Source organism: Camelus dromedarius, chromosome 13, assembly GCF_036321535.1.
Source record: "Camelus dromedarius isolate mCamDro1 chromosome 13, mCamDro1.pat, whole genome shotgun sequence".
In the NCBI taxonomy this organism is placed as follows: Eukaryota; Metazoa; Chordata; class Mammalia; order Artiodactyla; family Camelidae; genus Camelus; species Camelus dromedarius.
This window is the reverse complement of record NC_087448.1, coordinates 49,998,453-50,142,631: the sequence shown is the minus strand read 5'-3', so window position 1 is coordinate 50,142,631 and position 144,179 is coordinate 49,998,453. Positions and strand designations below refer to the sequence as shown.

General features: G+C 38.0%; 4 protein-coding genes and 1 pseudogene across 14 annotated transcripts in view; 3 read left to right on the top strand and 2 right to left on the bottom strand.

Moving 5' to 3' along the window:
• RGCC (regulator of cell cycle) overlaps positions 1 to 5,231 on the bottom strand; it is an 11,818-nt gene extending 6,587 nt beyond the window's left edge. Inside the window, exons 1-2 of the mRNA XM_031466069.2 lie at positions 4,979 to 5,231; positions 4,241 to 4,426 (exon numbers count right to left, since the gene is read on the bottom strand). Coding sequence (XP_031321929.1) covers positions 4,241 to 4,426; positions 4,979 to 5,027 — 235 coding nt within the window. The 5' untranslated portion in view covers positions 5,028 to 5,231. The remainder of the gene's footprint in view (positions 1 to 4,240; positions 4,427 to 4,978) is intronic.
• Positions 5,232 to 30,919: 25,688 nt separating this feature from the next.
• On the bottom strand, positions 30,920 to 88,586 carry NAA16 (N-alpha-acetyltransferase 16, NatA auxiliary subunit). Of its 7 annotated transcripts, XM_064493116.1 has the most exons (21): positions 88,272 to 88,586; positions 84,423 to 84,507; positions 82,742 to 82,846; positions 81,150 to 81,307; positions 79,209 to 79,343; positions 77,380 to 77,533; positions 71,662 to 71,781; positions 70,635 to 70,661; positions 69,204 to 69,299; positions 63,648 to 63,754; positions 53,080 to 53,152; positions 50,759 to 50,928; positions 50,264 to 50,416; positions 47,392 to 47,520; positions 41,516 to 41,729; positions 40,496 to 40,689; positions 36,435 to 36,543; positions 35,911 to 36,009; positions 35,142 to 35,285; positions 33,265 to 33,362; positions 30,920 to 32,525 (listed from the first exon to the last, which is right to left on the bottom strand). In XM_064493116.1, the coding sequence occupies exons 1-21, from the start codon at positions 88,323 to 88,325 to the stop codon at positions 32,328 to 32,330; spliced, it is 2,622 nt and encodes an 873-aa protein (XP_064349186.1). In that variant the 5' UTR covers positions 88,326 to 88,586; the 3' UTR covers positions 30,920 to 32,327. The 7 variants fall into 7 exon arrangements, with proteins under 7 accessions (XP_064349186.1, XP_010989488.2, XP_064349187.1 ...); XM_010991186.3 differs by lacking the exon at positions 70,635 to 70,661; XM_064493117.1 differs by lacking the exons at positions 84,423 to 84,507; positions 88,272 to 88,586 and adding an exon at positions 81,882 to 81,911 and having other exon boundaries at positions 81,150 to 81,281; positions 82,707 to 82,842.
• Positions 88,587 to 101,003: 12,417 nt separating this feature from the next.
• Positions 101,004 to 129,600, top strand: MTRF1 (mitochondrial translation release factor 1). 5 transcript variants are annotated; one of them, XM_064493114.1, is made up of 12 exons: positions 101,008 to 101,024; positions 101,102 to 101,240; positions 101,366 to 101,552; positions 103,148 to 103,573; positions 107,508 to 107,599; positions 109,158 to 109,239; positions 109,436 to 109,543; positions 112,955 to 113,127; positions 117,665 to 117,782; positions 119,319 to 119,455; positions 122,774 to 122,872; positions 129,469 to 129,600. In XM_064493114.1, exons 4-12 carry the CDS (start codon positions 103,156 to 103,158, stop codon positions 129,580 to 129,582), a joined length of 1,341 nt encoding a protein of 446 aa, XP_064349184.1. In that variant the 5' UTR covers positions 101,008 to 101,024; positions 101,102 to 101,240; positions 101,366 to 101,552; positions 103,148 to 103,155; the 3' UTR covers positions 129,583 to 129,600. The 5 variants fall into 5 exon arrangements, with proteins under 5 accessions (XP_031321939.1, XP_064349184.1, XP_010989487.1 ...); XM_031466077.2 differs by having other exon boundaries at positions 101,010 to 101,240; XM_064493115.1 differs by having other exon boundaries at positions 101,010 to 101,240; positions 101,348 to 101,552.
• Positions 129,601 to 133,079: 3,479 nt separating this feature from the next.
• On the top strand, positions 133,080 to 134,702 carry LOC116157281 (mortality factor 4-like protein 1; annotated as a pseudogene).
• A 3,243-nt stretch (positions 134,703 to 137,945) lies between these two features.
• Positions 137,946 to 143,942, top strand: KBTBD7 (kelch repeat and BTB domain containing 7). The gene has a single exon (XM_010991183.3). The coding sequence runs from the start codon at positions 138,256 to 138,258 to the stop codon at positions 140,296 to 140,298; it is 2,043 nt and encodes a 680-aa protein (XP_010989485.2). The 5' UTR covers positions 137,946 to 138,255; the 3' UTR covers positions 140,299 to 143,942.
• Positions 143,943 to 144,179: the final 237 nt, after the last annotated feature.

The following is a 144,179-nucleotide window of genomic DNA, read 5'->3' as shown; positions in this document are numbered from 1 at the left end:
AGGGCCTTACAACGGCTACTCCTACCCGCTCTAAAGCCCCATTAGAAAGAAACATCATTGGTAAGTCAGCTGAGTGCACTGAAGCCAGGAACCTCAAATTCAGGGACCAAGTTTTCTAAAACACCGTCAAAGAACCATAGGCCTATTAAATATGCAAACATCTAACTGTAGAAGCACCCACAGAGCTTGGGAAACTCAGCTGCAAAAAGACAGAGGCTTGTTTAAAAGGTAGACATGCTTTTTTCGTTTGGGGGCGGGGAGAAAGGTAATTTGGGGTCAGCACCAGCACGTGCTACTCCAGAGGGAAGTAAAACCACAGACAGTAACCCTTGGCCAGGGCTCCTGTAAATATAGAACAATCCCACACGTTTCGGGCCAGCAAACCATAGTAATTAACTAAGAAGCAGCCTTGGACCTGTTTCTCTTTTGCCACAGGGAATGGTACAGGGACGGGGTCAGGGTAAGGGCTGAATCTTCTCAAATAAGCAATAAGCAAACGTTTCTCAGTTTTACAACTATTGCCCCGCATTCCCTTCTGGGATTGCTCAGGGCCTCTAGATACCACTCCAGGTGTTCACCAGTGACACCCGTCACCTGCCTGGAATTCCTAACACCATCCCAGGACAACCTGAGAGCTCCTGACTCCTCCTGCTCTCATAGCTTGAACAAGCTCAGGTTCTGGTCTCAGTGGCTTCTGCTAGAACAGCCAACATGCTACCTGTCATGCTTGCCCCCCCAGGATCTGTAAGGTCCCCTCTCCCAGGGCCAAGCTAGAATAGTCAAGACAAAGATATACACATGTTCTAGGTCCTCCAACTTTTTTTTAATGGAGATACTGGGGATTGAACCCAGGACCTCATGCATGCTAAGCATGTGCTCTGCCACTGAGCTATATTCTCCCCCTAGACCTTCTAGGTCTTGCACACACTCAAGAAGCCAAGTCCTCATTCCCAGCAATGGCCCTACAATATCGTAATAGCCCCAGCAAACAGATCAGACATCAGACCTTTTCTGTAAAGTAGCAAAACACTTCCCCCTTCAAAGGAAAAAGGAATGTGAGGCTCCAATCCATCAAAGATAGAAGCTCACATCACCTTTTAAAGTTCCAGTTAATACCAAAAACTTGTTATAAATTCAAGCAGTGGAAAGATAAATTAACACACTGGTTAAAATTTAGTATATGATAAAATTTAGTTTTAGATAAAACAACATGTTTTTCAAAATCAGTTCAATCCAAAGAGGTTCACAATTCCTGAAGGAGCTCCAAGGAGGGACCCTCAGTGGCCCAGCTCCTAACTACACTGCCCTTTTACTGCTGAAGTTGAAACTGCTCTCACTAAAGTGCCTGGTGTTACCTGTTGGAACTCAAGAGTAGAGAAAGGAACAAAAGGAACTATTTTCATCATAACGTGAAGTTATCTTGCCACTGTTACTTTGGTTCTTTTCATGTCTCAGGAAGACTCTCTTCAAGTGGGAACAAGAAGGAGTATTTCCTTATTAAATATCTGTCCTTCTGTCCTAAGTAACTTCCTGCTCTGGGGGAAGAAGGAATGCCTATTTTACCAAGGTACCAAAGGTTTAGAGCTCCATACATAACATCTTCATGCAAGACACGGACTCAAATGCGTCCGATCTGTGTGACATAGCATCGTATGTGCATTTTATTGTTTTCTTACAAGCATCAAACAGCAAATATTTTCTTCCTCATCATGAGCTTACGGATGTTTCAGACAGCATCACGAAATAGCATCCTTTTGATGTTACAGCTACAGAAACTGAAGCCCACTCCTCATGCAGGGCCCTGACAGAGCTCAACCTGGGCGCCACTGACCCAGCCACGTGACCACTGCCTTGATGAGACACTTTCAAACACAACCAGCAGGGATAAAGAGCCACGTGATCCCAGTCCACTGGGGCTTCAGGTCTGTCCTAGAGGACCTGGTTCTCTTACCAGCCAACCATCCACAGTGACAGAGCAAGGCCTTGGAGAGAGAGAGCCCAAGTGGTTCCACCACTTCATCAGAAAAATGTAGACAGTGGTGCCCACCTTACTGGAATGCAATGGAGATCATCTGAGGTAACACATTTAACGCACAGCAAAGAAATCACTAAGAGTAAAAGTGAATATATACTAAGAGTAACCACAGTGGGGACTTGGCAACAGAGGGCTTCTCTTGACATCATCATCCTGCTGCGTCTCCCTCTCACTGGGCTGAATTTCAGGAGGGTCTACCTCTCTCAAATGTTTCTCTTCCAGAAGAGCATTAAACAGACAAATGAGTATAACAAATGTCTGCGATCCGTTCTTGGCAGCAATTAAGATACACATATTATGCGTCCTTAAGAAATTACTGTTTAGACGCACACTGCTTCTGCCAAGATTATTTCTAGCCAGTCTGATGGGGGACAAACTACACATTTATAGCCAAGTCTAATGTCATCTGAGTCTTCTTTATACCCTCCCGATTACTCCTCTAAACCACCAAACTAAGGGGTAGTTTAACAGTTAACAACCAAAGCAGAAAGCAAAGTCCACCCACATACCTGAAGAAAAACTACAGACTGTTCCAAATATCTCCCCCGCAAAACTGTTTAAAATGTGTTTCGAGTGCCTTCTCTTTGAGGCCTCTGAAAACAGATCCCAGAGCTGAAATCCTATCCAGAGGGAGTTGCAATCACCCATGAATGGGCGAGCTCAGCCCGTAGTCCAGCCAAATGCAGCTGTGGTTTAGAAAGGAGCTGTTCTTTGCAAGAGAGCCATGCTGGACAGTCCGTGCCAGCCTTCTTTCCCACGGGGGAGAGAATTTGTGCTTGATGAATAGCTTGCCTCACGCCCAAGTAGAAGGAGACATATTTAAGTTTGGCAACAGAAAGGGAGACAAATTTCAAAATTTTTAGACTTCTCTTTGAAATTGGAAATGAGCAGTCTGGTCATTAGCAACAAAGTCCAAAACTACAAAACAGAAAATTAACAGGCTACAATCCCATTCCCTTTCACCTCAAAAGCTGCAATTAGGTCTAACCCTTGGGCAGGGCTGCCACGAAAAGTCAAGCTGAAACCCAAGTTTCCAACTCAAACCCTGAACTGGGTGGTAAGTGACCTTTAAATCCTTTTCAGGAGGACAGCTCATGTGTAAGTCTAGGGCTGTATCTTTGCCCTGTAACAAGAAGGAGCTTCAGATTTCAAAAGAAGAGAATCAAAAGGAAAGGTCATTGCTTTCACTCCCCAGAGTCAAGGCAGCAAAAGAGAGTGACATTCATGCTTGTAACTCATTTAGGGAGTGAAGTATCAAAGAACAATCCAGAAGGGTTTAAAATTCACTTTGAAAAAAAAATAAATAATCTAGGTTTAGAAAACCAGCTGTCACATAACATTGAAAAGTCACCGCATTTGCTGTTTGTCACCTAAACAGGTATCCATAATCCTTACAGGACATTTGAGCTCCTGGAAAATGTGTTCTCTATTCTTAATGAGGTTATTTAGGACAGAGAGACCCTGGCGGAGTTTCCTCTAGGAGAAGTCACCAAGACGCAGCTCTGGGCCCATCTGCACTCTGGCCCAGCCGCCATGGTCCAGCAGTCCACATGATGGACCCGCCTGAAGGATGAGGGACACTTCCTAAATACTTGAACTCAGCAGTGCCAGAGATTCTTTCAAAACTGCAGGCAGTGCAGCAACAAGTTTGGGAGCACAGCGCCGTTAAGAAGGTGCAAGAAGTCGTTTCAAAAATCCCCAAAACGGCAGCTTGTGAAAGCTTTCCTGGTTTCACAAATATTTCTATCTTGTGCCTTCCCATGTCTCCCCTGACCCCATTCCTGGGGCGATTGCTCCACCTCCTCTGAAGTTACAGCTGAGAGGGGCAAGAAGGGGAAAGGGGAGGAGGAGGAGAGGATGCCCTGGGAAGGCCTGGCTGGGGTCCCAGGGGTCCTGCGTGGCTCAGTTCGGCAAGTTTCTTAGACCCTCCTGCCTCCTGACACCTGCAGGCGGCAGGTAGATCGGCCGGCCTTCCAAGAGCCTTCCTGTGACCACCCTCAGGGGTCTCGTCCCCGCGGGGCCTGCAGCCCTGGATACTGCTCTCCGGGGTCCTAGAGAGGTGCTGCGCTTTAGAGCTAACTCGGCCGGGCCCGAGCCCTCGGTTTCCAGCAAGCAAACTGAGCCCCGAGCCCAGGGTGCTCCACGGTGGGCCGGGTACGGGGATCCCCATGGCTTCCGCACCTTCCCCCGCGGGGCCCCACTTACTCTCGGAGTCGCTGAAGCCGCTGCTGTCGCTAACGCTGGCGCTGCTGCGCCGCTTCATGCGCTCCAGATGCTCCTCGTAGTGGAAGTGGCGCTCGTGGAAGGGCGACGCGAAGTCGGCCAGCACCGCATCAAACTCGCACAGCGCGTCGGTCAGGTCCCCGGCGGCCGCCGAATCCAAGGCTGGGGCTAGGGGCAGGGGACGGCGGGCCGGGTGAGGGCGGGGCGGGGAGGCAGTCCCATCCCCCGCCCTTCAGGGGCGGCCGCCGTTCCCGACGGGCGCTAATTAACATTCACTGCACGCTTGCCCAGGGACAGCCACGCCGACACTCCCCTTGCTGTCATCTCTTAATACTTTCCACCACCCCCTGAAGTGCGCTCTACTATCGAGCCCATTTTAGAGACGAAGAAACTGAGCCTCAGCCGGGGGAAGTTGCAGCCCAAAGATCACGCAGCTAATAGATACAACAGAACTCTCCCACGCGCGGTCGGGGACCTGTCCCAGCGCTCGCTCCCCTGGGGGCGCGTGTGAACCCGGTGGCGGTGGGATCACTGAGTCAGGATGCGCCCGTGACGTGTCGGACTCGGATCCCCAGCCCCGCATGGGGAGGGAGGCTGGACCCGCCCCAGGGCCAGAGTCCCGCCGGTGAGGTTGGGGGAGGGGTGTAAAGGAACGACGCGAGGTCCTCGTCTTCCGCCCCCCACCTGCAAAGCCCGAGCTTTAAGGGGACCCCCACTCACCTGCGGCCGCGGCAGCCGCGGGGCTGCCCTGCGTGGCGGGCGGCTTCATGGGCGAGCTCTGCCCGGCGCGCGTTGAGGGCTCCTGCTAAGTCTGGGCGCAGGGACCGTGCAGATGCTCGCGCTGAGGCCGCCTTTCCAATCTTCCGGCGGAGCTATGGCTCTGCCTGTCCCCTTGCCGGGCCGCGCTCTCTGCCTGTACGGTCCGCACGCCCGCTCTTTCCCCGGCGGCCGCCACCCGCCCGCCCGAGGTCTTATAGCCGCGGGCGGGGGCGGAGCGGGGCGGGGCCGCGGGAGCCGGGCTGGCAGGTCAGTCCCCGCCGCCGCGCCGGGACGCCCCGGTCCCCCAGGCACCTCCCTCGCCACGCGCCCGCCGCGGAACCGCAGTGACGCGGAGTCGCCGGAGTCTGGGTTACAGCCCCAAATATTTACCCTCCGCTTTCCCCGCGCGCCCTGACAACGCGCCCCACGAAAGTGACTTCGGCGTCACCAGAGCCCCAAAGAGTTTATGGCTGATGCTCGGCTGCTTCCCGCGCTATGGCCTTACACTCCTGGAGCCTCAGTTCACTCCTCTGTGAAATGGAAATGCTGAGCCTTTCGGGCTTGTTGCGAAGAAAAAAGTAGCCGAGAGCCGTGGCAGACCTAGACCGATGTGGGAGACGCAGAGGGGTCTCCTGTGCATCGCCTCCCCACTGCCCCAAGGGACTTGAGGATGGTGCGCGGATGGAGTAGAGAGGGTAGGGAGCCAGAGGGACAGAAGTCAGTGGAGTCCACGCGTTTACTAACTTGAATTGCTCCCATCCTGGAGCCCGTGGCCTGACTACAGCCCTGGGAATTCACACCAGCCCTGGTGAATTGCTCGGGAGGAGTTTGTTAGGGAAGAAATTACTGTGTAGACGCAGCGCGAACCGGGCGCCTCTCAGTGTCCACACTGAGCCACCCCGCCCAGCCGCCTGGCGGGGGACCAGTCGTGGCCAGGAATAACTCCAGTCTCTGCGAAGGCCCTACACGTTGCGCTGCTGAATGCGGTAGTCACTTGCCACAGGTGGCTTCTTAAATATAAAGCAATGGAAATCGAGTAAAATGAAAAATTCAGTCCCTCAGTTGCACTAGTCGCGTATCAAGTTCTCAACAGCCATCATCGCTGAAAATCCTTTTGGACAGCGCTGCCCTGGTCTCTGAGCAACAAACTGGCCGGAGAGGGAAGCGAGGCGTCTAACCCCGGTTATCAAGGACCTCCTCCCTCAAGTCTCGGCATGCACCATTTCCAGGCCCAAAGCAACCCTGAGAGGTAGAATTCCTGCTTCTGTTTTACAGGTAAGGAAACTGAGGCACAGAGTGGTTAAGCAGCAGTCTGGTCACCTAATAATGGAAAGGCAGGTCTGTCTGGCTTGGAGCCACTTTGGGCTTCACCACAGACTCCCTTTCTCCAGCTTAAGGCGGAGAAAGAGCCTCCAGATAAAGGAGCAGATAACCCAGGTCCTTAAAGGCATGTGCGTCTTTCATTTCACCTCTTTTTTTTTTTCCCCTACCTCCCTTATTAAATTTCCTTTTCTCTCTTTCCCTCCCTCACATTCTTTGACTTGCTGTTGCACCCACTGAGGATGCCCTGGGCTAACGGAGCAGCAACCTATCTGGGAGCTGAGGCCAGGGAGCTGCCTTTCAAATGCAGCTCTCCCTCCTTAGCTAGGTTGGGGTGCAAGGTAGTGGACACCGCAGCCCAGCTCTTGCATGGTGGCTCTAGGTCCCTCTCAGCTAAAGAATCAGTCAAGCTGATCTTCAAAAGAGTCTCCAGAACAGCCCCACTTTTTACGAGTCATGCCAGTTTACTGAGAGAGTAACAATGCAGATCACCCTACCTCCACCGGGAGCGGCTGGTTGGTTGGTGTCATCTGCATTCCATTGTGAGGGAACTCCTTCACCCAAGCACTGGGGAGTCCTATGGGCAGGGACCTCAACTCAAAATGTCACCTCTTCTAGAATGGGTGTCACTTCAGTCATGGAGAATTACTTCTCCCTCTCTTTCCTAAAATTATAATACAATTTTAATGTACAGAAAAATACAGAGAAGTCAGTAATAGCACTCTGAGTACCTATCACTGAGAATTAACAGATGTTAACATTTTGTCATTTTTGCTTAGGATATTTTTGAGATATAACTTATATACAATAAAGTACACAAATCTTGAGTGCACAGTTTGGTAAATTTCTGCATATATACACCTGTGTAATTACCAACCAGCTCAAGATGTAGTATTTTGTTATCACTCCCAAAAGGATCTCTATGCCACTTTCCAGTAAGTAACTGCACTCCAGAAATAATCCCTATGGTAACTCCTATTCTGAATACTGTCACCAGGGATTACTTTTGCCAACTCCTTAAAATCATGCTGTGTATATTCTTTTATATCTGGCTACTTTTGTTTAACATAATGTCCATGATAATTATTCATCCACGTTGCTGCGGTGTGAATCCATCCTCCCGCTGGTGGCTATTTGAGCTGTTACGTTGTTTTTGTCATTGTTGCTACTGTAATGCAGTGGCCCCTTCCTCCATCTTTGAAGCCAACCACGTTGCATCTCTGACCATTCTTCCGTAGTCACCTCTCCCTCTGACTACAGCCAGGAAAGTTCTCTGCTTTTAAGGACTCATGTGAGTAGTCTTGCATCTGTCATCCCGTATACCAGAGTGAGAGTCTCAGGAGGGAGGGTATAGCTCAGTGGGAGAGTATGGGCTTAGCAGGCACGAAGTCCTGAGTTCAATCCCCAGTACCTCCCTTAAAATAAGTAAATAAATAAATAAACCTAATTACCCCCTCCAAAAAAAAAAAAAGTAAGAGTTTCTAGGATATGTATATATTTGGAAGTGGGATAACCAAATTGGTTTGAGTATCCTGGAATACCAACACCTACATGAGAAAAAAAGAAAAGACAATACTCACCTTGAGTGAGCCAGTGTTGTGGGGATTTCTGACCTTTACAATTGAACCGCATCTTCACACCTAATATTTCACATAAATTTCATCAGGAACCCCCTCAACTCAGATGTGTCAGTTTAAGAAACAGTCATTTCCTTATTGCTTAAGCAAGTTTGAGTTGTTTCATTAACTGTATTAGCTTTCCAGGGCTGCCGTAACAAAGTACCACAAGCTGAGTGGTTAAAACAAAAAAAATGTGTGGTCTCGGAGTTCTAGAGGCTGGAAGTCCAAAGTCAAGGTGTGGACAGGGTTGCTTCTTTCTAACACTGTGAGGGAGAATCTGTTCCAGGCCTCTCTCCTCGCTTCTGGTGGCTTGCTGGCAATAGCTGGCCTTCTTTGTCTTGGAGATGCTTCACCCTGATCTGTTCCTCCATCTTCACATGACCTTTCCCCTGTGTGTCTTTGTGTCTCTTCTCATCTTCTTATAAGGGCACCAGTCATATTAGATTAGAGTCCACCCTGATTCTGTATGACCTCATCTTAACTTGGTTACAGATGCAAACAATCTATTTCCAAATATGGCCACATTCACAGGTACCATATCTCTTTTTGGGGGAGAGGAGGGTCGCAGTTCAATCCACAACAGTGATGTAAGCCAAAAAATGACCCATAGTAGCCAAAATCATATTGAAGAGAATTAAGTTACACTATCTGATTTCAAGATTTCCTATAAAGTTAAATTATTAAAACTGATATTGGCCAAGGATTGGCAAACAGACCAATGGAACAGAATCAAGTTCAGAAATAAGTATGTATTTGGTTAATTGATTTATGAGAAAGATATGAATGCAGTTCAGTGAGGAAATATAAGTCTTTTCAAAACATGGTGCTGGAATAACTAGATATCTGTACAGAAAAAAATTTTACTGTAACACCTACTACACGCCACATATCAAAATTAACTTGAGATGGATCATAGACCTAAATATAAGAGCTAAAACTACAAAGTTTCCAGAAGAAAACATTGGAGAATATCCTCAAGACTCAGATGCAGGGAAAGCTTTTTTTTAGACAGTATATAAAAGGCACTAATTACTTTTTTTAAATTGAGAAATCAGATTTCATCACAATTTAAAACTTTCATTCATCAAAGATACCATTACAAAAAGGAAAAGGCAAGCCACAGACAGAAAGAAAATATTGAAATCCATTTATCTGACCCAGGATTTTCAGAACATAGAAAGATCATCTACAAACAAATAATAAAAAGACAAACAACCTAGGAAAAACAAAACATGGGCAAAACACTTGGAAACACACCTCACCTCACAAAAGAAGATATGGGAATGACCAAGAAACACATGAAAAGTCAAACATGCAATTACCCTGTGATCTAGCAATTCTCCTACGGTTTTACCCAAATGAAATAAAAAACGATGTAAGAATAAAATTTATTCATAACACCCAAACACTGGTAACAACCCAAATGCATCAATGGAAGAACAGACACACAACTATGATACAGTCATACACCAGAATACGGCTCGGCAAAGAAACAACAAACTTAGTGACATACACAACAACATGGATGAATCTTAGGAATATGACACTTGCCCAAAGATGCTGCAGTCTGTGGAATAACAGCCCCTCAAAGATGTCCAGCTCTAATCCCCACGGCAACCTGGCAGAAGGGACGTCGTGAAGCTTAAGGACCTTGAGAGAGGGGATCATTCAGGATTACCCAGGCAGGTGGGCCCAGTCTAATCACACGAGTCCTTAAAATCAGAGAACTTTCCTGGCTGTAGTCAGAGGGAGAGGTGATTACGGAAGAATGGTCAGAGATGCAACGTGGTTGGCTTCAAAGATGGAGGAAGGGGCCACGAGCTAAGGAATATGAGTGGTCTTTAAAAGCTGAAAAATGCAAGGAAACAGATTCTCCCTAGAGACTCCAGAAAACAACCCAGCTCTGCCAACACCTTGACTTTGTCCACTGAGACCCCTTTTGGGGCTTCTAATTAAGTCAGATCGATAGCTGCCTCTGGGGAGGGACCCACCCTAGTGAAAAGGGTCACAGATGAATTTTCAGGATATGTTCAGGACATGGGTGATGGTTACATGTGTGTATACTTTTGTCAAAATTCATAGAACTATACACTTTGATTCACTTTCTACAAAATGTACCTCAAGGTGGGGGGGGGGATATAAAGTGGGATCAGGTATGCATTTTGCCTTCCCTGATTATCAAGTGCTCTTATTCATTAGCTCTATTCTATTTCTCTTTTCAAGACCAAGCACACACCCTTCGTCACTTCCAGACCTACAAAATCACCATCTTCAAGCCCAGATGCCACTGGGCTTTTGGCTTTAATCATCCTGAAAAGCCAAGAAAACGTAAAGTTTCTCTGGCAAACAGATCTCCCTGCGACAGTCCGTGGGAGGGAAGGGAAGCAAGTCCAGCATGTGACATGTGTCAGCCCCTTTACCTTCCTATCATTCTGTCCTCTTGACAAACTCATGGGGCCGGTATTGGGATCTCATTTTACAAAAGAGGAAACTGAAATTCAAAAAGCAAAGAATCTGCCGGATGTGACCCAGCTAATGGGAGACTCCACGTCTGTCTGACATCCCCACTTGACCCCCTTTGCATGACCCCAAGTTACTTCCCTTCCACTCTCCCTCCATAGCCCCTGGCACTGCACCTGCTTCCTGGCAGGAATCATTAGTGATTTATAGTAAATGAGGCAATGAATGTAAACAGAATATTCCACAGTTAAGGGCCTACCTTGAAGAAGACCTAGCTGAGACTCTTTTTAAAAAAGCAACTTTTTTTCATAATTGCCAAAACCTGGAAGCAACCAAGATGTCCTTCAGTAGGTAAGTGGAAAAGTAAACTGTGGTCCATTCAGACGATGGAATACTACTCAGCACCAAAAAAGGAATGATCTCTCAAGCCATGAAAAGATCTGGAGGAACATTAAATACATATTACTAAGTAGGGGGTGGATATAGCTCAGTGGTAGAGCACATGTTTAGCATGCACAAGGTCCTGGATTCAATCCCCAGTACCTCCATTAAAAAATAATTTAAAATAAAACAAATTTAAAAAATATATATATTACTAAGTGAAAGAAGCCAATCTGAGAAAGCTACGTACTGCATGATTCCAACTATACCACATTCTAGAAAAAGCCCAGCTATGCAGACTGTAGAAATGTCAGTGGCTGCCGGGGGTTAGGAGTAGAGAGAGATGAGTAGGCAGATCACAGAGGACTTTAAGGGCAGCGAAACTCGTCTGTTTGATTCTATAATGGTGGATACCTATCATTATTTATTTGTCCAAACCCATAGAACATACAACACCAAGAGTGAACTCTAATGTCAACTGTGGACTTTGGGTAATATTGATGTGTCTGTACAGATTCATCAATTGTAACAAATGGACCATTCTGGTAGGGAATGTTGATAATGGGGGAGGCTATGCTTGTGTGGGGGCAGGAGGTAGATGGAAAGTCTCTGTACTTTCCACACAATTTTGCTGTGAATCTAAAACTGCTCTAAAAAATTGTCTATTAAAAAAAAAAAAACAGTAAATGAAGTCAAGACAGAGAAAACAAGGGAAATTTCAGAGAAAGAAAAATACCAAATACCTCCATGGATTTTTTTTTTTACAGGTTTATCTCAATATAATCAACACACAATAAACTGCACAAATTTTGAGCATACAATTTGGTAAATTTTGACATTTGTTCGCAAGATAGTGAACATAGCCATCACCCCCAAAGGTTTCCTCTTGCCCCCTTGTAATCTCACCCAGCCCCATTCCCAGGCAACCACTAATCTGCTTTTTGTCACTATAGGTTAGTTTGCATTTTCTAGAATTTTAAATAAATATAATCATACAGCATGTACACTCCTTCTTTAATTATTTTAAGATGTAACCATGTTGTTGTGTTTACAACAACTCACTCATTTTTATTGCTAAACAATATTCCATTGTATGGATATACCACAGTCTCTCTCTTCACCTGTTGACGGACATTTGGGTTGTTTCCAGTTTTGACTATTACAAATAAGGCTGGTATACAAGTATGAGCAGATGGTTTTGTTTCTCTCTGGATAAATACCTAAGAGTAAAAAGACTAGATTATATGGTAGGTGTGCGTTTAACTTTTAACTCCTAAAGAAAGAAAAGCACTTTTGTGTGATGTCAAACCAAAACAACCCACAGCAAGCCTCAGGCCATCTCAAAACAAGTTCCCCTAGTGCCTGGATCTATGACTTTCTGCTGCCACCATATGGGAGCAAAAAGAGGAGAGCGCTGTCCTCAGAAGTCCCCTCCCAGGACCAGGATCTGTCCTGCTTTCCCCGCTCTCTGCAGTGTTGCCCCTACGCCTCCACACCCACAGCCTACGGCCCATTTATAAGCCATAGGCCTAACTTGACTACAGGTGAGGAATTCAAGTGGGTCAAGCTACAAACATAACTCAGTGGAAAGGAAGAAGACCATGGGCTTAAACTTACTTTCCAGTCTTTTGTAACATCTAAATGTCATAGAGGAAAAAAGAAGTTCAATGGCTAGAAATGAGCTAGCACCTTTTTTTGCAACCCAAACCAGCTTGGCAAATCGTGAAATACAGCAGAGGTGTTTTTTCCTCTTCGTGCTGGCACATGGTATGCATTTATTGTGTATTTGAATGAATGAATGAATAAATACTGCACACAGTCCTCTAATTAGCCACACAAAGTACAGTTGGTTAAGGGCAAGAGCATTTAGTGAAGTAGGGCTCAGAAGATCTGGACTCTGGTGCTTGTCTTGCTGTTAAACCTGTGTGTCACGGGGAGGACATTCAGAGCCTCAATTTCCTTAAATATAAGACATGAAAACAACTTGACTTCTTTAGCTTTGGGGGCATTTAAATAAGATGACACACAAAAAAATCCTTTATAAAATGTCTGCATTTACAAATTTATTTACAAATGTATTAGCAAATAAAAACAATTATCCAATAGGACTTTTTTTTTTAACATCGTCTTCCAAAAACTCACATCTGTCTCATACATTTAGCTCTACATTGTTAGTGAGTTAAGGAAAAACAAATTTTTGCCAAGCCTAGGAAACCAAGCAACTGAGCCACAGTTTAGTTGACTTTCCAAAGATTACACGGGGAGTCATTTTTGGGCAGACTCGGAACTGGCACTCCTTTCTGAGGACAAATTCATTTCCTCTCTCTCTCTGTGTTTCCATCAGTGTTTCTCTGTGTTGCTGTAAGTCTCTGGCACTCCTCATGATGGAGTTCGGCTCAATCAGTCTACCTGAAAGCAAATGCCAATTTCTCTCTTGTACCATACAGAATAATTAACCTGGTTATTTTCTAAGTGGTGTTAATCTTCTCAGATAAATACCACCTACTTCAAACATGTAGTCCAATTTGGGGGGGGGGGGTTAATTAGGCTTTATTATTTATTTATTTATTTAATGGAGGTACTGGGGATTGAACCTGGGACCATGTGCGTGCTAAGCAGGCACTCTACCATTGAGCTATACCCTCGCCCACCGTAGTCCAATATTTTTAAAATACAATAAAACTAACAGTCTACTAATGCAAGAGACTATTTCCACCATTGTTAAGGGGGGAAAAAAGGATACATTGGGAGTTTGAAATTTGCACCTCTTGAGGAGTGATGGAAATGTTAGCTATCTTGATTGTGGTGGTGGTTTCGTAGTGTATATACATCTATCAAAATTCATCCAGTTGTACATCTGAAATATGTGGTTTACTGTAAAGAAATTATACCATAATAAAGTTGTTTTTTTTTTTTAAAGACATACAGAGATCTAAAATTCTTCAGAATGGACCAAATCTTCATTTGACCTTTATTCACCCTCCTCTGCCTCCACTGGCACATTGCCCGTTTCCCCTACTACCCAGAGTTTACTGTGGATGAGTATCTGACTTGGGCTGAAGTCAGGGGATATGACTGATGATGCGAGGTGGTAAATCATAACCTTCTGAGGGCTACACAGAAGATTCTCCATCTTCAACATTCCATGACACTGTCTTGTGCGTTCCAGTGGGATCACTTCACTCTTTTTTGTGTCCTAACACAGATACATGAGTAGAAATGAATAAATGAAGAAACACTCAAACCTAGATGACATACCACCAGCATCATATATGTGGAGAGAAGCAGAGAGAAGAATGCAAAATTCCCTTCTGAAGAACATCAGAAACTCTTGGTAGAAAAAACTTCAAGATGACCACACTAATTGCAATGAAATACAAATAAGGCAATGATACATTTTTAATAATAATAATAATAATTAATAACAAAACAGACCAGCTATAGGGTTTCCCAGGACTATGAAAACATTTTTTGCGACCCCGCCCTATGGAAAGGAACTTGCTAGAAATCTATCCTCCTCTCTCCCTGGATGATACTTTCATCCTCTTGAAATACTCTTCAAAAGGATGACCCTTTGAGAAGGAAGTGTAGTTTAATTTAATAACTTTTTTAAAATTAAGAGTTGGGTAACTTTGCATGGAAAAAAAACGATGAAAGTCAGCTTATGTTGTCAACATAGTAGAAAATTTTACTGTTCAATAAAACCTCATACAATAGACAGAATCCAGTAACTTTATATGTTCAATGGGGAAAAAAAGATCAGTGTGAGTACAGAACCTTTAAGCTCTCTCATTGAATGTGTCCCAGTGTCAGCGGCTGTTCTTTGGATCACCCACAACACATGTGAGCATCACTAACACCAGGATTTTGTTCTCTAATTTCACTAAGTGGAAAAAGAACTCCTTGGAGAGAAGCTTATTGAATATCTTAGGAAAGGGAAAAAAATCACTTTGAATCTGGAATATCTTGGTGTTTCTAGACAGCAAGATGTTTTTTTAAAACATCAGCAGTCAGATAACTCAGAGTGAGCTCCCCATGGCCATGTAATAATTTAAGTATCACCATCTTCATGTACAGTGTAAATCAGTGGTTCTCAAAGCTGAGAGCATATCAGAACCACATGGAGATGTGAAAACCCACATTGCTGGGCCCACCCCCCAGCAGATCTGGAACAGGTCTGGAACAGGGCATTTTTAATGCGTTTCCAGGTGAAGCTGCTACCGGTCTAGAGACCACATTTTGAGAACCATTGATATACATGATCTTAGTTGAACTGGGCAGTTCTGTGAGCATTTATGAGTGCATTATGACAAAAGAAAAAAAATCAATACGAAATGTATGGAAGGGGAGCTGTAAAAAAAAACTACATTTATTAATAGACGTGGATGTTTGTCTCTTCCTTTTAAGAACACGTTGGTTTATAAGGCATAGTTCCTTTAAAATCTGTGTAAGCAATGAGTTGAAAAGCACAAGTTAATGAAACAACTCCAGGAAAAGTAGGAACTGTACCAAAAGCAGGAAAAACTTAATAACATGATAAAAAAGGGTCCAGTCCTTAATCAGCACCAGTACAGCACAAGAACTAATAAAAATCCTTGTGTTAAAGGTGATAAACTAGTCAAATGGTCCAAAGAAGAGAATTAACTTGGTCCCTCATCTCCTAGAAAAGAAAATCTCTAACAGGCAGGAAGGGTGTAGCTCAGTGGTAGAGCACATGCTTAGCATGTACAAGGTCCTGGGTTCAAGCCCCAGTACCTCTGTTAAGAAAAAAAAAATACTAAATGAATAAATATACCTAATTACCCTCCCCTTCAAAAAAAAAAAAAAAACCCAAGAAAGAAATAGCTCACAATGTTGTTGCTTTTGAGATCCTGATAAGGCACCTATAATATTCCATAGTTTGCCAGCCTTTTTCCTCCATTGTTGGAGCTTAAGTTGAAAATCATTAAAAATCATTGTTACCAATCATTCCTTTCTCGCCATGGTGCACTAGCAGTACCCAGCCCCGGCTCAGAATCCCTGCTCCACCTTGTCGTAGCCGTGCAACCTCAAGCAGACCACCTCATCTTCCTGATTGTTACTTATCCTGAGTCTCTGGAAAGGATTAAAACAGGTACGTCTATCGCTCCTGGCACATTGTAGGCGCTCAGAAATGTTGAGCCCTAGATCTAACACATATTTTTCTGATGTTGTTTACTCTCACTGCACATACGCTTCAGAGCATCCAAGCCTTTCAATTTTAGTGTAACAGTTTTACCACTTTGGCCTGATATTTTTTCATACTCTAGACATAATCATCACTACTTTTCTTTTTTGAGAGTTGATTCAAGCTTCCATTTTTCATTCCTTCAATCCATTATTCCCCTAGGGTTGTTGTGTGTGTGTGTGTGTGTGTGTTTGTGTGTGTTTTTAAATAAGATCATACCTTATATTCTGTTTGTAACCTTTAACCATATGATCAATTTCCATGTCTTCAAATATGCTTTGGCATTATTTTAATAGATGTGCTGGTAAATTGCAATTTGATCAATTCCTAATTTTTAACATTTAGATTGTTTTCACTTTTTCACTTTTACGGACAGTACTTTGATGAATATTCTAGTAGCTGTATCTTTAGGCTCATCCATGATTTCTTCCTCAGAATAAATTCATAGATGTTAAATTGTTGGGTCAAAGAAAATATAAAATTCTAGGCCTTTTAGTATGTATTTTCACATTATCCAGATAAAGATTATACCCATAAGGTTATATCTTTCTGCAGAAAACCCAAAGCAGTACCATCACATCAATCAATTTTCTCCAGATAATCTCCTACAGACCAACCTCAGAAGGTTAATATTTTGAGTAGTTTTCATGAATAAAAATTATAAATAAAATACTATGAGCTCACAATTTAACAATCTGATACAAAAGAAGTAACTACTCTCCGGAATGTCATCGTTATGAAACCAGTGCTCTCTGAGGGCACCTTACAATTTAGTGCCTGTGTTATAAAAGCACATTTGTTTGATTTCAGGATCAGTAAGTGAGGGGCCTGGGGGCATTCCCATCTCTTTTGTGCTCTGATTCCCCCTAGAAATGCCGACTAAGCACTTTGTTTTCAACCACAGGGTCTGGGCGCTGCATAGCTATACCATGCCTTTTAGATTAAATCTGATTTCTTCCTTCAAGTGGGTGCTTTATTCTCATAGCCAACAGGGCGCGGGGTTCAGAGAAAGAAGATCATGTTCTATAATGTTTATTAATGTCTTAAAACTATGTGCCCATCTGTTCCGAGTCTGAAAGAAATCAAAGTTAGGCTTGCAGAAAATCAGGCACAGGGAATCGATCAATTAACCATTCTTGAGTGCCAACAATGTGTAAAGCGGCAGAAACGATCAAAATTGGAAAATAAGCTTAAAATATGTTAGTAAATATCCTTTAATTTTAGTTGCTTTTCCTGAAATATTGGATGAAGCTTCAGTGCTTCAGTTTGCTTTTGTTTTTCTAGGTGTTTATTTTTTCTTAGCCTAGAAGAAGACCAGAGTAGCTATGTTTTTAAAGTATCCTGTTTTTCCTCAAAAGATGTTTTCTAAATTGAGGAGATAGCGTGTCTTGCCATATGAGTATTGGCTTTATGTGTTTCCTCTTCTGTGAAATATCCATTTATGTCTTTTGCCTATTTTTCTATTAGGTTATTCTCCTTTCCTTATTGATTTGTAGTTCTTAAAATATTCTTTTTTGTTTTGTTTTGGGGGGAGGTAATTAAGTTTGTTAGTTAATTAATTAATTTTATTTTTTGATGGAGGTACTGGGGATTGTACCCAGGACCTTGTGCATGCTAGGTTGTTCTTAAAATAGTCTTGATCCAGATCTTTTGTCTGTTATATATGATACGGCTTCTTTATTTGTAGTTTGTCTTTTCACCTTCAACATGTCTCTTGATTAATGCAAGTTTTTAATTTCAATATAGTCAAACTCATCACACTTTTACTTTATAGTGGGCTTTTATATGTCCATTGTTTATGAAATCCTTCCCTATCCTTCAGATCTAAAGATAGTCACTCATATTTTTTCTAAAAGTTTTAAAGTTTTGCTTTTGATATTTGAATCCTTAATCCATCTGGAGTTGATTTGCATGTCTGATGTGAGATAGGAATCTGATTTATTTTTCATATGGATAATCATTTTTTTCCTGTTCCATTTATTGAATTCCTCATAAATAATCCAAGAAAGGCAAATCAAGACCATAAAGAGACTCTAATTTACATCCATTTAATTGGCAAAAATTGAGGTCTGATACAGATGGCCAACAGGCACATGAAAAGATGTTCAACATCACTAATTATTCAAGAAATGCAAATCAAAACTACAATGAGGTATCACCTCACACCAGTCAGAATGGCCATCATCAGAAAGTCTAGAAATAGTAAATTCTGGAGAGGGTGTGGAGAAAAAGGAACCCTCCTACACTGTTGATGGGAATGCAAATTAGTGCAGCCACTATGGAAAACAGTATGGGGGTTCCTTAAAAAACTAAAAATACTGTATGATCCAGCAATCCTACTATTGGTCAAACTAATTTGAAAAGATACATGCACCCCAATGTTCATAGCAGCACTTTTTACAATAGCCGAGACATGGAAGCAACCTAAATTTCTATTAACAGATGAATGGATAAAGAAAATGGAATACTACTCAGCCATAAAAAGGAATGAAATAATGTCATTGGCAACAGCATGGATGGACCTAGAGATGATCATACTAAGTGAAGTAAGTCAATCAGAGAAAGACAAATATCTATGATATCACTTATATGTGGACTCTTAAAAATAATGACAAAAACAAAACAGAAATAGACTCAGACATTGAAAACAAACTGATGGTTGCCAGGGAGGGAAGTGGGGCAGGAGGAATAAATTGGGAGTTTGGGATTTGCAGATACTAACTACTGTATACAGAATAGATAAACAGGTCCTACTGTGTAGCACAGGGAACTATATTCAGTGGCTTATAGTAGCTTGTAATGAAAAAGAATATATATATATATATATATATATATGTGTGTGTGTGTGTGTGTGTGTGTGTGTGTGTGCATGTATAACTGAATCACTGTATTGTACACCAGAAACTAATACAACATTGTAAATCAACTATACTTCATTTTTTTTTAATGGGGAAAAAATTGTGAAGTCTGGCAATACCAAGTGCTGAAGAGGATAGATCAATAGGATGGTGAGAAATAATTGAGAATAAATTGTTACACTTGCTTTGGAAAAACAGTCTGGCTTTATACTGCAGAGCTGAACATTCACACATGCTACAACTGACTCACAGTATATTGCTACGTATAAACTGAGGGCAACTCCAGCAGGTGTGCGCTGGGAGAGAAAACCACATACGAGAATGTCCATTACAGCAAGAAATTTGAGAGCCTAAATTCAGTGTCCAAGAGGCCAGATACATAAATGTGGGCATATTCACACAATGAAATACGATACAGCAATGGAGATGAATGAATTACAGCAGCTAGAAACTAAATGGGAAAAAAATCCCTGAAGACTATATACAGCATAATATCCTTTTTATAAAAGTCAAAAACACTTGAAATTAATCATTATTTTGTTGCATGTATAGATGTGTGACAAAAAAATTTTATTGAAGTATAGTTGATGTACAATAGTATACATTACAGGTATACAGTATAGCGATCCACAATTTTTAAAGGCTATACTCCCTTTATAGTTATTATAAAATATTAGCTGTATTCCCTGTGTTGTACAGTATATTCTTATAGCTTATTTTATAGTTTTTTTTTTTGGTGGGGGGAGGTAATTAGGTTTATTTATTTATTCTTAGAGGAGGTACTGGGGATTGAACCCAGGACCTCATGCATGCTAAGTATTGCTCTACCACTTGAGTTACACCCTCCCCCTTCTTGTAGCTTATTTTATACCCAATAGTTTGTGCCTCTTAGTCCCCTTCCCCTATATTGCCCCTCCCTCCTTCCCTCTCCCACTGGTAACCACTAATTTGTTCTCTGTATCTGTGAGTCTGTTTCTTTTTTGTTATATTCTCTAGTTTGTTGTGTTTTTTAAGGCTCTACATACAAGTGATATTGTACAGCATTAGTCTTTCTCTATCTGACTTAATTCACTTAGCATAATGCCCTCCAAGTCCATTCATGTTGTTGCAAATGGCAAAATGTCATTCTTCTTTATGGCTGAGTAGTATTCCATTGCATATGTATATAAACCACATCTACATCCTTTCATCTGTTGATGGACTTAAGTTGCTTCCATCTCTTGGCAATTGTAACTAATGCTGCTGTGAACATAGGGGCGCATATATTAAGAATGAATAAAAATACAGGATTCAGAATTGTGGCTACAAAAGTGAGAGGAGGCAGAGGGAAATGGGCTAGGGTGGGAACACACAGAAGGTAGAAGTTATTGTCAATGTGTTAGTTCTCTAATTGGATAGTGGGTTCATGGGTGTTCGTTATCTTATTAACAAATAAACACACAAGTAGCTAAAGTAAAAGGCGGCCAAGAATGGACCAATGATGAGAGTGGGAGGTGAACCAAATATGATGAATACACCAGAGGTCCACTGAAAATAAAACTGGGGGAGACAGACAGCACAGACTCTTTGAGAAATGAGCTGGCTTAAGGCATAAAGTGATGATACTTAAAATCAAAGATCAAAAATCTATTTGGTACAAGTAATGGTTAGGTATTAATAAATCAAAACTCATCTTAGTCATTTCTTTTAGTAGATCTGGATCAGGTGTTAGTTAATAAATATGCAGCCTGCCTAAATTCCATGTCCTTTCAAGTCTGTGAAAAAGAAGTAAATAAATTCTCTAGGAAGGAGCTGGATTGAAAGAGAAGCAACTTAAGAACACCTCTGGACTTTTCAAAGACTCCCATTATGTCACAAGAATGAGTTAAAGACTAGGACATTTCCAAACATCTAGTAATAAAAACAGCTTACATTTTTTTAGAATTTTTTTTCTAATGGAAGTACTAGGGATTGAACCCAGGACCTTGTGCATGCTAAGCATGTGCTCTACCACTGAGCTATATCTCCCCTTTTAAATAGAATTTTATATTTGCTTAGTGTTCCCATATACGCGCTTCATTTGATAATGAGACAAAGAGCCTGAGGACTTAACAAAATCAAGGCTATCAGATGTCAATGACAAGAAATAATAACAATAATACAAATGAAACTGAGTGCTGGTGTTATTTCAAAGCTGAGTCTCTGTAGATAAGTGCTAACCAAAAACCACCCCCAAAATGGGATGTAAATTTATCAGCATGATCTTTTTGTGCTTCAACTCCTTTAACTCTTAGTTTAAAAGGAGGTTATCCTACTGTTGTCCTAAGACCTCAATTCAACAAATATTTGCTGAGTTCCTAAAATATGTGGGTACTATGCTTGGATCTAGGGGAAAAAATGAACAAGAAAGACAAGAGCCATGGAGCTATTGATAAACAATGTTTAGTAAAATAAAATATTTTTATTTACAACTGTATCATGCATGATATGTTTTATGAAGCTTTACTTGTCTTTACCTGAAACACACCTAGTGGAATTGGTAGCCCCCTATCTGACCCCGCTGGACCTTGATGTGCTTTATAGTTACGTCATCTGACTTGCAATCATTGGTATACACGTCTGCAGCAGATGACTGTTACTTTTGTTCTGTCCAGGATATTTTCTTCTCAGGAACTCCTTTCTCCATCTTCTAAGGCTGTCAATTACATGGCCCCGCCTTCCCTACCCACAAGGAGGCACAACCTGTGACCCAAGTAGGGCCTTTTTTGGAGGCTTGATCTGGACCAGCTCCCTCCTAAGGCTCTAGGAAAGAAATCTTTCCTTGCCTCTTCCAGCTTTTGGTGGCTCCACGCGTTCCTTGGTTTGTGGCTGCATCTCTCTGTCTCTGCCTCCATCTTCACGTGTTCCTTGTGTTTCCTCTTCTTTCTCCTACAGGGCCCCTCCTCTGCAGTAATCCGGCATGATCTCATCTTGAGACTCTTAATTACACCTGCAAACTCTTTTTCCAAATGAGACCACATTCACAGGTTACAGGAGTTAGGACTTGGATATATCTTTTCGGGGTAGTGTGGGGGCACAGTTCAACCCACTGCAGCTGGGTTACCCTAGAAGCGTTGCCAAGATCAAGACTTGAGTGCAAATGTTATATTAGAGCTGTGACCCCAGGAAGCATCAGCAGGAGAGTGGAAAATGACTGACAGGGAAGAGAAGGAAGCCAATATAGAGTGCCTTGATGAGTTACCCCTGTGAGAAACTGGGGTTCACTTTCTAGAGAACCCTGGGGAGATGGCATAGAACATACTTCAGAATTCTGAGGCAAGGAAGCTGGAACATTTATGCTCAGAATCTCATTTGTCATTGACTGAAGTCTGCTCGCAGGGGTATTAACTCCCTGACACTTGTCTCCCTGACATTCAAGCAAAGTGAAAGCTTTTGAGGGATCAGCTCAAAATATACGTATCGGAAGCAAGATACCATCTGCACACACTGAAATGCTTACAGCCTCAGGGATGCGTGTGAGGCACTGAGAGCATCTGCTACTAGGCAAGGCAGGTAGTTTTTATGTCCTTGCTTATATCAAAACCAAAGAAGGAGCTACTAGAGTTGTCAGTTAAATAAAATTTGATGGAAGATCACTAAGTGATTTTTTTTTGGCCTAAAACTGAGAACTTCAAACCATTGAGTGACTTTAGTACACAAATTACTTCCAGACTCCTCTGTACTTTTATTTAAACAAAGTTAATCACCATATATATTGATTACAGATAGCATATATATGATAAAAAATGGGGATAAGTAGGAATATGTGATATTCATCAATATATAATATTTATCACTGGACACATGAATTAAGAGTTTTAAGGGCCAATAAAATTTTACTGTATGTTGCATACTTATGAAAATATATAGCATCTTTAATTTGTTTTTAACACACTTAATAAAACCTTATGGTCACTGCAGATTTTAATGTTTCTAATTTCAATTTACATAGGTATTTTTGTTCTGGAGAATTAGGATGCTGTGATCAATTGAAAAAAAATAAAAGAATTTGGAATGGAAACGTAGGTTTAAAGAGAAAAAGAATGATGTAAAATGTCCTGCTGGTAATATAGTGCTTGTTCTTTTTTATTTTTAATGGATGAATTTAGATTCCACTGGATATAGGTAAAGGAGTGACATAATTCTTTTATTTTAAAATGTAAGTATTTATGGAACCCAGGAAATAACATCCTTTGCAATTCCATATGCTTGATTTTCCATGTGAAAAATTTTAGAAGTCACTCGAAACTTCTTTTAGGAAGCATATTAACTAATTTTTAAATCTGAGTCGCACATTCCCAGAAAAGAGGACCTGATTGGCCCAGTGTGGGTCAGATCACTACCCCTGGTGGAATCGGTTGTGGCCAATGAGGTGCGGTCACAAGACTTGCGGTCCACTCAGTAGGGGCCGTGAGGGGTTGGGGAGCACGTGCTTAATGGTTCTCAGAGAATATGGTGGCACCCAGAAAAACCTGACTACTTAATACAGGTTTTTATTTAATAGGCGAGTGAACTGCAGAAACTGATTTTTATGAAGAATCCATTTTTTAAAAATATGTATGTTTTGAGGGAATAGACTCTGGCCAGAAATATATTGGCATCAAGTCTCCAAAAAATCCCTGAGGCACACTGATTTTCAGAGAAAACTGAGGACGCAGGAGAAGCAGGCGGGCCCTCCAGCTCTGCCTGTCTCCTTGTAGGATGAGAAGCAGATCAGGCTCTTTGTTCATGGATGGAAACACTCAGAACATGAAATATCACATACACCTCCCTCATGACATAAATTTCATTCCTCCTTCCAGGCAAGGGTCCAATGTGTATTTTAGATTCCTTCTTTAGCATCCATCAGCCAACTTCTTATTTCGTAAGCCAACCCATATTTTGCTCTTATATTTTTAATCAGGTTGAGTAATGCAGTGACCAGTCTAGAGCAAAGGTGGGTTGATTTGCTTGTGACTATGAATAACGCAACAGGGAACAAAAAGGAAACATGTACAGACAGTGTGTCTCCAGAGAGGCACCCGAGATTCTCTGAGGGACAGCAAGCTCCAATTCAGTGTTTCACAACATGTTGGACGTTTCTGCTCTCTTTTCGTGAATTTCCCTGTATCACTTACCCCTTAGACTTTTTTTTAAACAGCTGTATTGAGCTATAACTCACCTATTTAGAGTGTACAATTCAGTGTTTTTTTAGTATATCCACAGAGTTGGGCCAGCATCACCATAATCTAATTTTAGAACATTTTCATCCCCTGCAGAAAAAAGTCCATACTCATTAGCACCACTCCCCATTCCCCCTGCACTCCCACTCCCCAGCCCTAAGAAACCAGGCTTCTACTTTGTATCTCTATGATTTTGCCTATTCTGGGCATTTCGTATAAATGGAATCACAAAATTTGTGACTGGTTGTTTTCACTTATACAATGTTTTCAAGGTTTATCCATGTTGTAGCATGAATTAGTACTGTACTGTTGCCAAATAATATTCCATTATATAGATATGTCTCTATATTAGCCAGGGTTCTCCAGAGAAGCAGAACCAACAGAATGTGTGATATATGTGTATTTTTCTTCTTCTTTTTATGCAGTCAGCTCATGTCACTGTGGAGGCTTGGTAAGTCCAAAACCTCATGGAGTAGGCTAGCAGGCTGGAGACCCAGGGAAGAGTTGCAGTTCAAGCTGGCAGAATTACTTCTTGCCCAGGGGAGGTCAGTCTTTTGTCCTATTGGAGCATTCAGTTGATTGGATGAGGCCCACCCACATTATGCAGCATAATCTGCTTTACTCAATAAATTTAATTTCAGTGTCATCCTCAAAATACCTACACAGAAATATCCGGAATAATCTTTGACTAAATATCCGGGCACCATGGTCCAGCCATGTTAGCACAGCAACTCAACCATCACAACCACGTTTTATTTATCCATGCATCAGGTGATGGACATTTGTGATTCCATTTTTAGTTATGATGCTGCTGCTGTGCACATTCATATACAAATTTTTGTGTGGACACATGTTTTAATTTCTCTAGGAGTGAAATTACCAAACTAAATGGAAACTCTATGTTTAACATTTTTAAGGAGCTGCCAAAACGTTGTGCAAAGCAGCTGCCCCATTTTAGTCTCACCAGCGATGTATTAGGGTTCTGGTTTCTCCATAACTTTGCTAATATTTATAATTATCTGTCTTTTTCATTGTAACCCTCCTAGTAGATGTGAGGTAGTATCTCATTTCCATTTTCCTGGTGACTGAGGATACCAAACCTCTCTTCACATGCTTGTTGATTGGTCTTTTGGATATATTCCTTAGGGAGATATCTATTCAGATCCTTTGACCATTTGTTAATTGGGTTATTTCTCTTCTTACGAAGTAATAAGTTCTATGTACTTGGAATACAGGTCCCATATTTGATATATAGTTTGCAAATATTTTCTCCCATCTTGTAGGTTTTCTTTCATTTTCTTGATGGTGTCATTTGTAGCACAGAACTTTGTACTCTTGATGAAGTCTCATTTTTTTCCTTTGTTGCTAATGCTTTTGGTTCCGTATCTTTAAAAATTGCCTAACCTAAGGTCCCAAGATGTAATCTATGCTTTCTTCTAAGCGTTTTGTAATTGTAGTTCATACAGATGTGTCTAACTTTGAGTTATTTTGTGTGTGTGGTGTGAGGAAGGGGTCTAACTTCATTCTTTTGCATGTGGCTATCCAGCTGACCCTGCACTTGAATTTTTACTTTTATTTACCTAATTTTTCCTGAAACCAATTCATTTATTTCATGCAACCAAATTAGCTTAAAATAAAACATTATAGCACTACTATGAATGTTAAACAAGTGTGATTTGCCATGAAAAGAGAACATAAATATAAATACTAAGGAAACAAAACCACCCCTGGAGGCGAGATGAACCACACAGGTTCTACACAAGAGGGGTCCCAAGGTGTGACATCTAGTCTGAGTTTAGAGGAAGGATCGAGAAACTGTGGCTGGTGCATTAATGGAGAAGAAAAGCATATGTTCCAAAAGAGGAATGGGTGGAGAGTCTGGAGAGCTAAGATGCACAGTGGGGTGGAGGGTGGGCATGAGAGGGAGAAGGCAGCATGGAAGCAGAATACTAGGAACTTGGTAACTTTGAAACAATTTATTCTCCCTTCCTCCCCAACCCTATTATGTGTTTTATTTCTGATTCAGGTCAGCAGATGAAATCCTGACTGTATCCTTGAGCTTACATGCTCTCCTAGTTGGCAGGTGTTAACTAAGAAAGCCAATGACAGACAAGAGCTGTTGATGGAAGTTCAAGTAGTAGATGAAATTCTCACCAGAGCTGTTGAAAACTGCTCAGATCCAACCCATGGAGGCTGAAGTCATTCAGAAGGAACTCTTACCTGCTTGTCTTTCTGCAGACTTGCCTGGAAAGTGTACATTTGTAATTAACCATCCTGTTGTAGTTCCTCTTCATGACAGTATCCTTACAAGATTACCTGCGACAAACCCCCTTGGAAGCATGTGGCCTTCTAAAGTTTACTGTTCTCTCCTGCGTTGTATAAGCTTTAAAAAAAAATTTTTTTAAATTTTTATTGAAGTAGAGTTGATTTACAATGTTGTGTTAGTTTCAGATGGACAGCAAAGTGATTCAGTTTTTTATATATATGTATATATATTATTATATATATATGTATATATATTATTTTTCAGATTCTTTTCCATTATAGGTTACAAGATATTAAATATAGTTCCCTGTGCTATACAAGTCTTTGTTGTTTATCTATTTTATATATAGTAGTACATACCTGTTAATCCCAAACTCTTCACTACCCCCTCAACCTGTCCTTTGGTAACCGTAAGATTGTTTCCTGAGTCTGTTTCTGTTTTGTAAATAAGTTCCTTTGTATCATATTTTAGATTCCACATATAAGTGATATATATTTGTCTTTGTCTGACTGACTTAGTATGATAATCTCTAGGTCCATCCACGCTGTTGCAAATGGAATTATTTCATTCTTTCCTGTGCTGTGTAAGTTTTAATTTCAAAACATTTCATTCAGGGTAGTAATGCTATGGTGGTTATTTGAAGGAAGAAAAGCTGGTGAAAGGACAGGATGACTAGCGTTCTCCTTATACTGTTTTGAAAGAAAAGGGGCGGGTGGACTCCATTTCTTAACCTTTCCCCAATTCATTTCATGCAGTTGAAGCTGGGTGATAGCTACATGGTCGGGGGGTGGGGGTTGTTGTCCTATTCTTTCTACATTTTGGTGCATTTGAAAATTCCATAATAAAGAATTTCTAAATTGCCTAATTGATTATCATGTAGCCAGATGTACCTAGTTGTATTAAAAGGTATTTGTTACTCTTAAATTATTTCAAGTTTAAATGACTTTGTTCAACAGAAGATCCTTAAAATTTTATCTTCGTCTTCCCTGCTTATTAGCCAAGGAAAAAATTAATATATTGATTACTCTGGTAAATTCTCTGTTGAAAGCGATGAGTTGAGAGATTTCATTTTGACTGTAACCTCTTGGAGCAGAGAACCACAAAGTGGAAACATGGAGGGGTGAGGTAGGCTAGAAATGCATTAGGGAGAACGTGGAAGCCAGGCTGAACTGTTTTGGGTTTTGTAAGTTTGCAAGAATAGATATTTTAAGTGGAAAAATGTTACAGCAACATTAACTGTTTTTAAAAGGAAAAACAAAAGTCACCCACAACATACCACTGCTTTCCGCAGACATCTCCCAGATTTTGTCCACATGCAGACAGAACTTACACAGCGGCAGTCACCATCCATGCCTTCTGAGCATTAGGCTAAATGTATTCTGGTGATGCTATACAGCCTTCATAATTGGAATTTTAATAAGAGCATAAAATTCTATTATACAAATGTACTATTTCTTTGGAGGGGATAATTTTGTATCTATCTATCCATCCATCCATCCATCCACCCACCCACCCACCCACCCATCCATCCATCCACCCACCCATCCATCCATCCATCCACCTACATACATGGAGGTACTGGGGACTGAACCCAGGACCTTGTGCACAGTAAGCACGTGATAACCACTGAGCTATACCCTCTCCCCTCTCAGAAGTCTTTAAACAGCAGCTCCAGTAAGAAGACAGGGCATGGCCTGGTGGGCTGGCATCTACTGTAGGAGAGAGAGAGCACAGGAGGCCTCATAGATCCCGAGAGGGGGGCTGGCCACAAAGCTCCTACTGAATAAGAACTCAAGGCACAGCGGAAAGCCATCTTACTCTGCAGGATCCATCAGGAGCCCACCTCCTGGTAGGAAGGCCTAGCAAGGTGGCGTGGGAGAGACAGAGAAGTAACAGCCACGACTACAAACACGGATGTGGCACCAACTGTTCGGGCACCATTCTAGGTGCTTTGCATGGAACTTGTTAATCCTCACTGCAGCTCTATGAAGGAGGTACGATTGCTCCATTCTATAGATGAAGAAACGGAGGCAGAGAGATTAATCACTTGCCAAAGATCACACTGCTGCCAGTGGCAGAGTAGGGATTCAAACCCAGGCAGTGACGCACATCCCTGGGCTCAAGAAGCTTACAGTCCAGTAGTGGGGATGAGACACGGAACCACATAACACCCCAGCAAGGTAGGTGTGACAAATGCAGTGCGATCATTGCTGTAAGGTGGCTTGATGTGTATTTGGGGTAGTAGACAAACTGCATCAGAGGAGTCAGGGAAGCATTCAGGAAGGTGGTGACAGTAGAGCAGAGCCTTGAAGGGTTAGGGCAGTGGTCCTTGAACTCTGGTCCTAGGAGGTCTGGCTGTGTCTTCAGCTAGGTATGTTTGGCCACTAACATGGAATAATGGCAGCCTTATTCCATTGGTGGGAAAATTAAGCAACTAATAGCATTTTACCACTTCAAGTTCTTCTATTACAAATTTTCCTGAAGCTTTGATGCCTGCTCATAAATCAGAAGAAACAAACAAACAAAAAAATGCAACAAATGAATATTGATGAAAGTCACAGTCAATCCTCAGTTCCCCAACTTGTTTGTCGGTTGTCAGTGGTCACTGTTTCACATTACAAAGATAAGACAGTTACCATTTCTGCTAATAAAAAAGATTCCCTTTGTAAGTGTAGAAATAAATAGATCAGACTCCTCTGATGCTCTCAAAATATCATCTCACTCCAGGTCCTACTCTCTTGACTTTAAGTGAGAACGTCCACTGATGTAGTGCTGTCGATTAAAGCTCTCCCCTACCAGCAAAGACAGATGAAGATGAGACAAGAGCATCTAAGAACCCACTGAATACAAGTTACTCGTCCCCCTGGCAGAAGTGGCTGATGGGTATCACATTTGGAAGAGGTTGTATTAGGTGCACACAACTCTCGGATCCCCTGGTGACCATGGGAGAAGACATGCAGTTGTGCTGTGACACATTCCTCAGGGTCTACAAACGGAGGTCTTGCAGTGAAGCTCAGAAACAGACCCGTGGCGCAGGAAGGGAACCTGAATCCTCATGTGCACAAGAACAGGCAGCTAGATTTGTATATGTAGAGAGCTGCCATATTATTTTTATATGTGGAACAAGTTGGATTAGTGCATTCAAAGGCTTGGTTTTCTTTTGTCCCCTACTTAAGACTCCCATTGTGTAGACTTTTGAGCCCAGGAAGAGGGCTGAGGTGACTTACTGGGGCACAGACCCAGGCTGCTTCCACCACTTTAATTAGCAGAAGGCTGCAGAAGCAGAACTGCCCCGCGTTCCCGGGGCCATATTCTGTGCCAGGGAAGGTACCTGTGGGGTAACCAAGATGGGTCTACACAATCCTTGACTCTAAGGGCCTTCTAGATTGAGAACACAGTAATCATGGGATACTGGTCACCTGGCTAACCCTCCTACTCTAGAAACAAGGAGAAGGGGGTCGTGGGAGGGTGTGACCTAAAACCAGTGCCCATTCTTCCCCTCTCAGATCAAAGCCCACTGCCACACAAAACTCCACTGGGCAGTGCCTTTACACTTAACAAAAGCTGCATTAGGGATTTTTAATCTCTACAAAAGACAACTCTCAGGACTCAATGAATCAGAAATGTATATATTACACAACTTCCAACATATGGAAACAATCTGATTTCCCTGAAATAGTTAAAACCCAGAAAACAACTCAGGCCCATGTACAGTTGTTCTTTTAATTCTTAAGAAATCAGAAAAGTAAAAACTCAGTTGGAAAGCTTGCCCTCCAGTGGGGAAACAATGAACTCACTTCGAAGTTTCAGAAAGCCAATTACTGCTCTGAACCTCATGCAAACCTGCTAACTGGGAAATAAGCATAAGTCAGGGAGTGGATCTGAATGCCTGCTATGGGCTTAGCCTGGGTCCTGCTCTCAGGAAACCAACTCTCTTACTGAGACAAGACTTTAAACACATACAAGGCCAGACCAATGGGTAAGACAGTACAGGACTACTGAGCGTGACGACAGAGAGGAAGGAACGCGATGCAAAGTTGGAAGCAGCAGGTGTGGATCCTGCTCTGCTACGGAAAATCCGTGTGGCCTTGGGAAAAGCTTCCACCCCTCTTAGCTTAGTGTCATGTAAAACGAGGGTAGTCGATGCCTCTCCCACTGGGCAACTAGGAGGGTCAAGTGAGATTAGTGACAGTACTCCGAGTACTTAGTGACTGCAAGCATTCGTCATCAGGATTTCTTGGTGCCGGGCTCTGTGATTCCCACTCAAGACAGACCAGGCTGGAGACATCAGGGCATTTATAATGAAGCTAAATAAATAAAATGTCCAGAGAGAAGAGCTGAGTGGATGGCTCTGGATGGACAAATTGCAAAAAGATGCAACACAACGAATTACATGTTCCCCAGGATATTTAGTGACAAAAACTGTCTACTTCTAAAATTATTAAAACACCAAAAAGAAGCCAAGCTGCTGAGGCACCAGAATACATCGGTAGGTGGTTATTTTTTTTAAATAAACGTATAAAAATGAAGTTTTCACTCCCTCAAAGAAAAAACATTTTGCAAAAATACTTTGATAGTGGGAAGCAATAATAAACACAAATAGGCAACTGTGTACAAAATAATTTATTATAGCATATATAGGTTGACATTATTTTATAGTTAGTTTTTTCTCTCAACAATTATGAATCTAAGTATCAGCTTAGAGTGATGGAAAACTATTTTAATTATGTCTCTAAATAAAATCTCCCCTTTTGAATTTATAGTTGCCTTAAAAGAAAGTACTGGTATTACCAACATATTTACACGGTTCTGAAAGAAACACATTAAATGGTTCTATTACTGTTTTCTGTACAAGAAAAAACAAAAAGTCATCCTCCCAAAAATATATTGCTCAATAATACTATGTTTTAAGAGTTAAACTAGTTGATAGTTTAAATTCTCATTTTGCTGATATAAAGACATATTTAATAGTCAACACATGGCTGTAAGAGTATGCATGTTTCATTATAATTTGTAATCTGCCCCATTATGTTTCCCAGTGGCACACCACTCACCTATAAACTACTTGGTAACACGCAAAGCAATTTAGTGAAGAAAGCATAATTCTCATCTGTGGGCCTTTAAGACTGATCGAGAGATATGCAACAAATTTATCAGTGAATTTCCATGATTAAGTGGCAAACAAATCCCTGTACACTGAATCATCAACATAAAACTGGAGTATCCTTATTCAGCAGAAAATATCATTTTCATGAATATTGAAAAGGAAATGATAAATCACACACACACAAAAATTAAGCTAGACAAAAGGTCAAACTGAAGTAAGTTCTAAATAAATATCTGCCAAAAGGAGTTCCTTATTGTTTTTAACATATCGTTATTAACACTTTAAAATTGATGTACTTTAACTAAAAAGCAAGTAAACAGTAACAAAACAAATCAATAAGGGATCAAAACACAGATTTAGAAATGAAACCAGGAGCTAAGGAAAATAATATAGTGGAGCTGTAGTCAGGTTAATTAAGAAATTATCATAGTTATGAAGTGACAGCACCCATCACAATGCTGATAATGCAGAAGTTTAAGAAAACTATGCAAGGATAAACAGGTAATTTTAACAGACATTTATGTAAACTGGCTGAATCAGATGAAGAGTAAAATAAGCTTACAGAACTCCTTTCAAAATTCTATCCAATTACAGCTGACCCATGAACAAAAGCAAGAGTTACCCCAGTGCAGTCAAAAATCCGCCTAGAACTTACCGTTGGCCCTCTGCATATGCGGTCACTCCCTATCTGGGGTTCCACATTCATGGATTCAACCAACTGCAGATCACGCCATACTGTCATATTTACTACTCAAAAAAATCCACATGTAAGTGGACCCCCTGCGATCCAAACCCATGCTGTTCAAGGATCAACTGTGTTTCATTTCATATCTATATTAAAATACAAGTTAGAAAGGAAACCCTGATCTGGATTCAGCTTTGCGTCTTACAGGCATCAACTTTCTAAGGGATTTCAAGTTTCATTTGCCAAGACATCATAGTTAGCTGTTTGGCTGCGCGCTGTGTTCTGACCGTTGACTTCGTTCACCCCAGGCAGGAAAGCAGAAGTAAAAGGAAGCAGGTTATGACAGGCCACCCTGTATTCTTCATACTGGGAATGACAGTTCCCAAAGCTGCCATCAAGCAGTGCCTCAGAAACCTTTATTAAAGTCTATTTAAACAGGGGAAAATAAAAATTATTTTTTTAAAAAAAGAAATTTGATTACTTTAATCAAAAGATGCAATTTAATTAAGCTAGAGAAAATTTAACAAGGCCTCATTTTAAACTAACTTCTTGCTATCTATAGTAAGTAATCCCCTCAAAAAAGGAACACTTGAAAAATCAGCTCTGAAGGGGTGGGTCTAGCTCAGTGGTAGAGCACGGTCCTAGCACACACGAGGTCCTGTGTTCAATCCCTAGTACCTCCATTAAAAATAAGCATATAAAGACAAACCCAATTACCTCCCTCTGCAAAATAAAATAATAATAAATTAAAAAAAAATTTTTTTAATCAACAGTGCAAAGCCTTAAAAAAAGTAGTAAAATTCTAATATTTGAAAAGGTGAATCTCTGAAAACTGTGACCACTAAAATGGAAGTGTCCTTGATTAATAACAACAATTCCCATTTACTGAGTGCTTACTGTGTGCCAAGCACCACAGTTCACTACTTCAGTTGATCCTTAAACCAACTCTGAGATGGACAGTATTTTCATTCTTATCTTATAAGTGAGGAAAAGGAAGCTAAGAGAGGTACCTTGCCTAATGTGACACAGTTCCTAATGGGTGCAGCTGAGATTCAAATCCAGACATAACTGTGAAGGCTCCCTCAAGAATTATGTTGTAAAGACATGTTGCATTAAGTCACTCAGTATCCATAATCTGCAGAAATCAGTCTGTGAAAAATCTTACCTTTACATTTTTATCTTTTATCGTTTCATCCAGTCTAGTGGCAATAGCAATTGCTTTCTCTTGCCTTGACTTGTCCAGAAAATACATCATTTTAGCACCTGAAATACCAAGACATTTCAAAATGATTCGCACTGCCCAGTGACTGCAGGTGCCCAGTCAGCGGGGGCTGGGGCTGCACCTACCCGCTCTCGGGAGCCAGCGGTGCCGTCTCTTCCCAGCTCCCTAGCCTGGGACATCCCACTGACAGCTTTGGGTCGCACTAGGAGTATTCACACTATGGCAGAATACTACACATCAGGGCTTTTTCTGTCACAAAGAGATGGTTTTTAAACATCTACCAGGAGACCAGATTTAACAGCCTCATCCCTAAGAAATGATGTAACAATAAATGTAAATATGGGTTACCTTGTGGCATCAATCAGTATTTCAACTAAAATTATTTTTAAAAGATGATACCCTAAAATAAAACATCTAAGGAACAAATTATTGCCAAAGAGCAGTGTGCGAGATGGACAACAGGAAAATGTCTGCATATTCACAAAGAAAGTATGTCATTTTTAAAGTTGCTTTTAAATAATTTCTGCTGTCAACTACGTGGTCCATATTCTACGCTCATTTTTAATTGGGCTTTTGTTTATTTACATTTTTATTGTGAATTTATAACAGTAATATGTATACTATTAGCTTTTAATCAGTTACATATCTGTGAATATTTTTCCTACTTGGCCTTGTGACTGTCTTTATGGTGTGGTTTTCTTTTAATGTGGCAAAAATTATCTTCTCCTTAGAATTTCACATAATGTTTAGAAAGACATTTCTCATTATTATAATATAGAAATGTCTTCTTCTATTATCCTGTGTGCTTGAAGAGAAATTCTTATCTAGCCCTTAGTACTGAGAAGTGTTGTTGATTTTTCAGAGGTATTAACTTTTTTCCATAAATGATAGAACCAAGAAGTTTCCCTTTACGACAAGAAAGCTTAGGTTCAAATATTTAAATATGTGGCTTAAAGTAGGAGCATGGTGAATTATATTATGTACTTCATTTTGTCCCGAATTTTTTCCACAATCTTTTTCAAGTTTGCATTTAGTTTGTATCTTTTTATTCTATAAATTGGTATAAACCACCTAAAATCCTTCCTGTAACAAAGCAGGATATATAAGTCCTCAAAACGCAAAATAAGTAAAGTAATAAAAACACAGGAAAATATAAGTTACTCATAACCACGACACCCAAAGGCAACCTTTAAAGCTTTAGGATACACTTCTTTCCAACCTTTATGCCATGTATATATTTACATAGTTGAGAAGGTATTGTATGTTAGTCCTGTTATTTCAAACTTCTGAATAAACAGCACTTTATATGACTACCTGGTATTCCCATCCTATGAACCTGCTACTGTTTCCCATATCATTGGACATGAATTAAATTTGCTTCATTCTCTTCCCCATCCTTATACACAGCATTTCAGTTAACATCCTTGTCCTTAAAATCCTTTCTTTGCTTTAGATTAAATCTTTAAAATTATTTACACAGGTATGTATGACTGCAGCAAAAGGCACAGGTAATGTGATGGTCTTAGTAAGAATGACAAACTGCTTTCCTAAATGGCCGGACCAATTCACACCTACAGCAGCAAAATACAAGAGGGCTTTTACACCACATCTTTCCCATCTCCTTCAATCTCCTTCAAAAAAAAAAAACAAAAAAAACCAAAAAACAAATTTCCTAATTTGAAAGGTCAACATGGTTTTGCGTTCATTTTTTTCTCTCTCATAATTAGTGAGGCTGATCATCTTTCCAAACTTTTTTTTCCTTTAATATCACATTCTAACTTTTTTCCATAAACGTTTTAACCCAGGAGCTAAATACCAACCTGAAAGTAGATGCTGAAGAGAGGTAGCATTATGCTTGAGAAAATCCTCATTAAAACTTTCCAGGTCCCTGTTGACAAATATTTTCTGCATTTCTTGAGATAGAACTTTACTCACAATGTCTGGAAGATTACTGTGGTTAGACACTATAAAAACAGAACATTTGGAATTAAAAAATTTTTGTCCGCTGAAACAAAATCATTTGATATATAGTCATTTATTATTAAGCCTGATATATTTTACACGTCAAAAATGTTATTGCTCCTTTGGAATATAAAAACACTCTAGCTTAAAATTCACTGATTTCTCAAGGGGGTGGGGGGAGGAAGGGACAGACTGGGATTTCAAAATTTGTAGATACTGACAGGCATATGCAGAATAGATAAACAAGATTATACTGTATAGCACAGGGAAATATATACAAGATCTCGTGATAGCTCACAGCGAAAAAATGTGACAATGAATATATGTATGTTCATGTAGAACTGAAAAATTGAGCTCTACGCTGGAATTTTGACACATTGTAAAATGACTATAACTCAATAAAAAATGTTTAAAAAAAAGTGTTCAAACAAGCAAACAAAAAAATTCACTAATTTAACGTATCTTTGCCAGCATGTTCATTTTATAGACACATCTTTATAAATACTATAAATATTATATCTATTTTTGCTTTACACTGTTGCAAATCTCTTTAATGTCCAGCTTAAAAGGAAGACAGTTGAACTGTTATATTTACTTTTACATAAATAATTCCTTTCTTATACTTACCAGATTTAGAAAACTTAATTAAACATTCATGTAACCATGGGTTATTACTGTTGATGGCAAAAGCTCGTTTGACAGACTGCAGCATTAACAGAAACTTTCCTATGTCAGAAAAAAATATAACAGTAACAGGATCAATATTTATGCATGTTCTTTTCACTTTATTTTAGACTCACTTAAAATCCAGGAACAAAATGTTACCTTTCCTAAAACACTCATAAGCAAAACTGAAAGCTGACTTTGGTTACCAAAAACAACTTTTATTTTCTAAAGGAATGCTTGAAAAATTATGAGGAATTGCTTCAGGCAAACAATCTGTATGATTTCAAATTATTCATTTGATCATACTAATGTAATTTATTACTCAGTAAAGGTTTGAGCAGCAAAGAAAAAAGGGATTAATAGCTTTTGTGGAAGGCTGGAATGATACTCTAAGAAACAAAAACAGATTTAACTCACAAAGATTAAACTGAATATGGTCACCAATAAAACCAAGGATTAAAATCTGAATTCAAATTATTTATTACCTTTTCTAAAATATATTTCAAATGCTAATAGATGGGTGTCAATGTTATCAGCAACAAGGTTCTTAAGAGGTATAAGAAACTTGATAGCTTCTTCTAACGGATTTTCTGTCTATTTTGAAACAGAAAGAAAAATTATTATACTTATAAATCAGTTATACACATCAAATTTCCCCCAAATTTTATATTAATGCATACAATTAATGCATACAAAATTAATGCATACAATAATTTAGACAATGTAACTAAATAAGCAATAAAACATTTTAAAACTATCAACTATAAACAAAGTAGTCAATGATTTTCAAAATGGAAATAGCTCTATTTTCTGATTATAAAATCAAGATAATTTTATAAAAACCAAGAAAATGCGGGAGATTACTCCACAGACTTAAGGCAATGGTACACCAAGTACCATTATACTTACAAGTATCATTATCCCACCAAGCCCCTTAAACTACGAACATTTAAGGTACGGAAACAAATATAACCGCATTACATAACTGAAAAAAGGTAATGACAAATTTAAATTACTTATACCAGATTCAAGTGAATAAACCAGAAAGCTGAATATCTCTCTAAATCTGGTTCCTAAATAACTATTAACACTGTGAGAAATCATGGAGATATCTCTTTGTAGCTAAAACATTATCTAGCGAGATACATAAAATGTTTCCATATTTAATACACAATTATATTGCTGCTCTAACAAATTACTAAAGATTTACTGTATTTACTATAAGTTTGTTTTCTATGTCTGTGAGACTCCTTCTGTTTTGTTAATAAGTTCATCTGTATCATTTTTTTAGATTCTACGTATCAGTGATATCTTATATTTGTCTTTCTGTCTGATTTAACTTAGTATGACAATCTCCAGGTCCATCCATGTTGCTGCAAATGTCATTATTTCATTCTTTTTTATGGCTGAGTAGTATTCCATTGTGTGTGTATATGTATATATACACATTGTGCGTGCGTGTGTGTGTGTACCACATCTTCTTTATCCAGTCATCCATCAATGGACATTACAGTTGTTTCCGTGTCTGGGCTATTGTAAATTGTGCTGCAATGAAGCAGGCCCAAGAGTTGGATTGTAGGATCATGTGGTAACTCTATTTTTTGTTTTTTAAGGAACCTTCATACTGTCCTCCATAGTGGCTGCACCAATTTACATTCCCACCAACAGTGTAGGAGGGTTCCTCTTCCTCCACACCCTCTCCAGCATTTATTATTAGCAGACTTTTTAATGATGGCCACTCTGGCTGGTGTGAAGTGATACCTTGTAGTTTTGATTTGCATTTCGCTAATAATTAGTGATATTGAGCATCTTTTCATGTGCCTATTGGCCATCTGGATGTCTTCTTTGAAGAAATGTCTATTTAGGCCCTCTACCCATTTTTTGATTGTATTTTTATACTTTTTTAATATTAAATTGTATGAGCTGTTTGTATATTTTGGAAATTAACCTCTTGCTGGTAGCATAATTTGCAAATATTTTCTCCCATTCTGTAGGTTGCTTTTTTGTTTTATGATTTCCTTTGCTGTGCAAAAGCTTTTTAAATTAGGTCCCATTTATTTATATTAGGTCCCATTTGTTTATTTTTATTACCATTGCTCTAGGATCCAAAAAAATATTGTTGCAATTTATGTTAAAGAGTGTTCTATGTTTTCATCTAGGAGATTTATAGTATCTGATCTTACGTTTAGGTCTTTAATTTTGAGTTTCTTTTTGTATATTGTGTTAGAGAATGTTCTAATTTCATTCTTTTATATGTAGCTGTCCAGTTTTCCTAACACCACTTATTGAAGAGACTGTCTTTTCTCCACTGTATATTCTTGCCTCCTTTGTTGTAGATTAATTGACCGTAAGTGTGTGGGTTTATTTCTAGGTTTTCCATTCTGTTCCATTGATCTAGATGTCTGTTTTTGTGCCAGTGTCATGCCGTTCTGATTATCATAGCTTTGTAGTATAGTCTGAAGTCAGGGCATGTGATTCCTCCACCTCTGCTTTTCTTCCTCAAGATTGTTTTGGTTATTCGGGGTATTCTGTGTTTCCATACAAAGTAAAAAAAAAAATTTTTCTAGTTCTGAGAAAAATGTCATTGGTAATTTGATAGGGATTGCACTGTATCTGTGGAATGCCTTGGGAAGTATGGTCATTCTAAAAATGACCAAATAAGTAACAAGCCTTTTCTCCATCTACTGAGATGATCATATGGTTTTTATTCTTCAGTTTGTTAATGTGATGTATCACACTGGTTGACTTGCAGACATCAAAAAAATCCACGCATCCCTGGAATAAATCCCACTCATGATGTATGATCCTATCCTTTTAATATTTTGTTGGAGTTGGTTTGTTGATAGTTTGTTGACGATTTTTGCATCTATATTCACCAGTGACGCTGGCCTATAATTTTCTTTGTGATATCTTTGTCCGGTTTTGGTTATCAGGGTGATGCCGGCCTCACAGAATGAATTTGGAAGTGTTCCCTCCTCAGCAATGTTTTGGAATGGTTTCAGAAGGATAGGTGTTAACTCTTCTCTAAATGTTTGGTAGAATTCACCTGTGAAGTCATCTGGTCTTGGACTTTTTTGTCTGTTGGAAGTTTAAAAATTACTGACTCAAGTTCAATACTGGTAACTAGTCTGTTCTTATTTTCTACTTCTTGGTTCAATCTTGGGAGATTGTACCTTTCTAAGAATTTGTCCATTAATTCTAGGTTGTCCATTTTATTAGCATATAGCTGTTCATAGAAGTCTCTTATGATCCTTTGTATTTCTGTGGTGCCGACTGTAACTTCTCCTTTTTCATTTCTGATTTCATTGATTTGGGCCCTCTCTCTTTTTTCCTTGAGTCTGGCTAAACATTTATCAATTTTGTTTATCTTTTAAAAGAACCAGCTAGTTTCACTGATTTTTTTTTTTTTGTCTCTATTTCATTTATTTCTGCTCTGATCTTTATGGTTTCTTTCTTTCTACTAACTTTGGATTTTGTTTGTTCTCCTTTTTCTAATTTCTTTAGATGTAAGGTTGTTTATCTGAGATTTCTGTTTCCTGAGGTAAGCTTGTATCGCTATAAACCTCCTCTTAGAACTGCTTTTGCTGCATCCTATGGGTTCTGGATTACTGTGTTTTCATTTTCATTTGTCTCCAGGCATTTCTTGATTTCCTCAGTGATCCACTGGGTGTTCAGTAGCATATTGTTTAGCCTCCACATGTTTTTCCAGTTTTCTTCTTGAAGTTGATTTCTAGCCTCTTAAGTTGTGGTCAGGAAAAATGTTTGATATGATTTCAGTTTTTTAAAATATACCAAGGCTTGCTTTGTGGCCCAGCACATGGTCTCTCCTGGAGAATTCCATGTGCACTTGAAAAGAATGTGTATTCTGCTGTTTTCAGGTGCAATGCTCTGTAAATATCAATTACGTCCATCTGGTCTAAAATGGCATTTAAGGCCTGTGTTTCCTTATTGACTTTCTGTATGAATGATAAAATTTACTACATTAAACAACAAAGACTTTTTGCCTTGCAGTTCTGTAGTTTAAAAGTCCAACATGGGTTTCACTGGGCTTAAAATCAAGGTGTCAATAAGACTCAGCTTCTCAAGACTGTCCACATCCTCTGGCCTGTGGCTCCTTCCCTCCCTCTCCAAAGCCAGCAAGAAAGGACTAAGTCTTTCTCATACCACTCAGACTTCCCATGTTTAAGGCCCCTTGTGATTAATTACATTGGGCTCACCTGGATAATCCAGGCTACTCTATTTTAAAGCCAGCTAAGTACAACCAGAAATTCCATCTGCTGCCTTAATTCTTTTTGCCGTGTAACATAACATATTCACAGGTTCCAGGGACTAGGATGTGGACACATCTGGAGGACCATTAGTTTGCTTACCATAACTACAATTCTATCTATAATCTGCATTAGCCAAAATTTACATATCATCACTCAAAAATAATAACCATCATAAGGACCTTGGCTAATACTACAAATACTATAAAATGGCTTCTGATTTATAGATTTAAATATATCATGTTTATGGTCAAAACAAATAAAGCTAGTCATCTCACCCTTTCTAATTTCTCTGGTATAAGTTCTTCTTTGAGACCACTGGTTTCTTCTTCCTCTTCTTCCCTTTTTTTCTTTTGATTTTTTTGTTGACGTTCCCTTTCCGCATGCTTTCTCTCTTCTTCAAGTTTAGCCTTTTTTTGAGCTCTTCTCTGCTTGCTAAGCATTTTCTTCAATTCTTTGGCTGACAGGTTTTCTATAAATATCCAAATGAATGAAAATTCTGAGTCAGTGTTTCCATTTTCCTCATACTCTTATTCATATATACCATTAGTCTAGTTTTTGAGGGGCAACTATATGAAAGTTCTTAGTGTATTCCTAAGGACTAGCTCAGCCCTGGCACACAAACGGCAAATGCTGCATCAACTGAAGTTAACCAGTTCTGACCCAGCTCTGCCTCCTCCACGATACGTGGGTTTAGGTAAACCTCTTTCATCTCTCCCAGTCTCAAGCCTCAAACTATAAAAAGTGGAGCTGATGACACCAGCAATCCTCTTGGAACACATCAAGGATAAGTGAGACAATGCGCTTAAACACATCATCTGATCATAAACCTGCTTCCATGTGACTATTTCACAAATATTCTTAGATATTAACATTTTAGTGAATAAAAGGGTGAACACAGATAGTCATATTGGCATTATTATTTTCAGTCAAATAGATGTGAGAAGCTGTATGAATATATATTTTTCCCTAAGGAGCTCAAACCTATTTTCAATGACAATTAGAAAATAAAAAGCCCAGCCCACAGACATTTCTATTTTTCCTGAATTGGTCCTACCAAAGATAAAAACTAGACAAATCATTCCATTAGGGTAATCTGGAAGCATCAGTTACAGGACATCCTGTCAACTTTTTTTTAAGTCTTAGCCCAACTTTTTTTTTTTTTTTGGTATATTAGTTATCTTAATGCTGTCTTCACATCCACTTGACATATATTTTTCTATCTGTTGTTACGTTAATGACATTCTGAAATTTTGTGTTCTTTTCAAATCTCTTTAAACAAGTTCCCTTTTAGTTACCTGAATTTATTTCTTGTTGCTTGCTTTCATTGGTTAGGGGATTATCATACAATTTCAAGTATATTTCAATTGCTGATCTAGCAGCCTTGAAATAGAAGGCATGTCTCCTGAGTATGTCTTCTAATCTCAAAAGGTCAACGTAGGCACGAAGGGTCATCTTTCTCATGCAGTAAGTATGGAAGTCAAATTGATCATCAGTTATCTCAAAAAAATGCTTAAAAACAAAACCACAAAATTATCTTTTACACTGATGTCGATGTCTGCTTTTAAAAGAAAATAATAAAAAGTGTTTAATATATAAAGGACAGCAAGTTGTTCTTTGCTTTCAACTTAAGTTTCTCTTCCTACAATCCATGCCCATTCCCTATAGATCGTGTTTTGTGATGATGATGCTCAATTTCTGTGTAATGAGTCAGATGATCAGGTTATTTGCTAAACCTAGAAAAACAACATACTGATATTATAGTTTCATGAAATCCTGCTCAGTACTTCCCCAAAATCAGCAAGGCAGAGTTAAACAGAGCTCTGAATGGCGACTACATACATATAGGTTCACAGTGAATGTTTACAAATCAGACTGCTCTACTTGGCCATGAGCTTTTCGAGGGCAGCCTGTCATCTCCATCCCCACTGCCTGGCACAGGGCCTAGCACAGCAGACATTCATTAAGCACAGTATTTGCCAACTCAGGGGAGAAGCTGCTTATCAGACATGTGACCGCTTAATTTCCTAGAGCCTCAATTATCTATCTATGTTAGGAATAAAGAAATATACACAGCCAATTTCATAAGGTTGTTAAAGAATCAAAAAAGTATTTTAAAGTTCACCCTAAACAGTAAACTGCTGTAACAAATGCAGAGCATTACTGTTTTCTCTCACTCACTTCACTCTCTTTAATCTATCTCCATTCTATTTTAGCAAAGGTTCTTAATCTGGAGTCTACGTATAAACAAGAATAGCATTTTCCTAAGGAGAGAGCTCGAGGCTTTCATCCAATCCTCTGAGGGTCCACTGCACCAAAAGGGCTAAGAACTAATCCCTTACATGGGAAGCTGACTAATTCCCAGACGAAACAACTTATACTTTTATCTTCTCCCCTACATGCATCTCTACCTCTGTCTCCTTCCCTTTCCCCTATTTTAGCTCCTCCAAAAATATACAGGAAAGTGAATGATTCATTACACAAATACAGACCAAACTCTTCCACTACTTCATTTTCCCTCTGTCCTGGAGGCCTAGCAACTACGTGTGCAGAGGACACATTACTAATTATTCACATCACTTGATAATTTTAGTCGTCGTGGTAATCAGAAGTACACTATACATGGAATTACATTAAATACCTGAGACTTTAAGGGAAGAATACTAAGATAAACAGGATAAAAGATAAACAAGTTTATACTGTATAGCACAGGGAACTATATTCAGTATCTTGTAGTAACTTACAGTGAAAAAGAATATAAAAACAAATATATGTATGTTCATGTATGACTGAAGCATTGTGCTGTACACCAGAAATTGACACAACATTGTAAACTGACTATACTTCAGTAAAAATATATATAAAAATTTTTTTAAAAAAGGATAAAAGTACAGTGACAGGAAAGAAATGGAAAAAAATGAACATTTCAGTTTTTATATTAGTAGTAGTTTATATTTAATATTTCAAGAATCATGCTTTAATGATGTTATATTTGAAAGTTGTCAATAAGACAAATCAAATAATAACATAAACTTTGTTTCGATCAAGGGATTACATAGCTGTACATAGTTAACGTAAATGAAGTTATATCTAGCAACATAGTATCTTAAAATTCAATACAGCTGACTGACGAATAATGGCAGTGCCCAAAATCATGGAACACGTATGGAGATGAAAACTTCTAAGAACTTACAGGACTTTTTCTAGGCTGAGATACATTTATGTGTAAAAAGGCAGACACAAGTTGAAAGAGGTACTCCTAGCAGCATTAGTAGACACAGATTTAAGTCAAGGCTCGGAGGGAGCCATATGGAACCACAAACATTTAAGCCGCCTCTTTGTCAGTAACAGCCCACAGGTTGCCTCTCTCCAGTTAATGTCTTCCATAAAGAGGATAACCAGCTTATCCCAGTTTGTCTGAGGCTTTCTCAGTTTTTCCATGGAAAGCCCTCTCTCTCAGAAACCTAGTCAGGAATGGCAGATCCCTACTCAAAAACAACTAAATAATCTTAGGGTGATTTTCCTCTTTAACTTTTATTTTGGAATAATTATATACAAAGGAACTCGCAAAGAGTAGTACAGAGATGTCCTTCTACACTCTTCCCTCTGTTGCCCCCAAAAGGTTACATCTTACATACAGATAGTAACAATAGCAAAACCAAATCTGACAGTGGTATGATGTGTGTGCACAGTTCCGTGTGATTGCATCACATGTAGATTTGCATAACGACTACCACAATCAAGATACAGAACTATTACATTACCACAGAGGTCTCCCTAGTACTACCTTGGGGTGTTTTAAGTCTCCAAATTTATAAAACGTAAAAATACACTAGATAACATAAACAAGCAAATAGGTAAAGTTATTTTTCCCTGCACTTTATCCAAACATGAGCATGAGGAGGTCACTTAGCTCCTGGAAGAAAACAGGTACCCAAATGTTCACATATAGCTCATGCCCTTAACTCACTTTTCCCCTCAGTATCAATGCTAATTCTCTCTTTTGGGGGTGGGGGACAGTTTAGGGGGAATGCTGGCAGGAATTGCTTAAACTGTCAAAATTAGGCTTGAATTAAAGTAAGACAAGTCAGCAAAGAATTAAGAAATGCCATTCACAGCTTAAGAGCGCGGTTTTCTTTAGGAATTCCCTACCAGGCCACCTCTTCTGACCCAGATTTCTCACATGTTACTCCTCAGAGATGCTGGGAGAAGACTAATGAGAGTTTATACACAGAAAGGCAACAAAAATCTCTGGACTTAAATAATAATAACTAGACAAATGAGGGCAATAAGCAACTCTATTTCCTTATAGGAAAATCTGTCATTATAAAGCACGTGTCAATTTGATAGAGATTAAGATACACACCACCAGAAGATAAAGTTATGAACTTCCTATGGGTTTGATCTATCACAAATTCTAGATCTTATCAAAAATTTTAGAAATATGTATTGTTGCTCTGTTTCAGATATAAACCAGCATATTAAAACAATGAGAAACTAACCACCTGAAAAAAAAGGGAAAAGAAAGAAAATCAATTCTTGAAAGATAAAATAATTAAAAATATTATTCTGGGGAGAGGGGTATAGCTCAGTGGCAGGGCACGTGCTTAGCATGCACGAGGTCCTGGGTTCAATCTCGAGTACCTCCATTTTAAAAAACAAATTATTCTGAACAAAAGTTTTATAGCTAATACTTTGAGGATGGTCATTTTGTTTTGTTTTTAATAAAACTCAAGTTGTAAACAAAAGACTGGGTTGGACTACATAACCTTTATATATAATCCTAAAATCCTGTAAGCGGGGCAAGATGAAGGCAGAAAAAGCACTACAATGGGCCGTTCCAGAATCCTAACACTTGAAATCCCACTGTGAGTGTAAGAGCTCACAGCAGTATGTCCTAAACTGAAACTGCTTCCAGCGAAAGAATCCTTGAATGAATTCTTAAAGGGAGAAGAAACACTCAGTCTTTCTTGGAACTTATTTCTCTATTCACTGATCTTCTATTTGGAAGGTCAACTGCAAAGTTTGAATTCTGAAAAGTGCTCATTCCTGTACTAAAATATTTAAAACCTAGGCACAAAAGTAACTCAAGCAGATATCTATTTTGTCTTTCAATTCTGTGATTTCCCTTAAATCCTTACAGCTAAATCACCAAGAATTTTCTTTTAGATTACATTAATTTTTCTTAGAAATTAATTTCAGAAGCATCAATCAGCAATTTGTACTACACTAACATTTTTGTATTAAACCACTAGGAGAGTTAAGTCTTATTTACTTTTAATTTGAATTATTCACTACAAAGACTAGCTTACAAGTGGAATATGAATAGGATCTTTTCTTGTTTATCTGCTTTTGGTTATATTTTCAAGTACCAACAGCAAACCCTGAAGACATTTTGTAAAGTTTTGAGCAATGATAATTATGTAACACGACCAGAGGGTGATGTGATCTTCTGTCATGTTTTAATCTCCAATAACCAATGATTCCTGTAAATTTTTTTTCCTTCAAAAATGCTTTCTACCAGTCAAAACATATTTCTTGAACTGGAAGTGCAGCTGACCTTGAACAATACTATATGGGTCTACCTACACATGAAGTTTTTCAATAGTAAATAAATACTTCAGAACTTCACCATCCATGGTTGCTTTAAGAATCGCACTACAAAGGCCTGACTAGAAGTCACAAGGGGATTTTCAACTGTGCAGAGGGTCAGTGCCTCTAAACCCCCACAACGTTAAAGGGTCAAGCCACAGGTGATCAAAATCGCTAAAAACTTGAGAAAGTGCAATCTAACTGAAATGTGGTAACTGAACAGCCAGTAATCATATTCTAACAATCCTCAAAAACTATTGAAAAGAATAAAGCCGAGGTATGAATGTTAGGAGGAAAGGGACTGGAAGGTGAAGAAGTTTATAATGATCCTAAGGTGCTCAGATTTGACTTCCACAGAAAATCTGATAAATTTCTAGTTATGGTCCTGCTGGAATTGCTGATCAGTAAGTGCCTAGCAGCCTCCTCATTCAGGGAGCAATGGACTGTTCCCTGAGAATGTCCTGGTTAGTAGAAATGTATCTTTCCTTAGTAACAAGCAGATGCTTTTAAACTGATCATCACCTAGGAGTGTCGAAATAAGTGTCTACCGTTTTGTCACAGAAGTAAGAGCCTGATTTAAACTTAGGATGCTTGGATACCGTCTGAATATTTCACATGTCATCCAAGGGCTTTATATTTTCCAAGAAGATGGGAAGGATATTCCCCAGCATCAAGTCCAGGCTTAAAAGGGAAAAAAAATAAAACAGAACAAAACAAAGCAAACACTAGGTTATTATTCCTAAAAGGGCTTGGGTATCACCCTAGTTCCAGTTCCCATCCAAAGCCACCCCCTAAAATTTAGCCTTCCTCTTGGGCAACCTCAGAAGTTTCATGTGGGAAAAAGGCCAAAGTGCCTGCCAGAGCGCAGACATCAGGCTCACCTGACTACGCCGCCTGTGGCTCTAGATTGCGTCAGCTTGGGGCAGTGGTGCCGAGCGACCCACAGCTGAGGGATGCTGAGGCCTGCCTCAGGGGTGCATTTGTGGCTCTCTTCCTCCTGTGGTCCATTTGGAAGGAGAGTGCTTCAGAGATGACAAAGAACAGGAAAACAAAAATTCACACAAAGGAAAAGAAAGGTCCCCTCACTAAGGCAAATCACACACACACCCCTAGCAAGTAATAAAATAAGCTGGCAAAGCAGCCCCAGGTTGCTGTACAAAGTGCTGAACGCGAGAACAGATACGCTGGGAAGACAAACTGGAGAGAGGCTGACTATGGAGCAGATCCTGACGTAAAGAGGAAAGAGGTGGCCATCAGCTTGTGCATCCTTCTAGGCTAGTGATGAAAATCAAATAATGGCCCGATTAGGGAATAGAAATTTTGAATATATGTTAATAGTAGCAATAATAACTTACTAATCTTGTCCTTCTTCCTTCAGAAAAAAATATGCAGACATGTCAAAATCGTAACCATTTGAGGATTAAAAGAAAGCAAGCATTTATTCACAACTTCTGAATCAAGAATTTTTTCACAATGAAGTTCCCAAAGTAGCTGGAAGAGGCAGATGATCCCATGTAGAAGTCTACCTGCTTTTTTCGTCACCTTACAGGAGAAAAATGAAGCCAAAATTCTATCAACTCACCCTTTCTACTTCATGGCATTTTTTCAAGGCATCCCCATATCTTCCCAAACGCTGGTAAGCTGAAATGCATTCTGTTTGAAACCACATACACTGCATTTCATTTAGATTTTCCATGGCAGACACTCCTTCCTGAAACAGAAGCAATCATAAATATAGGAAGCAAACAGTTAAAAGAGACCCTAAAAATCTCATTTTCTCTTTCTACAACTCTGTCTACAAGGATTATTATGACAATAAACAGAATTAAGAAATTATATAACAAATGTATCAATGTGTTTCCAAAAGGCTCCTACCAACTTAAAATTATGTCTTATTTATCCAGCTCTGTTGAGGTATTCAGCATCCTACATAGAAAAGATTCCAAATTACTAAAGCTAAGTTTTTAAACACCAAAGCTTTTATTTAATCTATTTAAGACAGTAATCCTATGAAGCACTGCCTATCTTTTGCTTATGAAGCAAAAGCAACTCAAATTTTCCTTGCACACTTAGGATCACTGTTACGTACAGCATCATTTCCAAATCTCTTAATAATAGTTCCAAGCCTGCTTTTCAGTTTCCCAAGTCTCTTCCCTCCACATTAGGTTATCAGTTGTCACTTTCTTTGTGCCCATGTGTCTGCTTCTAACAGTATGTCCTGTTCCATGCCAACTCTGCAGTGCGTTGACAAAACCAAATAATGGAATCTGTTATTTCGGGCTCACTGTGAATTCTGAGATGAGTATTAAGACATAAAGTAACTAGTTTCAGCACAGGGGCACTGGAGTTTTGTCACAATTTAGAAGAGTTATTTAAAATATATTTTATGCTTGCCTCCTCCCACAAAAATAAAGTGAAATAAAATATATTTTATGTGACCCCAGGAAAGATAACAAAGGCACATTTACATAAATAAATGAGCTCAGCCTTCAATTCCTATTCCACACCCACTTTGAGTCATCAGTTCAATTTTCAGAATTCTCATTAAAAGTACAAAAACTGGTTATCACTGGGTAAATGAAATTATGGCTGTATTTTATTTCTTCTTTATGGTTGCATATATTTGCCTTTTTTGATAACTATATACAATTATAAGAAATCTACATTATTTTTCATTTCAAAAACTCTACGAACTAGAAGTGTCCAATTTGCATCAGCAGCTCCACAAATATTCTAAACAGTGAAAATTCTGCATTTCTTTGATGATTAACAATGTTGAGCATCTTTTCACGTGCATGTTGGCCACCTGCATATCTTCTTTGGAAAATGACTATTCACGCTTTCTGCTCAATTTTAATCAGGTTGTTTGTTTTTTATGTAGAGTTTTATAAGCTCTTTATATGTTTTGGTTATTAACCCTTTATTGGTCATATCATTTCCAAATATTTTCTCCCATTCAGCAGGTTGTCCTTCCATCCTGTTGATGGTTTCCTTTGTGTGCAAAAGCTTTTAACTCTAATTAGGTACCATTTGTTTACTTCTGCTTCTATTTCCTTTGCTTTAGGACACAGATCCAAAAAAAAATATTGCTATGATTTATGCCTATGTTTTCCTCTGGGAGTTTTATGATTTCCAGTCTAACATTTAGGTATTTAATCTATTCTGAGTTTACTTTTCTGTATCATAGAGAATGTTCTAATTTCATTTTTTTATATGTAGCTGGCCAGTTTTCCCAGCACCACTTATTGGAGACTGTCTTTTCTCCTTTGCATATTCTTGCCTCCTTTGTTGCAGATTAGTTGACCATAAGTCTACAGGTTTATTTCTGGGCCTTCTAGCCTGTTCCATTGATCCAGATGTCTGGTTTTGTGCCAGTACCATACTGTTTTGATTCCTGTAGCTTTATAGTATAGCCTAAAGTTAGGGAGTGCGATTCCTCCGGCTTTGTTCTTCTTTCTCAAGATTGTTTTGGCTATTCGGGGTATTTTGTGTTTCCATACAAACTTCAAAAATTTCTGCTCTAGTTCTACGAGAAAATGCCCTTGGTATTTTGATAGGAATTGCACTGAGTCTGTACATTGCCTTGGGTAGTATGGCCATTCTAGCAATATTAAGTCTTCCAATCCATGAACACAGCATTATCTTTCCATCTGTTTGTGTAGTCTTCAATTTCTTTCATCAGTGTCTTACAGTTTTTGCAACATAGGTCTTTTGCCTCCTCAGGTAGCTTTACTCTTAGGTATTTTATTCTTTTTGATGCTGGGAAATGGGACTGCTTCCTTAGCTTCTCTTCCTGACAGTTCACTGTTAGTGTATAGAAATGCAACTGACTTTTGTGTATTAATTTTGTATGCAACTGCAACTTTACTGAATTCACTGTTGAATTCCATTAGTTTTCTTGTGGCATCTTTAGGATTTTCTATATATCGTGTCATGTTATCTGCAAATGGTGACAGTTTCACTTCTTCCTAAGTTGGATTTTTTTATTTCTTTTTCTTGTCTGACTGCTATGGCTAAGACTTCCAATACTATATTGAATAAAAGTGGTGGAAGTGGCCATCCCTGTCTTGTTTCTGATCTTAGAGAAAGTGCTTTCAGCATTTCACCATTGAGTATGAATGTTAGCTATGGGTTTGTCTTATGTGGCCTTTATTATGTTGAGGTAGTCTCCCTCTATGCTCACTTTCTGGAGAGTTTTATCATAAATGAATGTTGAATTTAATTTGTACAAAGGTATTTTGCTTCTGCGATTGCTTTTTAACCATCCCCCACCAGAAGCACACGCATACACACTCAACCACAGTAAGAAACCATACTCAGGATATGAGCTAAATGGAATTTTAAAAAATAGTAACAAAAATGAATCCTCGGGAACTTTAGCAGCAAACTTCCCAGCTCATCACAGAACTTAAGCTTAATTCTACTAACTTAGACAATTACATGCTATTTCCTACCCTTGTGAACTTGGAGCACATTTCCTCTGCTTCCTTTATCATATTTGCTCGAAGCATATATTTTGCACATTTGGAGTTGATGAATCTATCAGCTGTGTCCAAAGACTGTGCTTCATCCATCCACTTGGCAGCTTCTCTGAGATTACCTATATGCTTTAAGAGATGACAGTATTTTTAAAAAAATCAGTTTATGATTAAGAGAACATGGGTACAATATAATGAAAAAGTTCTAAAGACAAATTAGAAAGCTGTTATCATTTCTGTCAAATTTATCCAGAAATCTTTAGATAAATTACAATTCATGTTTACTAAAAGCTGGATGAAATGATTAATATTGATTATACAGCTAAACATAAGTCTCCTTAGAATTAATTGTAGTATTAGGAAGAGATTATCAGGGTACCTAAAAGTTATTTCTACAAAGAAAGAACTCCAAGGGTTCTTAAAATGGCCAGATTCTTCAACCATTCAAAAAACATAGGACGAAGATTTTACCTTGTAAATTTTTGCTTTCATATAGAATAATTCTATTAGAGTTGGAGTGCTAGCAATTGCAGCATTAATATAATCCAAAGCCAAAGAATACTGCCCAAGTTTATCAAAGTGCTGTGCCAGGAAATACTGAACCCAGAGCAGTGTTGTTGGGGGTTCTTTCTCCCCTTTCTCTGTAATCAAACAAATATAAAATTATTATAGGGAATAAGGCAAAGTAAAGCAAATCACATACTTTATTTTCCCCAATGCATAGTGAAATTAATAATTATCACAATAGTAAGCTGTAAAAGCCCAGCAAAAATGACCAATTTCAACAGAAAGAGGTAAGATTTCATGCCAGGAAGTTCAAAAAGTGGCAGCAAAGCAGAGAAACAAGAAACAAGGTTCTAATCCTTACTTCACTCCAAAGAATCAGTGTTCGGGAAAAGAAGTCAATCAGTCTAACTCCACGAATGCTCAGGCTGAGAGCATAAGGCAGCAGGTCCAGGAAAAGTCAAGGCAAACAGCCTGGAGAAAGGATGTCCCTAACTACCACTGCAAGATTTCCACAAAGGTAAGGACTGCTAGAGCTTACTCAGCATTGTCTAGGCCTTGACCCTAAACCAGGGAAACCCAAAGTTGAAGGGTATGAAGAGGATACACTCCTGACAAGGTGATCACATCCAATCAGCTAAGTTCTACCCAGTTCCCCATCCTGTACCCTCAAGCTACAGGAGCAGATAAAGAAACACCAAGCTCTCAAAATGGGTTTCAGAAGGGAAAACATACAGGTATAAAACGAGGTACAGAGAGTGGAAAGGAAACTACTACATAAAACACAGAAGGGCTCCTAGACTGGCCGACCAAATGAAATGACAACAATGCAACACACAAATTAGCATAAATTAAAACAGAAGTAACAAATAAAGGCAAAGAGCCAAGCATTTACCTTGCTCCTCTCGTATAAACTACATTTCAGGGGAACCAAATATTTGATGAGGGAAAGTTATTTGTAAGAAGAATTCTAGCTAATAAATGCGAAAGGAATGAGCTTTACAATGAAATAAGGGATCGAGGTAATGATCCTCAGTGGCTGCAAAGATCATTAGGTGAGAGGCCAGTGAGGAACTTTTTAATGGGCAGATCAGGCTGACAAACACCTGAACCCTGATCATTCTCAGTATCAGAAGAGGGACAATCAGAACATCTTCTGTCTTCAGATGTGATGTAAGACGTATAAAGCATCACATGCGAAGTATTCACGTGGAACCTGAATCTAATCAAGCCTAAATCTAAGTTTATAAGAAACATGGATAATAACAAAACATATCAGATGATCCCATGAGAAAGCAACCAGCCAAGTTCAAAATACAGGACTTTCCACAAGACATGTGACCTTTCAACAAACAAAATTTAAAAGAGGGAGGGGACGGTACTGCCCAAGATTAAGAGTATCAGAGACGTAACCATTAAAGGTAAAGTGTGGACCTTAGTTGGATCTAGATTCAAGTAAACCAATTATACAAAGACATTTTTGTAGATAATCAGGAAAATTTGCCTGTGGACTGGGTGTTAGATATTGTGGTATGGAGTTCCATTCTGTGTCAGACAGGACTGTGACCACATCTTCTATTTAAGTGTTTTAAAACAGTTAGAGATGCATACTAAGGTACTGACAGGGGAAACAGTATGTCTGCTTTAAAAATACTCCAGGAAAAGAAAAAGAGACAGAAGATACTTCAAACAATACTAGCAAAACATTGATAAAAGGAGCTGAGTGATGGGGACACAAGGGGTCATTATCTACTTCTGTGTCTGTTGTTTTATTATGAAATTCGCTTCAAACTAACAGAAACAAAAAGGCAATGACATGTAAAAGACACATAAAGAAATTAAAGTTACCCTCTGTGTGACTGAAACTAGAATATTCTAGAGTGCCTTCTAAATTAAGTGGCCTTGATGTACATATCCTCCTACAGACAAAGAACCAAACTACACAGGACTGAAAGTGATAAAAAGAGTAGAAAGAACAGAGTAGCAGGAATTCAGGAAAAGTACATTTCAACATAAACTAACTGCCTGATCTTGGTCAACCCACTGGACTGCTCAGGTTCTGTTTACTCAGGTCAAAACTGGGTTAACTCCCACCTCACGAGATTATGGAAATGTTTAATCACCTCCGACTCTAAGTGTTCTTCTCATTTTGTCCACTAATTCAAAAGTGATTTAGTGAACCGCTATCATGAAGCACATACGTAATAAACGTAAGATAGTTTTACTGTAAGTGATTAAAAATGGGGAAATGAGTAACCGAATTCCAACTAAGTCTAATTTAAACTTACCATAAGGGCTAAAAAAGTCACACGTTTTAAGAGAGGCTTCATAATTAGTAACAAGCTCCTGGATTATAGAAATCTGTTAAAGAAACATAATTGGAAAATTTAAAACTATTTTATGAAGATATTTTTATTTACTATGGATTAAATTAGATTTGGAAGCAATATACAGCTTATTTTAGAACTATGAGTTAACTACAAGTGAAGGTGCCTGCTTTCCTCCCCCTCCCTGTGTTGAGGGGAAATAAGGGAAAAAAAAAAACACAAAAAATGTACTGTTCTCTCTATTAATAGTAAAACAGGCTTATTAATTTCTCATCTCAATAAGTAGTTTCAGGTTCTGATGGATAAATTATCACTAATTACTATAACGCCCCCCCCTTTTTGGGTCAATAAACACACCTGTATCATTTATTATTAACAGTTTATCTGCTTTTTTGCTCCCCGCTGTTACAGGGTGAAGTCGCAAGCCATCACATATTCACATTTTCTAAAATGTCACTCATTACAAAAAAGTCAAGTGAAATAATCTCAATGATACAGTAAATTGGTGGAAGAAGAGGTTAAGTAAACTCCTAACTACCTTTGTTTTTATTGATTATTTGATAAACAGATGCGCATTCCAATGCTACGCTCAGACAGGACTGGAACAGTACACACTACACTGTGAACGTGCTATGTCCTTAAAGTGCAAAGGAAGAGTGACATGAATCAGGAGTGGCACAGGAAAAAAGCAGTTTATGTGTATGGCTTGTTTTAAATGCCTACTTATATCAACTGTTCAGAATGAGTTAGAAAATATAACCATCTCATTTGTGAACTTCAGAAAAGCAAAGGTCAACAGTGAAGGAAAACCATTAAAACTCGTAATAGTATTATGACCAGTACGGTATTATTTTAGTAACGGTAATTTTGAAAGTTTTCTAGTTTTAAAAAGTGGGATGCGACTAATATTACCAGACAAAAGGAACATACCAGAAAGGGAAACAACAACGAAACAGGCCAGTAACTGTCACAGCTGCTTTACGTACACTAACGGAATGATTGTAACCGGTGACCCTGCACGGCACTTACTACGTGCTAAGTACTGTTTTAAGTACTTCATTTGTATCAACCCAGCCTCAAAACTACCCTATGAAGTGTGTGCACTATTATTTTACAGGCAAAGGAAAATTTTAAAAAGCTGAAATTCTACAATGGTGGAGCCACAATTTAACGCAAGCAACACGGCTCCAGTTTAGCTTTTAACCACTCTGCTGTACTGGTCACTGGTATACGGGACACTGGCACACTTATCACTAAGGGCAGTTCTTCTGGGCTCCCAGGAGAACATTAAGACTGGAGACTAACACAGCAGGACAGGAACCTTTCCCCAATCAGTTTCACTGCACAAAACACCAAGCGGTGCACGTTGAATCAACCAGACTATGTATGAAAATATGCTAAGTACATCAAAATCGGGGAGGGGTAAGCTTTTAAAATAACACATACACACACACAAAATGGGGGGACAGTATGCAAGAGAGGAAAAAAAGTAAGAGGTGGCTTAGGAGAGACACGCTAATTACACCCTGATGTGACATTAAGTAATGCTTTTATAAATACAGATTTCCAGACTGAGTTCCCAAAGAATCTTAGAGTTCTTGAAATTTAAAGAAGTTCTGCTTTGTTTTGTTGGATTTGGGGGTGAGGACAAAGAGTGTGTTGCAGAGGAATAAACCAGCCAGCCGAGCAGCTTAGAAGTCCTAACGACCAACGTGTCTCAGAGCTCTGCGTGCATTATCATCTCTAACATCACATGCCATAAATTAACTGCATCATAAATAAACTGAGATCTCCTTTTTCAAGTTGTTAAACATTATAACAATCTAAAAATAAGCAAATATAAAATTAACAAAAGGGATTTATTCCATTTATGAATCATTATTAGCATGTCTATCAAAAAAGGCTGGAAAAGTACAATTTAAGTGAAATTTTAAATGACTCTGACTTGCTTATAGAAGGTGAGAATCTATACTTAAGACAACTGTAAGTTTTCCTACCCAAATTCACTTATATATTCCCTACTAAAATAAGGTTTTAGACATGGCTCACTATTTTGCAAAAATTTTACACATTTTTATTTTCAAAAAAACAATTACACTTCTTTTTTTCCCCTAGGCTTCTTTACAAACTAAATTCACTATAGTTCCACTGCCACTGAAGAGCAGACCACATGTCACAGAGTCCTAAACAGAGTTTGGGACATATGGCTGCAAAATAAATTCTTCAAACTTTCCACGTAGTACAAGTTGGTATGATGTAATCATATAAATCCAAATCAGAGCCCAACCCCACAAAGTCATAGTATAATGGCCATGAAGCCATTAATCAGCCCACTGACAATAGTCAAAAGACAAGAAAGACCAAATTAAAACACTTCTCAGACCTACATGCTATCTGATAAGATGGTGCATTATATGGCATAATTCTCTTAGAAAAGCCGTAAGGAAATAGGTGGGACTATACATTAACAGTGGGGGAGACATGCAAACATATGAAAAACAGAATATGGAAGAATTTACACACATTATGACTTCACTAAAACATACATGTACAGATATATAGTCAGTGAAAATAGGACCAAATGGATTAGGGCAGCAGAATATGGGTGCTCTCTTTTTAAACACAACAATAATGCTGTATTGTTTTAATAAGACTTTTAAAACAAAGACTGTTTCAAAAGAATGGTTGTTAAAATCTGAATAGCTCTGTAACTAGTAAGGAGATTGAATCAATAATCAAAAATCTACCATCAAAAGCCCTGGACCCAACGGCTTCACTAGTGAATTCTACAAAACACTTACAAAACTAGTACAAACTTTCCCCAAAATTGAAGAGAAGGGAACACTTCGAAACTCATTCTATGAGGCTAGCATTACTCTCATACCAAAGCCAGATTAAAAAAACCACAAGAAAACAAAATTACTGACCAATATCCTTGATGAATGTGGATGCAAAAATCCTCAACAAAATGCTAGCAAACAGATTTCAGTAGCATATTAAAAGTATTATATACCATGACCAAAAGGAATTTATTCCTGGAATGAAAGGATGATTTAACATAAAAATTGATCAAAATATAATACACCACATCAACCAAACAAAGGAAAAAAAACCCACATGGATCATCTCAATTGATGCAGAAAAAGTACATGACAAAATTCAATATCCTGTCACTATAAAATACTCAACAAACTATGAATAAGAGGAAACTATCTCAATATAATGAATGCCACATATAAAACACCCACAATGAACATCACACTCAATGGTGAAAGCTTGAAAGCATCTCCACTAAGATCAAGAACAAGGCAAGGACGTCTGTTTTCATCATGTCCATTCAACACAGTACTGGAAGTTCTGCTGCTGGAAGGCAAGAAGAAGAAACAAAAGGCATTCAACTTAGAAAGAAAGAAGTAAAATTATCTCCGCAGATAATATGATCTTACTTGTAGAAAACCCTAATGATTCCACCAAAAATGTGTTAGAATAAAGGCGTTCAGCAAACTAGCAAGACACAAAAAGTCAACACACAAAATGTTGTGTACATCACATGTTGCATGCTGCACAAGAACAATGAACAATCTGAACAGAAAATTACTAAAGAAATATCATTCACAATAGCATCAAAATACTTAGAAATTAACTTAACCAAGGAAGCGGAAGTCTTGTATAATGAAAACTACAAAACACTGCTGAAAAAAATTCAAGATGACAAATAAGTGGAAACACATTCCATACTGATGAACTGAAAAACTTAATATTATTAAAATATCAATACTATACAAAGAGATCTACAAATTCAATGCCATCTCCATCAAAATCTCAATGGCTTTTTTTTTTTTTTTGCATAAAGAGAAAACCATCCTAAAATTCACAAGGAATCTCAAGGGACTCCAAATAGCCAATACAATCTTTAAAAAAACGAAACCAGAGGACTTGCTCCTGATTTCAAAACTTACTACAGAGCTACAGTAATCAAAACAGTATGGTATTGGCATAAAGGCAGGCACAGAGTCTAAAGAAACAAAACAAAGTCCAGAAACAAACCTTCACATATACAAATTATTTTTGACAAGGGTGTCAAGATCATTCAATGGAGAAATAACAGTCTTTACAACAAATGGTATTGGGAAAACTGGATATCCACATGCAAAAGAATGAAGGTGAACCTTTGCTATTACTATATACAAAAATTAACTCAAAAATGGATCAAGGACCTAAGTGTAAGACCTAAAACAATGAAACTATTAAAAGAAAACACAGGACAAAAGCTTCACAATATTGGATTTGGCAATAATTTCTTGGATATGACACCAAAGGCACAAGTAACAAAAGAAAAAAATGAACATACTGAAAATCATGAAAACTTTAAAATTTGTACATCAAAAGACACCATCCATAGCATAAGAAGGGAACCCACAGAATGGGAGAAAAATATGTGCAAATCATGTATCTGCTAAGAGATTAATATCCAGAATATATAGAGAACTAAAACTTAAAAACCAAAAAAAAACCCAATTCAAAAATGTTTAATAAAATATCTGAGTATTTTTCTGCAAATAAGATATATGAATGGCCAATAAGCACACGAAAAGGTGTGTAACATCACTAACCAATAAGGAAATGCAAATCAAAACTACAATCAGATACCACCTTATGCCCAGAAGGATGACTACTATAATAAAAAAAAAAATAACAAAAAATAACAACTATTGATGCCAATATGAAAAAAAACTGGAACCCTCATGCACTGTTTGTGGGAATACAAAATGGTACAGTGTCTGTGGAAAACAGCGTGGTAGTTACTCAAAAAATTAAAAACAGAACTACCAAATGATCCAGCAATTCCACTTCTGGGTATATATCAAAAGAACTGAAAGCAGATCTTGAAGAAATTATCTGTACACCTATGTTCAGAGCAGCATTATTCACAGTAGCCAAAATGTGGAAGCAACGAAGGGTCCAGAGACAGAAAAACGGATGAGTAAATGTAATACAGACATACAACGGGATATCATTCAATGATGAAAGAAGATTCTGCAATGTTCTACAACATGGATGAACCTTGAGGACATTACACTAAGGGAAATAACCCAGTCACAAAAAGACAAATGCTGTGTGATTCCATTGTATTAAGTACTTGGAGTAGCCAAAATCATAAAGTCAGAATATATAATGGTTGCTGTCAATGGCTAGAAAGAGGGAAAAATAGAAAGTTATTCTATAATGGGTATAGACTTTCACTACTACAAGATGGTAAGAGTTACAGGGACGGATGGTGGTGATGGCAGCACAATAATGCGGAAGTATTTAATACCACTAAAACTGTACACTTAGAAATGGTTAAGTCAGGGGGAGGGTACAGCTCAAGTGGTAGACCACATGCCTAGCATGCATGAGGTCCTGGGTTCAATCCCCAGCGCCTCCTCTAAAAAATAAATAAGTAAACCTAATTATCCCCCCAAATATATATAAAATAAAGCTTCTTTTAAAGATTAAAAAAAAGAAATGGTTAAGTCAGTAAATTTTGTGGTAACTGTATTTTGTCACAACAACAACAAAAAAACCACAACAGTGGTTTGAAAATTGCAATCCTCAGACCATTAATATCATCAATGTTAGCAGCAATATTTTCTGGTGATGTTAGAGAGGCAAATTTTTGACCAAACCCCAAATTTACAGAATCAGAAACTCTGGGTCCAGCAATCTGTTTTTTAGCAAGCCCTCTAGTTAATTCTGATATACCCTAGAGTTTGAGAACTGATTGAAAAATGTTGCAATAAGACTACTTTTATGAAGTAAAATAAAAAGTAATCAGTATTTTTAACCCACCATGACCAATAACACCCCATCAACCTCACTTAGAATATCTGTAACTTTAAAAACTTTTCAGGCTGAGAAATTCAGTGCTCAAGCTGTTCAATTTATGGAGGCAAATTGTTTTTCATGAATTTACATTGCCATCTACTGGCAGTTGCTAAAACTGCAGCTAAAGCAGATTTTAAATAAGGGTGTATCTTTGCATTTCTAGGGTGAAACTTACTTTTAAAATCAGTTTTAAACAGACTCACAGACATAGAAAACAAACTTATGATTACTGGGGGAGGGTAAATTGGGAGTTCAAGATTTGCAGACACTAACTAATACATATAAAATAGACAAGTTTATACTGTACAGCACAGGGAACTATATTCACTATCTTCTTGTAACTTACGGTGAAAAATATGAAAACAAACATATGTATGTTCTTATATGACTGAAGCACTGTGCTGTACACCAGAAACTGACAAAACATTTTAAACTGACTGTACTTCAATAAAATATATATATACATAAAACTTTAGAATGAAAAAAAATTTTAATCAGTTTTAATAATTTTTAAAAGTACAACAAAACATATACTGAAGCTACAAATAGTTCTTCATAAAGGAGTACAAATACTGCTAAATAATGGATCTCCAGCTTCAGAACTTCAAAACAAGATTTAATTGAGGAAATAAATCAAGGTAATGGAAAGTTCACGTGAAGTGTCCTAAATTAAAAAACTGCAAAGAACACAGTCCTTCCTGGTTCATTAGGCATATTTAATGAATCTAAAAAATGTGTATTATAGTCACTAACTCAGTAATTAAATGAACAATTCATTTCTCCAAATTTGTCTATGAAAATTAGTCTAAGGAGTTATATTGAGGAATAAAGGGCCTATTTTACTTCAAGTTTACTTGCCATTTATATTTCAATTATATTGTATAATTGTATGTTCAATTATATAATTGCATACTGTATAACTATTTTCAATTACACAATGTAATTCTATATTGTTATATATTCAACTCCTTTCTTATAAAACTTAATACAAAATTACATTCTTCTTGAAAATAGTATTTGCCACTGTCGTTTAAAATCAAGAAAGCCAATCCCTTAAGTTAGGTATCTAAGATCACAATAAAACTTTAAGCCTCAAAATGGAGAGCTTAAATCATACAGCCAACATTTTTTATGAACAGAAAAAATTTCCAAGTTCAACAACCTTCTCTTGATTTAAGTATCTTCTAACAGCTCTATGTGATCAGAAATGAAAAAGCTTTATTTTTGCTAACAAATGTGACTACTGTAGATATTTCCTAAATTATTGCCCTTGACCAGCTCTTATGTATGAGTTAAAAGAATTCTTTATTAACCTTAAAGAGAAAGTCCTACAAATGGTATCTGATACATAATTTTTCACAATACAAATATAAATCACGTGTTTAAAATGTTACTATGACACAAAGGTCACCAGAATTGTCTTTGTTTTTTTCCCTACCCAAAACTAAGCACAATAGTTTACCAACAAGGACCAAAATTGTTGGATTAATCTCCAATAAATGTACAGTGACAATTTTCATTTCAAAGGAGCTAGTCAGATAAGTTGTCCAAGAACTCTGACACTAAAATGAAAATAAGCAATTTCTTGCAAAGATGAGGTGTGATGGGGGTGAGGGTGGTGAGAATGACCAGTTCTTAAAAATATTCTCTGAACTAAGCACTTTACAGAACTTACCATTTAATTAAAGCACACACTAACTCTTTAAGTATTATTTTCCCCAACTTTATCATTCAGAAACAGATTTGGGTAGTTGCTCAAGCGAATAAGTGGTGGAGTCAGGATACAAAACCAGGCCTGACTCCAAAGCAACGCTCTTTTCCCTGTATCAGTATTTCCCTGAGTTTGGAAGTGGTTTCTTATATATGACACAGAAACACAAGCAATAAAAGAAAAAAGATAAAATGGGCTTCATCAAAATTTTAAAAATTTATGCATCAAGACACTTTCAAGAAAGTGAAAAGATAATCCACAGAATGGTAGAAAATATTTTCAAATTATAAATCTAAGAAACCTGTATCTAGAATATCCTTAAAACTTACAACTCAATAATTAAAAGATAAATAACCCAATTAAAAACTGGGCAAAGAATCTGTACTGACATTTCTCCAGAGAAGATACACAAATAGCCAAGAACAACTCAAAAACCTGCTCAAATCAGCAGTCATCAGGAAAATGCAAACCAAAACCACAAGGAGATAGCACTTCACACCCACTAGGATGGCTATTATCAAGTATTATATGATAACAAGTGGATTGTTGGTGAGGATGTGTAGAAATCAGAATCCTTCTACACTGCTTGTGGGAATGTAAAATGGCAGAGGCACTTTGGAAAAGGGTCCGGCAGCTTTTAAAAAGTTTAAACATCAAGTTACCATCTGACCTAGCAAATCCACTCCTGGGTACATATACCCCAAAAGAAATGAAAACATGTACACGCATGTGTACAAACATGTATTTTTTTAACAGCAAAAACTTTGAAAACCATAATTCAATAATTGGAGGTATGATACTGATAAAAGACTATGCTGTCATTAAAAAGAAGACATTGAAGACTACATAATAACACATTAAATGTCTGTGAAACCGCTAGAGGGGATAGGAAAAACAAACTTTTACTGTCAAAATTACTACAGCTACATATATATACCACAAACAAACTCATGGGAGAAAAAAATCTTGAAAGGAATTACATGGAAAGTGCTCTTAATGCTTTTAAATTCTATATTCACAATTTAAAATGCCGGAGACATTTTTTAAATACCTTTTTACAATTGTACTGTATCCTAAGCTAACATAGAAAGGAATCCTGACGTGGATTATTCTTTAAGAGTTGGAAGGTTACAAAACCGTAATTTTTTATCAGCCTTAACCTCTGAAATCATTCAGGAGTTAAAAATGCAGCCTTAGCTAAAAACACTGCTAGGTAGAAATATGCAAATTTTTTAATGCCCTTATGAGTAATCACATATATATGTCGCCAAAATGATTTGAGAAGCATTTCCCATATTTGTAGTTTTTTTCCTCACTAAACTAAGTTCTGACAACTTCATTTTCTGCAGTTTAATTCAGTTCTCAAAAGCACATGGTATGTGTTCCTGTTGTGTACTTAAAAATTAACACTAAAGAGATGTCAAAGATTCCTATTTAAATTAATGCAGTCTCAATGCCTTGTCTAAAAATGCAATTTCCAGCCTTTATAAAACACCAACAAATGCTTAACACCTTTACAATCGTAATTTGGAATCAATATTGGAGGGTTTTTTTTTAAGTCTATGCCCCTTATGAAAACTGAGAAAGTCAAGCTCAATGACAGCTTAAGAACAAATTCTTTAGTGACCACTGTATTCAGTAGCTGCTGTAGGCGTGTTACAAAAGCAGGACTCTACTTTAATTCACATACAGAAGTTCTTTCTAATTTCTGACATTTCACCTCATCTTTCTCTTCTGTCACCCTTGCCAAAAAAAAAGAGAAGACTTCTGGCAAATGCTAATTTAAATGACCTACAGAAACTGTCAGTAGGGGCTGCTACATCTTTTCATAAGAATCAATCACTATCTATCAAAAAATCAATAGCAGAAAAAAAAATCACTAGCAACACCACTGCAGTCAAGTAAAGCACACTACAGACATTAAAGAACTAATGTAAACGGCACTTTTCACTAATCAAGTGCGATGGGTATCTTTCTAGAAGTGGGAATCTGTCCCATTAATGAGGAGACTGAGTGCGCCACGATGGGAGCAGAGCTCTCAAGTTCTGTTAGCCACCCTCAAGCCACTCTCCTCTAGATATTATCAATTGTCCCTTTTAGTTTATAAAACCTGCTGCCAAAGGAAGAGAGTTCCAGTTATACCTCCCATTGACCTTTTCTCAATATTTTGTTATTCATAATTATTGCTAATTTACAATTAATTATGGGTCAAAGCTAAATAAAGTGATAGAGGTTTAACTAAAAATACTTCGGCATTTCTACAAAATCTTTTCCTTATCCACTAGTAACTCTCAAAAACTGATTACACAAAAGAACACATGATTTTAGACCTTAATAAATAAGAAGCAATGCTTGGAAACAGAAGTAGAGCTTATTTTCGATTAATTCAATTTTCTAATTATCTTTCTAATTTAAGACCAAGTCCATTTTCTAATTTTAAAAAGGAGAAAAATAGTCTCTTTATTAGAAAACTAGATAAAACTGTCTTTATTAAAATGCAACCTATTAGTTAAAACTAATGGTACCAAGTGACATTTGACTGTTGCACTAACAATTATCCATGCTCTAACTTTAAAAGCAAACATAACAAATTAAAAAATCCACAATCATACTGTAAAATAATAATCATGAGAGAGTTAAATATAGACCTTTAGTGACAATATGTCAAATTTAAAACCCCACTAGAAAAGCATATCCATTAAAAACAACAACCCTCATGTTGGTGCTTTTATAAAGCCTTTACTCAATAAATTTCATAGGCTGGCACTTCCTCTGATACTACTTAAAGCACATGCACGTAACTTCAGTTTATCTATTATTAAACTAAGGTGTATACCACTAATAGAATAGAGAAAATTATTGAATCACAGCATATTATTCACACGGAAATCTTATATATAATTAAGTTATAAAAAGACTATAGCAAAACTGAATAAAAAGCAAATTTTACCTTTTCCGTATTGTAATATAAGGATTTCAAAGTGGTAAACAAGGGTGGGCAGCCTTTACTGAAGTTAACCCTCAGGAACTTATCCATTAGTTCTCTAAATTTTTCACCTAGAAACAAAAGCGTACTTTGTTATACTTTGATGATGTAAACAGTTCTCAAAATTATCTTGTAAATAAAAATAAAACACCTTCCGAAACAATTATTCCCCTATCCACTGATTAAACACAAAAAGTCAGTTAGCATTACTTCTTGTTTGTTACCACCAAAAATTGTAAAACCAAGTATCTCGGTTGGCAAGTATACTTTCCCTAGATCTAGATGCAAAGTATCTTCAAGGAACAGTTCAAAGGACAGGTAAACAAAAGGACTCTGCATCTTTGAGCAAAAGTAACCTACTATCCATTCTGAATATAGGCCCCATCGGAAATACCTTTCCTAATCTCACTGACCAGCAGAGACTCAATCCTGCCATCTGCAGACATCTCACTGAGGACACGCTGCAAACTACGAAAGGGATTCTACTGTAACCAGCACTATGTTTAAGTAGCAGCCAAAATATCATATCACCAAACAGTATTTACATATGTTTTCTGAACCAACTAGTGATTATTCATTCATTCCACAATCATCTTACTTAGCATCTACTTTGTGCCAGGCATTGCTCCAGGTCAGGGATACAGATGTAATTAAAACAAAAAAATTTTTAAATTCTGCCCTCATGGAACTTATTAACATTCTAGTGGGTGAGATGGGCAATATGCAAAGTAACATACATAAGACATTAGACTAAGCCCTGGGGCATTCTAACATCAGAATTAAATAAATACCCTATTTGTAACATCAAGGAAATAATTCTATTATTGCTAAATTCTTACCAAAAAACATCGGTGTCACTTTTTAAAAGCAGAAAGAAACTGAGAAAAAAATTTCGTTTTAAATACAAAGGCTCTAACCTTCCAACAGTAAGGGTTAACATGTAAGGGCATGGATCTGTCCACTCTAAAAAGATACATATATGTCATGAATGGTTTAACCTAAAGTTAACTACTGAAATGACCTTTCTTAAGGCTTCTGTATGAATCACAATATTTTACCGAAATAACAACCCAAGTGATTATTTTTACTTGTTGTGACTGACACCACTAAGCAAAACATGCATACTCAATATATTATAGATGTCATAAAAATTTGGAGAAAAAAATTTATCAAGTATAAAAAATAGATTCAACATTCATCACCTCAATTTACTATAAAGACTGTTTTCAGATGATCTTTAATCTTTTTATCAGAGGAAGTGCTGGAAAGATCTGATCTCTGAAACTACTACTAAGTGTTAGGGAAGTAATCACGTATACTCAGTCCAGAGTGAAATTCTGTGTTGTCTTCATAATATGTGATTTTCAACAAGTTATATAACAAAGTATATACCAAGACAACAAAGAAGTAGTTTCAGAGATCAAATCTTTCCAGCACTCCCTCTGAGAATAAAGCAGAAGTTAACAATATTGTAGTAGGCAGTAAGAGATGTTGCTTGCTTTGTGTATGACGTTGTCAACTGAAAACCTCACTTAGCCATTGGAAGATGAGGATGACACCAGCCTCAAGGGTACACACTTGTGTGGCTCACACAGGATGACAAGTATACAGTGGTAGCGGAGTGTCTCGCACACCATAACCACTCAATAAATGTCTATCACTGTATGCCTTGATATCTGACAGCCACTGTGTTTCTATAGTTAAGAATGTTTTCCATATGTGCTATCATCCACTGAGAAACCTAGCATTTTGTCTTCATGTCAGAGGCTACTTTGAACTCCTCTTCTTGGTCAACTTTCTCAATCTATTTAGATCATACTACAGATCTGATTTAAAAGGCGATACCCAGCTCTCAAGCATCCACAATATTGAAAGCCTCCTCTCCGACTAAACTATTAGTGAGATTGTGCAGGTAGCTGAGAGAAAGAATGAGGGAAATTGTACATACTGATACAGGACTGAACTCTAGACACAGAGTTAAGTGAAAAGGAAAACCAGGTGCCAGGCAAAGGGGGAAGATAAAAGGAGAACTACCCATAAACCCCACACACGTGTATATTTGCTTATATATGCACAAGGTATTTCTGTAAGAATACACTATCTACTGGTAACAATGGCTGTGTCTAGGGAAGCAAACTTGGTGGCCAGGGGACAGAAATACCAAAAAGACACCGTTTCATTTAGAACTTGCATAAACGTGTTGTCTAAACCAGAAGTCTACACAGCCACTCAACTGCTCGTCACATACTAAATCCCAAATTACTTACTATTTACCCATCTCATAATTATTTTCTTTACGTATAAGAAAAACCACTTCACAAAAAATATTATCTCCCTTCTTCCTAGTCATTTTTAAACAATTCTTTAGTACCCTCATAATCTTTCCTTTAGGGGGAAAAAAAAAGCTATCAATCGTTATGTGCCTGTTTAGCAGTGCAGCTTATAAAACAGGCTGAATGACTACAAAGATGCCAAGCTAATTCACCACTAGATGTAGCACAGATTCACATAAAAACTGATGTCCCCAAAACCACTGGTAAAATAATGAACATAAACAACAAGATCTGATAAACGGGGAATTTATTTTATATAATGGTACATGTTCTCAGAGCAAAAAAGAAATTATAATTATGTGACCTCATGGAGATGTCAGTTAACACTACAGCAGTAATAATACTGAAATATATATATGTATCAAAAGAATAGAATATACACCTTAAACTTAACAGGTTATATGTCAATTACATCTCAGTAAAAAAATAAACAGAAATAATCCAATGAAACAAAAATAAGATAAATAGGAACAAAACTTGATTAGCATTCTACGCTGAATACTCTGAACTATCTCCTTCCCTCTCTCTCCTTGGCCAGTGGAGACTAATAGATCACGATAAATTAAAGTAGTTATTTTGAAAAGACAGGGTATAGCTCAATTGGTAGAGCACATGCTTAGCATGCATAAGGTCCTGGGTTCAATCCCCAGTACCTTCATTAAGTAAATTAACAAATAAATAAACCTAATTACCTCCCCCCTCTAAAAAAAAAACAGGAGTATTGTATTTACAGCACCTAATACTTTAGACTATTGGAGAATCTCCCCGGAACTTCTACTTTATTTACTAATCTGTAGGTAATAAACCTTTTAATCTAAATACTGAAGAATCTTTTTCAAAACTTGCTTTCTAAAGTTTCATCACATTTCTTGAAAAAGATCATATTGCCTTTGATAATACTGAGATGCTTTTCTTATTATATATAAAAATATTTCTAAACAGGCAAATAAAACTTAATGAAGTATTCAGCTGTTGTAGAGATTCAATTAAGCAGTTGCATAATTCTATATATGGTCACCAAGAGCTTTGTAAATACATGCATGTTAGAACCTCACAGTGGTGCTGTCCTTGAAGCCCTCAGCTGAGACCTCCCTTGTCAAGAGATCCTCTTAGCATTTCAAAGACAGGATGTCCTGGAGGGTCCAGGATGATTCCACTTCAACCTAAATCACACTTTAAAATCAACAACTGGCTCCAGGCTATACGTTAGTAAAAATGTGTCTGTTATCATCACTGGGAGTTTTCAGCAAACTTTGTTGACTATGGAAACAAATCTAAGCAGTGTAAACCTAAAGCCCCATGTTCCATAAAGGCATGATGGAACTAATGAAGTCTTATTTGCAAGCCTGAAGTTAAATGAGTTTTCTTTCTTTTCCTAAGAGGCATGTGAATGCATTTGGAAGCCCCGAACTAATATCCCAACTGGCACTATGAAACGCAAAACATAACTTGAGACATTAAAAAAAAAAGCAGCAGCAGCAGCAGCAGCCAGACAGAAAAGACCACCTATAGTATGATTTCAATTATACAAAATGTCCAGAATAGGCAAATCCATAGGTACAGAAAGTGAGACCAGTGGCTGCCCAGTCGCGGGGCAGGGTCTGTTAACGGGTATGAGTGTTCTTTCTGGAGTGATGGAAATTTTCTGAGACCAGACAGTGATGACGGCTGCACAGCTCCATGAATATGCTAAAATGCTGAGCTGCACACTTTTTTAAAGTGAATTTTATGGTGAGTTCTATTTCAAAAAGCTGGGTTTTATTTTGTTTTATTTTTAAAAGGAGATATAGAAATGCGAGTCCAAGCATCTTCCAGAAGATACTTTACTAGGGAAACGCCCCTTCCTGCACAGTGTATCTCATCTTGGAAACTTACAATGCATATACTAAAAGTTCTACAGAAACCTGATTGCTGTGTTTAAGCAGAAGCTTCCCAAAGTCACTTGACTGAGAACATTTCAGTATACCAGCACCCTCCCCACCAAGCCTATTAACATCCACTCGGACTTATGTTCCCTGGAAAATATTAGAAAACCTGCTCTATTTCACAAAGGCCAAAACAAAAAAGAGACGATCAGAAGAATATTATTCATCATCTACAGAATTGAAAAGCACTATTTATTTATTTTTAAATAAATTTGTATCTACTATCTAATCCAATACATTTATAAGAGGTATGTCATATATTTTTAAAGTCAGTGAACTAAAAAGCTTTCAATTTTTATGAAGCTCTTGATAAAAAGAAAATAACACAATTATTCAAACAAATATTTCCATTATTAATGAGAATTCAATGGAAAATATGCTCCCCGTCCTCACTCCAAGCCTAGAATAGAGATTTTTAAGTCACATTAGCTTTCTAGGGTCTGACTGGCATTCAAGGACATGCCAATTCCAACAAATAACGCATAGTCCATAGCACTTTCAAATAAAAGATGACTTTAAGAAAAAGACACAATTTTCCATGAAGTCATTAACAAAGTCATAAACTATCTGAATAATATACTCTTTACCCCCTATAAGCTCAGAAGTAAATGAGTTCAGCTACATGCTACAATTTAGATCGTCATGAGTATACTGCCGTTCAATAAAAGCCAATCACAGAATATATAGCACAGCGCCCCATTTACATAAAGTACAAAAGCAGGGTTTTTGGTTTTGTTTCTACAGATACAAAATACATGGAGCTCTACAAAAACAATGGCATGATAAGACACAAATCTCAGGAACACGGTCAACTCTGAGAAAAGAGGGTCTTCTTTGGGATTGGGGATATTCTTATCTTAAACACTGGTGGGCACGAGGGGCTCACAACTCTTTGAATTTGTGCTCTAAAAAAAAGATGTTACAATTTCAAAACTTCTACCACTTAACTCAATACCTTACATGTGATTTGTCATCAATTCTAGGGAATTCAATTTACCTTCTAAATACAGTGTTTACTTTTTAAAGTCACATAAAAAAACAATTTTATATAGGTAGCTTCTGATACTTAAAACCAACATAAAGCTAAACCAACATAGATAATCTTAACAACAAATGCATAACAAGTTAATAACTGATCACTCCCACCCACAAGACTGGTGTAGATGTAAACTCTATTCCAGAAACAAGGTTTTAAAATGTGAATGATGTTGCGTAATCTCAACAAATAATTATTAGTGTTACAAAAGATATCCTAGTATTACCTGGGACAAGATTCAAAGGTAATCTTCTAGGTGAAATTGCTCTGGGGTACTGCTTACTAATTTCTTCATAAATTTGAAGCCTCTCTTCTAAAGTGCCTATTATCAGTAAATATGTGTGAGATTCAAAGTATCAAAACTTTTATCTATGACAAAATGCTAATAAACTTAAATAATTATGTTATAAATAAAAATTGCATTATCCATATTAAAGCTGCTCTCAATTTTTGTAAGAATGACATTAAAATCGCTGTGGCAGTGAAATAATATAATCAGTAAATTACCACTTTAGATCCAATCTTCAGAGAAATCTAAACTTCATTACAACAGATTCTACTACATGCAACTCAAATCATATACACACCAGACAGACAGACTCAGGATACACTGCACTTCTCCTATAGCCCCTGCATGCACAACTCGTGATCAATGTTCCTTTGTAACATATCTTACAGAAATCCTCTGAATCAATAAAGCTTAACATAGACTCCCACAAAAGTCTATAATGCCTACTGATGAGGCTTACAGAAGCAACAGCTTTAGGGTCATGACTGAGATATTTTAAAAGATGGACTAAATTTGTAAGGTAGCTTTGACACTTAAAATCTTCAGTGAAACTCCATTACAAAGAATCCCATCAGTACAGATTGTCTGAAGTGACAATTATTTCTCCCAAACATAATGATACAAAATATATTTCTAAAAGAATATTCTATCTTCGCCCTCAAGACTAACCTAATTTTATAGTACTAAATAGAAGATCTACATATAAGCTACAAGAGCAATTTGCAGAGTAGAATCTGGGTCTAATTTATTATTTTAAAATAATATCCTGCATAATTTACTAAGAGAGACTACATGCATTATTTCATATAAGCCATGAGACAATAGCAGAATTTTAAGAAAAAGCAATAAAACTGTTTTTAAACTATAAGCTTTTAAGTGGATTTTAATTCAGACCAGAGAAATATAATTACTGTTAAGAATAACCCTTGGTGCTAGCAATCAAGGTATATTCACAGTAAGCATAGTGTTCAGTATTAAAGATTATAAACATGGCACTTTAAAAAGTGAAGTCCAATTTTGTTTAGACTCCTTCCTTCCCCCAATAAAATGTTTGGAGCTCCAATGTAGTTGAATTTTAAAAACTGGGATATGTGAGAAATAATTTTCACATTCTGTTAACAATTTGGAGATCTCAGGAACTATTAAAGACTTCTACACTAAAATGTATATGAAGGCTATTGTGTATTTTTTAAAAGCAGTTCTTATATTTATGCCTAATCTTAGAGAATGACAAGCCATAAGTATAAAAAAATTTCTCCACTACCCTAGATAAAACAAGTCTTAGAAATGTTGTTAAATTAACATCATGACAAACCTAACCATCTCAATGCCCTACTTGAAGTCAGAAGTTGGAGCTCCAAAATTTACCATGGGGGAGAAAAGGTCCCAAGGAACCTAAAAAAGTAAAGTAATGTAATTAGTTTTGTAATCAATGTATTTTATAGTAAGCATGGATCCAGACATATGGAACATATTATGACATTTAAATATCTGTATTATAAACATATCAGCAACTGGTAATTTAAAGAAAAATTATAGTTATCTCACATTTCCAACCTTCACACCTATGACTTTTTTCCTTGTTTTTTAAGAAAAAAGTATTGATCTAATCAATATTTTGATTTTCATCATTTTCTTAAGAACAATTATTTAAGGAAGAAAGTTTTTAATAACTCATGATATTAAATTTTAAATATAAACATAGCTCATCCTATTGTAAATGAATGAGTGGCCACCTATTTACCAAACTTTCTAAATCTAAAAATTCTGCTGCTTCCAATACTCTTAAGCTTCATAGTTATTTCATATCAGTTTCATAATTATTTAGGCCGCATTTTAGCAACATAACTGCCCCACAGACATTTAATTATGAAAATATTAGGGAAATTTTGGAGTAATATTCTAGATTTCTGAAAAGAGTCAAGGTTACTTACTTTCAAAAAGATGATGCAAGACATTTTGTTTTACACAAATTAGCCTAGTTTGAAATTAAAAGAATACTCTTTGTGCTGATGCTATATAAAACATACTCAGAAAAATTTCTGTGGCCCAATTCTTGTGTTTAGAACTTGAGAGTAACAGATCTCTAATTCTTTAAAAATATTAAATAATTGTGACATTACTCAGAAAGGGAATGCCCATTTTCTTCCCACTCTAGTTAGTCCAAATTATTAACATTTTAATGGATCAAAAAACCTAAAATTATCTCTATTTGTCACTTAAGTATAAATATTTGAATTCATTTTCACTCCCATGTTTAACCTATAATTTTCCTAAATGGAAAAATGAATGCTAATATCAGAAATATGCATGCTCAAATATTATCACAACTTTGTATTTTATTATACTTCAAATACTAGTTAAGAGAAAGTAGACGAGAAATATTATTACATACTAAGTTGTAGAGCTTTTTCCAGGCCTTCATAGTAACACCAATTTTCTGCATTCCGATCAATCAAGTTTTTGAATACTTCACTGGCTTCTTTTAATCTTCCCAATTTCAACAGCATTTCCCCTAAAATTAAGTTTAAATGTCACATTCATTTTACTTAAACATAGAATACCTTTCTGATGCCAGAGATTTCACTAAGCATTATTAGTATAATAGATGTTAATGAAAGACAGAACTGTATGTTTCCCTTCGGGGCTTGTTACAGTTTAAACAACATAGATTAATTCACAGCTTGCCCTCAGAAATGAACCTCCATTTACACATTCTTAACATTCACTTCTGGCCCCTCCGACACCTATATACATATGATGGATATTAATTTGTTAATAAGTATCCGTGCATTATGCACACTTTTACACACACTTTAAGGTATCTAAAGGTACCCTACGTACAGATTGGTAAATAATTCTAATGAAATATCCCCGCCTTTCTACTGCATGATTTGAATCTACTTTTCCTAATCAATTCATAGGTTAAACAATTCTCCATTCAATTCCCTTGGTGTCCTTTCCAGGTCACTAAAATCAGAGAAGTTTAACTCACAAAACATTAACACTAAATACTACTTCACAGCAAGAAACTGCACAAACCACGTTCACATGTGGATCACCTCTAAGACGTAATTCCTTTCACTAAGCCAGACAAATTAAAGTGCGTGTGGGAAATGAGAATATAAACTTCTCACATATGATGGAAAGCACACCTAATCAAGATAAAAGGGAGAATCTCCAAAAAGAAAATATCTCAACTTTCCATCCCCAAGATTTCCCATTCCTTAAGAATCTGTTTCAAACAAATTACCCTTTGAAATGTCTTTCATCATATACACTATTTTAGCTTTCAGCACCTTGGAGGAGGCAGCATACTATTGTAGTTATTATATATACTATTTTATTATTTATATATGTTATATATTACTCAAGTTCTACAGTAAGACTAAGTATAATTACCAGTTTTACCACTTTATAACTTTGTGACCTTGAGTAGCTTACAAAACTTGCATTTCCATCCCCTTACCTGGAAAATATCAACTGCATCAGTCTGCTTTTATGATCAGCTCAACTAATGTACTTAAAATGGTCAACACAGTACTTGGTACAAAGTGAATACACATAAACGTTTGCTACCTAAAACTGTAAACAGTATGTCAATACTATACTTCAATTAAAAAAATAATAAAAGAAAAAAAACTATGAACATGCCCCATTCTTCCATAAGAGTAGAGGACAGCAGTCATAAGGACTCACGAAAAGACATGAAAGAAACTTAAATGCACATTGTTAAGTGAAAGAAGCCAGTATGATTCCAACCCTGTGACATTCTGTAAAAGGCACAATATGAAGACAGTAAAAGGATCTCTGGTTGCCAGGGTTGGGGGCAAGGAGTAACAAACAGGCAGAACAAAGGATTTTTAGGGCAGTGAAACTGCTCTGTATGATACTCTAATGGTAAATAACATGTCATAATACATTGTTTAAAACCTAGAGGGTACACAACACCAAGAGTGAACCCAAATATAAACTACAGACTTTGGTGAGGGGCAGAGGGGAGGTGGGCTGTGCATGTATGGGGTCTGAGGGTATATGGGAGATCGCTGTACCTTCCACTCAGTTTTGCTGTGAGTGCAGAACTGCTCTAAAAAATAAAGTCTATTTAAATTTAAAAAAAGAAAAAAAGTAAACACTCCAAAGTCAGAAACATCGTGTTTAGAAATTAATGCTACCTCCTAAAAGGCTGAGTGACTTTAGGTAAGTCCTTAACCTCTCTAAGCTCCTTAGTTTCCTCAACTTCAAAATGGGGTAATAAACAACACCCGTGTTACAAGTGCTAAAAAAATCAAGTGAGAAAAAGCGGTTTAACCAATTACCACAGAGGAGTAAATAAATGTTACCTAGCATTTTTATTAACCTTTAGAAGTCTGGCAGTTACATGAGACTTTAGTTTTAAACTAATTATTAATTAATTTAGATGGACATTCTATTTAATACAGTTTTGCTTAGGAAATGGGTAATTGATGAACAAAGCTAAGGGTAAAAAAAAAAACTTTCTCACTCTGTGTTGAGGAACATTTTTAGCAAAGTACTTCTCAAGATGTTGTCTTCATAATTAGCACATAATGAAAACAAATGAATCTTGCTTTCAGGATGATTCCAGTGTCATGATTTACAATTCTCCTTTTACTATATATGAAGATAAACACTGGGGGAGGAGGATGAATACAAAGGCAGCATAACATGCTGCTTAAGAATATAGAAACTGGAAGAGAAGAAGCAAGATGGCAGAGTAGTAGGATGCTTGTAGCTCACCCTCTCCCACAAATACACCAAAACTCACATCTACGGACCCACTCAGCCAACCAGAGCACCTACCGAACTCCAATGGAACATCGCCCTCTTCAAAAGACAAAGATGTCAAAAATCTGGTAGGAAAAAAGGAAAAAAGAAAGAAGAAAAAGCAAAACAGTGCAGGATGATCCCACGGGGAAGGAGCGGCAAAGGAGGACTGGTGCTTGTTCGCTGGGTCTGCCCTCTCCAACGGAGAGGCCAGTGGGACAGAGGGGGAGCCTCTGAGGCTCAGATCTGCCCCGAGCACCCCTTGACTGACAGAACTGAGTTAAACGGGCACAAAGGGTCCCCGCGACACCCAGCCCGAGACGTGAGCCAGCAGCTGGGACCGAGGCAGGAGGCCAGAGCCAGGTGGAAGACTGGGGTGGCTGCACTGAGGCAGCCCCGGGAGACTGCAGGGTGCTGCGCATCATGGCTGGGAGGGGATACAGAGCAGAACAACCTCGGTCCCCCATAAATTGCGAAAAAAGCAAAGCAACACAGCTGGTGTGCCCTGAGGGGAGAGGCACAATAGCCTCTGTCTCCTCAGACCTGCGCTGCCATTACTGGTACTTCTCGGGAGAAGAGAGGCCGGGTGCAGCCACAGCTGCCACCTCCTCCTATGCGCAGCGTCCGGGCGCGGGTGGGGCCAGACCTGAATCTGCGGGGGGGGGGGGGGGGCTCCGTGTGCCAACCCAAGGCGGAGCGGGCAGTGGCACAGAGCAGTGGAGCGACCGGAGCTGGGAAAGGGCGGGCAGCAACCCACTGTCCTGGCAGGAACGCAGCACCTGACCACAGTGCTGGGAGGGGGCGCGATCCGCCCACCTGCCTCCTCCGAGCACAGCATCTGACTGCAGCATCAGGAGGGGGAGTGACCCACCCGCCCACCGGGTAAGAGCTCAGCACCTGACCCAGTGTTGAGAGGGGGCGTGATCTGCTAGCCAACAGCCACTGGGAGCAGCACAGACGAGGGCGCCAACAGAAGGCCTCTGGAAACAGCAAGCTGAGTTCGCGAAACAGGGCGAAGATACAAAGACCTCGCAATAAAATCATTAAGAGCACACCATCTCCAGGAGAACTAGATAACTGATACTCCTTAAGCCACAGTGCCAGAGAGATATGAGAAATATGAAGAAGCAGAGGAACCACTCCCAATGAAAAGATCAAGAGAAATCCCCTGAAAGCATGATCAAGGAAATAGACATCGATGGCCTACTAGATCAAGATTTCAAAAGAGGAGTGATCAAAGTACTGAAGGAACTAAAAGAAATAGTGTTTAGAGATATAAAATATGACAAAAATGAAATAGAAGCTATAAAGAAGAACCAAGTAGAATTAGTCAACTCATTTGCTGAGATGAGAGCTGACCTAAAGGCTGTACAAAGCAGGCTAGATAATGCAGAGGAACGAATAAGTGACCTAGAAGACAGGACAACAGAAAGCACCCAATCAGAACAGCTGAGAGAAGAACAAATAAAAAACAATGAAAACAATATAAGAGACCTATGGGGTAATATAAAGTGTGCCAATCTACGCATAATAGGGGTTCCAGAAGGAGAAGAAAGAACAAAGGGAATTGAAAAGGTCTTTGAAGAAATCATGACTGAAAACTTCCCAAACCTAAAGGAATCAAATATCCAAGTACAGGAGGCTCAGAGGGTCCCAAACAGGAAGGACCCAAACAGACCCACACCAAGACATATTATAATCAAGATGGCCAGAGTCAAGGATAAAGAAATGATCCTAAAGGCAGCAAGAGAAAAACAAAGAGTGAGTTACAAGGGAACCCCTATAAGGCTCTCAGCTGATTTCTCTACACAAACACTACAGGCCAGAAGGGAGTGGCAAGATATACTCAAAGTCCTTCATGAAAAAAAGATGCAGCCTAGGATACCCTATCCAGCAAGGCTATCCTTTAGAATAGAAGGAGAGATAAAGAACTTCACAGACAAGCAAAAACTAAGAGTTTAGCAACACTAAACCCATGCTAAAAGAAATATTGACAGGTCTACTCTAAATAGAAAAGCAAGATGCTACAAAAATGAGAAACTCATTACTGGAAAGAAGACAACTGCCATGAATTACAAAAAGAATAAACACAAAATTGTTAAAGAAGACATTTAAATCATTAAGAGTGGGAGAGGGAAGCAAGGAAAGCCACTGTGGAAAACAGTATGGAGATTCCTCAAAAGACTAGGAATAGACTTACCATATGACCCAGGAATCCCACTCCTGGGCATAAATCCAGAAGGAACCCTACTTCAGAATGACACCTGCACCCCAGTGTTCATAGCAGCACTATTTACAATAGCCAAGACATGGAAACAGCTTAAATGTCCATCAACAGATGACTGAGTAAAGAAGATGTGGCATATTTATATGATGGAATACTATTCAGCCATAAAAACCGACAACATAACGCCATTTGCAGCAACATAGGTATTCCTGGAGAATGTCATTCTAAGTGAAGTAAGCCAGAAAGAGAAAGAAAAATACCACATGAGATCGCTCATATGAGGAATCTAAAAACAGAACAAAACAAAACATAAATACAAAACAGAAACAGACTCATAGACATAGAATACAAACTTGTGGTTGCCAAGGGGGCGGGGGGTGGGAAGGGACAGACTAGGATTTTAAAATGCAGAACAGATAACAAGATTATACTGTATAGCACAGGGAAATATAAACAAGATCTTGTGGTAGCTCATAGCGGGAAAAAAAAATGTGACAATGAATATATATATGTTCATATATAACTGAAAATTTGTACTCTACACTAGAATTTGACACAACATTGTAAAATGACTATTACTCAATAAAAAAATGTTAAAAAAAATGAACTACGAAGTAAAAAAAAAAGAATATAGAAACTGTTCATCAATTGTACCAAATATGCCACACTGATGCGGGATGTTGAGGGTAGGGGAGTATACGTGTGTGGGTGGGGAGGGCTACATGCAAACTCTATTTTCTGCTCAATTCTGTTGTGAACCTGAAACTGCTCTAAAAGAATAAAATCTATTTTTAAAAAAAAATGGAATCTGGAGTCAAAACCTCTGCACTCAAATCCAGCAGTACGCACCTTACTCAGCTGTGTGACTTGGAGCAAGTCACTTAACCTCCCTGTTCCTCAGTCCCCCATCTCTAAAATGGATATAACATGTGCATCACAGGGTTGTTATGAGGATTACATTCATTAATAATGGATTAACAATAAAAGTGCTTAGAACATTGCTTGAGATACAGTAAGTCTCATTTAAATGTTAGGACAGAATCAAGTATATAGCTTTTATTCTTTTCTTTGAGGCCATTAAAAAACAGCAGTTCAACTTACCTTTAATTTCTTCCACCAGAAGTTTATCACATATTTGTTTCTCATATGTTTCTACATGTTCCAAAGATTCCTGAAATAGATCTGCCTCTCTCATCACTTGATTCTGGTACAGTATCAGTTCACTATATTCATAGTCTATTTTGTTGGGAGGAACCTGAAAAAAAAAAACAAATTATCTTATATAATTAGATAAAGCAGTTACAGATCTTTAATTGCTTTCTCAGGAAAGTCATTCACACAGACTTAAAAAAGCAATCCAAGAGCAGTTACAAACAGAACAGTGATTAACAGCAAATAAGATTAATATATTCTTTAAAACAAATAAAGAGGTGGGAACTTCTGCCTATGGTAGATTCAAGAGGTCAGCAAATCCCAGTACCAAAAAAAAAATACAAAAATAAAAAGTGGTTAAAATCATAAAGAAGCTACCAAAAACCTACTAGAACTAATAAAGGAGTTTAGCAGGGTGACAGAATACAAGATCAATATATGAAAATCAATTATATTTCTATATACAAGCAAAGAACAACCCGAAAATGAAAATTAAAATATAAATAAAAATAAAATAAAATTCATTCACAATAGCATCAAAAAGAACAAAATATTTAGGAATAAATTTAAGGAACAAGACCCATATACCAAAGACCATAAAACATGCTGAGAGAAATTAAAGGCCTAAATAAATGGACAGACATTTCATCCCATGTTCATGGACCAGAATGCTCAATATTGCTTTGATGGAAATTCTTCCCAAATTGATCTAAAAATTTAAGTGCAACCCCCATCATACTCTCAGCAAGCCTTCCGACAGAAACGGACAAGCTGCTTCTAAAATTCAAATGGAAATAAAAGGAACCTTGCATAGATAAAAGAATCTTAAAAAGAAGAACAAAGTAGAAAGACAGGCACTTCAAATTTCAAACTTACTAAAAAGTTACAGTAATCCAGATAGTGTGTTAGTACTGACAACAGGATAGCTGTATAGATCAGTGGAACAGAATACAAGATCTAGAAATAAGCCCTTATATTCTGGTCAACTGACTTTCAACAAAGGTGCCAAGACAGTTCAATAAGGTAAGGGCAGTCTTTTCAGCCAATGATGGTGGGAAACTTAAATATCCACATGCAAAAAATAACCTTAGACACACACTCCATACCGTATACAAAAACTAACTTAAACTGGATCACAGACCTAAATAACTGTGAGCACTAAAACTATAAAAGAAATTCTTAGAAGAATAGAAGAAAATCTTCATGATCCTTTGCATAAAAAAAAATTGATAAATTGGACTTTATCAAAATTGTAAACTTTTCCTCTGTACCAACTTCAAAACAGTGTTTACCTCTAAGAAGGGACATGAGAGGACTTCAGCTGTTTCTGTAACATTTTATTTCTTTAAAAAATAATTAAATCTGGAGCAATCATGGCAAAATGTTAACATCTTTCTAATTTCTCTTGACACTGTATATTTTTTGTATTTTCTATTTTACATATATATTAAAATGTATTTATTAACATATATTTATATAAAATATAAAGCGATATACACTTGAGAAACAAGTCCCACAGTAACAAAACTATTTTCATTTTTACGTATTTTCTTTCCTTATTCACTTGAATATTGTTGAAATTATAGTATATAAACAATTTTATATAACTTATTTTATATTAAGAATTCTATGCTTTAACTTTTCTCAATTATTTCAAAAATTTGTGCAAATTTTCCATAGGTCTGAAAGACTGATTTATGTTTGGGGGTGGAGGCAATACAGAAGTTAAGTATTTCAGTTTGTGAAGGTAGGAGAAAATGTTAACATGAGGTTCTTACTTGCTGAGTTTGTCTAAATTCTTCCAGTAGTTTTAGTGCCATATCATAATCTTTCAGTAAATGGTATGCAATAGCATATCCAATCCAGGAAGTACGCTGTGTTGGGCGCAACTGAAGAAGCTGGTATCTTGTCTCCTTAAAAAAAGAAAAAAAAAAAAATTTAGAAAAACTTTTTTAAGTTTTTCTAAAATATAACTTACCAGAGTTCTAAGAAAACATATCTTTAATTCCTTTCTAATTCAATGAACAAACAATATTGATTCCCAGAATAGAAATATTTTTATGCTCCTTATCTAAATTTAAGTTCTAGAGTACTCTGTAAAGCTCACTCTAAGGTTGTCTTAGAAAAGCTGTCCTTGGGGCCCATGCTTTTGGGCTGCCTGATAAAATTATCTTTGTATAATGAGAATTTCATTTGACAACTAAGCATCTTAGAAGAGAGATGAATACAGCTTTTTATTAAACCAAAATTTGCTGTTTATAAAATTATTATATGAAATTAGACCATACTCACATTATTATAGGCCTCAGGGATAGGATGGACACAGTCCGAGAAAACACTCAAACATGTGACTGTACTTTCCTAGCAGAAACACCACTGCTGCCTCTCGAAGACAGCTTAATATCTATGACATTTAAACACCAGAAATTCTACCATGGCTTCCCCAGAAGAATCAAGATACTGTCAGATCAGAAGAAAAGCCAACCTCCCTACACAGCCCCCACTTCCTCATAGCTCTAACCTGCCTCCAAGTCTTGGGCAAGTGCACCTGCTTGGAGGAACAGGGTCACATGAGGAACACTAGCTGCAATGAGTTTTGAAAATGGGAGTGTTTAGCTTCCATCGCTGTTGTTGGAATGGGTGACAAACAAGTCCATCAACACTATATGCCACAAGGAGTAACAAGATCGGATTTTTAAAAAATGATACCTGCAGCAAAACAACTCAGACAGTATCACTCTTCTGTGTTCATGTGTGTCTGTCCCTTTCATGCGTATGGCAGTAAGCTCTATCACTCTCATCCCTTATTCTCACTGCTGCTTCTGTCACTCCCATCCTTCTTTAAAGTCTGAGTCAGTTTTCCTCTCTCTGCCAAATCCTGCCAAACGCAACACTGTGGATCACGCATCCAATAACCTCTCTTCTTAGATCCAAGATTTCCTCGTCTTTAGTGATCTCCATCCCGCTTCAGGGACCCACTCCAACAACACACCCCAGACCTTACTGCCACCTAGAAATCATAAATTCAGATCTCTCACTCTCTGGCTACGACTCCCATGCTGCCAACACTCTAAATGAGGAGGGAGGGCATAGCACAGTGCTGAAACACACGCTTAGCATGCATGAGGTCACCTCCATCAAAAAAAAAAAAAAAGTAAATTAAAGAAGACTCATCTAGAGAGAACTGGTAAGCATCAGTGGCCTCCTTCACCTAAGAAAGTGAGAGAATTCCATTTTGGAGATACTGATACCAAGCAGAGTAAGCACATGGAGATGCCCAGAAGGGCTGAAGACAGCAGTTTGAAGAGATCTAGACTACATTTACAACAAGCTTTCTCACATATTTTGATTTTTCTAACCCATAATAAAGCTAATTAATCCTGACATTTAGACTTCAAATCTAAAAGCTGTCTTTACCAAATTTGTAAATATCAAGCCCACAAAAAAATCTAGCACAGCATCAGCACATAGGAGATATTCTAGTTTTTTAAAAAGCACTAAATGAATAAACAGTTATCCTTTTTTGATGCTCCAGTATGCAGTTCCACAACTATTACTGGGGGGGGGGAAGATCCCAAGTGACTTTCCCCTTCTACTATACACTGTAATGAACAACCAAATCTACACGATCTTGTCTTAGAGTCACCTCATTCTGAATTCACATGCTTTTAAGCTACATCTATTGTAGAAACATGTACATTCAAGACTAAAGTACTTACTCGGTAACCTTCGAGGTCTCTCATTTGGATCTGTAACAGAGAGAGATCCCTCAAAATTTGCAGATTATCTTTATCTAATTTGAGGGCATTTCGGTAACACTTAATAGCTTCATCATATTTCTTATCAGAACGCTGCAAGAGTCCATACACATGCCAGCCTATTAAGTTAAGGAAACAAGACATTCACAGATACTAGAATATACTATGCTACACATCTAATATAAAGCTTACCTTAACGAAAGGGTATTCTGTCTAGGATTTACTGCAGGAAGATCTGGGATCGGAGGGAGGGGGATGGTAAGCAGGTGATAAAAGATGAAACCAGATCACCCTTGACTGACAACTGTTAAATTATTGAAGCTAGGTGATGGGCACATGAGGGTTCATTTTCCTATTTTTGTACATGTTTGAAATTTTCTACAATATGTATTTAAGTAACCGTAGAAAATTATTGGTGAAAATTCTTCACGCTAAAATTCTTCTAGCCTCTACCCCTCACTTTTCCTATACCAGCACCTCAACATTCAATTATTCAACACTGTGTATGGAAACAGAATATATATAAAATTGCAACTATCTTTTAAAACAAGTATATATACTCAATCAATTATAAAACAACATGTAATGATCAGTTAATTCACTAGTGGTATTAAAGACCACAAAAATTAAGGCTTTCTTTAACGTATATTAAAGTCTTAGGATATCTGGAGCCAAAAAAACTATCATACTTACATTCCCTTTCTCTTCATTCTGGGGTAAGCACTGGGATAAAGAAATAAGTATTTAGTATTTTGAGAGAACTCTAGGCTAAATACGTGAAAACACCACTAAGACAACTGATGATCAATACTGGCCAATAGCTGGATGAATTAAACATAAAAAATTAAGATACAAGGGCGATATGTGAAAAGTTTGTGAATAAGTAAGTAAACAGGCAAAACAGACATTAAAATAATTTCAATGATCCCTCCCTAAAACGTATTTTTATTTTTTTTTACAAACTGGGATACTAACCAAAGAAAAATACAATTATAGGTATCCAATGAAGTAAGAGCTAAGTTCCTGGCAACAGAAATCAAGCTGAAGAACCAAAAATATAATATTTAATATTAAATAAAATCTGTGTTAAAACAAGTTTCTTCTAAATTTCTCTTCTAAAATTTCTAAAAGGAAATTTAAGGAACTTTTAAGGAACACAAATTTTACTATACAGGTAAGTCATTACTTGGAATGGGGAAAGTACCACTCAATTTATGGATGTATAGGAAAAAAATAATGGGTTTCAAGTCACATATAATTATCAAAGCTCCTTTTCTCTTACACTAAGCACAACTGATATATAGTGCATAGGGATACTCTTTAAAATACTCCAATAAACAAAAAACAAGGGGTAGGTAACAAATGAAACGAATATTAAAAATATTGATAATTATTGAAACTGAATAATGGGCATACCAAGTTCATTAAATTCTCTCTTCCATATAGGTTTAACTTTTTTCATAGTAAAGTTTTTCTTTAATTTGAGCTAGAAAAAACTAGTAAACAGAAAATACATACATGAAATTAAATATTCAAGTACTGCAAAAGGATACAGACATGACTCTTGACATCATTACGAAGTCCTTTACGAACAAATTCATATGCTTCTTCTTTTTTTCCTAAACAGTTCAATGTTAATCCTTTCATAGCCAAAGTCTCTGAAAAATATTTTAGCCTCTATTTACACATGAAAGATTCAAATTATTCTCTTAACACTAGTTTAACAATATCAATGCTTATATTATTTATTCTTTTAATCCTATAGTTAGAAGAACTTCTTTCCAAATACAAAAAAGTAAAAGTATATTTCTGTATTTATTTAAAGCTTAGCCTGAGTCCTTTTCTGAAATTCTTTGGCTAGGACTGAGTTGGTAAAAAGCTGTCTATTTGAAGACTCTATAAAGGAGGTTAATATTATTCTGCTGAAAAAAGCAACACAGCAGGGTTCTGAGTCCTGCTGAGTTAAATCTACTGCAGGGGACCACAGCCTTTATCTGATTAAGAATCAAATCATCTGATTTATACCCTGCAAATCACTCAATCTACCTTACAGAGATGTATTTCATCGCACCTTACTCAATATTGGAAAAGATTTCATTTTTGGCTGCAAGTTTATTCCAATGAATTTCAGGTAGTCAACTTAACATCAATTTGCATTTGAAAAGCACAACACTGGACTATGGGAGTGGCAACCCAAGGATATGTTTAAGGTAGTTAATGAAAATGGTTTAGAATGAAATAATTATCAGTATAATCCACAAGAAGGAAATCAGGTAAGAACAATGGTTTTCAAACTGATCTCTGTGGGACTCTGTTTTTCAGATCATGATGAGCCAGCAGTCCAGGCCCCTCTGACCAAATATCTTATTTTATCTGTTTCTACATAATGGATTTCCCCACAAGCTCCCATTTGGAAAAGAGTTCCATTGCTAAATAGCCTGAAAACAAGCTTTAATTTCTAAAATTCTATGAAATGAAGACTTCTTTCCATTTCCGTCAAAGAATGTTTTAAACATTATTAAAAAGCTGAGCAGGGTCAGCCTATTTTCCAAATACGCCGGTCTCAAGAATTGCTCAACTCAACATTCAAAGACTCAATTAGCTTTGCTCTGCTACAGGACCATAATTTACATGTCTAACCTGATCCATCCTTTTACCAAACACAGATCACAAGTGAAAAAGGATGAAACAAGCAAATAAAGACTTAATATTAACATCTAGGGTTGTGCTAGAAAAACAACCTGATATCCAATGGTAAATCAGTAGTATCATATTTATCTATGAAGGTCAGAAGATATATAAAAAAGACATCTCCCAAAACATAAACATTTAACTGTATCTTCACACCACTTTGGTGTTGCAAATATTGTACTAATTTTATACATAAGAAATTAAAGGAAATTATAGAAATTATAAGTTCTAGTCAAAGGAATAAATGAAATCAAGTCTATAAGAATTACAAGTATATACTTCAATAATTCATCAATAGATCAACCAACCATTTCTCATCTAAAAGTAAAGATTTCACACATACCTAAGCAGAATAGAAGTAAAGTAACCTAGAATAAGACTGATATAAGGCATAACTAAAAATGTTAAACATGTTTACACTCTAATAAAGAGCTACCAAGCCATGGAATCTGGGAAGTGTTCTTCTTTCACTGTTAGGAACCCTTTCCATCTGAGTTTGGAATTCGATTTCCCCAAAGTAATCTCTCACAAATGAGAAAATACCTCCATGTTCAGCAAATTTTGGATTTGAAAGAATCATCTTGCAAAACTTGAGGCCATTTTTGTACTGCTTCTGTTCATAGCATTTCTGTAAAGAAATACAAACAAAAATTATTATATACAATGAATATACCTGGAGCAACTTTTCACCGCATTATATAAATTCTAAATTGAAGATCCAAAATTAGGCCTAAAACATGAGACGGAAAGGTTTTATATCAATTTATATCACTTATAACATGAAGTGTACTTCTGTTACCTACTCCTTGCCAAACTGTTCTGGTATCTGAGTATTTTCACTTTTACAGAAAATAAAGAAGAAAAACACTTTAATTGTCAACCAACACACTGCTGAAGCTTTCTTTTATTCAAAATCCAAAAACAAAAACCTATGTGATAACAACCCAGAAAAATACTAGAAACCGCATTAAAAGCCTTTGCTACTTCGACAATGGAACCTAGGCATATACACCAAAAAACACTGCCATTTATTGAGCAACTTGTATGTCTGTACAAACCTCATTATAACTCATAACAACTGCTTAAGGTAGGTGTTATTACCTCTACCTTACAGGTGTATAAACTGAAACTTCATAAAATTTAAAAGGTCATAAAATTTGTTCCAGTGACTCAGGTCAGTTGCAAACTTTGGTCTGACTCCAAAGACCACCGTCTTTCCATCACTAGTCTAACACAAGTGTAAGCAATGTCTTTATTGCTAAATGCCACCAGCCAGGCTCAGTAATCAGGGCCTGTCCTCCAGTCATTAACCAGGAGAACACCTCTCACTCTCACATATGTGGTAACGGGTGTTCTTTCTAGGAATCAACAGGCCAAGCTTATCCCACCTCCGGGCCTCTACACTTGTGTTCCTTCTACCTGAAATGTTCTTCCCCAGATCTTCCCACAGCTGATTCCTCATCATCCGAGTTTCACACATCATCTACCTGACCACTCACTCTAACACTGCCAGCCTCTCTGCCACCCGCCCCCAACACACACACTCTGTCGTATTACTCTATTTTCTACACAGCCCTATCACTTCCTCACATTCTCACTTATTTTTGTACTTACTTAGTGTCTATCTTCCCCACCATACTGTGAGCTCCATGAGAACAGAGATCTTGCCTATTTAAAACATGGCTGCATCCTCAGGTTCTAGACAATTAAGTACTGTTTAATATCAAGTCAATATATACAGCCTTCTAAGTTCAAAGTAAAACAGCACCAGCAAAGGAGGAGGAAGTGGTTAATTCTTTCAACAGGGGTGAGATGTGGAGGGGAAAATTAGAAGAGCGTTCATAGAAAAAAAATCTTTAAATTGAGGCTTCTTAATTGCCCTTGTGGAAGAGAACTTGGTTGGGAGAGAAAGACAGGCGAGAAACCTAAATTTTGAACCATGTGAATATATTACCTATTCCAAAAAATATTTAAAATAAAAATAAAAAAAAAAATCTGAGTTTGACTACAGGAGGTCAGCTGACAATGACAAGAAGAAAAAAATTACTAGGGAGGAGAAGAAAAGAGAAATTTTTTTTTCTGCCTTATCAAATCATCTGGAAGTAAAATCATACCAGCAGTAACAGTAGTAATAATAGTTAACACTTATTGAAAGCATTTACTATGTGTCAGGCACTGTTCTCATTTAACCCTTATTTAAACCCCAGGAAAGTCTACGAGATACACGTTAGCTCCATTTTAGATGCAGAGACTGAGGTACAGTTATTGAGTTTACACAGCTAGGAAGTGTCAGAGCCATAATTCAAATCCAGGTAGTCATCTCCAAGTATCCAAGTCTTTCAGGTTAAAGAAAAGTCTTAAATTCAGTAAGGAATATATACTTAGTAGAGAAAATAGATTCTAGTTTCAACTTTGCTACCAATCAGACAGAGAACATTAGACACTTAGTCATCTACCATTCCTGGGTTTGACTGTCTCATCTGTGAAAGAGGGAACGGAGCATTACCAAAACTCAACAGAACATAGTGCTAACAGCCAGTTTGGAGACCGAGATAGGCAGATATAAGCCATGTAGAACATGTGATAAGCAAGCTAGTGAGTTAGTATGGCTGTGTTTGAGTACAATGATAATTAATTCAAAAAAAAAATTACTGTTGCTGGCAAAGCACTTTGGCCAACCAAACTTTAAAGAATAATTTTATTATAGAGCCTTCTGTTTGCTATGGAATTTGGTAGAGCAAAATTTCACTCACATGTATTGCAACTGTGAGATGATAAAGTCATTCATTTCTGTAGCATACTCCTAAAGTCACCTAACCTTATAATAAACATTACATATGCAGACAAAAATGTTCAGCACTTCCCAATTTATTTAGGGATAAAGTTAACTCAGCAACCGTTTTAGTTTTTTTTTATAACTAGCGTATAATAAATCATATAGCGCTTTTTTTTAATACTGATAACATGATTTGAACTAAACAAACACCCCAGCAGAAAGGGGCAAAAAAGCTCACTTCTCCAATTCCATATTGTGTAAAATATAAGGGTATTAGAAAAATGAAAGCAAAATAAAGAAAAAATATATATACAAAGTCAAGTAAAGCAATCTGCCACAATGCTTTAACCAGATTTTTTGGTTTATACACCTGTTTCTCATTATTTGCTCAACACTAACCATCGTATAAAATTAAGACTTAACAATTCATCCCATCTCCTATGCATCTTTTTTTAAAACATTCTGAAGACTAAGTGTAAAGTTTCTATTAGCTTGATTTCTAAGATTTTTCATCTGCAGTTGATACTACTTTTCTTGATTCTTTTATTTTTTTATTTTGGGGGGTAGATTTTTTTTTTAATGGAGGTACTGGGGATTGAACCCAGGACCTTGTACATGCTAAACATGCTCTCTACCACTGAGCTCTGCCCTCCCCCCCAGTTGATAATACTTTTAAAACCATGCTAAACTTAGTATTTTAGTTACAATAAAGGTAAGCAACAGCTAATAGTCACATAATCAACACAACCGGGGATTAATTAACAAATACACCGTTAAAACCTAAACGCTTGTCTTTATATGACTGACAGACGGCTATCTATTGACCATGTAAGTTTCAAATCTACGGTAGCCAGTGTATGCTGAGCAGCGCGAAGGCAGGCTGGCTCTCCTGCCTGCAAGAATGGAACCTGGAAAACCGTGAAGACACCAGGACGCTGACACACAACCTACAGCAAACTCCCCTCTCGGCCGGCCGTGGTCATCATTACGGGGTCATTACTCAGGTTTCCGCTCGGAAACGAAGCAAATGCTCCGCTTAAGTGCAACACCAGCCCGTCCGCGCGGCTTTAATCACTTAGTCACGACAGGGCCTGCACCAGTTAGAAGCAACCTGAGCTGTGTTCGACTGTGCAACTTAGCTCGAGTCACAAAGAGGGTCAGAACGGCACACCAGAAAGGGGCACACTCTCCCAAACGGAGGCTTGGCCTGTGAGGGTTTTATTTCCCCGTAACGGGTATAAATCGTACCCCACCCACCCCAGGATCGCTCCCGCTTTCGCAGGTGTCGAGGCGCAGCAGATTCAACACAAAGCCGTGAACCAACACCTGGACGCAGGGAGGCTGGGGCGCACTGGGGGAGGAGGCGAGGCCGGCCGTGGCTGGCGCGCCCTCGCCCGGGGTGACTGCGGCGGGAAGTCTCTGGAAGGTGCGGCCGCGGAGGGAGGAGAGCCGGGCGGCGGCCGGGCGGAGGCGGCGGTCGGGTCGTGCCGGCTCGCACATAAACAAAGAACCCGGCGCGGCCGAGCCCCGCCGCGCAGGCGCCGTCGCCGCCGGACGGCTCGCCGCGCCAGGCCCGGGGCTGCAGGAGGTCTGCGGCGCGGCCGCCGGCCACTCACCAAGACGCGCTTGAAGAGGTTGCTCTCCTTGGGTGGCAGCTGCACGTTCGGCATCGCGGCCGGCGGGGAGGCTGGGCGCCCGCGCGCTCCGTTCCGTGGGATGGGCACTGGGACAAGCTGCAGCTAAGAGTTGGGCTGCGGGCGACGGATCAGTTCATTGGCCTGGAGCTGGGGCTGGGCAGCCTGGGCAGGGCTGGCGGGCAGGGTTGTCATGGAAAAAGAAAGCTGTTTGGGCAGGATCCCCGGAGCTGCAGCCTGGCTTTGGGGGCAGCGGCGGTGGCTACCGCGCGCGACAAGATGGCAGCCAGGGCCCGCCCCCCTCGACCGACGCGGCTTGCGCATGCGCGGGGCGCCCGGCCGCGAGGAGCGCGGGGGCGTGTGTCGGGCGGTCGCTTCTGTCACCAGCACGTCGGCCCCGAGTGAGTCTCGTGCACCGTACCCCCTCATAAGTCGCTGCCTTGTATTGGGCTCTGCTTGTTGGGCTTGTGGTACAAGATACTGTTAGTTATATCAGAGTCTGACTTTCTTGATTTCTCTCCGCTCAGGAATTTGAACAGTGCTCGACTCAAAAGTACATTTCTTGATGTAGAACGAACTTGTTTTCCTACTTTACCCCTTCGACTTAGATTTCGAGAGAAGCCTTTTCTTTCATGGCAGACCAAAGACGTATTCACCGGACTTGGGCAGGACTTGAAACCGGGCAATGTGAAAGCACGTTTGAAGTGTCAGAAAAAAAGTATTCTCATCAGTTTAGAACACCTAGCATTGTAATTGAGAATTATGGTGGTTTTATGGGGCTGCTGATTCTCTCAGCCTACCTACTCTTTCTCCTTAAACGGCTCCACTTTATAAAAGCCATTTGATGATAGAAACAGGATTCAAACCCAGGCTCTTCCAACTCTGGGGCACTCTTTGCCGTATATAAAAAGCAGCATATTGACAAAAATATGTGAGTCTAGAAAGACAAATATAGTTGACAAGAATAGCTATACATACCGTGTAAGTTTAGTATTAAGGAATATGTAAATATTAGGTACATAAACTTATTGATACATGTCGTGGATCTTCATTTATGCATATTTGTGAGACTGCAGGGTAATTGGTGTATAGTTGCATTTAATGGGCTGTAGTCAGAGCCAGGTTGGGCTCACTTTATTTTTTTCTTCCCTATAGCCTGAGTTGATTGGTGATGGGAGAAAGTATCTCAGAGTCTTTTAAATAGGGAAGGAACTGTTATTAAAGGAGATGGGGAGGTCGGGGGGAGGGGAGGTATATAGTTCAGTGGTAGAATGCCTGCTTAGCATTCACAAGGTCCTGGGTTCATCCCCAGTACCATTAAATAAATAAATTAAATTACCAACCCCCTACCCCCACCAAAAAAAAAAAAAAAGGGAAGGTCCAGAACCGCTTATGTGTTCTGGACAGAAACTAGGCTCCCCAAGCCTTTAGGAAGTAGACAAGGAAGGCTAGGTGGAAAACTTGGCTGAGTGGCACCTGAGGTCTTAGTCTCCTTGACACCTAGCAGGGAAGGGCAGAGGAATGGGCTCACAGCATCCTCAGACCCAACCACTCCCATAGTCCTACCCACTGTTCACCGTGGCATTTCGGATTCCTGAAAATTCTTCGGCTCCCAATTAATCTACATGCTTGGGAAGAGCTGAAGTTCCAGTGCTGCAGTCAGGTTATCCATTGATTCTCCCCAAGCTGGAGGACCTGGACTTTTCTGGAACGTACCTCAACCAGCTCAAGCCACTCAGCCTCACCTCTAGACCAATTTCAAAATGACAAATTGAAAAAAAAAAAAATAGAAGAGGGGAACCTAGCATAGTACCAAATGTAAATGAGACAAGTTATGTTTATCTTTTATGAAAGTTTCCCGTAGGCATAGTCGAGCCTAATTTATGACAGATCATTACCTGTCCCCACTCTCTCTGGTGGCTGCTAGATCTCCACCGTGGCTCTCTCCTGCCCCTAAATCGGGCAGGTGCTGCTGGTTCTTCATTTGCAGTCTGCAGCTTCCCACCCACTGCTAAATATCCCCCAACCACAGTCTCCCCAGCATCTCCCAGGAAGGCAAAGGAAATCTGCGATCGCAGACACTGAGAAGTGGGTAGCTATAAATACTGGTATTTAGTATTTCCCTCATCTGTCTTTCACACACTGCGATAAGTGATGCAGGAATACCTCGGTTGTCTACACTAGGATGGGGGTGAGGGGAGAGGTAGGGGGAATTGAAAGGAATGTCAATAGCTGCTGGTAGTTGTCACCCTGAACCTTGGAGTGTCTAAAAGATACCATGCAAGCACAGTCAGAGAGGCAGGATTAGCTGTGGCTATACTTTTATTACTGACTTCCTGTTTAGTCTGGAGCAAATCTTATTTCCACCTTTCAACAGAAAATGGGGTTATGATAACATTATTGTAATCTTTCACAGCGGGGTTATGTGAATGTAGTGCTTAGTCATTTCTAAGCCCATAGGAAAAAACAAACGCATTGTAAATATGAACTTCGCTGTCCCTCGGGAAGAATGCTGAAGCCCCGGGGGGCCACCACCCAGTTGTTCTCTCCTGGTGCTTCAGGCAGGGTGCACCTCCTTTGGAATCCTGCACTCAGTAAAATCATGGTAGCGGCACCTGTAAAGACCTGAACAGTCCCAAAGCACTTTTTACATACAGGATATGCGCCATTGGTTCTCCCGCAAAGCCTAGTAGAGCCAGGGAGAAAAGAATCTAGAAAAGGATGTTCCCCACCCCACCTACATAGCATATCTTACAAAGCCAGCTGACAGGGTAAAATCAAGTCATTTGCTGCTATTGTCACCACCAACTGAACCACGTAATTAAAGGCTGATGGAAAAGAACTCATCAGATTGCGAAACATTTCTCTCTCTTCTCCCTTCTGTGCTCTTGTTTCAGAAGCAAGGGCACTTCATTCCTCCCTGGGAGTGCTGGATTCCACCTCCTTTGGCTTTTCCTAAACTTTTACTCATTGGTTACTCCTCCCCACTGTTTGCATTTTCTCTCTCCTGGTGTTTATATTCTCTGGGAAGAGGCAGACAAACACAGAAAGAAACAAGAAATTCCTTCCAGACTGTGGTAAGTCCTGGGGAGGAAATAAAATAAGGTCAAGTGAGGGCAACGGGGGTTGAGGACTGAACTATATACTTTACTGTTTCTACCACTTGAGCTATACCCTCCCCACTGAGAACTACATACTTTAAACCAGGTGCTCAGGAATGATCTAGAACAGCCTCTGGAGAGGTGATGCTGTGAACAGAGATGGAAAGGATGAGAAGGGAACCATCCAGGTAAGAAGCTGGGACAGCACATTTCAGAGTAGGGGACACGCCCTAATACAGTAACATGATGGGCATGGTCAGGTAAGAACTGCAGGGTCAAGGAGGTGCGCGGAGGGTCACGGGGAGAGGGAAGTTGTGCACAGTTCAGTCGAAACCGTAGGGCCAGTTTGTCCAGGGCTTGCCATCTCAGGCAATGTGGTTTGGTTTAGTCTTCTAAATTCAATGGGAATCTATTGAAGCATTTTAAGCAGGAAAGTAACGTGATCTGATTTATTTTTTTAAAAGGTCACTCTGAAAGAGAAAATGGGGTTTCTTCTTGGAAAGTGGCAGTCCTAATCTAATCCTCTTTAAGATTTGGCTTCTGCCCTTTTTGAAAATGGTCTCTGAAATATCACCCAATTCATTTGTTCTGTACTTTGTTACAAGACTATCCGTTACACTGTAACTAACAAAAATATCTGTGGCCAAATCCAAAGATTGTTTTCAGTCCACAGTTTCCTTAACCTCCTTATTTCACACAGTGGGCCACCCCGTCCTTGACTTTTTCTGCCTTAGGTCACCAAGACCCAGCAGAATCTTGGATTTCTTCTTGTCCCTCCTCTTAGTCCTTCTCTGGGTCCTCCATCATCTCCTCTTCCTTCTAAATGTTGATTGTCCAGACAGTTCAGCTTTTCTTCTTCAACAACCACAATGAAACATGTTCATTGAGCACCTGCTACTCATCAGCAAAATGGAATGAAATCTCCTGCTTCCATAGCCTCCATTAGTAACAGCAGATTACAAATCTGTCTCCAGTTTCAAGCCCTCTTTGGTCTCTTCACCTGCATGTCCACTTCTTTGTTAAACATCTCCATCTAGATGTCTTATTAGCATTTTCTACTTGAATAGTAAAAATAAAATATAACATCTTCCCATCAAACCAGTCCAAGTCCTGACTCCTCTATTTTTGTTAATGACACCACTCTTGTAGTTACAATTTTCTGATCAACTTTGACTCCTCTTTATTATTTCCCACATCCAAGTTGCCCAGTCCTTTAGATTCTAGATCCATCACATTTCTCCCTTTTCTCCCCTGCTTTCTATTCCAACTCTACCTTAAAATTAAATATTGCAGAAACTAATCACCTCTTAACTCTACTTTCAGGCTCTCTCCTCTCCACTTCTTTCTTTCTTTCTTTTTTTAATGGAGGTGCTGGAGATTGAACCCAGAACCTCGTGCATGGCAAGCATGCATTCTACCACTGAGCTATACCCTCCTCGGACCTCTCCATTTCATTTTGCGCGTTGTTCTAGATTTGTCTTTTCTATCCGAATTTTTAAACGGGTCACTTAGTGTATCAAAACTTTCAATGGCCCCTGACTGTATAGAACTCAGTCTCTTCTCAGATTTTTCTCTCCTAGAGCAGTGGAAACAGTGGGTACAGCAGGTCCAGTATTTTCTGAACTCCATACTTTTGCTAAACCTGATAGTTTTATGAGCTTGTTCTCCTATCAGCCTAATTTTTATCTTTTCCAGTCCTTCATCTCAAAGGTATTATCTTTCATAAGATCTTTCCAAGCCTGTTCAGTAGATCTGATCCAGTAGATCTGATCTCTTCTGTTAATTTACATAGCACTTTGTCCTTTTTTAATGCCTTTGTCTTACTCTGTTTTATGTTTTATAAATTGTCAATTGTTTGAAGACAGTGGTTCTCAACCTGGGCTGCACTTTTGTATAACCTAAGGAGCTTAAAAAACTGCTGATGTCTGAGTCCTGGCACACTGTGTATTCCCTGTGTTTTATGGTTGGTTCTCAAAAAATAAAAAATCTTTGTTGGATTAATCATCTTCCAGTAGGACATAGCATAGTACCTTATGGGCAGCATAGCATCAAAAACATATTTGTTAAATTGAACGGCAGTTGTTCTCACCTCCTCAAGGAAAGTAACTTATCATCTTCTGCCAAAGAGATTTCAAATTTGGAACTTGTATCTTGCACCCCAGAACTGTAAAACAAAGTGTGAATAATGAATTGATATAATACAAGGAAAGATTCAACAATATTATAAGAGATGTGATTGAGATTATATGGGAGTTTAAAGGAAGAACTGTGCTGAGGAGGATAAACTGGTCTATAAAAGATGCAGAGTGCTTGGCGCATAGTAGGTATTCAATAAGTACTGGTTTGGCAAAGATAATTTCAATGAATTGCACTCCAGGCAGAGGAATCAGTATTGTCAAGAAAAATTGTGAGATATTGAAATGATGGCAAAAAAGATTATAGAAACTCCTGCTAAGTTAACTGTTTTTCATTGCTTTTGAGCTATTTCACAACACTTTAAGATTGTAGACAACTGCTAACAATGCAAATGATTCTTGTCCCTAGAAATGCAAATTTGTATAACAGATGCAAATGATTATTGTCTTGTATATATATTGACCAATTTTTCATCTTTTTAAAATTTTATTTTTATTATTTTTTTTATTGAAGTATAGTCAGCTTACAATGTTGTGTAAATTTCTGGGGTACAGCATCAGTTCAGTCTTATGTATATGTACATATATTCATTTTCATATTCTTTTTCATTATAGGTTACTCTAAGATACTGAATATAGTTCTCTGCAGTTTTTCTTCTTTTAAATAAATTTGTTTCAGCATTCTTTATGGTGTATTTATGTTTTCTCTTGGGATTTTTGTTTAACAAATTATAACATCCCTCATTAATGAACGGTTAATTAATTAAAAATTTTGTTGTACGTTTGACAGTTGTACATTTCCTACTTGTACAAAAGTCATAATCTTACCTTTAAAAAAATATCCTTTGGCAATATGAACAAAAAAGACAATTTTGAAAGTACGTTTTGGGGGAAATAAGGAGTTATCTGGCTGAGCTGCAATATGAGATTCTTGGAGGATGTCACAACAGAAGAAGGAGTCTGGAGATTGGAGTCAGATCATGGAGAGCTGGGAGAATGATATGCCAGTTACTGAGAGAGAAAGTATAGGAGGCAGAATCAAGGTCATAGTGCAGCCCAGCCTTCTTGGTTCAAATCCCTTTGGCCATTAGACTGTCCCTTGGGCACAATCTTGAGCAAGTCGTCTAGCCGTGCTGTGCCTCTGCAATTCATAGGGTTGTTGAGAAGACTGAGTGCATTAGTTAAATGTGAGACATTTAGAACACTACCTGGTAAAGAACAAATACTTGGTGAATGTTAACTACTATATTGTCACAGCTCACAGTTCTTTACCTGAAATGCTTGGACCAAATGTTTTCAAACTTCAGGTTATTTTGGATTTATAACGGTAAACACACATTTACGTTACATAGCACTCTCAGCAGAATCTGGGGTAGCTCTCTGTAATCCAACACATAAATATTTCTTCAGTAAAATATATGAATATTCATTCCTAGTGAAATAAATTCAGATATAAATGGCCTCACTTCAGACTCAGTTGGCTTACCTGCCAAACTTGTTAGGGCAGGTTTGCCCGTCAAATGAGTTACAAAAAAAAATCCTTCTGTTTCCAGAGATTTGGGGGAGGGCGGTAGGTAGATAATTAAATTTATTTATTTATTTGTTTGTTTTTTAATGGAGGTGCTGGGGATTGAACCCAGGACCTCATGCGTGCTAAGCACATGCTCCACCACTGAGCTATATCCTTCCCTCTAGTTTTCAGAGATTTTTGATTTTTGAATTGAAAATAAGCTTTTTCAGAACTTTGGGGATTTGAAAATTGCAGAGAATTGCTGTATTACTAAAAAGATAAGATTGAAATAGAATTTGGAAATCCTGGAAACTGCTCAGAAACCAAGCTTTTTTTTTTGCTTTGTTATTTTTATATATATATATATATATATTTTTTTTTTAATTGGAGTATAGTCAGTTTACAATGTTGTGTCAATTTCTGGTGTAAAGCATAATGTTTGAGTCATACATATATTCATTTTCATATTCTTTTTCATTATAGGTTACTACAAGATATTGAATGTAGTTTCTTGTGCTATACAGAAGAAACTTTTCTATTTTATATACAATAGTTTGTATCTGCAAATCTACCTCCCAGTTTATCCCTTCCCATCTTATTTTCCCCTTGTTACCATAAGTTTGTTTTCTATGTCTGTGAGTCTGTTTCTGTTTTGTAAATAAGTTCATTTGGGTCTTTTTTTTTTTTTTTTAAGATTCCACATATAGGTGATATCATATGGTATTTTTCTTTCTCTTTCTGGCTTACTTCTCTTAGAATGAATTTGCTCGCTTTTCCACTTTGGCAAAGTTTTCATTTTTTCTTTTAAAAATTTCAAAGCAAGGTCAACAAATAGTTGATGAGGAGAGGTTTCTCTTTGTAGAGGTTCCAGCTAAAAAATGAAGACAGAATGATAAAATAGCACTATTTTGCAACTCTAATGAAATAATGGGATCTACGAAATCAAGAGCTTCTAGTATTTTTAAAAGACACATCTAAATATTTTGCATATTCCTTTGTAAGTATCTAACCCACCTATGAAGTAGTTTTGCCAAAAACAAACAAACAAAAAATACCCAAAAAACAGTAAATCTGAGTCTGGTCAAGCTTCTAGACCAGTTTATAGGAAATACAAAAAACAAAGGAAGATGATAACACCACAACACAAGTGTAGAAAAATCTGGACTGTGGGAAACTCTTCAAGGCCAAAATTCTGGTTTCAACAAATACATTGCAAATAAACAAAAAAGAAGGAGGAACATATAGATTAAAACAAACCAAATATATTACATAGCAACAAATTGCAATGTCCAGACCTTACTTGAATCTTGATATGAACAAACTGCCAAAAAAAAAAAAAAAAAGAAAGAAAAAAAAATCTGACTCAGGGAAATTTGAACACTGACTAGATATTTGATAATATTAAGAAGTTATTTTTTAATTTTTTAGGGGTGACTATGTTTTGAAAGTCTTTATCTTCTGGAGCTACATACAAGATTATTTACAGGTGAAAAGTTACGGTGTTTTGTATTTGCTTCAAATTAATCCACTGAGGGTGAAAGAGGGAGGGAGGAGGGCAAGTGAAACTCTGAGCTGATAATATTGAGAATTCATGATGGGTGCACAGGGGATCATTTTACTATTCTCAATTTTTTAACATGTTCAAAACATTTCTTAATAAACAGGGAAAAAATAAAAAGACATATCTAGACACACATGCACAGAGTATAGATTACAGTGGAGGATTTGGATCTAAGTTGGAAAGTAATGCTTATAAAGACATATGAAGACTACTGTTAGTAGAAAAAGCTGAACAAATTAAATGTATTGAAATGAAGATTTGAAATGTATAATTCAAAACTGAAGTGTAATAATGTTTAGCCTGAAAGAAAAATATTTAGCCTGAAATTGAGGATGAAAAATGGAAGAGATGAAATTACCAAGAAGTTATAGGAGACAACACTAAACGAGCTTGTTAACAAAGTTGACTTCAACCTAGGCTAATACAAGTTTAGGGGAAGAAAAAGGAATTTCCAGGATCTACCCTTTGGTTTTTTTTTTTTCTTTTTTCTTTTAAAGGTTTTTAGAGTAAAAGGAATACAGTGTAAGCTGACATTTCAAGTCTTACTTACTAAACATCGTTTGACTGAAAATTATTTGTGATCTAGTTTCAATAACGCCAGCAGGTGGCGTGTTTCTTAGCTCTATTTTTTTAAAACTATGAAAAACTTGGGAACCAGTATGAATATATGAAAATAAGAAATGCTGCCTTTTCATTGTTTGTATTCTGCTTCTCTCAGGAAAAATTGTTTATAAGAATACAAATAGAATAATCTTTGTTTTTTTTTCTTTCTTTCCTGCCTTAGTGAGAGCTTGAATTGTGTATTAAATTGCTAAACAATTCCTGATTTCACTTTTTCTGTAGCAAAATATATCTAATTAAAATCCCAAACCAGGAGAATGGGTGTAGCTCAGTGGTAGAGCACAGGCTTAGCATGCACGGGGGTCCTGCGTTCAAACCCCAGCACCTCCATTAGAAAAATTAAAAAATGAAATCCAAAGCCATTGCCAGTCTTCACATTGTGAGGTGTCTCAAGATGTGATTAAGAGCCTAAACTCCGGGGAACCAGAAAGCCAGGTGCATCTTCATAGTGTGCTGCAAAACACAGTGTGTGTACACAGCGTGTTATATGGCTTGCGTGCTGGGATTTTATGTTGCTTTCAGTGCCACTGAAAATTTCCCAGATGGGACCAAAGGTTACAACTTAACCTGCCACAGCCTCTACACCCACTCTGGTCTAGCTCCATCCAGGTTGAAGAAACCCTGGTGCTTTTCTTCTCTCAAGGAAAGCCCTGAGTGGCCATTTTATTGATGTGAAATCCCTACAGAACCCAAATCAACCTTCTGTTAGTACTCCAGACACAAGAGTGTCCTCAGAACCTTTAAAACAATCTGGAGGTCACTGAGAAGAAGCTAAGTGAAAATCCTCATTCCCTACCCCTTTGGGTTTGGGGCTGATTTTGCTCTAAATGGAGCTGAAAAAATAGCCCCATGTATTTTGTTGTTTTAGCATGCTCCAAGTTGGAGGAGGGGTACACAGGTCATTTAGTTTCTGACAAAGAGATACCAAATTCCCAGTGCCCATTACCAATTCATCCAACAAAGAAACTATTCATAGTTGACTTTATTGCAAGGAAGATTTCAGACATGGTAGCTCTTGTTTCTAATTTAATCAAAATTCTATTCCCCCCCGCCCCCACTGAATCCATCTCTTTTATTACTGTATCTGGAAACTTTTATCCCGTAATATCGCAGACTTTTTGGAAACAGAAGTTATTTAACCATAGAATGATTCAATAATAATAACTTCCATAAGGCTTTTCAATCAAACATGAAAGAATGTCTTTTTTTTCTTTTATAGCTTTCTTGTTTATAATACCCACCGTGCAACTTCAGGAAATTCATAATACTATAAAAAGGAAAACATTACCTTTAATTCCACTGGACTTTTAAATATATGTGCATCGCATGTTTTTTAGATGGAATAGTTTGCTGAGTTTTTTAACATCCTCTTTCACTTCATAATATATTGTGAACATCTTTGTGTGCATTTAATATAATTATAACCACATTACTTTCTTAGAAAATGAAGGAGGAAGTAATATTTTTAGTACCAAGCATAAATGGCTTCAGGGATTTTTTTTTTAATTGAGGAATAACATTCATAAAGTGTATAAAGTTTAGTGTATATCTCAATAATGTTTTACATATGTAAATACCATTGTCTGCTTGGGCTGCCATAACTAATAACAAAAAGATCACACCGAGTGGCTTAAACCACAGAGATTTATTTCTCACAGTTTTGGAGGTTGGAAAGTCCAAGATCCAGGTTATGGCAAGGTAGATTTCATTCTGAGGCCTCTTCTCTTGGCTTATAGGTGGCTTCCGTCTTGCTGTGTACACACATGACCTCTTTGTGCTTATAGGGTGAGACAGGGTGCTGAAAGAGATCTCACAAGCTCTCTGGTCTCTTCTTAGAAGGGCACTAATCCTATTAGATTAGGGTTCCAACTTCATGACCTCATTTAACCTTAATCGCCTTAAAGGCCCTATCTCAAGTAGGGTCCCAGTAGAAGTTAGCTTCAATGTACTGAATTTGGGAGAGATACAATTTAGTCCATAGCACTAAGTCTTATTTTTTAAGGAGAAGAAAGCTTTATATATACTACTTAATTTATAAATCTGCATGGATATATCAAATTAAAGAATTAAAAGATTTTGTTGGATAATTTAGGAGAATGACTTATGTGGGTTCTTTGGAATTTGTTCTCTACCAGAACATAAGCTCCATGAGGACAAAGAGTTTTGCTTTTTCTATTCATTGCTAAATTCTCATGTCTAGAACACTAAGTAGTATATAACTGGTGCTCAATGTTTACTGAATGAATGACAATGTTTTCTTTCCTTTTCTCTGGAGGAGGAAGGCGGTAACAAAGCTTAGGAGCCATAGATCATTAGGACAGATTGCCTTGATTGAATCTCAACTCTATCACTTACTAGTTCTTTTCTTGGACAAGTTACTTAAACTGTCTGTGCCTTAGTTTTCTCTTCTGCAAAATGTGTAATTTAGGGTTGTTGTAAGGATTAAATTAATATGCTTAAACCATTTAGAATATGTTATAGGCAGCAGTAGATACCTTGAAATAGGTAATAACTGTTAGATATTTACATTTATGGCCAATTCTCCTTTTAATATATGTGATCATTACCTAAGAAAATATCCTGTGAAGTCAGGAAAATGGAATTCTTTTTGCCTTTGCTTTTCAGGAAGAAACTCTTTTCTTTTTTTTAACATTTTTTTATTGAGTAGTAGTCATTTTACAATGTTGTGTCAAATTCCAGTGTACAGCACAATTTTTCAGTTATACATGAACATGCATATATTCATTGTCACATTTTTTTTCACTGTGAGCTACCACGAAATCTTGTATATATTTCTCCGTGCTATACAGTATAATCTTGTTTATCTATTCTACATTTTGAATTCCCAGTCTGTCCCTTCCCACCTCCCGCCCCCAGGAAGAAACTCTTAAAGGTCAAATGACCTGTACATGTGATTGCCAAGGGCTATATCCCACTGGAATACTCAAAGTAAGGCAATATGTTTGCATTTTCCTGGAATTTTTTTTATTATTTAGGGTTTTTTTGTATATGTATATGTATATATATAATTGAAGTATAGTCAGTTTACAATGTTGTGTCAATTTCTGGTGTACAGCATAGTGATTCAGTCATACATGAACATACATATATTCCTTTTCATATTCTTTTTCACCATAAGTTACTACAAGATATTGAATGTAGTTCCCTGTGCTGTACAGTATGAACTTGTTTATCTATTCTATATATATATTAGTTAGTATCCACATTATTTAGGTTTTTTAATTCTTTACAGTGGTTTATATACTATGAATCTAAGTTGAACCCCAAAATTGTGTATATGCATTCAACAGCTATAAAATCACTAACCTATGGATATATCTAGTAACCCATCTTTTGAATCCCCATTATGATTTTTAAAAACACGAATTTATAGTCCCAATTAATCATAAGGTACTTTCTTAGGCAATGGCAGCTGAAAGTATAGCTATTAACATGCAAAACACAAAACCCTCTAAATTTTTGAATGATGAAAAGCGATCCTTATGTAAAAAAGAATCAGGAATCCCTGCTCTAGTGTCTCCTTATATGAGGAAATTCTCCTATATCTTGATCTCTTAATCAGAATTGTAGAGATTCTCCCTTCTGGTCTTGCCTGAAACTGTGAAAACCAAAGCTCCACCTTTGGCTTAGGGGGTTGGGGGCGGGGCGCCTGTACGAGGTAAACTACAACTCCCAGGATTCCTTGGTGGGCGTTCCTGGGAGTTGTGGTTCATTCTACACTCGGGCACCGGCACCCCCGCAACTCCCCGGCCCGCGTTGCAACCACATCCTGGGCTCGGACTCTGGGTAAGTACACTGCGTCGGCGCCTCGTGGGCACTTTTCTCGCGTTGTCATTTTTCTCTTTTTGTTACGCACACTCAAGGACTCCAACTCGGGAGAAGAGTCCAGACGGAGGAGAAGGCGGGATCAAGTGTCAACCCGGAAGGAGTGAACCCGGAAGTGAAAGTGGTCCGGTGGTTGTCGGGCTGAAATGTAGTGGATCACAGAGGGTTCCGACCTCAGTAAGGAAACCTAACGTCCTTTTTTTCTTCCTGTTCTTCTTCGTCTTTTTTTTTTTTTTTTCTTTAAGGTACTCACAATTCATTTCTCTCTTCTTATCTTTTAAAAGTCTTTTTTCTTTCTCCAGCTCTTTCCCCCCATGGTGCCTCGCTATGGGATCGCTCCTTATGCCGACTTACACAGTGAGGCTTACACGTGCTGCTCTGGTGCGGGGTCAGTGCCACTTCTGACTTGCCGACGCTGAGAGTCGTTCCTAGAGTATCAGAGTAATCCAGTTACTGTGCTGTGTGATGGGGAAGACTTGCTGTTCTCAGGTATAGATAACCCTAGAAAGTAAATGTCTTCGGTTTTATTTAACATTGAGGTTCGTGACCTTGAGAGTTACTCATTCTACTAACTGTCCCTAAAATGGAAATTTAGTTAAAAGTGTTCTAACAAAAATCTTTTAGGCATTTTTTTGTTGTTCTGACATTTTTCAAATGGACACTCCTCTTGTGATGGGTTTGAGACTAGATGTGAAAGACACACGGAAACTCCTGCTGGAGGTCTGTAACATTTGTGGCTACTGGGCATTGGTGCACTCTTCTGCAGTCCTCTTCCGAATGTGATTCAGTATGTTAAATTTCATTAGTAGAACTCTGCAAACTTTGAATATTTGAAGAGTCCATTTTGAATATTTTATTTCCTAGGAGATAATGATATCCAAGTTAGCAGACTTATAATGACCACATGAGCTAATAAATGAATGCACCTACCATAGTAGGAACACTGGAGACAATAAAGGTTGATTCTGATCAATTCTGACCCTTATTTCAACTTTGAACCTCAGGATTTTAGGGGCAAAGTATTTTTCTTAGAACGCTTTATCTTTTCACTTTCTTACTCAATAAAACCATTGTGTATGTGTGTTGTATCTTTTGATTATCTCTGTTAGAGGGACGGAGAACAGATAATTATTGTACACAGCCAATTTCACCTAACTTGTAATTTCTTAAAGTAATTTTTTCCTGATTGTAAAAGTAATATGTGCTGTATGCATAGAAAACTTGGAAAATGAAAAAGTAGGGGGAAAAAAAGAAAGCAAGCAAAAGTCTCCATAATCCCACAACTAGAGATCATTTTATTAACATTTTGGTGTGTTTCTTTTTTAAAAAATAAGGATCTTCCAATAGAATTTATGATGGGATTATGTCTTCATAAACCTATGTATTCCATATACTGTAGAAAAATTTGAAAACCTAATTGAGATTATGTTGTTTTCACTCCTGCTTTTTTCATTTAATATTATGATTTTTTTCCTTTTCATTGGATTTTATACTTAGTCATTAATAAAGTTTTATTTCTTTAGAATCTCAGCTAAAAGGGATGCACCTGTGAATAGTGATTGCATAATTGGGAATGAAAAACCCTAGTCTCTATCCGACCCAATGAATAATCGTGATTAAGTTACTTGACTTCCTTGGACATCCAGATGCCTAATGTTAAAGAATTAGACAAGAAAATAGTTAATATTTCCTTCAAATTTTAGAAATCTATTAATATATGAGCCACCTAAAGTTTACATGATTATTTCTTACTTTACAGGTGCCTGTTTACACATTCAATTCTAGGTTCTTGATGCTTTCTAGGAAATAACTAATTTAACCCAGTCTATTGACATATTTATCAATTACACTCCTACTCATTTGTCCTAGTTAATTATATATGCTGAGTGGGTGGGAAAAAATGCTATCTTTGTTTATTTTAATATACTTAGAGGCTTGGAGAATTGTTTTCTTTTTGTGGGTTATTGAATTTTGAACTATTTGGAGCTGGCTGAGACAGTGAGCTGAGCAAGATTTCTTGAGGCTTCTCCAGCTTTTATATCCGTGGAGTTGATTTTTTTCAGATTGTGTTTCTTTTGTTTCAGATGCTGAGATGAATCGTCACCTGTATGTTTGGCTTTTTAGACATCCACCTCTTAATGGTCACCGCCAATGCCACGTCCCTCCCCATTCTCATCAGTTTACACAGATACATCTTGATACAAGGCTGTGGGTTTTCAGACGAAACAGGAGTCACACTGTCCATCATCTGTTAAATAAGAATTGGTCCAGGAGATACTGTCGTCAAGATACTAGGTTGCTTTGGAAGCATAAAGCACTACAGAAATACATGGAGGACCTGAGTAAGGAGTACCAAACACTTGATCATTGTCTGCAGCTTATCTCTGCAAGTGAAGGGGATCGAAGGTCCTTGAATCGACGGCATGCTGAGCTGGCACCACTTGCGGCCATTTACAAAGAAATCCAGGAGGCTGAACAAGCCATTGAAGAATTAGAATCAATGTGTAAAAGTAGGTAAAAGATATGTGTGTGTACAAGTACAGGATTGATTTTCTAAGTTAAAGCTTTATTGAACTCAGTCTTTTAACAAACCTACAAGTTATAAGCCCCACACTTGAAAAGGACAGAACTCTGTACTCTGGGTGTTTGAAGTATTTCAGCTACTAAAGAGCAACTGCTAAGAGACTGAGCTTTTCATGGTACTTGCCAAGAAGCTCTAAGGGTCTGGGAAACTTGAATATGCACCTTTTCAGAAGCTTTAATTAGCACTGAATAGATCTTTATCAAGTATTGTCCTAAGTGCTGCAGACCGAGGACACAAAAATACAGTTCGTACCCCCATCAAAAGGCTAATATGGTCTGGATATTATTTTTTCCACCCCAAAAAGAAACCCTGCTTTAGCCATCTCATCCCAATCCCCTCATCCCTACCAGCCCTAGACAACCACCAATCTACCTTCTGTCTCTGTAGCGTTACTTATTTCAGGCATTTTACATAGGTGGAATCATATATACCCTTTGTGACTGACCTTCTTTCACTTAGCATAATATTTTTAAAGTTCACCTATGTCATAGCATGTTTCTGTACTTTATCTCTTTTTATTGCTGAATTATGTCCCATTGCATAGATATACCACATTTTATTTATCCATCCATCAGTTGTTAGATATTGTTTCCACTTCTTTGGTTATTATGAACAATGCTGTTTTGAACATTTGTGTACAAGTTTTTGTGTGGACATAGATTGCTGAGTTGTATGGTAGCTCTATGTTTAACCTTTTGTGGAACTGCAGACTGATTTTCTAAAGTGTCTGTATCATTTTACATTCTATCACCAGCATATGAGGGTTCGAGTTTTTCCACATCCTCACCAACTCTTATTATCTGCCCTTTTGATTTTAGCAATCCTAGTGGGTATGAGGTGGTTTTGATTTGCATTTCCCTGAATGTCTTTTCACCTGCCCATTGGCCGTTTTATATCATCTTTGGATAAATGATTGTTTAGATCCTTTGCCCATTTTTCAGTTGAGCTGTCTTTTCATTTTATTTTGTTCTTTTTTTTTAATGAGCTGTCTTTTTATTAGTTATAAGAGTTCTTTATATTATAGATACAAGTTCCTTATCAGATGTATGATTTGCCAAAATGTTCTCCCATTCTGTGGGTTGTCCTTTGAAGCACCACAGTTTTTAATTTTGATGAAGTTAAATTTATCTTTTTTTCTCTTGTTACTTGTGTTTTGGTGTCATGTCTAAGAAACTATTGTATAATCTACAGGCCACAAATGTTAACATCTGTTTTTCCTTCCAGGAGTTATATTTTTAGCCTTTACATTTAGATCTTTGATGTATTTGAGTTAATTTTGCATAATTGCCTTAACAGATTTTTTTCTTTTATGAAAAATCTCTAAGATATACAGAAATTGAGAAAAAAGTATAGTGGACTAACTTGGGGTTCATTGTTTCTCCAGATTCTGCTATTGGCCTTACAGATGTTAAGCAGCATAGAGGCCAGTCACAGTTATGCCTGTAAAGTCCTGGATGTCCAAAGCCTTACCTTTTCCCGCCTTCTGTTAGTGGCCCCATGAGGCTTTCACCCACATTAATGAGGATTATTTTTTCTCTCCTGATTAATGCCACTCAAATTTGGAGTTAATTAGTTTTGGGAAAGTTGCTTGCACATTATAGGAGCTTACTAGATGCTTTCTCAATTAAATTGACATAACCTCTTTCAGGTATGGTTGTATCATGTGTATTATTAGTAGGTTGGATTAGATTGTTTCTAAAGCTTTAGCTACAATTCTGTCGTTCCATATAATGATGATAATGGCTGTATTTACTTAGTCTTAGTATGCACCAGGCACTACGTATTTTACAAATATCTCATTTGAATCTTCACAATAACCTTGTGAGGTAGGCGTGATTATTAATAATCCCCATTTTATAGCTGAAGAAACTAAGAGGTTAAAATGCCAAAAGCTGCTTTGCCAATCATTAGAGGAGCAAGGATTTGAACCCAATCAGTGAGATTCCACAGCCCCTGCTCTTATCCACTGCACAGTGTTCCGAAGTCCTTCTGTTCTTTCCACTAGTTTACATCTTCATTATATCTCAGTCATAGATGATTACAATAAAGTCCTAACTTGTGGTCTCGCTTCCAGGCTTTCCTAGTCCAAGTATGACTTTAATTATATTACTCCCCTGCTCAAAACTTCCCCTAGCTCCCATTGCCTATAAATATAGATTACTTGGTTTGGCATTTTAGAGCCTCTGCAGAGCGAGCCCCCTTCTCTCTGTGTAGTATATTAATTCCCTTTGTATATTCTACCTTTCAACCCAAATAGGCAACTTGCCATTCCCTGAATATACTCAGGCCATCCCACGTCTGTGTCTTTAATCATGTTAACCCATCAGTTTCACCTTCTTAAAGGTCAGTCTGCTTACAAAGTATGGCTTGGATATCATATTTTGAATTGGCTTCACTCCCCTCTGTAAAACAAGTCTGATTACCTTTCTCTGTTTCATATTCTGATCCGTTATATAACTGTCTTAACTTTGGTCCCTTCCCCCAAGTTGTCTGTTCATTAAGTACAGGGTCTGTCTCTTACTTGTTTATCTCCTGCAGCACCAAACGTAGGATATAATAGACACTTGAATCTGTTGATACAATGAAATTAAATTAGGCTGGATTTTACAGTTCAGGAAATAATAAGAGGCCACAAAAATAATTTTGTATGATGGCAAATCAAGGTTTTTCCAATACCTTTGACCCAGCAGATATCTACATTGAGTGATGTCAGCCTGGTTCCCATTTGAGGCTTATATGCACAAGGTGAGGCCAGTAGGTCGTTATAATTCTGCAACAGATGATTCATAATTAGAATGTAGTTCAGATGGCACCTTGTTTAGGAACCTTTCTTAAAGGTTGAAGTCTGGCTTAGACCACTCTTTGTGCCTTCGTGGCACTGCCCTCACCACATACTGTAATCGTGTGTGTGTGTCTGTCTGTCTTTCCCACCAGACTGAGCCACTTAAGACCTGAACCAGGTTTTATCCATCCTTCTGTCCCCAGCAACTAGCAGAGTATTTAGCACATAGCAAGTGTTACATGTTGAAAGCAGGAATGAGTCATAGAATCCCACTGGACCCCGATGACTTCCACGACTGGAGAAGAATGTTGAAGAGCCTTCTCTCCTTTAGAATTACTCTTCATTTCTATTTTCTTCTTTATTATTAAGCATCAAAAATTTCTACCTCATTTAGCAGGTATCACCACTGACCAATGGAGTCTCTAGGCAGCTAAAGCAGCGGAGTCAAAGGTTTTGGGATCTACCATGCTTGGCCACTCTCTCATTGATAGCTTGGTGTGTGAGTTCCATGATTTAACTTCTTGCTTTGAAATGATGTGAAAAGGACCATTGTTTCCATAAAGCAGAGTTTACAAAGATGTGGGGGTTTTTTTTGACCCACATGGTGTTTTTAAAAAATATTTACTAGGTATGAACATTTCAAAAGATTTCAAAATTTCAAGAGTTCTTATTTCCAACTTCTCTTGAAAAAAATGGAGGTTCTAGCCATGCTGGTCTACTCACAGTGTGCTGAGTAATGGCTGCCACCTTTAGACAAAAAATGGTCACTCCACTTTAAAATGTAGCTTATTTGGGTTTGTATTTAATTAGTCAGTCCCTTTTAAAACCTGTTTGATTAATCACTGATTTCTGTGATTACTTATAGACATTCAAATCACAAGCTCTTTGGGGCAAGGTTGTACTTCTTTTCATGATGAGTTTTTGAGACATACTTAGCAAATACTTGTTAATTGATGTTCTCTAACTATTCTGTTCTTTTGTATAATCCCTTGCCTTTAAACTGAAATAAAACCTAGTAGGTAGAAATTAGGCAGCTATTTAAATACGTTTACCATTATTTCTGTTGATGGTTTTGTAGGTTTATATAAGCAAGATGAAAAGCAGTTAAAAGAACTTGCATTAGAAGAGAGGCAAACCATTGCTCAGAAAATCAACGTGTTATACAGTGAGGTATGTTTTAAGAGGTAAACTGATCTCAATAGTGTTGATATGAAGGAATACTATTCTCACTAGACTAACTGCTTGGAGTACTCTCCAAACATCAGTTTATTTATTCTCCTGTGATAATTGATAATGTTGAGTTTAGTGCTATAATTTAGTACAGAATGATATTGAAGAGATTGTGATGTCAAAGAAGAAAACACCACCCACACCCCTATACGAAAATATTCCAAAGCTGAATCTATTAACTTCCCAGGCAAGGGAATACATGCTAGTGAGGAAATCTAGTTCAACATGGGGAAAGGGTTGGCGGGGAGCGGTTAAGTCTTAGAAACAGGGAGTGGTTCATGATGATTGGGTTAAGGGTTGAAAATTTGCATTCTGGATAGAATGGAATGAATCCAAGGGTATAGAGACTGGGTTAATACAAGTCTTCATAGCTCAAAGGATGATTTGTCTAAAAGATAATAAAAATACAGTGCTATGTACCATGTTCCCCTTTGTCATATCTGCCATCTTCCTACTTTCAGTCTTTCCTACTCAGAATCCAGAGGGGCTTTGGATTCAAAAAGAGGAGTTTTTTGAGGGGCTGAGGAGGATGAGGTGGAGATATCAGATATTTTCTTCACCAATTTAGACAGCTAGTCAAAAGCATATGTAAGATGTCTGACCCTTAGTCTAACAGTCTCTCCCACAGGCTGTAGCATTTCTAGCAGAGGTGGACTGTTTCAGAAATTGTCAGTAGGGAGAGTCGTGACACGTCGGTACTTTCAGTTTGATTTGAAAGACCTTTTAGTAATGATGAAGATAAAGTTGCTTCCCTTTTTTTCCTAAGAGGAAAGTTGGTTACTTTCTTTATTAGAATGCTCTTTTTTTCTCTTGTCACATTGAGAAACTATTCAAGCCTTATCTTGGGAGTCCTCAATATACTCTTTATTTGTTTATTTGGAGAGGGGAAGTAATTAGGTTTGTTTGCTTATTTAATGGAGGTACTGGGGATTGAACCGAGGATCTCATGCATGCCAAGCACGTGGTCTACCACTGAGCTATACCCTCCCCCCACCCCAATATACTCTCTAAACAGCAGCTCCACTAAGAAGACAGGGCATGGGCCTGGTGCCCTGTCATCTACAGGAGAGAATGTATGATCATATGTAAAAAATCCTCATTTTCTCCAAATGAAGACAACCAAAGCTTACTTCTTTCATTGGATGAAGGAAGCTACTGTTCAGGACTAATAAGAAGCAAAACCCAAAGAAAATTGAATGAAACACTGGACTTTGATCTAAATGTCTGCATTTTAGAAAATTAAGATAATATGATAACATTGTAGAACGTATCCCCCAACAAGTGAATTCATTGTAAACGTGAATTGCTTACTTATTTTAGGCCTAATTAGGTCTACTTATTAAAGCATTTTAGGACTAGACCTCTTTGGGATGCTATGTGATTTTGTTAATTACTGGTATTTTTTTTAATATTTGGGGGTCTTTTATCTAAGTTCAAGTAATAACAGTATACCATGGAAAATATGCACACTAATACTGTTTTTTTCCCCCTTTTCCAGCTTTTCCAGAGTCTAGTGCCAAAGGAGAAATGTGACAAAAATGATGTTATTTTAGAGGTGACATCTGGAAGAACTACTGGAGGTCAATAAAATAATTTTTTGTAAATGATGTTTGTTTAAAAATACTTAAACATTACCTTGATTTGACACTGTAACTTTAAATATTTGTTTAATGTTTTTCACTTTGGATATAGTCCCCAGCTCCTAAGGGGCTTGTACTGAAGGATGACACTCTTAGAAATTTGTGCTGATTGAATATTTTTGTATTTTCCTCTTAGGTGATATCTGCCAACAGTTTACCCGGGAAATATTTGATATGTACCAGAATTATTCAAGCTATAAACACTGGACATTTGAACTTCTGAATTATACACCAGCTGATTATGGTAGGCGTATCTGAGGGTTTTGTCCATAGAGGATGCTGAAAATTATTTTTCCTCTGATCTTGATTAGAACCACATTGTCCCATTTTTTAAAACATTTGATTTGTATCTACTAAATACTGTGACGTAGGCTTATCAGTCCCAGTGGCTTACTATAGTAGAATTCTTAACTGGGAGGAGAGAGTGGGAGGGAGGGGAGCATCTCCTAGAAGGAGTATCTGAGTTGGAGAACTTTCCCTGTGGAGGATGGATATGTGCCTTGCCTGGAAAATCATTGCTCTGTTGTTCAAAGCCAAGATGTATTAAGGTTTTTACTCTAAAGTATTAATGGTGTGTTAAATGTTTATGGGAATACAGAGAAGGTTAGTCACATGTCTTTATTTTCAAGAAGCTCCCACTCTAATTGGACTGATAAAAACTTATACAACATAAACAGCTACAAATGCAAGCCTTTAAACTTTTACATGCTCGAGTGTGTTAAATCAGAACACCTGATAGTAATTCTCTTTTTGGTTCCATTCTTTTACTCTATTTGGAAGTTTTTGTCTCCTTGGTTACATAAAGATACACTGTAGTAGACACAGGGGTCATGAATTATAATGCAGAGACTGTCAAAGTGGGGAAAGAGGATTAATGTAAGTTAAACAATCAAGGGAAATGGAAACCAGTGTAGAGCATAAGGAAGTCTGTGCTCGGTACAGATTTGAAATACAGCCAGTGGTCAGGAAAGGGAATACCAGTGAGAGAAGAGGGAAGGGGTAACCTGAACAACAGCCTGGTGGTGGGAAAGACCTTGCTGTGTGTGTAGAAGTGAGGAAGCCAGTGAACCCAGAGCATATTTGTGATAAGAAGTAAAAGGAAATAGGTTTGAGTAGATGTTGAACGGCTGTGAAAGCTGAACAGGCCTTGATTGTTAGGGAGCCATTGGAGATTTGTTAATAAAAATATGATTTGATAAACATATTTTTTAAGAGGATATATATTTTAAGAGGATTATTTTGACAACAGTGTGAAGGGTTGATTGAAGAGGCTATATTCAAGGCAGACTGCAGAGAGGCTGTTGGAGTAATCCAGGTATGACTGAGAGTTAGAATTGGGAGTTGGGAGACAGGTGAGAGACCTTCAGAGGAAAAATGAGCAAAATTTGGCAACCGACAAGAGGAGCTATTCCTTTCCCACTGTGTCCTGTGTGCAGTGTAGGGTATTAGATCCTCACAACCCTGGGAGATGGATATTATCAATCCCATTTTACAGATGAAGATCTAGGTTCAGAGAGTAAGTCGTTAATCCAAGATCACACAGTAAGTAATGGCAAGCCTGGAGTTAAATTTAAGGCTGTCTGATTCAGAACCACACTGCATCCCATCTGTCTATGAGCCCCAGGGAGATGAGCCCCAGGGATCTAGTCTTTCTAGCTGGGAAGATTGCGATAGTCATTCATGCCATCAGATGGAATAGAAATTGGAAGGCAGAGTCCATTGGGGAAGAATAATGCTAGTGGCTTTTGAATTATTATGTGTGTTATTAGAGTGAGCATCCCTTGAGAAATAGCCAGTAAATGCTGAAGTTATGTAACCAGAGCTTTGGCAAGAGAATAGAATTGAGAGTTACTTGATAGCTGTTCGCACAGAGATAATGTCTGATACTGAGAATAAGTGAGGGAGAGTTCGTAGAGAGGGAACATTCAGGACACTAAACCTTGGAGAATGGCCACATTTAGAAAGATAGACTCGTTGGCAAAAGAGAAAGAAGAGTCAGATAAGCAGGAAAAAGGGTGAGGCCAGTATAATATTGTGGAAGCAGGAGAGGAGAGAGACAAGAATATAAACAGAAGCAGCAGCATTATGAGAGAATAGTCAGAAATGTCATCTCTGCAATGTGTATTTTGAATTCAACTTTCAATAATGAAAGGAGATGAATTTAATAACAGGAAGAGTGATTCTGAACCAGGCGTGCAGAGCAGCCTAAACAAGAGTTGGGAAACCTTTCTCTTAGATACACTGATAAGTGAGAAAGAAATTATACAGTTAGACCATCACTGAGTTACAACTCCTGTAGTGCATTAAGCATCAAAGACTGTCAAAGCGGGAATGGTATAGCTCAGTGGTAGAGCGCATGCCTAGCATGCGTGAGGTCCTGGGTTCGATCCCCAGCACCTCCAGGAAAAGTAACTAAGTAAACCTAATTACCTCTCCCTGCAAAAAACAAACAAAAGACTGTCAACACCATAAAAAAGAGAGCCCACCAGACATTATGTGTCTTCTGTAGTCTTGCCAAGGAGCTCAAGCTGGCAATCCAGTTTCTGGATCCAGCTGCCCAATGGCAGGCAGTACAGAGGGCAGAGGAACAAGTTGAATGGCACCAAGAGTATGCAATCAGGGAGACCAGACCGTGGGAAATTTCTGTGGGTCAACAGTCCTGGTTTCTCAACAGATAATTGAAGGAAACAAACGAGATGGATGATGAACTTACAGATTGAGAGGTTTGAAAGACATATCAATTTTTTTAAATGGACCAGATTAAACTGTAGTACCTAGGGCAGCACATTAGTTAGTGAAATTATAATGAAGAAGGGAATAAAAGGGTAATGGTTACTCATGAGAAAGAGGGGATTGTAACTAGGAAGGAGCAGATGGGAGGGCCTTCAGGGTGACTGACAAAGTTCTTTTTCTTGATCTTGAACCATATATCTTATTAATGTGGTTTTCTATGTCTGTATATTATTTTTTTTAATTTTCTTTTTTATTATTATTATTTTTTAAATGGAGGTACTGGGGATTGAACCCAGGACCTCATGCATGCTAGCATGTGCTCTACTGCTGAGCCACTAACCTCTCCCCTGTATATTATTTTATAATAAAAAGATTTTTTTAAAAACATGTCCAATAAGAAGCTAGCCTGGGCATCAAGATTATTTTGTGCTTATCTTCCCACTCCACAGATAAGCAAGATCTAAATTTCAATAGATTCTTGAAAACTTGACCTATAGAGTTACTCATCATTATCAAATTACTGTGTTATTGAGCACTGTTTTATATAAGGCACCAAACTAGCCCAAGATTACATAGCATAGTTCAATGCAGAAACACCCCAGGATTCTTTTATTCCTAATACTATTTTTATAAAAGTGAAATTTTTTTACTATATAAAGCTTAGAAACAAAAATATATATATATATTAAAAGTAAAATAAACATGCTGTCATTCTGTTCCCCAGAGATAACCATAAATAACAGTTCAGTATGTTTCCTTTTATATATTCATGCATTTACATTGGGAAGATACAGTCTTGTACCTACTTTATGTTCTCATCTCAGGCTCTGTGCTCACATTCAGGGCTTAGAATAAGGGCACTTACAGTCCTGATCCCTTTGAAAGAAAAATTCATGAATATTCCTGGAATATTTTTTCATAGGCGGGCTACATCATGCAGCTGCCCGAATTTCCGGTGACAGTGTCTATAAGCATTTGAAGTATGAAGGTGGGATTCACCGAGTTCAGCGAATCCCTGAGGTGGGCCTGTCATCAAGGATGCAGCGTATTCACACGGGAACGATGTCCGTCATTGTCCTCCCACAGCCAGATGAGGTAACCTCTGACATAAAACTCTGTACCGTTGTTTATGAAAATCAGCCGGAAATTTATTGTCTAGGAAAAACTCCTGTGTGTTCTGTGTACTCACAGAATACTTCTCTGCACTCCAGATGTGCGGAGTTCTTTTCCCCCAATTCTCTGCGGACACCACGTGATTGTCTTGCAGTTCAACTCAATTCTGACACCATCTACCTGGAGATAGCGTTAGATCTCACAGGCTAGACTCAGTCCCGCAAGATTGCCTCCCCTCCCACTGCTGAGACCAGTCACAAGGGCAGGTTGTCTCCTGTGTTTCTGACTAACTGGCATTCCATTGCCATGTCATGGGAAGCGCACTGGAGGTTCCCATGACCCCCTCCGTAGGTTCAGTAATTTACTAAAGTGGTTCAGATAGCTCAGGGAAACAGTTCATTTACTAAATCACTGGTTTATTACAAAAGATACAACTCAGGAATAGCCAGGTGGGAGAAACTCATGGGACAAAGTATGTGGGAAGAGGAGCAGAGCTTCCATACCCTCTCCAGGCTCGCCACCTCTCCAGCACCTCCATGTGCTCACCAACCTGGAAGCTCTCCGAACCCTGTGCTTTGGGGATTTTTATGGAGATTTCCATATGTAGACACGTTTGATTAAACCACTGGGCATTGAGGATTCCTTCAACCTCCACTGAAGCGGTGGAGTTGAAGGAGTCGGGTGGAGCTGAAAGTTCCAACCCTCTGGTCAGGTGGTTGGTTCCCCTGGCAACCAGCCCCCATCCAGTGGTTATCTAGGGGCTTTCCAAATATCACCTCGTTAACATAAACTCCAGTGTAGTTGAGAGGGGCTTGTTATGAATAACAAAAGACACCTTTATTGCTTTTATCACTTAGGAAATTCCAAGGGTTTTAGGAGCTCTGTGCTGAGAACTGGACAAAGATCAAATATGTGTTTCTTATTATAAGTCACAGTATCACAATTAAGTAATATCTAGTCCATTTTATACTTTCCTTAGTGATCAAAAAATACTTTTATGGCTTTCTTTTTTTTTTTTTTTTTAACCAGGACCCTGTCAGGTTTCACTCATTGCAGTTAGTTGTTATATCTCTTTAAGTCTGAAACAGTCTCCCAACCTATTTTTTTTTTTTCAAATGATACTGACTTTTTGAAGGGTCTAAACCATTTGTCTTATAGAATGTTCCACGTTCTGGATTCTTCTGATTGTTTCCTCATAGTGCGTTTTAACTTGTTCCTTTATCCCCTGTATTGCATTGAAAGTCATATTTAAATGTTCCATTCTATCCGGGTTACACGTTTGGAGCAAAGGATAGTTTTCAGATATAGTTACAGTCATGTTGCATCTTATCAGAAGTCACAGAATATCAGATTGTACCACTTTTAGTGAGGCTTAGTTTAAGCATTTAATTAAGGTAGTGACCACAGCAATATCTCCATTGTGAAAGTATATTTTTCCCTTCGTAATTTCTAAGTAATCTCTAGGGTAATATATCCTGTTCCCAATAAATTTTCTTCCGTGGTTTTAACATCCATTAGTAATCTTTGCCTGAATGAGTTATTTATTTGGGGGTTGCAGGAGGGTGATTTTCTAATTCTGTCATTCTTTCTTAACTGGCCTTCTTTTCTGTAAAGAACTTTCCTCCCCACTACCTTCTCTCCTTTCTCTTGCTGTCTTTCTCTTTGACTTTACCTCATTATAAACTCATATATTGAATTTCATATATTGACCTCATTATAGACTTATGGATTTATTTGTTAAATTCAATGAGTTATAATCACTATTTTCTTTCTTTTTTGAAAAATTGTGGTATAGTGGGGAGGGTACAGCTCAAGTGGTAGAGTGCATGCTTAGCAAGCACAAGGTCCTAGGTTCAATCCACAGTACCTCCTCTAAAAATAAATAAATAAATAAGTAAATAAATAGACCTAATTACCTCCCTCCCCCCACCAAATAAATAAATAAATAAAATAAAAATAAATTTTAAATTCTGGTAGAATTGACTTACAATATTATATTTAAGTGTACAACCTAATGATTCACAATTTTTAAAGGTTATACTTGGTTTATAGTTATTATAGTTATTATAAAACATTGGCTATATTCCATGTGCTGTGCAATATATCCTTGTGGCTCATTCATTTTATACATAGTAGTTTGTACCTCTTAACACTCTACCCCTATTTTTTCCCTCCCTCCTACCCTCTCCCCACTGGTAACCACTGGTTTGTTCTCTGTATCTGAGTCTATTTCTTTTTTGTTATATTCACCAGTTTGTTTTATTTTTTAGATTCCACATATAAGTGATATCATAAAGTATTTGTCTTTCTCTGTTTGACTTATTTCTCTAAGCATAATATCCTCCAAGTCAGTCCATGTTGTTGTGGCTGGCAAAATTTCATTCTTTTTTATGGCTTAGTAATATTCCATTGTGCGTGTATGTGCACACACACACATATAAATAACACATCTTACCTTTTCCCTTGTTATCTTCATATTCTTGAAAATTAAACTCAGTTAGTGAAGCTTCATTCCATAAAAGAATAGGGTCTTGTTCTCTTAACTGACATTTAAAATTCTTTGTATATTATTAAGTCACTGTTTCTATGTTCAGAATTCCCCAAAAGTCATTAGATAATTTCTTGAACATTTGGGAGACTGTAACATATAATATTGACATATTTGTTACCTACCTACTTAATATACTGCAAACACAAGAAATGGGAAATTACTCTTTTTAAAAAAAAATTTTTTTAAGGGGGAGATAATTAGGTTTATTTACTTATTTTTTTAATGGAGATACTGGGGATTGAACCCAAAACCTAGTGCGTGCTAGGCATGCACTCTACCACTGAGCTATACCCTCCCCCAGAAATTACTCTTCATCTCTGTAGTATTTATTGAAATTTTAAGTTAGCCAATACTAGCATATTTCTATATAAAGCTATATAATTTTTGCACTGTATAATCTTTTTCTTCATCATATGGTACTCATTTTAGAGGAAACAGAAGAGCAATCAGCTAAGTTGTTTATTAGATTCTAACCTTGACTCTGTTATTGGTGTACTTTCTAAGGAGAAAAGTCAAACTTACTGTTTGTCATTCATACAAATAAATGATAAATGTGGAATAAAATATTAGGTCTCCTCTCAAAAACAGCATATTTTGTATATATTTGTCTATTTGTGTGTGTGTGTGTATGTGTATATATATATATATATATATATATATATATATATATATATATATATATGAAAATTTTCTAAGACTGTCATAATGAACTATCACAAACTTAGAGACTTAAAACAACAGAAATCTATTCTCTCACAATTCTAGAGTCCAGAAATCCAAAATCAAGGTATTGGTAGGGCCATGATCCCTACAAAGGTTCTGGGGGAGGATCCTCCCTTGCCTCTTCAGCTTCTGGTGTCTGTGTGTGTCCCTTGGCTTGAAGCTGCACAGCTCTAATCTCTGCCTCTGAATTTCCATGGTCTTCTCTTCTCTCTTCTCTGAATGTCTTGTTTGAGGACACTTGTCATTGGATTTAGAACCTAACTGAATAATCCAAGGTGATCACGTCTTAACTCAATTACATCTGCAAAGACCCTTTTCCCAGAAAAGGTACAGAACGTACCTTTTTGGGTGCCTTCATTCAGTCCACTAATAAGCACACACACACACACAGGATTCTCATTATTCACAATAATTATATTCTATAAAGTCACAGTGAAGGCTGATGTAGTGAATACCAAACCATTTATTCTAGGGGAACTATATATACATATCCCACTTAGATTATAATCTTAAATCCTAGAAACAACCTATACTGGTACATTCTCTTGTCTTTATTTTACAAGAGAGAAAATGGTGTTCAGAAGTGTTAAGTGACTTGCCTGAGGCCACCTTGCTAACAGGTGCTGTAGCTGAAAAGTCAAACCATGTCCCACTGGCCCCAGAGCCGGCGCGTCTTGCACTGCGCTGCCCTGTCCCTCCTGTCTTCATCCTCTGCTCATCTCTGCAGGAGCTGAAACAAGAAAGCCAAGAGTCACTTTGTTCCACCTCACTGGGAACATGTACTTGTAGAGTGACTTGAATTTTTTGCTGCTCTGCATATGTCTGCAAATGCTCTGACAGTGCTACCATAATTGATCTGAGGGAACAAGTACATTTAAGCTAGTAGGTGTACTTGCAAATACAGAATCAGGGAATAATGAGAATCAACTTTATATATACACACATACTTTTTTTTTTAAATATATTTTGTATCTAGTGTAACTTTGTGGGATGATGGATGGTGAAACTTTGGAAAGATTACATAACTCAGTGATCTCGTAGCTTTGTAAATCAGTGTTAAAAATGACGTCCATTGGAACAGGGAGTTTATGGTTCTTTCTTTGGTGTAAGTTATTTCACCTCTTAGTCACAACGGCTATGACTTAACATGAAACAGAACAGTTTATTTGAAAAATGTGGGAATAACTTCAATATTAAAGTATTTCTTGAGTGTAGAATTGACTCATGCTATACTTTTTGCTCCAGGTAGATGTGAAAGTGGACCCCAAGGATTTGCGAATAGATACATTTCGAGCCAAAGGAGCAGGAGGGCAGCATGTTAATACAACTGACAGTGCTGTCAGGCTTGTCCATGTCCCCACAGGTAAGCAGGTCCTTTTCCTTTGTACTTTCACCCTTTTTTTTTTTCATATCTTATAAAACTATTCATGACTTAGAAATATTCTTATGTTGGTGTCTGGTTTCTTACACAAACCCTTTAAAGATGACATTGGAGTCATGGATCTGAGGTCCCCAATGTGTTCATATTCCCTTCTGTTTGGAAAAGGTACCTCCTTGGCTGTATGTATATATTTAAGAGTGAGGTTCTAAAAGCTCTGAGCGCACGGGTGCTACTTATCCACTAACAAGTTTCGACTGTAGGCCAGGTAGGTCATTAAGCAGGCTTCACCTGCCTCCTCTGCTGAGTCGTTCGCCATTCTTCCATCCACTTTCTGTCTTTATACACTGTGTTGGGAGACTTTACACATCATTTCATTTTACTTCAGATGGAGTTTGTGTTTCTGTTCTTGTTGTTTTAGTTGTGATTTTTAAAAGAAAGAGAACTCCAGGCAAGTACCTGGAAGACGTGAGCAAGTTGGTGCCGCAGCCCAAACACATGGCTGTAATAAGGCAGTCAAGAAATAAGTTTCAACCAGTAGAGGTGAAGTCTACTTAAAGTATTAGCTGGTGTAGATTGTAGCTTATTTAGACAGAGAGAAAACATAGTTTGGAGAGTAGAATTGTATGGAAAATTTTTAAATCTCCAGCAAACTAGTTACTGCTGTATCAGTGCAGCTGGCCTATCCTAAGAAGGTTTTTGGGTTTTGTGATTCAAAAAGTACCTTTCATTTCTGCTGTACTTGAGAGATTTGGACACAGAATTGGACACACATCTTCAGAGTGGTAGCTGCAAAGTTAGGAACACAGCCTGAAGTCTCAGGGGTCACCATTTCAGGGCTAGACTGGAGCTTGTAACAGGGCTACACAGTGAGCCACACCCACCCAAATCCAGAAATTGGTTTACCAAAACCAACCGGCTAACCATGTGGCTAGTTGTGTCGATTAGCTGGATTCAGAACCAAGACAGCTGAGAAACATTCACTATAAACGCTTCCTTTTAAAGAATTTGAGTAGTTTCTTTTTTTATCAGTTTCTATATGGAAAGTCATTTTAAAAACATCAGCTGTCTGTGTGCTTGTGATTTAAGGGGAAAGAGCTGAGTTCTCCTTGAGGAAGATAGAGAATGGAGTAGCACTTCATTGGGGGTGGCAGAAGTTTGCTCTCTGTTGAGCTGTGACAGTACTGAGTGAGCTGGAGCGGAGAGGCTGAGCTCTGGGAATAAGAGTATCTGCATATGTCACTGCATTCAGTCTCTCTTCTTGAAATACCTCACTTAGAGATCAGAATCTAAAGAGCCATCTATAGCTCTTATCGTCCCGACCAAGGTATGGTTTCTGGAGTGTGCTAAATCCAAAATGTTTTCAACCCTTTCTTGATTAAACATCCCCCCCCCCCTTTAAAAATGTTCTTCAGTTCTATCTTTTTCATCAGTTTTTTTGAAATATAATTGACACCTCAGTTCTCTTCTCATTTGGCTAAAGGAGGCTACAGTTTACCTCTGATCCCTGTGTTTTTTCAGGACTTGTAGTAGAATGCCAACAAGAACGATCACAGATAAAAAATAAGGAAATAGCTTTGCGTGTGTTGAGAGCTAGACTCTACCAGCAGATTATTGAGAAAGACAGGTGTCAACAACAAAGTGCCAGAAAACTGCAGGTAAGATTTATTTAGTGTAATAAGTTAATGCCACTGTACAAAAAGTCATCATGTATATTTATGTGGTATTTATTCTTTTTTTTTTTCATTTTCTTGGGTGGGGTGGGTAATTAGGTTTATTTATTTATTTAATGGAGGCACTGGGGATTGAACCCAGGACCTTGTGCATGCTAGGCGTGTGCTCTACCACTCACCTGTCACCCCCCCTCCATGGTATTTATTCTTGATCGAATGGAAATACGTTGGAGCATAGGAAAACATGCTATTTGTAAATAGCAATATTTAAGGCTGTTGGGTTATAGCTAAATTTGGACATACCTATTTCTAAATGGTAGAGGAGATATGTGTGAACTAAAAATTATTTCCAGTTGTTTCCTTCCCAGTTTACATAATGATTGTCTTTTGAGGGACTTAGTGTAAAAGATAGTTCTCTGGAGATTAAGAGACATTTAAGCTTTTTATATTTAAAAACCTATGCTTTCATTATAATTTTATGTGAGATCAAAAATATGTGGCACTGCAAAAACTGGTTAATAGTGATTGCTTCTGATACAGTCTGGGAACAAGGAGCAGAAGGGAGATTTTTTTTTTTTTTTGCTATGTACCATTTTGTACTTTTTGAATTTTACACTGTATACATTCTTAGTATTATTTATTTGACTGTGTAAATAGATGTTGTAAGCAAGATGTCATTTTTTTTCTTATTATTTTTATTGAAGTATAGTTGATTTACAATGTTAGTTTCAGGTGTGCAGCAAAGCAATTCAGTGATACATATACATACATACATGTATTTTCAGTTTCTTTTCCGTTATGGCTCATTACAAGAAAATGTCATTGTTTTAAGTAAACAAAGTGTTGTATGATTTTTAATTCTAAAAAAGGCAAAGTTTGAGAGAGATTGAAAGAAAATGGAACCCAGAAATAACTGCTGTTGTGTTATTTGTAGGTGGCTATGCTACAGTAAATTTGGAAGATTTTTGTGGTCTTTTAGGATAACTTGTATAAAGCTAAACATTATTTTTTTCACCTGGGTGCCCTAGTCTTTCACAGTTTGCCTTTCTAGTTCCCCTTACCCGCATTCTGACCTGTCAGTAGTAAAAGTGACAGGAAAAATAATATATTACTCCTTTATCCGTGGTAGCCCCGGTTTGTGGCACTGCGTCAGTGTGTACGTTTGCAGATAGGGGTGCTCATTTACAAATCATTGCTTCTTGGCGACTAAGTGATGGCATACGCACTGCCAGCTCTGCCACATTTGATTTAATAAAAGACATTGGGATTTACTTGCCATTTGACATTTTGGCATCAGATGTTCCACATAGTAATTTTTAAAGTATTCAAGATCGGCTTTACGCAAATTGTACGCGTGTGTGTCTTCTTCAGTAGTCTGCTTTGAGAGGCCAGAGGAGCCCTCTGTGCCTCCCAGTTAACTTGTCCATCATGTGAAATTTTTTAGTAGATATTTCTGATGATTAGAAGTTTTTCTCCAACTAATGTATACAATGGCTTTTCTTTTTTCTTTTTTTCTTTTAATGGAGGTACTGGGAATTGAACTTAGGGCCTCTTGCATGCTAAGCATGCGCTCTACCACTGAGCTATACCCCCATGCCCCCAGCAGCCTTTATATGGAAGGCATTATGCCAGGTTCTCAACCTTGGCTCACTTACCACCTAGAAAGCTTTGTAGATGTCTAGGCCCCACCCCTAGAAATTCGGATTTAATTGATCTGGATGGGATCCTAGGTGTTCATATGGTGCTTTGGGATAGTGGTTTCCAAACCAGGCTGGTTACAGAATGGATGGCCTGGGAATGGTTTAAAAATATATAACCCGTGACTCAGTATATCTTAGGTTGGGCTTTGGAAGCTAATTTTTAAAAATTCTCAATATGGTGGATGAGAGTGCACGTTTGGCAGGCACAGGGTCCTGGGTTCAATCCCCAGTGCCTCTGTTAAGGGGAGAAAGAACTCTCCTGATGCTCAGCCATACTTTGGAGTTCAGTTTCATATTATTTGCTTTGGAGAATAAGTTATATAAGTGTCTTTTTTTTTTTTTTAATCTTAAAAGGTGAAAGTGAGTAAGAGAGAGTGCTGTGTGCGTTGTATATGGGGGAGGGAGGGAAGATGAGCAGACTAGACTAAGAACACAAGTAACCAGGGGCGGGGTGGGTGGGATTAGCAGATATAAACTACTGTATATAAAACAGATAAAGAACAGGGTCCTAATGTAGAGCACAGAGAACTACATTCAATATCTTGTAATTGATAATGAAAAAGAATATGGAAAAGAATATATATGTGTGTAACTGAATCACTATGCTGTGTACCAGAAATTAACACAACACTGTAAATCAACTATACTTCAATAAAAAAAAAATTTTTAAGGAAAAAAAGAATACAAATAATCATAGCATAAGGCAGACTGGTGTGCCGTGAAGATCCAAGTGCATGGGGTTTCAAAGAAGGAAAATGACATATTTCAATTGTTGGGACCAGAAAAGACAGAGATGGTAGGGGAGTGCTGAGGAAGGGCATCCCTTGAGATGATGTTTTAGCAGAGTTAACAGACTTGCACATAATAATGATATGGTATAATAAATGACATTATAGAAATTTCACATGATTTTCAGAAACAATGTTGGGAAAGGTGGCCACATTATGAGGTGGCCTTGAAAGCTGAGTTGAGTCGTGTCTGCTCAGTAGACAAAAAGGAGCCTAAGAAAGAAATTTATCTGAAAACTCTGCTCTACAAAAACTAAGCAGGGAACACAAGCCGAGAAGTGGAGGATCACTCAGGAGACTTTTACAGGAATATAGTGAAAGTAATGAGCCCTAGAACGATGGATAGTAGAAATGGAAAGAGCAGGATATAATAAAACCCTTGAAACCATTGGAAGTGGGCAGTTAAGAGAATGGCATGATTATGGTCATTTCAGTGTCTGTAAAGCCCGGCAAATAGTAAGCACTCCTGAAATGTTTGTTAAAATGCAGGATGTCGAGTTTCCTACTTAGACCATAGGGAACATTGTGGGGTCACTTGTAGAAACCAGGAGGAAGAACCGATTGAGATAGAAAAATGATTTGATTTTAAATATTTGGAGTTTGAGGTACCAAAGAAACATGAATTCTTATCCCGTAGCTAAGCTTTACAAACCTGTAGTCTTAATAAATTCTGCCCATTCTTACTCCTTTTCACTTTGTATATATGACTTTAGAAAATATTTAAACTGTTAGAAGAGTCATTTTCAAGTACTTTCTCCATTGTATTAAAGGTAATTATAAAGTTCAAGTCTGAATTGTTTTCTGTGATGGCACAGGTGGGAACAAGAGCCCAGTCAGAGCGAATTCGGACATATAATTTCACCCAGGATAGAGTCACTGACCACAGGATAGCATATGAAGTTCGTAATATTAAGGTAATACCACTGAGTGTGCTTTATGTACCTTTTATTTTCGAAGAAAGTATAATCAAATTCTAGAGCATCATCTCTGAAATATTACCAAGTAATTTAAAATCATTAAGATAGTTTATGTTAGTACCCCAAATCTGCAAACATTTTTATTAGTTTGCAGATAAGAAATATGGTCTTTATGTAAATTTGAAACAACTTGCTTTTAAATTCCAAATTCTTTGTTATGCAATCACAATGTATTAATATATTTTCAATATATGTCTACCAAGTTTCTATTGCTGTGTAACAAATTATTGCAAACTTAGTGGCTTAAAATAATACCTACTTATTATCTCACGTTTACTGTAGGCACGACAGAAATTCAGGCACGACAGAGCTGAGTTCTTTGCTTTGATCTCACAAGGCTGAAATCAAGGTGCTGGCCAGGCTGCATGCCTTTCTAGAGCTTGGAGTTCTCTTCCAAGCTTATGTGGTTGTTGGCAGAATTCCATTCCTTTGAGTTGTAGGAGTGAAGCCCCCATTTTCTTGCTGGCCATCAGCTGTATGCTGCTGTCAGCTCCCAAAGACCAACCACAGTTGCTTGCTATATGGCCCCCTCCCTGTGCCCTCTCCAACTTTGAAGCTCTTGCAAGAATGGCCTTTTTAAGGGGTCACCTGTTTAGGTCAGGCCCACCTGAATAATATTCCTTTTGATTGATTCAAAGTCAACTAACTAGTCATCCAATCACTGGAAATGATATTCCATCATATTCACAGCTTCTGCCTGCACTTGAGGGAGGGAGTTATGCCAGCTGTGTACACCAGGGGGCATCTTAGAGTTCTGCCTTCCCCAGTGTGTCTTCATTAGAGTCAGGTGTTAACAATTATGCTGGGTTGGGTTGGGGCGGGGAAGACTGTCAGTTTGGCTTGAACATTAGCCTAAATCCAGGTCGCCGGGATCACTGACATTAACACATTAATGGTGAAGCACAAATTGCCCTTCTTCTTCCACTGATGGAGAAAATGAACTGGTTCCCAGAGAGGACTGTGTGGAAAAGGCAGGAGACAGGTTTTGATCCCTGTCCTTGGTACCATGTGATACCTCGGGCTTCTTTCACTTAATTCTGTCTCATTCTGTACACAAAATTAAAGTCTTAATTTTACAAAGGAAATGTCTGTGTCTTTAACATATTTAGAAATTTCTTTGTCTCTTATGCCACTTCCTCTGTCTTCTCAGCAATTGAAGGCTGTCTTGCATAGGAATATGAGAGCCTTTTTGAAAAGGAGAAGATATTTGCTAACTTCCTTTTTCTCCAGAAACACGCAGTAATACCAAGCCTGTTGAGCCATATTATTAATTACACCATAATTTTTAAGTTGTTTTTCTAGTAGTGGTGATGGTTTTCCATGAGACAGACACATTCTGTGACCAGTAACATGTTTTAGAAGGACACACAGGTTCTCAGTTTGGTATTCAGTCATGAAACAGAGGCAGATTAACTGGCTTTTATAGTTATAAAATATGAGACTTTGGCTTAAATACTTAACATGTTATTACTAACTAAACTAGCATGCCAGACTCAGAAAGAATAAGAATGGGGGGAGGGTATAGCTCAGTGGTAAAGTGTGTGCCTAGCATGCACAAGGTCCTGGGTTCAATCCCCAGTACTTCCAGTAGAAATAAATAAATAAAAACCTAATTACTGCCCTCCCACCCCACCCAAAAGAAAAACCCAAAAAACAAAACAAAAAGAGAAAGAATAAGGGCAATCTTAATTGGTTTGATCTAATAATCACTAACCAACTTATTGGAATTCAAAAGAAACCATTCCAAGTTAGTAAAAGGAAAAGGTTTGAAAATGGTATGGGAAAAAAATGCAGTAAAACATTAAAATCTATACGCTGGACAGCAAAGAGACTAGTCAGAGTGAATAATTTAGGAACTGAATGGTTGCAGGTGAGGCTGGAAAGTGATAAAGGCCTTAACGCTGGGCAACCACTGTGACAGAATGGAAGGAGGGGAGAGGAAAGAAAGCAGGCACCTATGGGACTCTCTGAGCTCTCCTCCCTTATTCAAGGGCCTGGCCCTCTCCCTGCTCCATCCTCGTAGTTCCTGATGGAGCTACTATGTTCCTCCATGATCATGATTTTGACCCAAGACAGTAATTGATTTATTTGGGGAGGAAATCCAAACAAGCCCCAATCAATGAGTTTCTTCCCAGGATGTTTAAACTGAAGACAAAGAGGATCATTCTCTCTTGGTGGATAAACTGAAATATGGAAAGCTTATGGGAGATTAGAAGCCACATTTCCAACCATGGGAAGAAAGCAATCTTCAGTGAGAGATGAATAAAGCTGATATATTAAAGTATTACAGAGTCCAAGTTCATATTGTTCACCATACAACAGGCCAGTAAACTGATGGATGAGTTGTCGGGGCAAGGAATAATGACTTTATTCAGAAAGCCAGCAGATTGAGAAGATGCGGGACTAGCATCCCAAAGAACCATCTTCCCCAAGTTTGAATGCAGACTTCTTTTATACTAAAAGGGGAAGGGGTAAAGTCCTGGTTCCAGCCAGACTCCAGAGGAGAGCTGTTCATTTATTCTTCCCTTCAGCCATTCACAGGTGGGTCTGGTCAGGATGTTTCCTGTGAGCTAAACAAAGGTATTTTAGCCTAATGCTCATTACCTGGGAGGCAGGGGTCCCAGAGATGATCCATTACGTATAATTTAAGCTTATAGGCAACATCCCTTTAGGGATTAACAAGCAATAGAATCCAAAGGCTAAAATAAAAGAAATAGACCTAATATAGAGTCAGATTTGTTCTTCCCTATTTATTACAAAAGGAGCAAAAATGGGAGAAAAGGATGGAAAGAATCCTTACATGAATCCTCAGATCCATTTATTCCTAAGGCCCAGCTTCATTCCCAGGTGGTGGCATCACCCTGTATATTCTCGTCCTTGGGTTCTCTGAGGTCACCCAGTATTCTTATCATGAATTCCCTTGTAAGTAATTTTATTTTTATTTATCCAGATAGTAAGTACAGACTACCATATTGTTTTGTATTTTTATTCTGTTTCTCAGAGTCCTTCTGCAGATTCTTTAGCATCAGCCTATCTTCTGCCTTTTATTCTGATTACACCCGAAATTTACCCCTGCCCTGGGCTTTAAATGTACTTTGTTTCATACCTTTCCTTATACTCATTCTTTCGACTGAAATGCTCTTTGCTTCTATTTGGAGAAATTCTATTCTCTTTTTAAGATCTAATGCAAATTTTTTTCTTCCTTTATTTTTTAATCTCTTGCATTGTATTAGGATGGTTCTGTATTACCTGGCTCTTCCACTGGATCATGAACTTCTGAAAGTTAAAAACTGCAAGTCCTATTGACACATTGTAAACTGACTATAGTTCAATGAAAAAAATGTATACAAAAAAAAAAAAACCCTACAACTCCTTTATCTTTGATCTTTGTACCTAGCACTCTGGTTAATCCAGTTGAATTTACTAAATGTGATGTGATTATCAGTCAATAAGAGTGACAGTCCTTTCAACATACTTTCCAGATGATGAAATCACCTTGGCAGTATCATAATAATTTGAGCTACAGGCACACTCATTTTGTTTTTGTATTTTAATGGAGGTGGCAGGCGATTGAACCCAGGACCTTGTGCATGCTAAGCATGTGCTCTGCCACTGAGTTATACCCTCTCCTACCAGGCACACTCATTTTATAAGCAGTTTTCACATTATGTTCAAAATGGTTTTCTTAATTTAAAAATTTAATCGTAGTGCTTTGCCTTCTGTTTAATTTTAAAGGTTAATTGACATTTTACTATATACTGGTATTTTGTGGAATACAAAGCTAATAGGTATGTCTCTTCCCCTACAGTTTAATCTGAGAGATAAATGTGTACACTTGACCTAAGATTTAACTTCAAGATCATTGAAGACTAAATATAAGATTAGTTTATGCCTATATCTAAACTTTAAATGTTCTATGTTCCAGGTGCCAACATTAAAATATTTCTATTAAGCCAACGCCTGGATTGTGAGCATTTCTAAAATATAAGACTGCTAATTCACTTAAACCAAACAACTCTATTATGCGGAACCTTTATTACACAAGAAAGGTACTTGATGGGGGAAGGTATAGCTCAGTGGTAGAGCACGCACTTAGCATGCACAAGGTCCTGGGTTCAATCGCCAGTAGCTCCATTATAAATAAATAAGTAAAAACCTAATTACCTTCTTCCTGCCAAAAGAGAAAAAAAACAGAGAGAGAGAAAGGTACTCGAAGTTATTATTTTACTCATTTCTCAGAGAGGAATTGCAGTGAAGGCTTAACTGAAACAGTTTTCATCCAGTGATGGAATTGTTTAATGGTTAATATAAGAGAGAATTTTTTTCCTTGATTTTTTATTTTGAAATTTCAAGCACACATTTTTAAAGTAGTTCATTTATACCCTCTACCTAAATGCAATAGTTGTTAACATGTTGCCAGATTTGCTTTCTCTTCCTCCTCCACTTCCCCTTTCTCTAAATATGTATACCTGTGTTGCTGTTGAACCATTTGAAAGCACATTGCAGACCTCAGGACACTTGTCCCTGAAATATTTCAGCATAAATATTTTTCAATTACACAGGACTTCTAGATTTTAAAACCACTCTATTTCTTTTTTTTTTATCATTTTTTTAAATTGAGTTACAGTCATTTTACAATGTTGTGTCAAATTCCAGTGTAGAGCACAATTTTTCAGTTATACGTGAACATATATATATTCATTGTCACATTTTTTTTCGCTGTGAGCTACCACAAGATCTTGTATATATTTCCCTGTGCTATTCAGTATAATCTTGTTTATCTATTCTGCATATACCTGTCAGTATCTACAAATTTTGAAATCCCAGTCTGTCCCTTCCCACCCCCTGCCCTCTTGGCAACCACAAGTTTATATTCTATGTCTATGAGTCTGTTTCTGTTTTGTATTCTTTTTTTTTTTAGATTCCACATACAAGCGATCTCATATAGTAGTTTTCTTTCTTTTTCTGGCTTACTTCACTTAGAATGACATTCTCCAGAAACATCCATGTTGCTGCAAATGGCGTTATGTTGTCATTTTATGGCTGTATAGTATTCCATTGTATAAATATACCACATCTTCTTTATCCAGTCATCTGTTGATGGACATTTAGGTTTTTTCCATGTCTTGGCTATTGTAAATAGTGCTGCTATGAACATTGGGGTGCAGGTGTCTTTTTGAAGTAGGGTTCCTTCTGGATATATGCCCAGGAGTGGGATTCCTGGGTCATATGGTTAGTCTATTCCCGGTCTTTTGAGAAATCTCCATACTGTTTTCCACAGTGGCTGCACCAAACTGCATTCCCACCAGCAGTGTAGGAGGGTTCCCTTTTCTCCACAGCCTCTCCAGTATTTGTCATTTGTCGACCTTGGAATGATGGCCATTCTGGCTGGTGTGATTTTCATTGTAGTTTTGATTTGCATTTCTCTGATAATTAGTGATATTGAGCATTTTTTCATGTGCCTCTTGATCATTTGTATTTCTTCGTTGGAGAATTGCTTGTTTAGGTCTTCTGCCCATTTTTGGATTGGGTTGTTTGTTTTTTTCTTATTAAGTTGTATGAGCTGCTTTTATATTCTGGAGATCAAGCCTTTGTCAGTTTTATTTGCAAGAAGTTTCCCCCATTCTGTAGGTTGTCATTTTGTTTTATTTATGGTTTCCTTTGCTGTGCAGAAGCTTGTAAGTTTAATTAGGTCCCATTTGTTTATTCTTGCTTTTATTTCTATTGCTTGGGTACACTGCCCTAGAAGAACATTTGTGAGATGTATGTTAGATAATGTTAAACCACTGTATTTCTAATTTAAGAAAAAGGAGAACTATTATAAATCACTTACAGACTAAATAAGTTGAGTTTGGAAGGTTGGCATGAGAATGTTCAGGAAGGCTTTATCTGAGCCAGGACTAGAGAATCTGGCAAGGCAGCAAATGGCCCAGAACATCATGCATCTTACCATGGCAGCAAGATACCTAGGCCATTAAGGCGTTCTAGTCTGTTTTGCCCTTGGGAAATAACGTGACATGATGAAAAGGGTGAGATTTTCAGGGCAAGAATAAAAAGCCTTATCTTTTTTAGGGTACTAGAGGAGAAAGGTTCCAGCAAACACATCTTCCCAAAGATGGCTTGAGAACCTAGGAGAGTGATGTCAGAAAAGTCTAGCAAAGGAATTTTAAAGAGAGAGAGGTGGATATCAATTTCAAAAGTTGATTCAGATCTCTGTTTTGTTGTCTGGAGAGCTGTAAGAAATATCCAAATCCCAGAAGATTGATTTTTAAACAAAATGCTAATTTAAACAATTTAAGAAAGAATATCATTCCATTTACTCTTTTGGATTCACTTTTTACGTAGAAAAGCCAATATTAAGCAGGGATCCTCGCAAACTAGCAATTGTGTTCATTATATTGTAGATTCGTAATCCTTTGTCGCTATTAAATAATGACTTTAAAGAAACAAAATAAATATACGCTTACTTCTTTGTTGTGTTTCTCCTGTATTTCTGGTAACCAGGTTTTCCTAGTAACTCTCTCTTTTACCAGGAATTTTTATGTGGGGAGAAGTGCCTGGATCAGCTAATACAGAGACTGCTTCAATCAGCGGATGAAGAAGCCGTTACTGTATTTTTGGATGAAAACCTTAAGTCAGCAAAATAAATCCTGATTTGTTATTTATTATATAAATAAAATGGACCTATGTCAAGAAGCAGACAGAGGCGTGGAAATCCTTATGGAAGTTCATAAAGTGCAGCTAAAAATACACGGTACTCACAAATATATTTTTTAATGAATCAAGTCACATTTCTTGACCTTTTATTTTAGGTTTCTGGTAAAGTACAATTTAACTCTTCAAGTCGAAGTGAAATATGCATCATTGAAAAGAGAAAGTATTGAGAATTGATTATGTGATTTAGGACAGGTCACTTGTTCTCTTCATATGCCTTTTTTAACCATCTATAAATTACCCACATTTTTCATCTTCTACTTAAGGGCTTTCCCCATGGTAAAATTTAGTGGTATAGATGTATAAACTTCTTTGTAAACTCCTATTTAAAGACAAAGTACTGTTAATCATGTTAAAGTTAGGACTAAAGCTGCTACTTTTAAATAAAAAGATAAATAAAAGTTGTGAAAAATGTGAGTCAATAACCATGAGCATCTCTAGGATGCAGATTGTAGAGTTCTTTGAGAGCTGAATGAATTCTGCTCTCAAGTCAATATTTAAAGTAGACTCTGCTTGGCTTCTATTTCATACTGTTCTTTGACTTAATAAGCATCAATAGATGTGGTATAATATGAGGAATTCATGTGGTTGCTTTTGTGCAGTGATATATAAAACCTAGTCCTTACCTTACAGAGCTCCCAGCTGAGGGGGAGCCAAAATGAAAGTCAACAACTCTAATTCAAAGTGGCATGTTGTGCTTAGTAATTGTTCTCAGGAAGTTTCTTGAGTAAAAAAGAGAGTGGTTATTAGAGGAACTATATACCAGTGGAGACTAGCTAAAATAGTTTTAAGACCAATCGAGTCATTTGGAGGTAAAGATGAGAGAGAAAGTTTTTCCCCAATTTGCATTTTGAAATTTTTCAAGCACACAGAAAAGTTTTTTTAAATAATATTTAGGAAACAGTTCAGTGAACACTATATACTCTAGATTCAGCTATTGTTAACATTTTGCCACATTTGGTTTTCTTCTTATATGCACAGACACACACACACACAGTGATTGCTGGACTATTTAAAAGTTGGTGGCAGATCTCATAACTCTCCTAAATATTTCATCACATGCTAAGAATGAAGACATTCTACAAAATTATAACTCCATTATCACATCTAGTTTAATAATAATTTAATAATTGTATAATATGATCTAATAGCTATTACATATTAAAATTTCTTCAGTTATCCCCAAAATGTCTTTTTTTTTTTTTTTAGCTGTTTTTGTTTGTTTTGTCCAATCCAGGATCCAACCAAGATTCACACATTGCATTTGGTGGTATCTCTTTGGTTTTTGGATTAACCCCCAACCTTCTTTCCACATGACACTGATCTTTTTTTTTTAAATTTTTTTTTTTTTTAATGGGGAGAGGTAATTAGGATTATTTATTTATTTATTTATTTAATGGAGGTACTGGGAATGGAACCCAGGACCTCATGCGTGCTGGGCATGCACTTTACCACTGAGCTATACCCTCCCTCCTGACACTGACCTTTTTAAGAGTCCTGCGAGGCTGTTTTATAGAATAGCCTACGTTCTAAATGTTTCTGGCTGCTTCCTCATTCTGTTGGTAACTTTCATCTATCCCCGTCAGTGTACTATAAAGTAAAATTATGTCTAAAGATTCAGTTCAGATTAAACACATTTGGCAAGACTACTTCATAGATGATGTGACATTTTATCATGTCAGGAAGTTCCACTTTAATGATGCTAAGTTTGGAAACTGTCAAATCTCTTCATTGTAATGGTACATATTCTTAATAGTGTTTAGTCTGTGGGGTAATACTTTGGCTTCATATAAGCGTGGGATTTCTCATCGTGCAAGGCAGCTTCTGAAATGACCCCAGGGTGATCCCTGTTCCTGGCATTCATGCACTTGTGTAATCTCCTCCCCTTGAACATAGACCAGATTTATTGAATCTTTTCCAACAAATAGAATACAGCAGAAGTGGTGGGATTGTCACTTCTGATATTAGGTTGTAAAAAAAACTTGCTTCTAGCTCTGTCTCCGTTTTTCTGTCTCTGCCTCTCTCTTGGGTCACTCGTGTTGGTGGCAGCAAGATGATACTGTGAGCAACCCTATGGAGTGGCTGTATTAATTGGAAAAACTGAGTCCCTTTGTCCAACAGCCCTGAGCAGCCTTCCAGCTAGACCATGAATGAGCTTAGAAGCAGACCATTTAGCCCTAGACCTGTCCTGAAATGACTGGACAGTCTTAACTGTGATTTCAGGAGAGCCCTTTAGTTGGACGCACCCCTAGTTCCAGGACCTGACCTTCAGAAACTGAATAAATTAAGGGTTCTTGGTTTCAGCTGCTAATTTTGGGGGTAATTTGTTACACCCGATGACCTTTCATCTCATTGACTTAACATCAATGAATGATCTTGCTTTGCCTGAAACAGCTATTACATTTGGAGTTACAAAACGGTGATGTCCTCATTCTTACATTCTTTCCAAATTTATTAGCTGGCGTTCTTTAAAGAAAGCTTTCCTTTGTCTTTCCTCTCACTTTCTCTGAGATGAGAGAGAATTTAATCCTATTTGAATCAATATCATTATTTCCCTAGGGGTAGGCATTTCCCCCTACTCTCCCCACCCCCCAGAAAAGTGATGTCCCTGGAGGATGTGATTTAATTTGAAATAATGTTGAATAGGGGGTTTCAGGGTACAAGTTAGAAACACAGAAACTGATTTTTGTTTTCAGGCATTTTATGTAACAGAAACGTTCATCCAAGGAAATGTAAATATTAAAATATTGTGTGAAACAAGGCAAAGTAAAGACAGTCTAACTTGATGTTTTTCTCAAATCTCTGTATTTATACAAATCACTTGGCAAACTTGCCATCATGCAGATTCTGATTCAGTAGGTCTGGGGCCTGTGATTCTGTATTTCCAACAAGCTTCCAGGTGATGATGGATGCTGCTGGCCCACAAACACCACTTGGAGTAGCAGGGTTCTAGGTCGTCTGTTATTTAATCAACAAGTACTTTCAGTTGTTATATACTTTATTTTCATACAGTGAGATTCAGTTCAACTCATGATCTTGCTTTATTCAGATAGACCTATTAGTCTCCCCAATTACAAAGATAAACTTGACATCTTTAACTGTTAATAGAAAAGTGTTAGGAGTGTGCATACTACACCAAAGATAAATTAAGGTTCTTGTAAAAAATCCAGAGAGCCAAAGTTTATTGCCTTATATGCATAACACCTTTAGAATATCAAGGAATAAGGAAGGGAGGATATAGCTCAGTGGTAGAGGGCATGCTTAGCATGCACAAGGTCCTGGGTTCAATCCCCAGTATCTCCACTTAAAAAAAAAATTAATAAACCTAATTACTTCCCCCTTCCCCAAAACAGGATATCAAAAAATAAAAAGCTTTAAAAAATAAAGCTGGGGTGGGTGTGCATATAGCTCAGCAGAACATATGCCTAGCATGCATGAGGTCCTGGGTTCAATCTCCAGTATCTCCATTAAAAAAATTAATTTAAAAAGAATAAATCATAGGGATATTTTTAATTGAGTCAAGGGACGGATCACTAAACTACTACAGTCTACTAAAAATTAAAATAAATTATTTTTAAAAGCATATGACTTTCATGTTGTTGGGGGCAGTAGTGATTAGGAAGACCTTGTGTTTGGGGCTGAGGTTTCTGAGATGCTGCTAATGTGCTAATGATGGTTCAGTGCATTTATAATTTTGATTTGTTCCCTTTTCTGTTTCTATGCCATACTTCAATACAAAGTTTTTCAATAATAATTTAAAAAAGAATTTTATGTATGTAACAGTTTTGAAACAAGTTAGCTGACAATAAGTAATATGGGATAGAAGTCATGCCTGGGACAGCTCACTAGGCCCGCCCCAACTGAGCAAGAGTGGAGCCACTGAGGGGAGAGAAATAGCTTAATGGTAGAGTGTAGGTCCTGGGTTCAATCCCCGGTGCCTCCATTAAAAAGAAAAGAAAAGAAAGGACCCATTAAAAAATATAGTGGCGCTAATGAGTAAAGGCAATGAGAGTCATTTTGGATATAGAAAAAGAAAAGTGAAAAGTTCACAGACTCAGAAGATGTCTTGCCTGCAAGAGAAAAATGTTCAAAGTCACCCAGAAATGGAAATGGTGGCAATACCACTGATATGCTTCAGCCTCCTCCGAAGAAAAGATCCCGCTACTGGAAAAGTTCACAAATGGAGTTGAAGTTAGATTCCTGAAGAACTAACACCCTGGCTTGATGACTGAGACTTAATTATCAGGCAAAAACAGCTCTTCTATCTTCCTGCTAAGTCCTGTAGAGGACTATGCAAATTCCAAGGGATCTTGAGGAAACATGAATAATGTGTATGCTGTTAAAGAAGTTGGGTCAGGAGTGAAAGAATATTGGAACGTAACATTGGGTACTTAGGGACTCTACACATTTGAAAGATCCAGTTTGCTGAAGTCCTCAAAGATTGCCGTGAGGCACCCTTCTCTCAGGTGTTTACAGCAACATCACATCTACGGAGAACTGGCACCACGTGGTCTATGCACCGTTAGACGCGAACTTTCTTATTTTATGACTGAACTATCTTCATGATTTCCTGGCAAGGAATTCTGCAACTTTATTTACTGCTAGCAATTCTGAAGTGGATCCTCCAAAGAGGATTATAATTTACAGTAAATTAAATGCACAGATCTTGAGACAGTCAATTGAGTTTGACAGTTGCATACACCAGTGTAACTACCAGCCCAACCAAGAAGAGAATGTTTCCATCACCCCTGAAAGCTTCCTCGTGTTCCTTTCCAGTCAATCTAGCAACCTGCCACTGCTCTCCCACCAACAGTGGTGGCCTCTATTATGATTTTTATTCACCCTAGCTTATTTTCACTGTCCTGGAACTTTATATAAATGGTCATACAGTATGTACTCCTGTATATCTGGCTTCTTTTGTTCAATTTTTTTTTCATGGAGGTACTGGAGATTGTACCCAGGATCTTATGCATACTAAGCCTGTTCTCTACCACTGAGCTATTACTTACCCCTGTATTAACATTTTTGATACTCATTTACATTACTGCATATATCAAAGGTTGTTTCTTTTTTATTTCTGAGTAGTAGTATACTGTATGAATACATGGATAAAGCTACTATGAACATTCTTGTGCAAGTCTTTTTCTAGACATGTTTTAATTTCCCTTGGGCAAATGCCTGGGAATGAAATTATCGGGCATTTAACATTAAAAGAAACTACCAGCTTTTTAAAGTAAGTATACCAGTTTATATTCGTGTTATTAATATATGAGGGTTCCAGTGGCTCCCTATCATCACCAACATTTAGTATTGTTGATCTTTTTAAGGTTAGTAATTCCAGTGGGTGTGACACAGGAAAAATGTAGAGCGAGAGGATGGCTGTGTCTCAGGTCTCAGTCAAATCTCTGGGATGTGCCCCACCCCAAGTGTGGGTCCTTCACTTTGTGCAGGAAAGAGTGCAAGAGCAAGCCACAGTTGAGTAAAGGTAGATTTATTCAGAGAGATACATACTCCATAGAGTGCAGGCTGTTTCAGAAGGCAAGAGAAAGGCCACAAAGTGTGGGGTTTAGGTGCTCAGTTTAAAGTAAAAGTAGATAAACTCCATAGACAGACTGCAGTCCATCTCATTCAGAAGGGAGCACAGCATGAGTCACGATGTTGTTAGTTTTTATGGGCTCTGTAACTTTGTATGTTAACAAGTGGGAGGATTATTCCAACTACTTTGGGGACATGGGTGGGATTCCTGGGAATTCAGCCATCACCAACCTTTTGACCATTTATGGTCAGCCTTAAATGGTCCTGGCACCTGTAAGAGTACCATTTAGCATCGTATTGGATTTTAGTGAGGGTATAATGAAGCTCAAGGTCTACCGGCAGTTCAGTCTTCCACCATCTTGGTATTAATGGCTGTGTCATTCTTTTAATGGTTGTGGCCTGCCCCCTTCCCTCCTGTCTCAGGTGTGCAGTGTCTTCCCACTATGGCTCTAATTTGCATTCATTTGATGATGAATGGCATTAAGCAGCTTTTCATATATTCATTAGCTGTTGGGTATATGTATGACGAATATTTTTTCCCAACCTATGGCTTGCCTTTTTATCTTGTTTTCATTGCTTTCGATAGGCAAAACCTTGTGATCTTGTTGAAGTTCATTTTATCAATTTTTTTTAAGATGATTACTGTTTTTTGTGCCCTAAGAAATCTTTGCCTATCTCAAAGTCACAGAGATAGTCTTCTATGTTTTCTTTTAGAAGCTCTATAGTTTTCCCTTTTCTACTTAAGTTTTTGGTTTAATATTAAAATCCATTTTGATTTAATTTTCATTTATGGTGTAAGGTAGGGGTCAAGGTTAATCTTTTTTCATGTTGTTTGAACACCATTTGTTGAGAAGACTTTCCTTTCTCTACTGAAGTGCATGGATAACAATGCTGTGTTTCTAAAATTTAAAATTCAGTTCTTCGGTGGCACTAGCCGCACTTCAAGTACTCAAGAACTACAGGTGATTTCTGGCTACTGGATCAGCCAGCACAGACAAAAATAGATTTGCAACATTACATAAAGTTCTATGACAGCACTGCTCCAAGCCGTAGAGCACAGTATCTACTAAATATTTTGAATTCTGTGAAAGGTAATCTAAACCAAATAACAAAGTATGGGCAGATGTAAGGAAGATAAAAATCAATCACTGAACTTCTACGAAGTGCCTAGAGTAGTCAAATTCAAAGAGACACAAAGTCGGATGGTGGTTAGCAGAGATTTGGGGGAGAGGGAAGGAGAGTTATTATGAGTGGGTACAAAGATTCAGTTTTGCAGGATGAAAAGAGCTCTGGAGAATAGGTGGTAGTGATGGTGGCAAAACAATGTGAATATACTTAACGCCAAAGCAATGAACAATTTAAAAAATCTTAAAATGGTAACATATTATGTATACTTCATCAACATAAAATATTTTTAATTGCTTTTTCCCTAGCTGGTGTTTAGTGCAGGTAAGAAAGAAATCAGTGTTAACTAATGACAGTTCTCTCTGGTATATCTGAAGGATATCTAACAAAGGTACAGAAGAGATATTGGAGCTCTGAGCCCCACTTAGTTTAATGTCTCTATCCTGGAGTATTTCCACTAGACCCTCTTCAGCTAATAGGAAAAGAGAGAAAAACTATTTGAGAGTTATTCTCCTGCTATGTGTTATCCATCTACTTATGTTAATACTAAAGATTTCTTTCATTAGGTTATGGTAACATATGACAAACTAGCAGCCGGAGCACTCTGGTTTTTAAATAAAAGTTCTCTAACGTAAATAAAAATCTCTAAGCACTTGATTTTGACTATTAACAACGTCGATCGGTACATATGTAAAACATTTTGTAAAGCATAGACTACACTGTGTTATTTCAAGGCATGTTAGGGTATGCATGAATACCAAGCTTTGAGGATCTTGTGCTTTTTGTACAATACAAGGCATGTTTGTTTAAATATTTTAATTTAAAACTCTCCCTAAAACTCCTTAATAAAGACAATTTCAGAATCTTCAACTGATTTTTGGGAAGCTAGTGAAAGGAGCAGTATGAGTAACACTCATATTAAGAGGTAATGAAAATAATCTTTGTTCCGCAGGAGACGAAGTATTGGTTTGATGAGATCCAACCTGTCTATTAATATGCCTGATTTGCATATTTAAGTTCATCCACAAATGTTGTGTAGGACCTCACCTTTGTGTAAGACACCCTATACATTGTTTAGTATTGAAAATAGTGTAATACCCTTCAGAACCTTTCAAAAGAAGCAACATTAAACACTAAAGTTTTCCTTGCAGAAACTGTTTCTGGTTTCAAATAAGGGGGTGCCTCATTTTTCATAAATTATAAAAAGAAAAGTCGGCAATAATTCAATCTATATTTTAGGCACGGTGTAAGCCCTTAAATATTGTTCCAACTAACAAATATTTATTGAAGCGTCCTACGTTCTATGCAATTTATCTCATTCTATCCTCACACAATCCTATGAAATACTCTTATCCCCACTTTACAAAGTAGGAACAGTTCTCAGAGAGAAGTTACACAATTAATGAATACTAAAACGGGGCTTCTACTCTGGACTTCAAACCCGAAGCACTAAAGCATCAAATCGAGAATAAACGCTTTCTAATTCTGTTAGCCAAAGCAGTCCACCCCCAGAAACCTCGCGATATTACTCAAACTACTACTCCCAGCATGCAAAGCGGCCTGGGTGCCGCAGCCTATGCCGCAGAGTCTGGAGCGCTCCGGCATGCCTCGAGGTGCGAAAGGCACCCTGGGAGCGGTAGTCCTCTTGGACGCCTACTGGCATTGCCAGCGCGGCGGTGGCGCATCTCTCGGTTCCAGCCAGTAGGTCCTGTGAGGGCGAGCTGAGGCGGAGAAAGGGCGCGGAACGGAAAAGGGTGAGTCAGGCTCTGTCTACGCGATAAAGGGAGGCGGCACCGCGGCGTAAGGCCGAGTTAAGTAAGCGCGGCCCGCGTGCAGTCTCTCCGGAGACACCGCGGTCTTAGCGTCAGCGAGAAGAGGGTGAGGAGGCGCCAGAGCCCGGTCCCTGCACCCGTTCTCGCCTTCAGCTCCCCGCCGCCATCTCCATCATGCAGTCCCGGGAGGAAGCCCCGCGCTCTCGCCGCCTCGCCAGTCCCCGCGGGGGGAGGCGGCCCAAGAGGATTTCCAAGCCCTCGGTTTCAGCTTTTTTCACCGGCCCGGAGGAGCTGAAGGACACGGCTCATTCTGCAGCCCTGCTGGCACAGCTCAAGTCCTTCTACGACGCGCGGCTGCTCTGCGATGTGACCATCGAGGTGGTCACGCCTGGCAGCGGGCCTGGCACGGGCCGCCTTTTTTCCTGCAACCGTAACGTGCTGGCTGCCGCGTGTCCCTACTTCAAGAGCATGTTCACCGGCGGCATGTACGAGAGTCAGCAGACGAACGTGACCATGCACGACGTGGATGCCGAATCCTTTGAGGTGTTGGTCGATTACTGCTACACGGGTCGCGTGTCTCTAAGTGAGGCCAACGTGCAACGCCTTTACGCGGCCTCCGACATGCTGCAGCTGGAGTATGTGCGGGAAGCCTGTGCCTCCTTCCTAGCCCGCCGCCTCGACCTGGCTAACTGCACGGCCATCCTCAAATTCGCCGACGCCTTCGACCATCACAAGCTGCGATCGCAGGCCCAGTCCTTCATAGCCCACAACTTCAAGCAGCTCAGCCGGATGGGTTCGATTCGAGAGGAGTCTCTGGCAGATCTAACCTTGGCCCAGCTGCTGGCTGTCCTGCGCCTGGATAGTCTAGACATCGAGAGTGAGCGGACAGTGTGTCACGTGGCGGTGCAGTGGTTGGAGGCGGCTCCCAAGGAGCGGGGTCCCAGTGCCGCAGAAGTCTTCAAGTGTGTCCGCTGGACACACTTCACTGATGAGGATCAGGATTACCTGGAAGGGCTGTTAACCAAGCCCCTTGTGAAGAAGTACTGTCTGGACCTTATTGAAGGGGCCCTGCAGCTGCGATATGGTGACATGTTGTACAAGTCTCTGGTGCCAAAGCCCGAAAGCAGCAGCGGCAGCTCTGTTGTGTCCATAGCAGAAAATCCACCCCAGAGGCTGGGTATGTGTGCCAAGGAGATGGTGATCTTCTTTGGACATCCCAGAGATCCCTTTTTATGCTATGACCCGTACTCAGGGGACATTTACACAATGCCATCACCTTTGACCAGCTTGGCTCACACTAAGACTATCACCTCCTCAGCTGTCTGTGTCTCTCCAGAGCATGACATCTATCTAGCCGCCCAGCCCAGGAAAGACCTCTGGGTGTATAAGCCAGCCCAGAACAGCTGGCAGCAACTTGCGGATCGCTTGCTCTGCCGTGAGGGCATGGATGTGGCGTACCTCAATGGCTACATTTACATTTTGGGTGGGCGAGACCCTATTACTGGAGTTAAGTTAAAGGAAGTTGAATGCTACAGTGTTCAGAGGAACCAGTGGGCTCTGGTGGCACCTGTCCCCCATTCTTTCTATTCCTTTGAGCTAATAGTGGTTCAGAACTATCTTTATGCTGTGAACAGTAAGCGCATGCTCTGCTATGATCCTAGCCATAATATGTGGCTGAATTGTGCTTCTCTTAAACGCAGTGACTTTCAGGAAGCCTGTGTCTTCAATGATGAGATCTATTGCATCTGTGACATCCCAGTCATGAAGGTCTATAACCCAGCCAGGGGCGAGTGGAGGCGGATTAGTAATATTCCCCTGGACTCTGAGACCCACAACTACCAGATTGTCAATCATGGCCAGAAGTTGCTCCTCATCACTTCTACTACCCCACAATGGAAAAAAAACCGGGTGACTGTGTATGAATATGATACTAGAGAAGACCAGTGGATTAATATAGGTACCATGTTAGGACTTTTGCAGTTTGACTCTGGCTTTATTTGCCTCTGTGCTCGTGTTTATCCTTCCTGCCTTGAACCTGGTCAGAGTTTCATCACTGAGGAAGATGATGCACGGAGTGAGTCTAGTACTGAATGGGACTTAGATGGATTCAGTGAGTTGGACTCTGAGTCAGGAAGTTCAAGTTCTTTTTCTGATGATGAAGTCTGGGTGCAGGTAGCACCTCAGCGAAATGCACAGGATCAGCAGGGTTCTTTGTAAATATTTTGAAATACTAAGATGTTTCTACTGCTATTCAATGTATCTTAAAAAAAGATATCCTTTTCCTTTTCCTGAAAAGAAAAGGTGATTAGGACCGCAGATTTGGTTTAGAAAGGGTGATGTTTGAATTGCTAATGTAATGTTACAAAATTTAAACAGTCCTTGAAATCAACCTATATAATAATTTACTTTGCTGAAAGTTGAGATTAAAATATGCAAAAAAAGAACCATATAATTGATCAGAATGCTTTTTTTTTTCCCCTTGTTCAAATATTTGTTGCATCAGTGGATTATTTTGATTAGTTACACTGTTCATATTCTGATTGTCTAATTTAGACTTCTGTTAACTTTTTAATTCTATTTACTGTTGTGAGGAAGTTAGCTTTTGGACTTTTATAATAGAAAATTGGACTAGAAATTGTTTGTAGGATTTTGAGGATTTATATTTTTCTTCAGAATAATGAAAGTAGTAGATTTCCCAAATTTTGAACAAGTCAGTTTTTAGTATTCTGTTAATATAGTTTGTTAAAATTTGGTTTGGCTTTCTTCTGCAAAGAAAAAAAATTGGACATATATATTAAGGTTATTAAAGAGTGATTTCATTTTGATAATGTGCAGAATGGTCTTAAATGTTCACCAAAAGTAAAAAAAAAAAGTCCAGATTCCAATGTTTTAAAAGAAATTTCATTTTTAATTTTGGAATATAGCATGTATATTTACTAAATGCGACCATTTTTCTCTCCTAAAAAACATCCATTCTAGTAGTATCAGCAATTATTTAGATACCCTTCTAAACCAAAAACAGTAGGTAACTTGCCATATTTTTCATCTGTACCTGATACATGCTTCATTGAATCAAAGGAACAATCCTGTTTTTCACTGGACATATGATTGGGTAATGTAAATTTTTATCCATTGGTCTTGCCTGGTCTTAAAAAGTTTATATGTTTTCCTGAAACATTTTGGCAGTATAGTTTTGGTGTTTGTGTTAGAGGATTCTTCAGCAGGAAGTGATTTTTGTGAGGTGATACTGGTTTTGAAAATACGTATAAACTAAAAACAGTTTTTTATTGAGGTCAGTAGTAGTTATGGTGTCTACCAACTCTAAAGAACAAGTGCCAGCGGAGAACTTTAAAATTTTAAGCTGTGTATAGAACTGTTTTATGTAGTGTTGAAATTTACTGTCAGTTTTTTAAGTCACTATAAATGATTATCAGCTTGAAGGTATTTTTGTATTAAAAGTTGACAGTTAAAGAACATAAGTGGATGATGGCATTTGGGGCCAAGAGTGAAAATAATGTTTCCTCTAAAATATTTCCCTAAGCAATGGTACACATGGTTATTTTATTAGGTTTTTTGTGACCTGTAATTCTCTGTAAACCATGCTCCAGGTTTTGGTTTTTTTGTTTGTTCATTTTATATCACCATAATAAGGAAAGTTCCTGAAATAGAGACTAAACTGCACAAAATTTGCCATTGTTAAGTACAAGAAAATATAGGTGCTTACTTTTTGAAGATTTATTAATGCATATGGTTCTCATAACACACATACATGATAAGTGGTGTATATATACAGATGCTTATGGTCTATAAATTTTTCTATACCCACTTAGAATTATCTTCTTAAATCTTTGTTCAGTAACATGCTAATTCCTCTTCTGTGTTTATTTTCCAGTGACCAAATGCTAACATTTCTTTCACCCTGGCAGAGTACTGAGGAGTGTGTTCTGGGATGGAGAACAGAATTTTGAATTAAAAAAAAAGAAAGAAAAGGATTTTAGAAAACCAAACATGTAAATAATGTTTTCTCAGCTTTTTTTTTTTTTTAATTTTTTGTTTTGTTTTGTTTTGTGGGGTTTTTGGGGGGGTAATTAGGTTTTGTTTATTTATTTACTAATGGAGGTGCTGGGGATTGAACCCAGGACCTCATGCATGCTAAGCAGTCACTCTGGACACTGAGCTAGACCCTCCCCCATCTCAGCCATTTTCGTTGATTTAACATTATTTAGTGAAATAAGATTCTTAGCCTAGCAGCACATGTCCCTTCAAAATAGCAAACATGCTTTAGTTTTGTTTATTCCATTTGACATCAGGGCTGTCAACCAGCACTGCTCTTAACATGGAAAACCATTTCTTAATAGTGTTATTTTGGGGCCAGCTTTTCTTCACCAATAACTTCTCGTTGATAGCTTTTTGTTTTGTAAGGTTGAAATAGGACAATGCTGATTATCCACAGAATTAATGTTGCAACCGATTGAAAAAGGACAGATTCTCTAATTTGTGATTCTCAGTCTTTGAGTTAGGTATAAGCTAATTGGTAAAATGACTGGTTTACAAAGAGGTTTTCTTAGAAAGGATTTTGGTTTCATGATATATTTGTGAATTAAGGACTAGATTTAAGCTTTGTAGATAAGTGATTTGTACATGGTTAGTGACAAATAAAGCTGGCACTAGAACCCCAGGCCTTCTGACCTCTTAATTTAGTGTTTCTGCTAAATGTATAAAACCTTTGCTTACATAGTGAGTGGCTCAACTAGTAGTGTTGAAATCCCTTCTTGACAGGAAAGCACCTTTGTCTCAGTTTTACAGTTGGCACAGGTTTTAGCGAACACACAGTAGAGTGTCATTTGCAGGGCTGCTGTTTGTGTAAGACTTAGAGTGATCTTACTGATTTTTTGGATCTGTCTGCCTGCATGCTGAAAAGCCCAGAGAACCCAAATTATTTCAAATACTTTAAAAATTCAAATGATAAGTGACATTGGTGTTTTCAAAAGGACAAAATGTAAGACTCATTTAGCAAATTTAAATTATAATTTCCTTCTATCTCCCTTAGTTAAGCAGTGTTTTTTTGATTTTTTTTTTCTGTTTTGAACCTGGATCTTAATTGAGAATCTGATAAAAAAGCTTTTGATGCATTCCCCAGAAAAATATATGTGTTTATGTTTTCATAATTTCAAAGGTGTTATGACACTTCTGAAGTTCATCCACACACCCAGGTTGAGAACACTTGGGACAGTTCCAAGAACACTTCTACAAAAAGGAATTAGCATTTTGCACAAGACGTATTGCTCAAATGTTTGTAAGGTGGGGAGGGGACATTATTAAAATGGAGCTGAAGAAATACTACACATTCACCATCTGAAAGGGATGTGAATGTTAATGCGTGCCTCAGAATGGAGACAAAGTTGACACTTAGGCTAAAGTTCAAATTTCCTCATGGTGATTAACGTGAGAACAGCTAAGTAGTAAATGTAAGTGATTTAAAGAAATAGGTCAAATGAGCTAGTGTATATTTGAAACTTGGAAATGTTATACTTATATGTGAGATGATTATTGTCTAGGAAGGCTGCATATATGTTAGGATTTAAAGCAAAATAGATTCCAGGTGTTTTAAACTGTGGATGTCACAGCTGTTTATTTAGATACCTAAGATGCAAGAGTTCTTTATCTCATTATGAACAGGTGCTTGGAAAAGGGCTTCTACCCATAAGAAATCTATTTAAAATATAATTTAAAAATATAACAAATTTGCTACTCACTGCTCATGAAACTAGAAACCAGCACTTTGCCTGATGTCGTTTTCACCCATTTGTGCCGAGATGAGCAAAAAACATAAAACATGATGAATGACTTGTAAACTAAAACTGTTTAATTGAATTTGTTTTAATGTTCATAAATTGGAAATATAAAAAGTTTGCAGTTCTACGTCAGTCCCCTAAACTTGAAAAGAAAGTTTTCTTGTCTTTGAAGTCCTAAAATCTGTTGCTTGCTTCTTAGCTATTTTACTTTGCCTCTGTCCTCTCATCTGATCTCTCCCTTACCTGCTTAAAATTTTCAGTATCTTTTCACCATTGCAACTAATTTAAAAGAATATTGTTTAT

What these genes read in the sequence shown, in the direction of transcription:
- NAA16 (XM_064493116.1), bottom strand. Translation starts at nt 88,325, where the DNA reads ATGCCGAACGTGCAGCTGCCACCCAAGGAGAGCAACCTCTTCAAGCGC. An exon ending in TGATGTCAAGAGTCATGTCT is followed by an intron (nt 81,308 to 82,741) that starts GTATCCTTTTGC and finishes TTAACTTAATAG; the next exon opens with GCTGGCATGTGTATGGACTC. An exon ending in ACCTTTGAATCTTGTCCCAG is followed by an intron (nt 63,755 to 69,203) that starts GTAATACTAGGA and finishes TTTTGTTTCTAG; the next exon opens with GTGAAAAATTTAGAGAACTA.
- MTRF1 (XM_064493114.1), top strand. Translation starts at nt 103,156, where the DNA reads ATGAATCGTCACCTGTATGTTTGGCTTTTTAGACATCCACCTCTTAAT. An exon ending in TCAACGTGTTATACAGTGAG is followed by an intron (nt 107,600 to 109,157) that starts GTATGTTTTAAG and finishes CCCCTTTTCCAG; the next exon opens with CTTTTCCAGAGTCTAGTGCC. An exon ending in TCCTCCCACAGCCAGATGAG is followed by an intron (nt 113,128 to 117,664) that starts GTAACCTCTGAC and finishes TTTTTGCTCCAG; the next exon opens with GTAGATGTGAAAGTGGACCC.
- KBTBD7 (XM_010991183.3), top strand. Translation starts at nt 138,256, where the DNA reads ATGCAGTCCCGGGAGGAAGCCCCGCGCTCTCGCCGCCTCGCCAGTCCC.